The sequence below is a fragment of the Ostrinia furnacalis genome, unplaced genomic scaffold (assembly GCF_004193835.3).
Source record: "Ostrinia furnacalis isolate ACB-3 unplaced genomic scaffold, ASM419383v2 OfSCF1919, whole genome shotgun sequence".
In the NCBI taxonomy this organism is placed as follows: domain Eukaryota; kingdom Metazoa; phylum Arthropoda; class Insecta; order Lepidoptera; family Crambidae; genus Ostrinia; species Ostrinia furnacalis.
In genome coordinates, this window is record NW_021132158.1 from 39,802 (window position 1) to 183,980 (window position 144,179).

At 36.1% G+C, this 144,179-nt stretch overlaps 3 protein-coding genes and 1 non-coding gene across 4 annotated transcripts; 2 read left to right on the forward strand and 2 right to left on the reverse strand.

Annotated features, from left to right (window-relative positions):
• Positions 1-1,942: 1,942 nt before the first annotated feature.
• LOC114354134 (uncharacterized) lies at positions 1,943-72,257 on the reverse strand. The gene is made up of 8 exons (XM_028306390.1): positions 71,983-72,257; positions 33,384-33,729; positions 31,678-32,162; positions 30,028-30,129; positions 17,671-17,779; positions 12,124-12,270; positions 9,568-9,702; positions 1,943-2,784 (listed from the first exon to the last, which is right to left on the reverse strand). Exons 2-8 carry the CDS (start codon positions 33,598-33,600, stop codon positions 2,651-2,653), a joined length of 1,329 nt encoding a protein of 442 aa, XP_028162191.1. The 5' UTR covers positions 33,601-33,729; positions 71,983-72,257; the 3' UTR covers positions 1,943-2,650.
• Positions 72,258-124,804: 52,547 nt separating this feature from the next.
• LOC114354130 (uncharacterized) lies at positions 124,805-128,519 on the reverse strand (the record flags this gene model as incomplete). Its single annotated transcript, XM_028306386.1, has 5 exons — positions 124,805-125,024; positions 125,377-125,599; positions 126,776-126,995; positions 127,556-127,707; positions 128,408-128,519. Coding segments are annotated over 5 exons (927 nt in total), but the record flags the coding sequence as incomplete, so codon positions are not given.
• Positions 128,520-130,483: 1,964 nt separating this feature from the next.
• Positions 130,484-136,526, forward strand: LOC114354132 (uncharacterized; the record flags this gene model as incomplete). The annotated part of the gene is made up of 5 exons (XM_028306388.1): positions 130,484-130,595; positions 134,117-134,268; positions 134,648-134,867; positions 135,789-136,011; positions 136,310-136,526. Coding segments are annotated over 5 exons (924 nt in total), but the record flags the coding sequence as incomplete, so codon positions are not given.
• Positions 135,156-135,229, forward strand: TRNAI-AAU (transfer RNA isoleucine (anticodon AAU)). Its single transcript has one exon. It is a non-coding gene; the product is annotated as a tRNA-Ile (tRNA).
• Positions 136,527-144,179: the final 7,653 nt, after the last annotated feature.

The following is a 144,179-nucleotide window of genomic DNA, read 5'->3' on the forward strand; positions in this document are numbered from 1 at the left end:
AATTCTACGTGCTCACGGACCAGACTATAGTAATTTTTAATTCAGACTTTTACACAACTAACTGTGGCTACATACAACCACTCAGAAAATTGTATCTTAACAAACATTTGTTTATCTAGACTAATTTAGAAATCTCTCTAAACTGCTTAATTGTAAAACAAAGACGTTTTGTTATTTTAATAGTCTTTGGCTAAAGATTGAATGAGATTACGGTATGAATCTAAACCGTTTGTCCTAAGTAATGTAAGTTATCATAAAAACAAAAGAGAATCTATTATATTTAACTAACTAAATTAGATTATTAATTGATGTCTCAAAGTTTCTTTGAAACGTTTTTGATATAATTTAGACTCTAGTTTTGAAATTTAAATTAATATATTTTACCAAACCCAAACTTAATTAATTAAATTGGTCAAAAGACCAAAAAACAAAGATCAACGTGATTATAATTTTAAAAACAGTAGTACCTACTAAAGAAAATTAAAATATTAGACCAAAGTCAAACTTAATTAATTAGATTGGTCTAAAGACAAAAAAATCTAAGATCAACGCTAGTAAAATTTTAAACTTGTAACAAAGAAGAATAATCTTTAGGCAGCATTATCTTTATTAAACACTTCAAAGTCACATAAAAAAGAACATTTATGCCCGTTTTCACCATCAACCCCTAATTTTTAAGTGACCCCTATGAAAAGAAAATTCCTGTTATGTGTTACCATAGGGGTCACTTAAAAATGAGGAATTGATAGCAGACGACGCCGCATCTATTCAGTCTGCCCGCGACCATGACTCGTGCAACCGAGTCGAAACGTCGGGAAGGTATACCTTTTTACTTTTTTAAAAATGTGTGTTGTCAAATCCTGTGGTAGTGAGAATTTAAATAGGACGTTACATACTTACCAGTTTTCACAACTACATACTACCTACCTACTTACGCCCGTATTCACAAACATTAAGTACGACTTACATCAGTGAAATGTAAATTTCTTATGAGAATAAAGTTCTTTAAACCTAAACCTAAACCTAAAACATTACTATGAAGTCTCACAATGCGCTTGTTCGTTCGTGTGTGACGCACAAGGTCACACACGAACCAATCACAGAGCTCTATTAATCGCTGTGCGTTCGATTTGCTGCTTCACTTAAGCGAGCATCGTTTGTGAATACGGGTGTTAGGTACTTAGTTTTAGCCCAACCGCATCATAGAGACTTACATGTCACCCAAATTCCCCTGACCTAATTACTCACATCCCCGTCCTGGTAAAAAAAATACTCATATCCAACTCCCTATTGTCCAATGCCGTGAACAAAAGCGGCAGAATTCGAGTGTCCAAAGCCGCTACTTACCCCCACTCTTGTCAATCAATTGTTTAGGTTAATACCATCAATTTAACCATAGACAATAGTCCATTGATTGAGAGTCCCGAAAAATGTTTGCGGAACGAATTGCTGTGCCCAATTGGGAATTAACCGATTGTGTTTGGATAACGATTTTTATCGGGGTTTGTCCAACCGCGGTTTTTAGTATGGAAATATGAATTTAACTTTGCCGGTTTTGATCATTGTGCGGTGGAATGGAATGTTGTTTTATTTATGCTGGAATGGGAATAAATAAATATTTTTAATAATTTAAATACGAAAAGGTTATACCAAAGCTAAATACACTATATTACTTAATTCAAATAGGTACTAATAGTTGGGTAGAGAAATTAGTTTTTCAGTGAAAGGTTGAATAAATTATAATTCGAGATGTTTTGCGAATAAATTCTTTGTACTTACATAATAAGTAGAAGATACATACATCAGCCAGAATCGGAAATAAATAATCGCTTAGAATTTTTAAGGCCTTTCCCACGCTGGGCTTATCAAAGCATACAACTTTACCATTGTTTTAAAGAAGGTCAAATAAAACAAAACAAATTGGCACGTTAAATTCAAAATCGTTATTTATTCTTATTATTTCAAATGACAGATAATTACATTTCCTTATACATGACTTACTAATATTATATTTCACAATTTATTTACACCGATACATTATTGTACTCGTTTGGTATACGATTTTATTAAATCTTTTATTTTATTAACCGTGACAAATTTCAACTTTGAAAAATATTAGCGTTTAGCTACAAACAATCCTGAACTTAATTAAAAATTAAATAATAAAGCCTAAGTTAAAATTTTAATGAGCACAACATTATTATAACTCCAAATGAATGTGTAGGTAGGTATACCTAAATACAAACAAACCAGTGTGAATTAATTCAAATGTAATAAATTGGCACGATGTAGCGAAATTAATCAAAAAAGATTATTACCTACATTCAATGTGTTCAAGGAATTTCGCTTATCCCGTATTTGGAATGTTCGCTAAAATGATCCCTGAAGTTCCATTAAATGCATGTATTTTCCATTAATTGGACATTTAATTTTGAATATGATTGTTCCACTTATTCGGGCTCAATATTTCCTTTTCATTTAATGAAATAAATTTAATGAAATTTATTCAAAACTGTCGGTAAAAATGAAGATAAATATACAAGATTCATTTGTAGCCAAAACACGATACTTTAAAATCTGAGAATTTATAACACAGAGGTATAAAACAACATCGTATGTCTATGTATAATATACATTAAAACAAAATACGTTATCCGACTTCCTTATAGTACGAGAGTATAACTTTTATAGATACAACGATGACCAGTAATTGTATGAGTGTATGTGATTTTTGTGTAAAAGCAGACGAACTGTTTCCGTGCTGCATGGCGGCTGGCGTCTCACCTGGAAAGAAGAAAATTTTGTTACAAACGTTTAGAATATACACCACTAAATTTTAATCACCGAAAAAAAAAATTCTGGGTAATGAGTTATTGATACTGATCCCATTTGTGCAAAAAAAAGAGTAAAATAAAGTGACTCAAAATATCCTCCTAAAATCGGTAATTTATTGACACACGCGTCGCTAGCACTATTTAAGTACGATAATGTAACACTTATTAGAATTTAAAATGGTCTAAGTTAGCTAAGTATGTAATAATAACACTGGAAGCGTGGTCGAGGCGTGAGCGAGACAGACAGATCGATGCAACGTGCGAGCGCGTACGACTACTCTAGCGAGCAGCGGAGTGACCCAGCTGTGACGCGTAAAATACGGACTAACGAAAATTTAATAAAAAAATTAACTTCATGAAAACCATTTCTTTTTCTTTTGCTTTCAATATTCCACACGTTTCTACATAACCTGTTAAATTTTTTTCGGTGATAAAAATTTAGTGGTGTATATGCTACATCCTTTATAAATTAAGGAGTGGGTTTCCCTACCAGCATCTGTGTTACCGAAATTGTACAATCCTTAAGGTTCAGCCAAACCAACGCGATTGCTGACGTGCAGCGAAGGCGATCAATGCTTTTAAGTCTGATCGCCATAGCTGCACGCCGGCTGATTGCGTTGGTTTGGCTGAATCTTAATACCTGCAAGCCACATAAAGGTCATAAGCACACCTATCGACCCGGAAAGGGATCAAAACCGTATCACCTTTCGCCGTGAGGTGCGGATAAGTGTGCGTTGCAGTACGGAGTTTCATACAAAAAATACTGACTGATCTCCTCGAGTTGATACGGTCACGATCCGTTTTCGGGTGGATAAGTGTGCTTCTTCCTTAAAAAGGCACTGTATGCAGGCCAATATGGATATCGTCGGGGGAGGCCTATATTCTGCAGTGGCTGAAATTGCGATGATGATGAAGGCCTGCAAGACATGAGTGAGCCAGCATCTTTTGGAGAAGCTTTCTTCAAGCTTCATCATACTCATAGATCGTATCTGCCTTCGGGTGAGATTGTTGTCAAGAGCAAGCGAATCTATACTGTCTAATCTATACTAATATTATAAATGCAAAAGTAACTCTGTCTGTCTGTCTCGCTTTCACGTCTAAACCACTGAACCGATTTTGATGAAATTTGGCAGAGATATAGTTTGAGTCCCGGGAAAGGACATAGGATAGTTTTTATCCCGGTTTTTGAAACAGGGACGCGCGATTAAGTTTTTCTGTGACAGACAAAATTCCAAGCGGGCGAAGCCGCGGGCGGAAAGCTAGTACTACATAAAAATGTAGGTTTACTGCACTTTTTTAGACCTCATACTTTTGTAGAAAATTATCCTTTATTACAACTGCATTACATGCCAGTATTTAGGAAAAGTACTGAGCTACATGGTTGATTGTTTCATAGGATTTAGCTTAATATGCTTTCGTCCAAATTCAGAGCATGTCAGAAATCTACACCAATATTAGATAGAAAAAGGTCACTCTCGTTTGTCGAGGGAATCCCAGGAAGTTGAAACAGGATCATCTTTTTTTTTGACAAAGATCAGCGTTGGTTTTCAGCCAGTGATCTGGGAAAACGCACACACACACACACACACACAACCTGCATGCAAGCCTATGTTTCTTTTTTTGCCCCTTTGACTGTTTTTTACGAGATTGTAATAATATATAGAATCCATTATTGGCTGTAAGAACAAAAATACCTGTTTGTATTATTATTATAAAGAGCTGTGGTTTTCTGAATAAATAAAATAAAACAAAGTTTTTCTTTTGTTTTTCATTATTTTTTAAAACATAATATGCCTGGCGGCTGGCTTATCTGCTGCATCCCAAAATTTTTTTTTGAAAATTGTCATGAGAGAGTTTTCAAACTTATTGGTAATGATTCTTCTATCTATGAAAAAGGATATAACAACCACAATATTTGCTTATTACGACATCATACTGCTTTGTTTCTTATCTGGAGAAGAATGGAAACGATATCAATCTACAACGAATTTTGTATTGTGCAAAGGCAAATGACAGCTTTTGATCAAATCTCTGACAAGCCCGAAATGTATTATTGAAAATGTCCCGTTCTAACTCAGTTAATTACATACAAAAGCAACTCAAATTGTATGAAATCACGTCAATTACGTCAAAATATAAGTTGTTAAGACCTGCCATTCGCTCTGAGAGCGAAGTTTTTAATCTCTAGACTTTGTAAGTAAATTATATACATTAAACAACTTCAATAAACCACTTTGTAAATAAGATTTGCGTGGAAGTTCATAAACTCGGCAACTTGGCGTGCGGACGCAGTTGGGAAATATGCAGTAAGCATTTTGGGTCTTACTTCGAACAAGCAACGAAACCAAAGCCAGTCTGCTTATGACTACGGCTGTATCAACTAACTGTAAATACGCACTCATGTTCTTTCTTTTCATGCTACAAAGGCATCCCAAGGATTTTCACACCTTTTGAAGCGTATGAATGAAAAGGTACACGCCTAGTACGCCCAGGTATGGCACCCACACAATGTAGGTTTTAAGAGGTATCAATGTACGAGTACTTATGTGTCGTTTTTGTTGAAAAAATAAATAACAGCAAAGAGGAGAGTGGTATAATATACTGACTGCATTTCCTTTTCCAAGTAAAAAGCCTACATTTTTTTGAGGTTTTAACTGGACGGAATGAATATTTATTAGTGCTCGTTTCAGAACTGACAGTATAGTTAGGAAGTTTTTGTACAAAGCTTTCTAAATCTCAACATGTTGTGGCATGATCCATTATCTTAAACAAAACGACAAGCATTGCTATAATTAGCTATGCGATGATGCTACGAACAAAGTTGCAAAGTTGACAAACTCGACGTCGCTTAGAATTATTATGTTTATGTTAATTTTTAAGTCAGTATTTATTGCTTTTAGAAACGAGGTAATATTTTCCAACTTTGGAATTCCAGGATCTACAGTTTGACCGCGATGAAAGGGGCCAGTGAAGGCTGAGATTGTCCCAGAGGATTGTCAAACTGTCATTGAACCCGCTAATAAAATTCAGAAGAAAATAAGAGTGTATAATAAAGGTGAGTATATACTAGAGCATTTGTATGTGTAATGTAACGTTCTTACCATAGAGATATAGACAGATGCCTCAGATCATAGAAGGGAATAGATGTGAAACGGGGGCGTGGCGCGTGTCTCCGCGATATGCCCAGAAACGAACATCGCCCGCGACGCCAGGTTAGTCGCGATTCAGTCGTACTGAGGAAATGTTCTCCGATATTGTTGGATAATGCGTCGTAACGTGCAATAACATAAGTGAAACGAAGAACTACAGGAACAATGAAGTCATTTACCACATGTAAGTATTGCAAATCCATTGGTATTTTGCTTATAAATAGAAAAAACTAAACATTTTTACGAACGAATTCAGTGCCGTGACATTTACTATCGAAATTAGTGGTGATAAAAATTCAAACACGTTGTACATTGACGATTTAGTTAGCAACCACTTTATGTCATGCGTAACTACTGCGCAATGTATTTTATTTCTTCCGATATCCACTGACGCGTGAAAATACACAGTACGGCCGCATGTGCCGGTCGTAACATAGTGCAGGGCTCGTGTTCTAATACGGTTTCCTATTATCGATAAATAGAAGTAAATTATTATTTTCTATTTTCTAATTTTGAATGAAAAAATCATGAGTTGCTTGCGATTTTTAAGTTTTTACAAAAACAATAACAATAGTAGAAGGGATTAGTAACTGTCAACTATGTAATTACTATAAGAGCTAGTTGAAAGCCTAATATAGGCATTATTTTTGATAAACATAGGCGGTACGAATTTCGCCATAATTAAAAAGTTAATGCGCGATAGTAGTTAATAATAATTACAGTGATCCTGTTATTATTATTAAAGTAAATAATAATATATTACCAATATTGTAAATACTGGTAAAAATCGCAAGTACCTACTTAACCCATGACTTTTCATACAAACTTTGTCAGTCTATAACTTCTATACTCCATCGATAACGACATTGAGCTTTGGTTGGGGTAAATTAATATAAGGTAACTTCATTTAGTCCCAATAATTGATTCTGAGTTTTTCGTCCATACAAAATGGAACTGACTCCTTTATGCAAAAATCGTTAAAGAACATAATAATAACGTATAATAATAAAAAGGTTTTCATACAAGCATTTTTTAAACCAATTTCGAGCCTTGCCCCCAGGATTTAAAGTATCGATATCTTATCGACTCCATTTTATCTTTCTTCTCTCTAATTGCTTTTTTCAAAGTGTGCGTCACGTCACGCGGCCATTGATTGGCCATAAGGCACGCCTTCTGGCCAATCACAGCACTTTTAAGCCGGTTGCACATGTTGTCGTAGACTCTCAGTCGCTTTGTTTTTACACAGTTGAATGTGTGTGTGGGAGCTGTGGTGGGGGAAATGTGGGGACACTGGTTCTCGTTGTAGTTACGCGCGACTTCATATCTATTCTCTTTCTATGATCTGAGACAGATGCCAACTAATGCACTGAGTTCGAAACTTAGCGTCACATTAGAAATTCACACACACAAAGAAATCAAAATAATGTTCATTATTCACTGCGGTATCAGTACTCAACGTTCGAATAATCTTTAGTACTACGCAAGGAATGTAAGCTGTTTACATTATGACGTCGCTGCTGTCATCATTGCTTTCACGAGCAATGTGTTCTGTTTTTGGGCATATTGCTGCGACATCGGCCCCGCCCCCTTATCACATTTCCCTTTAGTTTCTGTGATGTGGTTCTTACGAATGATTCAATAGGTAAAATGTACGACGTTTGGTTTTTGACAGTATGATACATAGAACATAATTATCATAGAGCGGCTTGTTGTTCTGTTACAAGTAAATGATCTGTCTATAATCACCTTAAAACGAAGAACAGATGACTAATGAAAAGAATACGACCTTTAAGGAATTATAATAGGTATCACGGAGAATAAGCATAATGTTGTAAGGGAAAAATATAGGCTGGTTTTAGTATCACGCGGACTGTCAGTGCGGATCGCTCCGCATAGCCGATTTGTATGGACTGCTAGGGAGCGGAGCGGTTCCTCCGGACCGCATTACTCTAAAACGCTCCCTAGAAGTTCATACAGATTAGCTGTGCGGAGCGGGTTTGCACCGGACGGTCCGCGTGACACTAAAACCAGCCATAAGCTTCCAATTCATTTAACAGTCGAGATCGTCCTAAAATAATAAAAAGAAGAGCAGTTTGAAGTAGGATAGCCTTTCGAAAGCAATAAATTAAATAACTATTTTACCAGAAGGGTCATAAAACACTAGTTCCGTTGCGAAATATAATAGTTCAAAGTTACGATGAACAACTATTTATGGGTACGCTATTGTTTTAGTTGGCGAAATTGTATGGCCCTTCCAAACGATAGTTATGAGGCGAAATTACAGGCCACTTGAAACGTGTGTGTAGCTAAACGAAAACAGCCAAGAAAATGTAGGTTATTGACCAACTGCAGCAAAAAGAATTTAATAGCAATTGTGAGTAAAAAATAAAAGCCTATCTGCGTGGTAAGGAGAAAAGATAGTTGACTAGATTTTGAATTTCAAATCAAAAGTTATGAAAGAAGAGCCTCGGCGTGGTCATTTGTTATTTCTCAACCCAGAGGACTAAGGCCTGAATTACCCACTATGGCCAAACGCGCTGTGGAGATGAAATGTTAAAATGACACAATGATTGCACACAAGACGATCGGGGAAGTTCTGTGGTGAAACTTTTTGTAATTTTCGGGTTTCTATTCAACATGCCATTTTGTAGCGAACCCAAGACAGTTCAACTTTCCCCCGGGGCAAGGTTGGCCTTCACTGGTAGGGTTTTTATTGCAGGTCAAACTAGATGGTGTCTGTCTACACAGGAGTTGCAGCGGCTTGCGCTTTACTTACACTACGTCCAAATCATTTGTGCTGGCTGTTCTATTCCGGCTGTTACCCTAACAGCCGATTAGTCCGGATATTTTTAGTGGAATCGATAACAATAATGATAGGGTTCCAGTAATTTTATGACCAATGAAAATGTTGGCCATAAAACATAACAGCTCAGTGTTTGGGAGAAGGCCAGAAAGTTTTAACGGTCATTTGTGAAATTATTTCACTTAATTTGTTAAAGTTTGAAATGAGGTTGGATTTTCACTAATAGAGGTCACAAGGTATAAATACTCTTTCAAATTCGTTTGTTTCAGCCAAATGACGTCCACTGCTGGACAAAGGAATTCTAGAACAAGCGGGCATGCGCTGCCCGCATCCAGCGACCTTCATCACATCATCGGTTCATCTAGTGGAAATCACGAATTTCTTCAACCGATTTTAAAACAAAAAATAAGGTTTAATTTCTATTGAAGTAATCGTCACTTCGGGATAGCTTGATGTGTTTTTGTAACATAATTATTCACTTTATTAACGTACATATAGAGATAGATATAGCCTAGAGGCAGCCTTAGCGTTGGCAGGGACACACTAGGTGTAGTTGACCAGATGCTTGGGTTATTTTGAACCTACTCACTTTAATGCAAAGGAATACAGTTCAAAATCCTTTGGGGGTAATTAATTTATCACTATGTGGTAGAATGATGAGTTTTTGACGCATATTATCTACTTACTCTGAACAATCTAGCAGCCCGGTCGACAGCACATGAATCTTCCAAAAACCCTCAACCTATTTTGAATCTTATTACAAAGGCAGAATCCTACTCACTTTGAACAACATGTACAGTGACCGAGGCGGCTTTCGCGTTGGCAGGCACGCAGGTGTAGTTTCCAGCGTGCTTTGGTTCCGCCTTGCCTATTACCAGCTCGCTGGTTTGTCTGCCGTTGTGGACGTTGACTCCGTCTGTGAAAAGATAGTTTTATAAGAAACGTGTAAAAGACAAATTAATGATATGATGAAATAAAAAGACATTTTTAAAATGCTTAGACCTATTGGAGCGGTTTGGAACTATGACGTGTAGGTAGTCGTAGAACTGTAATATGTATATTAGGACCGCGTTGCGCCACTTAACTTTATGGCGATAACCGGTGTTTTTTGTATGGAGTTTGATAGATTTCCAAGTTAGTTTAGATAGTGCAACCCTATCTAACAGGCTAGTTTCCTAAAAATATATTTTAGTGGTACGTCAATTACATTATCAAATAATATTGGACACGTTTATTTTTATTTGTCAATCAAATAAGTAATTACGAAGTTATGATGTATTGAAGTTCCGCGTGGACTTCTTGACGTCACGGGCCTCATCGTTTGAACTTTACCTCTTTCAATTTTAATTAGTTTGAAAAAGTGAAAAACACGAGTCGAGTATTTTTTGATAAGTTAACTGACGGACTAATTCAAACTCTTGCTTTTTTACCCAGGAAACATCCCTGTTTGATAGTTTACGCACCGAGATCCGATTTGCAGAATCTAAGGTTGCTAGATATTGATATTTTTGTGTCTATGTAAAGTTTTCAAAGCATTAGAAATCCAATACATCTAATCAACCCAATACACAGTTTTAACAGGCTTCCCAGCATCAGAACGTTCTCACGTTCCCGAAACCTTGCCACGTTCAGATCAAAGGAAACGGGAACCCGACCCGTTTATCTACACCAATATTATAAAGAGGAAAGATTTGACTGTTTGTTCGTATCGAATAGGTTTCGAAACTACTGGACTGTTTTGAAAAATTCTATCACCGAAACAATTCTACATTATTTCTGATGAACATTGGCAGTACGAGATTCGCTGAGTCAGCTAGTTGGATAAAAACACGCTTTAAGGACGCAGCATATTTATCAAACCGGAAAGGGATCGTAACCGTATCTATCAACTCGATGCGGTCAGTATTCTTTGTAAGAAACTCCATACTGCAACGCACACTTATCTGCACCGTAACGTAAACGCCTCGCCTGGCGATTGACAGTGCGCGAAAGGCGATGACAGATCGCGAAAGACGATTCGGTGTCGATCCCTTTCCGAGTTATATATATAAGTCTGCTATGAGCTTTATTTTGAAGTAATTTGCCCTAGGTAATGGGTTTTATTCACTAGAAGCCAGAATAATAAATTAACCATCTGCTATGACTATTTTAGGACTGAATGATAGTTCATTTCAATCGTGAAACCTATCTTAGTAATGGATATATAGGTACATTTAATTTTATGGTAACTTAAATGTTCATAAATATAACACGTGACTTAAAATAAGTAGGTACTTCGATACTTATATCAGTTTCTTTTTACTTTTACACGTGGATTACGAATTATGAGTGTTGTAGAAATCTCGATAGTTTCACCACCACTAGTTTAATTTTAGGAACGAAAAACATTTTTTATTTTGATTTGATTTTGATATTGACTCATAAAATGCAAGTGTCTATTTTTCAAAATTTTCTGTCCCGTTCCTGAGTAAGCTACTCGTAGTAGGCAATATTTTTAGGTAGATCGTCTCATGAAAGTAAAAATATCTCTCTACTCAATGGACTGATGAACTTAAGAAGGTAGCTTGCAGAACCTGAAAAATCGAGGGAGATCATGCGCCGTTACTCGCGTGACGCTTCTTGAGGTAGGCTTACGATCAGCAGTTGACAGTGATTGGTTGGAAAGATGTTTTTTTTACTGAGAAAATGTCGATATCAGACTATCGATATACAGCAAGACCTACACTATTAGACCTGTCTGAGTCCTAAGTGTTCTCATCCACAATCTATTACCGCACAATGGATTTCTATTCCTGTCCATTCTATTCTTTCGCGCCCTAACAATAGTCGGGAGTTGGTCCGGACATCTGAAATGATTTTCTGTGTCAACAAGTTCCATAATGCAATTAAGGAAGAGGGTTCCTAATAAATACTAGTAATTTACAATTCATACATATACTTGCCAGTGGTCTGTATCATACATGTTCATGTAAAAATGTGTAGGAGAAAAGCGTTGCGTTGCATTTCGTGTTTTTACTTATGAAAATAAATTGACCACAAAAATCTTTTGAGTAAGGACTTATGACCTATGCATTTAAAAACATAATGCTAAATTTTATGATAATTTGCTTATGATGATCATAAACCCGGGACAAACTTGACCTTCACTGGTTGGGTTTTTATTGGCGGTCAAGCTGTAGATCCTGGCTACACAGGAGTTGCAGTGATGGGAAAGAGAGGTGGGAATAGTCCCGTTATGATGATCATTCAGACACCTCACAAAAAATTACACTATTTCAATTTTTCCTTTGCAATAAGGTTTATATTATTAAGGCTTTGCTTAACAAGCCATACTTACTCTGATCGTAGTTGATCATCCGATTCTCGAAGTACCAGAACACATACGAGGGGGGTTCCGTAGATCTCTTGACCACGCACACCAGTCGCAGCATGGAACCCTCGTGGATGATTTTCTCGGATTCACCCACTATTTCTGCGTACGCCGCTGTTAGAAAGAAATAAATTAGTTACCAAATTATTACTACTGCATAAAAATAAATATATTTTGGAAGATAATCTATCGACTAGCATTTTTTAACTATTTTAACTCATAACCATCATCATCATCATGATTTCAGCCACAGCACGTCCACTGCTGAACATAGGCCTCCCCCAATGACTTCCACATCGCATGGTTGGTAGCGCCCTGCCTCCAGCGCCTTCCTGCTACCTTTATCAGGTCGTCGTAGTCAAAACTCATAATCTGTCAAAACGGTGGTTCGGTGGTTTTGACTCATGCTCTTGGTCAATATCTCTTGTGACTTATTTTTCCAGTAATTTTCACTACTTAATCATTACTTTGTATGAATTTTGCCTGGTTGATAAAAATTCAAATCAGGCGAAACCACTTTTAACTGATTTTTGACTGTAAAATAAACACTGATTTCTCTTGGCTTTTATCTGAGGCACTATTGAAGTAAGTGACAAAGAATTATGCTGATGGTTACGAACCAATGAAGACTGAATAAAAATAAAAATTGGGGTCAGCCTGCCATCGGGCCGTCATATCGATTAAAACAAAGTAACTGAACTTAAGACGAAGTTGGGGTAATAATGAGAATCGACGTTTTAAAGACGTCCGAGGATGAAAGTTCTGCAAAGTCTTTACAGGCTATTTTCTATAGGTCGTTTCTGCTAACAATCGATGGGGACGCCTAATGACTGTGTTAAACGTTCGAGCGAATAATTATCATCCATATTATTCATTCGTTATTTATGTGGTTTTGTTTATATCGAGCTCCGTGCCAATTCAGTGGGTGGCCAATATAGCCTAAAATTACACCATAATTGTGAAACCGCTGCCTCGACCTTTGTGGTCAAGTGGTTGAAGACCTCTTAACCTGGAAGGTCCTGGATAAGATTCCCACACACAAATTGAAATCAGTGTCCCTCATTGTTCCTGTTTTCTTTGGATATTCAGATCACAATTATAATTATCTTTTGTCGGCCGTTTGGTGTAGTGGTTCAGAACGGACTACCTACTATGCCGAGAGGTCCCGGGTTCGATTCCCGGCCGGGCAGAAATTGAAATGATGAATTTTAATTTTTGTGACGGGTCTGGGTGTGACTATGTATAATATTTATGTATTTAAAAAAAAAGTATATAAGTTAGTATATCCGTTAAGCTAGCANGGTCTGGGTGTGACTATGTATAATATTTATGTATTTAAAAAAAAAGTATATAAGTAGTATATCCGTTAAGCTAGCACCCATAACAAAAGCATTAAGTTGCTTACTTTGGGGCTAGCTGGCGCTGTGTGAAATTGTCCGAAGATTTATTTATTTATTACTAGCTGACCCGGCGAACTTTGTTCCGCCTTAATGGCAATAAATAACGGGATAAAAAGTATCCTATGTCCTTCTCCTGGCTCTAAACTACCTCCCTGACAATTTTCAGCTAAATCGGTTCAGCCGTTCTTGAGTTATAAGCGAAGTAACTAACACGACTTTCTTTTATATATATAGATTTATTTTATTTATTTTCCAACTATACCTAATCAAGGTTTTAGTTAGAAAAGGAATATGATTCTGTGTTTTGATAGGGCGAGCCAGCGTCGGACTGGCCATACAGTCGGGGTGGCATTTGCCAGCCGGGCCCCAGCCTGCGCGGGCCCCCCACGGCCTGGGTTGCGGGGCATGCGGCAACCGTAGCACAGGGGGCCCGCGCAGTGTGGCTCCTGTCACAACTCCTGTGCTACGGTTGCCCGCGTGCATGTCTCGGAAACTATGCGTCGTACAAAAAAATTGTACAGTCATAATTTGTAGAAAATTGCTTTGCCTACAAATATGTAAATATAACTACACTCTCGAGCAAAAGTATGGAATCACTTACATGAAGTTGTTTCCACGCGATCTTGTGTACTAACGAATTTGTTAGTAACAAAAAAGTAGCACCAATTTAAAGATTAAACTTTTAGCTTTAAATTGATACCAAATTCATTTAAATCACACCAGTATTTAAAAAGATATCCCGGTTGAAGTCAAGAAGTAAGGAAAAATACATGTATCAACTGTTTGGTACGTCTCGTACCCCCTATAAAAGCACGTGTTTTCGATTTTTGTTTTTACACGTTGATCCATACACATCTCCGCTTCTTTTGACACTTTACCTGGGATTATACACCTTCAGAAGCAGCACAAATCGTTGCACTATTGCAAGAAGGGCTCAGCCAGCGGGCTGTCGCACGTCAGTTCCACATAAGCCAGTCCTGGGTTTCGAAAGTGTTAAGACGCTTTCAGGAAACTGGTGGCTTTATACCGAGACCAAGTTCTGAACAGCGCCGGTACACATCGCAGAGGGATGACCGTTTTTTCATGTTAACCTCTCTATGAAATCGTCATTTGACTGGTATCGACGTCCAACAAGAGCTCAGAAATGTTCGTAGGATAGCTGTTAGCGAGTGAACAGTTCGTCTAAGATATAAGCAATAGAATTTGACTCCAAAAAGGCCTGCCACAGGCTCGAAACTAACGGCAAGTCACCGATAAGCACGCTTCCAATTTGCTCGTACACATCTCGATGGGAAGTCGAGCAAGCCACCCCCATAAGCCACTGTTTCAGCGAACCAGCACTGCACAAATCGCTCCCCAGACCGCCTATAGACCCGACCTCTTCGACTTCTGCATTGCAAACACAGTCTGCATTCAACTTTCAACAAAACTCGCCTCCATTACTCGCCTTCCCATCAAAATAAGTGCGAGCTAATTGAAAGCGTGCTTGTCGGTGACCTGCCGTCAGTTTCGAGCCTATGGCAGGCCTTTTTGTAATCAAATTCTATTGCTTATATCTTAGACGAACTGTCTACTCGCTAACAGCTATCCTACGAACATTTCTGAGCTCTTGCTGGACGTCGATACCAGTCAAATGACGATTTCATAGAGAGGTTCACATGAAAAAACGGTCATCCCTCTGCGATGTGCACCGGCAATGTTCAGAACTTAGTCTCGGGATACAGCCACCAGTCTCCCGAATGCCCTTCTTGCAATAGTGCAACGATTTGTGCTGCTTCTGTAGGTGTAGAATCCCAGGTAAAGTGTCAAAAGAAGCGGAGATGTGTATGAATCAACGTGTGAAAGCAAAAATCCGAAAACACGTGCTTTTATAGGGGGTAAATAGGCCGCAACTCGCGACGTATCAAACAGTTGATACATGTCTTTTTCCTTACTTCTTCACATCAGCCGGTATATCTTTTTAAATACCGGTGTGATTTAAATTTATTTGGTATCAATTTAAAGTAAAAAGCTTAATCTTTAAAATGGTGCCACTTTTTTGTTACTAACAAATTCGTTAGTTCACAAGATCGCGTGGAAACAACTTCATGTAAGTGATTTCATACTTTTGCTCGCGAGTGTATTTGCTTTAAAATAAAGATTAAAGAAGTTATAAGCAAAAAATAAAAAATCATTTTTTCTTATGTATTACTTCTCTAATTTTTAATTTAGGACAAAAAGTTATGTAAACATAATATTATTTGTAGGCAAAACAATTTGCTACAAATTATGACATAGCGAATTTTTGTAAGACGCTTAAAAAAGTGTTTTCAGCCTGTGTGTTCTTTTTTCAAGATGGCGGTTGGGGGACAAGGGTGGCGACCCCAAAAACTTGAGGTTAAGCTTCTATTGACCACATTGACCCACACAATTGTCCCAAAAATAAAATTGCGTCCTCTAATAAATGCAATACTCGGAAAATTGCCGGGAAATGACGGGAGTTTTATTTTGCTTTTTTTATGTATTACAGTGTTTAATTCTCACAGTTTTATTCACGCAAGTGACTCAATACTCAATACTCAATACTCAATATGTTTATTGCTTCCATAATACATAGTAGGTAATATAGGTGTTACAGTGTGATAATACAGTTAATTATGGACCCTGTTGGGCGCTGCAATTTAAAATATAAAATATAAGAGAGGAGGCTTTTTTAATTATTAGATTAATAGACTCATCTTATTTTATCATCTAGATATTCTTTTATAGTGTAATAACATTTTGTACTTAAAAGCTCTTTTAGTTCTTTTGAGAATTTGTTATCATTATTTTCTTTCAATAGATAATTGGGCAATTTATTATAAATCTTTATGGCCATATTATAAGTACTTGACTTGTGAGAGACGATTTTCAGCATTAAAGCGCATTAAAACGAGACTTCGTTCTCTACTGGGGCAAAAACTGTTAGATTCGTTAATTATACAGTGTGAGTCACGATAAAGTGTACATATGAAATTAGGTGAAACTAGACCTATTTTTATCGACAAAAAAGAGGTCAAAATTTATTTGAGATTTTTTAAAAAAAAATTATATAATTTTTTTTCTTCCAATTACTTATTGTAAAGAAAACGTAATAACTTTTAAACTAAGAGGTATATCCTGATAAAATAAAAACATGAATAATGCTAAATAACAGACGATACAAAAAATACTCAGAAAATGCCAACAAATAATAAAAAATGATATTTTTGGAAAAAATCTGCTTTTAAATCCTTTTTTTTATCAAATAACCAAAAAAAACACGAATAAACAGTAATAATGCTAAATAACAGACGATACTAAAAAAATACTCAGAAAATGCCAACAAATAATAATAAATGATATTTTTGGAAAAAATCTGCTTTTAAATCCTTTTTTTTATCAAATAACCAAAAAAACCCGAATTTATAAGCAGATTTTTTCAAAAAGTATCATTTTTATTATTTGTTGGCATTTTCTGAGTATTTTTTATAGTATCGTCTGTTATTTAGCATTATTACTGTTTTTACAGGATATACCTCTTAGTTATAAAGTTATTACGTTTTCTTTACAAAAAGTAATTGGAAGAAAAATAAAATCTATAAAAAAATAAAAAAAAACTCAAAAAAAATTTGACCTCTTTTTTGTCGATAAAAATAGATCTAGTTTTACCTAATTTCATATGTGCACTTTATCGTGACTCACACTGTATTAAATACAGAATCGGATCTAATCAAGGATGACGAAAACAGCAGCTTTTACGATCGAGTCATTAACTGCTTAGCTGAAAGTTCTCCTCTTTTAAAAAAAATGTTGATTGGCTAGCTTTTTATTATTATTTGTTATTAGTAAATACCTACTTATTATTTTACTTTATTTTAGTATTGTCTCGGGCCTCAGGATTGCGATCAGCCACCTGGGCCCTTCCGGCCCAGTCCGACCCTGGGGCGAGCTAAGGCTATACATATCATAGTTCGAAAGAAGGTGACTAATGTTATACAGTTGCTACAAGAGAAGATAATTATCGAGCTGTGAAACACAGAGATTCACTATACGGCATTGAGCAACGCAACGCGTTTATGTGTGCCAGCCCTAAGAAAGATATTACAAAACTTACCAACAAGAACAAGTTTGAAGAATATACTAGTAGGCGGGTGTGTGGGCACTTGACACTCGTAGTAGCCTGCGTCGGCTGACGTGGCGAAACGGATGTGCAGCGCCCAATCCTGGGGAAGAAAGACTAGTTTTAGATGATCACACTCAAGATTGTCAAATTACATATTTAACACCCGTATTTACAAGTATTTACAGCGTGGGACGTCCACCTACAAGGTGGACCGACGACATCGTAAAAATAGCAGGGAAGCGCTGGACGCAGGCCGCTACCAATCGATCAACATGGAAGGCATTGGGGGAGGCCTATGTTCAGCAGTGGACGTCCTATGGCTGAAATGATGATGATGATGATGATGATAGCGGGGAGCCAGTCGTGGTTGCGCTCGGTGCGTTTCTATGAAGATGACCTTACTCATTTGTATTTACTCTGATAATATCCATTGTGGCAAATCCTTGAATCCGTGAACTCTATCTAAGAAGTCTTTGAGAAAAAGAAAGGTCAAACTCAGCATTAATTGACTGGTTCAACAGTTTTCCCAGTAATATCAATTATTTTTAAAAGTTTCCTATTTGAGCTCTCGCCGTCAGAAATTCTAGGAATAACTCAAACTGTGAGCTTTTTCCTTTGATAAAAATACTCCACTTTGACGTTTTAAAGTACCTATAAAGTTTTTTACTATTAAAGAGTTCCTGAATTGTAGACTAAAATAGAATATTACAAGCTGATTCCAGGAATCTTATAATATCCTTGTAGTAGCAATTGACAGGCTTTTTTGTCATTTATTCCAAGTAGGGACAAAAGCCTGTCAAAAGACAAAAGGTTAGAGTAACGATGTCTTAGGCCCAGTTTTTTTATTCATAGTTAAAATAACCAATAGTCAAATTTGACACATTATGTCAAATTACAGGTAGATCAGTGTACCTACCATGAGTTTACGTTAGGTGTGCTCGCTAGCGAGTACGTCAAAAATCTCTATGAAGACTTTGTTTCTTGAAAGTAGCCGCTAGGGGCGCTGCACAATATGTCATACAATGAATGTCATTTTTTTACGCAGTCGCTAGCGAGCACACCTAACGTAAACTCATGGTAAGCATACAGAAAAAAATGTTTTTCGAACAATGGTTAGCTTGACTTTTAGTACATTTTATAACCATTAGTTTACATTTTGTTAATATTTAACTATTAGTAGCAAAATTTAAAATTAGTTATTTTAACTATGAATCAAAAAATTGGGCCTTAGTAAATGTTAATCAGACTAACAGCTACCTAAGGTCTAGCATATTAATATGGAGCGGCACGGGAGGGTGAAACGTCAGCGAGATTTCAGATTTGTATGCCCTGTTACGTCATAATTATGTCAATGTCACCACCCATACCTCAAGCACTGACTGAGGTATACTTAATAACTGAAAGTCTTAACTTATGACCTATATCGTACTTATTCAGAGAGATTAAAACATGCCTTAGATTAATGTCGCTCAATATCTGTTAAAAACTGTTCTAGAATAATTTCAGACGCTATCTTCCTTGCTGTAATAACATCATGTTTTTTAATAAAACAAAGTGAAACAAGTAGGTTAGGTATGCTTAATAAAATGTCATACGAGTTAAAGTCAGTTATTTTAATAAACTCAAGTCCCATTTTCCATTTCAAAAATGTCCACAGACATTTAGATAATAGGTTTTACAAGAATACATTTCCTAGCATCCAGCTCCAACTCCAATGGATCACATGAGACTTTACACGTTGGAGTTGATATCGTCATTATTATTTGCGGAATAAGAGCGCATATTGCAGTACGAATGTAACGCTTGATGTGGTCATCATACTGCATAGAAAAATGTCCGTAATGTTCCTCACGTTTGGATTCTGCCAAAGAATAATAAAGAGAAATAAAATGTTTACGGGACGAGTTGTTAGTTGCGACTATCTTCTTCTATACTTATAATAAATCTGTAGAGAGGTCAATTCTGTACCTACATGAAATATATTTTCAAAATAACTATCAGGGGGTGATTAGTGATCGATACTGGTGCCAAAAATGCAATCAGTAAAATTTTTGTCTGTCTGTCTGTCTGTCCGTCTGTATGTTCCTTATAGAAACAAAAACTAATAGACGGATTTTAACGAAATTTGGTACAATTATTCTTCGTACTCCTGTTATAGGATACTTAGGAATTCCCACGGGAACGGAAATTAGTGGGAAAATCCTTTTGTATGAAAAATCTAAACAGCTTAAGTTAGACGCTTGTTTGGTATGGTTTTATCTTAGCAAACTTAAAGCTTAGTTACAACAGAATATTGCAAAATTCCCACGGGAACGGGAGTTAGCGGGAAAAAACATTTGTATGAAAAAATCTAAACCGTGTAAGATAGATGAAGGGGGTAAAACGGGATCCACGCGTACGAAGTCGCGGGCGGCCGCTAGTGATAACATAAAATGATTGGTTTGATAGCTTTTGTTGACATTTTGTCCCTAGTGGACTGTTAATAATGCAATATTGTTAGGTACAAATTAATAGAAATTATTGTACCTAATTAAAAAAAATCCACTTACTAGGAAAACTTTCTTTGAATGCTACGCTATTTTTTATGTTAATGCAGTTGACACTACACCTTCAAAAAAGTCAGAATTTACTTCTATGTACTTAAATGTAAAATGCACATAATTTTGCACTCATAATAATTTATCTTCTAATCAGCAAAATCAGTCATCAAATAGAGAATTCAGTTATAAGTTTTCATATTTATGATCATGAAAATCTAGGTCTAAGACTCATAAAATTATGGTAATAGATTTCATTAAACGATTCTTTATTGAATAATAAAAATAAAACTTTCATAACTGAATGAATATTAAAATATATAGAACGCATAAAATTTTAATCGATTATATTTTACGATTTTATCTCGAACTTTTATCGAATAATGATAATGAAAATCGTTTTATAAGTTCTTAAAATCCAGTTTAACAGATCAGTGATTCAAATTACAATAACTTCAATTATAATATGTTATTGAATGATTTTATTATTTAATCAACAGTAAAGTGTGATTAACCTTTCACAAAATGAAAAAAGTTATCAAATTCTATCAGCCATTTTATTTTCTTGCTTATTACCTATTGCTATTGTCTTTTACTTTCGTGAATTTCGTTTATTGGCCATTTTGAAAATAAGTTTTCACTTTGAAACTCCAAGGCTCGGCAAAAAATTCATTAAATACCTACCAGCCCAAATGGCAATAACACTTAATTTATACGAAAATGATACACAGTATAAATAAGTAAGTGCCGTAGACTTACTATGGAACAACAAAAAATGTAACCTTACTCCCTACCAATAAAATGCGAAAGTAACTTTGTCTGTCTGTTACGCTGTCACGCCTAAATTATAGAACCGATTTTGTTGAAAGGGACATAGGATAGTTATCCCGGTTTTTTAAAACAGGGACAAGCGTGAGAAATTTTGTCTGTTTCAGAAAATCAGTTTCTTTGGAGACCTAACTGTGTAGATCCTGGCTGTACAGGAGTTGCAGTCGTGGGAAAGGTAGGATTAGCCATAGATTTTTATTCCATAATGTTATTTTACCTTTTTGCTTCCTCGAAACAAATAATTTTTCCATGGGCAGTGTTTGGTTTTATCATTTCTTAGGCTGGGTTGCACCATCTTACTTTAACTTTGACAAACGTCAAAAATCTGTCAAACTCCATACAATGAAAGCCAGTCATCGTTATAGTTACGGTCAAAATTAGGTGGTGCAATTCGGCCTTATTGTCTAAAAAGTGACAGTGATGTACGATCTTACTGCATTTATTTACACTGTGGCAGCATTGTACAGCTTGACCAAACAATTTGAAATTTCAATTCAGTTAACCACAAACTCGGTTGTAATCACTAAATTAAACAAAACAATAACCGAATAGAATGAGATTTTGCTATAATTGGCATTCTTGGGCGAGAATCCTATCAAACTTCTTGTTGACCAGTTTTATTAAAGGGCGGATAATTTTGTAGAATGGACTTTCAGTTGACAATACTGAGTCGTCGGTTACACTTTGATTTTGTTTGATATTTTCATAGTCAAATTCAAAAATATTTATTTGTAGTTTTGAGAACATGCTTTCTTCTCACACTCACAAATAAATTACTTTCTACACATCAATGTCCAAGATGTAGATTTATGAGTCAAAAGAACAACTTATTTGATTCCTGTTTTATCAGTAACATTAATGCATTTTTACGTAAAATATTTCAGTTAAATTACATATTATAGAAAACAAGAACAACAATATTCCTAGAAGACCGATCGACATGAATATTATAGAAGCCATCTTGAAGGCACTACAATATAGTGTTACAATGTAGAAGGCGGATTATGTAACACAATCTAGCTCACCTAAACAAGATCCTAAGCCAAGAACCTGGGACTAGCAGCGATGAAATGGCAATGCCAGATTTAGTATGGAAAGTGGCGTCTTTTTTTTTTCGCGCGGCCAGTAATAAACCAAACTTACTATTAGTAGGGAATTTAGTGCAAGAACCCCTCCACTTTTGTATAGAAGGCTCATTTTTGCACCAGTTGTTCTTTGGATGCTCCTGAGTAGATTTCCGTCGGTAGACATCGGGAGCCCCCCCTGTGGTAGCAGGGGGAGGGGGGGCAAGTTTCCTTCTGCCGCGCTTCACTTTAAGGCCCATATCTTCAAAACTATGGGTATTAGGGCAATTATGGTGTCATTTTCGGATAGTTAAAGGATGGCAAATTCATTTCTAGAACAAACTTTTTGCCTTTTCATACAAAAAAATAGAAATATTGAGTAAAATTCACAAAAACCAAAAAGTATTTTTTTAAATAAACGTCGTTTACTTTTAAACCACTGGAGATATTCTAATAAAAAAAATATGTCCTGAAAGCTACATTTATCAGGATTATAAATATATACTATTGTATGGTACTTTTTTCGAAAAAAGTAGGTGAAAAAAAAATTTTCTTCAGGACACAGCGGGCGAATTTTAATGCGCGTCGGAAAAAAATATTTATTTTATCCATGAATTCATACTATTTGGTTCATAAGCAAGTAAAGATTATTATTTTAGAATTTATTTAGAGTTCCTGGCACATCATGCTACCATGATTTGTATTTTTTCTACAATTAATTTTGAACTCTATGTGTTAGACATAAGGTTTAAAATAGTTTAAATACATTTTATTATTTAAAATATCATAAAATATGAAGAAAGCATTAAATAAAGAACTTGAATTTGTCTAAACGTGTAATGATTATTATTATTATTTTAATTAACATTTTTATTTCTACATACTATTGTACCAGTGATTTAACGGAAAGGTAAGTGTGAGGAAAGTGAGGATTGATATTATCATAGTACCTACGGGAGACTAATTTATGAACAAAGGCTACGGCTGTGACCATTATAGTTGTTTTTTCAGACAGCACCAGCTTCTGCACTACTTCTTGCACTAACATCTCACCTTTTCCAGGCAAGCTTCGGCAGCTACGGGTAATTGGTCCATGTAGGCTCCATGTTGCTATCGACTCTGGTCCACCCCCAACCAGTCGGGTAAAGGGAAGACTGAGTCGGTTGCTTGCAACTGATCCTATACGCGAACCTCTTGATATACTGCCAGTAGCCAATGCTGATAAAAAGCTGTCTGGGTTATCTTATGTAGGGCCACACCTAAGCGTAGTACACAGCGACCCATTAGGATCTTTATTCTCCCTTTTTTATTCCCTATCATCCAAAAAAATCCTATCCATTAGTTAGGTGAATTAAGCGTCTGAGTGAAAGCCACCTAATATAGTCTTCTGATGCCGGATATGCTGACCCAAGCAGACCAATCCTTAAAGTATTAAGTGTTTCATGGACCCCACATGCCACATGTATTCCACATGCTCGAGAGCTTCTGTTGTTAGGCCCATTTTGTGGGACATGTGGTTCATACCTCTAAACTCAGTCTGAACTGAGTTACGAGCATTAGAAGTTTGATGATTTTCATACTAGATTTGCTTTTTGTGCGCAAGTTTTGTAAGAAATTGCAACAAAATATTGCGCTATTTTTTATTGCGCTGATTCTGCTCCATACTGATGTCTGGAGCCTTTAATGGATGATGTTGTTTGTTTACACACACAATCTCACTATTTTTTATATATATATACAGGGTGTTTGGTAGGGGGTTGGACATAGGTGAACAGCGGATAGAAGGGATCATTTACAACTTACTCAGCAATATTTTAAAATTATTGACCCACAAATTTTTTTTTTACATTTTTTTTTGTATTTTCTACAAAAATAGTCATTTACCACATAAACTTAATAAACAGTGCCAGTTTGCTAAAAACTGATAATGTTATGGATTTTATTTAATTGTTATTGTCAAGGTGTTCCAATTAAATTATATCTATATAATATATAATATAATATAGTTTTCAACCTCTTGTAACACCCTGTATAACATCAAAACACGCTTCGTTATTACGCGCTAATTACATAAATTCCTTGGTATATTACGATTCAGCTAGACAGCTGCAAAGCGACAGCTGGAAATGCAATGTTCATAACACTAGAGATTTACTCCAAATTAGTTGTTCATTTTGCGCGTTCGCCAACCCAGTTGCGCGATGGAATTTAGGTCGTTTAAATATAATAATACAGGGTGATGATTGGCAGACATATTGTTTTAAGCTTCCATGTTTACTTATTAACGCAAGTCGTATCAAAATGGTTTTAATTAATGTATTTCAGTCGGGCTAGATAAGATCTTATCGATGATTTTTTTTCACTTTATTGGGGTCAACAAATAGTTTACGCAATGGATGCTTATTAGCTATATACAATTCTTACTTAGATAATTGTGAAATCAACATAGTTAACCACATATTATTACTATATGAGTACCTAAATATATAAGTTGAGAAGCTATAATTAAAGAAAAACAATTATAACGTAACCTAATTTTAGACGATAAATGTATAGGCTTATCACACTATAAAATTCTCGATAAAAGTTTATCATGGCGCGCAACCTAGGCCTAATGAACTCTAGAATTACGGATTATTTACATTACGGTAATTGAAATCTGGAATGTAATTGAAATTATGATTAAATGTAGACCGTTTTCAGGTTACGTTCACTGATTAAATGAAAAATTTAGGTCTTGTTATCTCAGGACTTACATTTTGAACCTTCAGTTCGTTATTTTTATAAGACATCATTTTTAGCTTTTCAGGTGGCAAGACCATTAAATAGTTACTGTTAAATAAACTCTAATAAGTTTCCATTCGAACAAGGTTGAGTAATTTTAATTATGATTTAAAGGTGGATTTACACTAGAGCATTTTTATGTAATGTAGCGTTCTTACGAATGATGAAATACAGGTTTGGAAAGCTCAGAGGTGGAATTGTGTAAAATCAGATAAACAAAGCCTTTGACAGAATAGTCGTACGTTATGAACTGTTAAATGATAAGGATTGCTTTACACAATTCCACCTCAGTTTGTTTCATATAACATTCATTAAACATATTATCATAAAGCGGCTCGTTGTTCTATTTAAGTAAATGATCTAGTCTATACTAACCTTAACCGTTGATGTGAATGTTGGAAAGTATATCAAAATAGTATATAGAGACATCTATTGATAGCTATGTGAACCTAAAATAAATGTCATGTATGATTGTGTCACATTCAAATTGGAAAATAAAAGACAGTCGTAATTCAGCAACTGACTCGTTTTACTTATAGGTTATGGGCCCAGCACGCTTCTACTGCTATGCAAAAACAAAAACTCTCTTTCAACCGTTCTAAATCTTCGACAAACTAGAGTCCAAACTACTGCATCCACGTCCCTTTATTTCAGCAGTTCCAACCTAAATCTGCATTCAATTATTTAGTGGCACAGCAAGCTTTACAATGCAGAAGCCCCGGGCCCTTGTCACAATGTTGCTGCACCAGTTGTATTCAGAGTGCAAAGACTCGTTATCACGAATGGAGTAACGTAACGAACTAACGTTAAAAATACGAGCTTCAGTTCTGAAATGCTTGCAGTTCAGTTGTTACTTGTAGTGTTAGATGTGTACGTTAGCAAAGTCCCTTTTAGAACACCCTGTATTTTGATCTTAATAGCATGGTAATCATGTCAAAAGATATAATGTAATTTTGTCATTTATAAGAAGATATTGTTCTGATAAGTCTTATTACCATTATATTTTAGATAAACAACATATTTATTTCGATGTAATAACGTAGAAAACTGTTTTGTAGATTGATTGGTAGACTCCTCATCTCTACTAGTTTAAATAGTTTAACACCCGACGTAAAAAGAGAGGGGTATTATTGAGTAAAATATGCTGCTGTCATAGTGACATTGACGTAATGTCAATGTCACACTAGAAACGTCAGATTAGAGGAACGCGCGTGGACGACTCCTCGCTTTTGTGCTAAGCGATGAATTGTATTTAAAAATGAGGCAATACCTAACAATGTTAAAGTCAAGTAAGTATCCAGTGTTTTATTTATGAGAATAGATCTACCTACTGTCCTGTCCTTTAACAGCCTATGTATTTTACACAGTGAAGGTACAGTACATGTCGCTGGAATATTCCTCAAGCCTCGGGCGTTTCTCGCTGTGGCTGAACCAGGTCAATTCAAGTCGGAAGTTTTAGAGTCGTTATCTAAGAAAAGGGAGGAATGTAGGAGGGATGTACCGAACAAGGGGTGGAAATAAGAATTTTAGAAACTAGAATATATCTACTTATACTTATACAGTGACAGAACATTCGAATTTTGTAACAAAATCAGGCAGGGCAGAAAAGTTCTCGAGTGGCGACCACGGGCTGGAATACGTGGCGTGGGCAAGCCTACTAATAGATGGACCGACGATCTGGTAAAGGTCGCGAGAAGAACCTGGATGCAGGCGCAGGACCGTTCACTATGGAAACCTTGGGGGAGGCCTTTGTCCAGCAGTGGAAGTCAATTTGCTAAAACGTAAAAAAATCGCTCTTAACAACTACTATTTCATAAGATTCAGATGTTACAATGTTAATGCATGTTTTATGAGTATTAGATGTTGTCTATAGTTATAGAAAGTTCAAGTCGTCGACATGATTCTCTTGAAATAACACAGTCTGCCAATCATCGCCCGTATTCACAAACGATGCTTGTTTCACTGAAGCAGGAAATCGAACACACAGCGTTGAACAGAGCTCTGCGATTGGTTCATTTGTCACCCTGTGCACCACGCGCACTGAAAGACCTCTTAGTAATATTTGTGAATACGGGAATAAGCCACGGGTAAGTCGACGGGTTTGGTGTTTTGTAGTTGATTTTTGGTAAAAATAAGCAATTTATTCTCGTCCAATTTTTATAAACTATGCCTGTATAATTTCACTCGACAACCAGAAATGATTATTTAGTAATTGTTTACAGGAAAACAAACAACAAAAAAAGTAATCATGAAACATGAGTTCTGACAATAATTTGTTCGTAATAACACAAATTATCGAGCTTGTTTCAATAATTACTCGAATTTTATTGTAAACACGGGAAATGTTAGCAGGTAGCATCCTATGGCGAGGTATTAGGAGCGATTTTGCAATAAATGTAAATAGCCTGATGTGCTACCTTTTTGTTGTTTTGATACCTTGTTTTGAGTTTGTACCAAAATAAATCGCTTTTGCGTACCTAATTATTTTATATCTAGCTTTCCGCCCGCGGCTTCGCCCGCGTGAAATTTTGTCTGTCACAGAAACACTTAATCGCGCGCGTCCCTGTTTCAAAACCGGGATAAAAACTTTGTCCTTTCCCGGGACTCAAACTATCTCTATTCCAAATTTCATCAAAATTGGTTCAGTGGTTTAGGTGTGAAAGCAAGACAGACATACAGACAGAGTTACTTTCGCATTTATAATATTAGTACCTATAGATTGTATTTATAGAAGCTAGTTTACCTCTAAAGAAAATTACAAATCTTTTATTTTATATACAGTTTAGTTTCTTTATAAAGATTTCACTAAATGGGTCTTTCGTTAAAAGTATTTTGTAAATTACGTTCCTTCAATTTACCTTTTGTCTAAAGATTATCTAAGAATGTTTTTAACACCTCTTTACTAAAGTTAGTGTGGTTTAATCGCCGTTGTTAGTTGCAGTAAGTTCGAGAGCTGGCAACACCCACTTCAAAGTTTAAATCAATAGAGCCTCTTATGAAGTACACCTGTATCTTAGTTCGCCGAATACGAGTAATTTGTTGAAGTAGTTATCAAGATTGAATTCTAAGAATATGTTAACTATTGTTCTCAAAAAATAAAGAAACAATATTTATTTTAACTTTTTTTGAAAAATAGAGACTTTATAATGTACTAGCTTTTGCCCGCGCTTCACCCGCGAGAAATTTAGTGTCACAGATCGGCATAAATTATAGCCTATTTATGTTAATCTGGGTTACAAAGAATAATACTGTAAAGTTTCAACAAAATCGGTTTAGTACTTTTTGCGTGAAAGAGTAACAAACATTCAGACATCCAGACATCCAAACTTTCGCATTTAGAATATTAGTAGGACTAGCGGCCCGCCCCGGCTTCGCACGGTTGCAATGGAATTTCCCGGATTTTCTCTTAATATGCATGTTTTATACTTATAAACCTTCCTCTTGAGTCACTCTATCTATTTAAAAAAACGCATCAAAATCCGTTGTGTAGTTCTAAAGATCTAAGCATACATAGGGAGAGACAGCGGAAAGCGATTTTGTTTTATAATATGTAGTGATAGTGATAATACGAAGTAATAGACAAATTATGATGTCACGAACAAGCGTTTAACTTAGAATCAATCAATAAATTGAAGGCTTGGTTAAATGGTGTCCTTGAAGGAATGTCACAAGTTAGATTAGATCGATGTAAATAATCCAACAAAGTAAAAAGTAAGGCAAGTTTTCGTAGCTTCAGGGTCTATTTTTTTACCCAAAATCATCAAATTATAACTAATCTGTTATTGGAGGGTTAGTTATACGTGTACTCACATACTCGTAACAAGTAAATCACACTTGTGATATTCCTTGATGGATCTATTTTTCTAATGAAGACTTCATAAAAATAGTCCAACGAAATATTATAAGCTAAATAAGTAGGCCGCACTGTAAAGAAAATCATCTCAAGCAATGAGCTAGCTGTCTCAATGTTTTTATATTTCTTTACTCTTCAATCACAAATACAGTACTGTAGTAGTGATCAATACCAAATTTCTTCGTATTTAAACCCAACCATCACCACAGAATAAATAATAGTAGTAGCACTTACGAAAATCATTAGAAGGTCTATAACTAGGGTTATTATAAAACCATCAAGTGTATCTTCAAAATAGATTAGTCAAATAAATGTGGCTTCTATTCAACCACAATAAAGACTAAAATCTGTAGCTAGGTCTGTATTATAGAAATTTATTTTGAAGCTTTTAATTGGTACTTCAGTATTTAGACCAAGTAAAGGCGCTTTATAAAAGCCTATTTACAGAAAATAAACGACTTTTAGTTTTTTAATTATGGGATATTAACTGAAGCTAAAGTCTCTCTGCAGACTACAGAAATTGGTCGGCCGATAGTTTAGTCGGGCTGTTAATATTTATGTTTGGTTGATTTGGTATCGACCGATTGCTCATACAAATTAGATCGGGACTATTCCCACCTCTCGTTCCTACCGCTGCAACTCCTGTGTAGCCAGGATCTAAAGCTTGACCGCCAATAAAAACCCAACCAGTGAAGGTCAAGTTTTTTCCGGGGGAAGTTAAACTGTCATTGGACCCGCAACGAAATTAATCCGAAGAACATAGGAAGAGTTCGAGGATAAGGATACAAATTAAAAGTCGACCAAACTATCAGCCAGTAAAGTGTCTGTAGTTTTCTCTAACTGAGATGTAAGGACAAAGCACACTTACTCGTATCAACCTGGAAACGGATCGTAACCGTTTCAACTCGAGGCGGTCAGCATTCTTTGTATGACCGTACTGCACCGCACACTATTTATTTTTATCCACAACGAGCAAGCTCTTGGCCTGTATCACACTTGATGGTAGGTAAGTGATGATCAAGCCGAAGGAGGAAGCGAGCTTCACCCGGAATTCTCAACCACGGAGGAACTGGCTATCTTACCTCTAACTGCCGGAACACAAAAATGCTGTTAACATTGTTATTATGGCGACAGATTTAGTACTGCACCGTAACATAAACGCCTCGCCTCGCGGTTTACAGCGCGGCGTTGATCCCTATCCGGGTTGATAAGTGTGCTATAACCTTAAAGCGAGTTTAGAACTTTGTTTTGTTGAGCTGAAAATATGCTGTAAAATTATTACCTTGACGTGTCTGCCGTGCGCTGAAAAAAACCTGCTGTCCGCGCTGTAAGTGACGAGTCCCACTGACAGCAACGAGTAGTCTTTTTTCCTTATCCACGTCACCTGGTGGCAAAATATCAAAAATAAATTCCAAATTATAAAAAATATAACCCCTTCTTTTGGCGTTGCGGGTAAAATTAACACAAATACTTAGTTCATAAAAGACTGCACGAAATTTTTAAAGGTTTCGTGTACATTGCACAATATTAAATTATATCCAGTTTGACGGGGTTAATTTTTTATTTCACATAGCCTACATGAACTTAATTTTTTGGTTTCAGTGGTCTCAAAAGGCTGAATTGCACCACCTGACTTTGACCGTAACTATAACCGATAACCGGTGTTTTTTGTATGGAGTTTGACAGATTTTTGACGTTTGAAAATTATAAATAACTTGAAAATTTTTGACGTTTATCAAAGTTGAAATAAGATGGTGCAACCCAGCCTTAATATCTCAGTGAGGATCTTTTATTTCACTTTCCAAAAGGTACATTATTAACCTTACTAGGGGTAAGACAAATTAGTTGCAATATCAGCCTTAATTGTTTGCATAGCCAATATCTATTGGATTTGCTCTAATCTTTCATTTGTCAGTGCCAATATTAATAGCTTGAAATAACAAATGCTATCGTAATTACACTATTAGCACTAATCGTGTGTTCGAGTAAATTATATCAATGGCACGGGCTAAAATCCCATAATTAGTCATTGAGGCCTAAATTATAGCTGAATAGTTCTACTAATTGAAACACAATTACTCATAAAAATCGTTCCAATAGTTTTCAAATAGAGCTCAAATTCGACGAACGTAAAATCAACAATAACGACCGCTTTATCTGCCGTTTGTTTTGGATTTAAATGAACATAATCTAGCAATTATCAAACAACTAAAACTCAAGACAGTAGTTAGGACAACAAGCAAAATAAATGTGTAATTTTAAGCACAGCTTAAGAACTTCTGTGTAATTTAAGACGACTATTTTCCGAGATGTTAATTTTATTCTGAAATGGATTGTTCATTTATCTCGAAAAATATAGCTGTAAAATGGTCTCAACTTAAACTATTTAGTGTCTGAATAATGTTTTCAAAGAGACCGTTTGACACAGTGTCTGTTGAAATTTTAAGAGCCACATAAAATATTCAGTTCAGTGTTGCTAATAAAAAATTTAAAGCAGGCTCAATTTATTTCGCGAATGTCTCTCAGCTACAACATTTGGTAATAATAAATGACAAAGTTTCGGACTCCAGGCGGGTGGGGTCCCGATTTTATGGCGAAAATTTTTGCAATTATCGTATGAAACTAGATTGAGAATGTTCAAGAACTTTTCTACCCTAAAGCCTTGTTGAGTCTTGTATTTTAATCTTTTAATGTAGTGAATTCGTAATGTCACTAAACACTTTTTTCTTTCAATATCTTTTGGGCGTAGAATTATAAAACTTGAGTAAGATTCTTACGCTAAAGTAAATTGAATATTAAACAGAAAGATTGTCGGAAAATATTAGCCTATTATAATTGGATCAGTAATTTCTGAGATGATTAGTGCGCTCACGCAAACAAACAAACAAAATCTTCAGCATTACAATATTAGTATAGAAATGAAAATTCTTACCGTATTTTCGGTGATATCACTAACTTCACAATGCAGTATAGCCGTTGTGCCTATTTGAGCTATAACTGTTGTACAATTCTCAGTCAAAAATATACCACTCTTGCCACCCTTACCACTTAACTTATTCACGGCAGACGCCGTGGAATCTCTGTACATTTTCTTAACTTTATTCAAAGACTTCTTCAATGAAGCCTCTTCTAATTCTTTAACAATTTCTATATCTGTTATCCTATGCTTCCCATGGTGTTTCTCTCTATGTTCATGAACTTCATCAATGAGTTTATCTAAATTATGTACATCTTCATTAAATTCTTTATCTAGTATTGATGCTGAGAGGCGTAAGGGTTTGGGTAGTTTAGGATATGTGGCTGTACTCAAAATATAATCTGTTGTTGATTGATAAGCTTCAGTTGTTTCTTCATCATTGTCTGTCGTGAGAAGAACTGTTGTTTGTATTGTTGACGTTGTTGTTCTTCTTCTGTGACCTGGAAAAGAATTATCATTATAATATTTGTGGTATGCAGTGGAATTTTCTAGAAATATAATTGCGCGCCAAATTAGAGTCTGAAACTAAATGAGACACTTAAATTACTTCTGAAAAAGCATTAAATTTGATGAAATTCTTTACAATTTTTCCACGTATTATATTCTAAGTGATTCTTTATAAAATTCTATTAACTAGAATGTTCATTTGAGGGCTGTCATTGAACATGTTTTCTGTGAAATTATAAAATATTCGGATAGGCAATTAACCAATGTGTATTTTAGTGGAATTTTTTTAAGATATCACATAAAAATTGCTTTTATGGAATTATAGAGAATTTCATTGAAATGTTTAAAATATTGTTTTTTATGATTTCATACAAATAAGTAGGCATACATACAATGTAGCATAAAAATAACGAAGGGTCTAAAAATCTCATCAAAGAAATACGTTAACAAAAACGATGTTTTTAATGAAAAAGCAAAATATTTTTAGATTAATAATTCTTTAGAATTTGTACGAGTATGGCATATTGAAAGGCAATCTTATTATGTCGTCTAAAAATAAATTCACTTCAGGTCAGATTGAGTACTTTTTGTGAATCTCTCAAGGAGCGAAGATGTAGTAAAAGAGAAATAAGTATATTAACAAGTTCTTATCGCGGTTTTACCCATAAATAAATAGCTTTGGACATTTTACACTGCGACATCTAGTACAAAACTAAAAATTTTTTTACTATGGGGACCATAAATAATGGATATTAACATACTCACACCTTTGAGTTACGTACCTAATCAAAATTATAAGGAATATTTAACTTGAGAAAGGTTTGATTCTCTGTTAAAAAAATACCCTATTTGCTCTTGTTTAAGATTTATCGACGACCACATAAAGATAGCAGGAAAGTGCTGGATGCAGGCCGCCATTATTATGGAAATCATTGGAGGATGCATAAAATATGTTCAGTAGTGGACGTCTTATGGCTGAAATTATGATGATGTTGAAAATGTATCAAATATATTCTTCTTAAGTCCCTTAAAATCTTTATACCGAAGTTATTAAAGTCGTTATCAACAAACTATACAGTCAACAGGACATCAGATTTATTTTCTTTGTCACCATCACCTATTACGACTACTTAAGTTGCCACGGTGCTTATCTTGTCATGCTTTTGTATCTACGATATTTTTAACGCATAAAACTAAATTGAAATGATTATTACCTTTTTTGTGATGCCGTGTGAAGTTACCAAACACACTGCCCAGTCTTTGTTGATTCCTAGAAGTACATAGGTCTAACGACCTAAGATCGTCCGCGTTTTGCGCCACTAATATGGAAGACCTCTTCGACTCCATAGCACCCGTGTTCACTAATAACTCGGCTTCAAGCAACAGGACAACAGTGGCGTAGAGTAGTTTCAGTTCTTTACAGCAAAACATTGTTTTGGCACTGTCAAACGTCACATCTGGTGCAAGAGATCATTTTCACTTAAATTTATAGTCATTGTGGGTTAACACTGCTATCTTCTCGGGGAGGGTGTGTCGAAGGCGGCTCGGTGAGAAGGCATTCTGGAAAGAAAGAAAAATGGTTGAAAAAATAATTTAAGAAACATTTATGGTCATTTTACTGATTAAAAGCCGCCAGTCTGCTTGTGACCATGGCTGCAACACAGCAGAAGAAACGTGAAGCCGTTTGCTGAACATAGGCCTCCCCCAATGATTTCCACAAGGGCCGGTTGGTGTTTTTAAATCTATACTTATAATAAATCTGTAGAGAGGTCAATTCTGTACATGAAATATATTTTCAAAATAACTATCAGGGGGTGATTAGTGATCGATACTGATGCCAAAAATGCAATCAGTAAAATTTTTGTCTGTCTGTCTGTCTGTCTGTCTGTCTGTCTGTCTGTATGTTCCTTATAGAAACAAAAACTACTAGACGGATTTTGACGAAACTTGGTACAATTATTCTTCGTACTCCTGGGCAGGTTATAGGATACTTAGGAATTCCCACGGGCACGGGAATTAGCGGGAAAATCCTTTTGTATGAAAAATCTAAACTGCTTAAGTTAGACGCTTGAAATTTGGCATGCAGGTACCTGAGTAAACTCAAAGCTTAGTTACAACAGGATATTGCAAAATTCCCACGGGAACGGGAGTTAGCGGAAAAAAACATTTGTATGAAAAATCTAAACCGCTTAAGTTAGACGCTTGAAATTTGGCATGCAGGTACCTTAGTAAACTCAAAGCTTAGTTACAACAGGATATTGCAAAATTCCCACGGGAACGGGAGTTAGCGGGAAAAAACATTTGTATGAAAAAATCAAAACCGCGTAAGATAGATGAAGGAGGTAAAACGGGATCCACGCGTACGAAGTCGTGGGCGGCCGCTAGTAGTTAATAATAGTATGTTATACTTCTCACAATATCTTTCATGTAAATTTGTAGGTCAATAATACCTATTAATTTAATGAAAATCCGTTGATGTTTGTAGTCAAGATGTTTTCTATGTATAATAAGTATGTATTTACAAAAAAAAAGTATTTAAGTATGTTTATATCCGTTGTCTAGTACCCATAGTACAAGCTTTGCTTAGTTTGGGACTAGAAGCGCAGTGTAAAATGTCTAAGAGTGGTATCCGATCGGAATAGAAAATAAAAAAGGATAAAAACAAATACCATTGGTATTAGATGTTGGTTTTGGATCGGAATAGATAATATTTATTAGAAGCCACATGGTAAATAAAAAAAATGATAGGCACTCTTACAAAGAGTTTTGATTTAAAGTGACAATTCATATTTTATTTAATCTTCTAACGTCTAACATAAAATGCTTTTACAATGAATATTCTTCAGAATATTAAATTCATTCATTATTAAAAGGTCTATTCATAAGCGGCCATATTAAAACTGCCACCGGAATGGACCGCTGCCCTTCGGAGTCCCTAATCCTGAATTTGATTAGATCATAAGCCGAACCTTTGGGACATGTGTTTTGTAAACTTTAGGGCATCGTTTCTCAAATTAAGGACACGAACCCCCTTTTAAGCCCGGGAAAATGGCCTATCAATACTCGCCGATAGGTCGACGGTAAGTTAAAACCACATGTGGCTGTCTTAAGTACTAGACATGACCAAGACACAAGATGTCTACCATATCAGTACTACCGTACATTACATAGAGTAGTTAATTACCACATACATAAAAATTATCATTAATTGAAAATGTATTACTCTTCTTTCTTCTCTTTTACTACTTTTGTCTTGTAAGTACTAAAACTGACTAAAACTAATGATACTGCCTTTAATAAATGTCTTTTTTTATAATTTATAAATTGTATTAGAAAAATGACAGTGTAAAAAATATGGTAAAACTAAGTTTAAAGTTAAATAAACGAATAACACTGCATTGAGCAGGGCGCATAATGCAGAACTACCAACTAGGTACAGGGACAGCAAGGTTCTGGAATGGAGTCAATGTTCAACAGTGGACGTCCTACGGCTGAAATGATGATGATACAATATTACTCGTATGAAAGTGAACTGTAGCTTTTATTTTATTAGCCAACAAAGGGTGCGAAATTACCAACTTTAATATTACGGGACTATCCTACCTCTCGTTCCTACCGCTGCAACTCCTGTGTAGCCAGGATCCACAGCTTGACCGCCAATAAACACCCAACCAGTGAAGATCAAATTTGTCCCGGGGAAAAGAAAAACTGTGTTAGGACCCGCAACGAAATTAATCAGAAGAACAAAGCAGGTATTCGAAGTTAAGGTTCAACTTCCCTCCATTGCAAAGCGGATGACAGTTTTACTAAATACATGTAAACTTTAAAACTTAAATATTATAAACTTTAGGGGGTTATCGTCACAGGGTTTGAGAACTGCTGCTCTGCAGGAAAGTAGATTAATTTGCGGTTTTGTTTGAACTCCCACGTGAATGCTGAAGTAATTTGTCAACATCGGTCGGAGATGTGTATAGGTGGGGTGTTTTGGTTTGGTGATATAAGTTAATCTGTTATAATGGAAGTTTGGGAATAAGTGATTGGGGTTTATTTTGGACGATTATATTGAATTTACGAGGGTATTTAGTCAGAATTTTGAAAGGTTTTTTATGTAGGTTAAGTTACTTCAAACATAAATAAATTATGAATGTAGCTACATAGAATTAATTTAAATAAATAAATACGTCATTGCAGTAAGTTATTTAAGTTTGTACTATAAAGAAAAAGGGAAGGGAGGGTGTATAGTGTGATGCACCGATGAATTTTGGGTTATCACAGAAAGTCTTATCGCACGCGAGTTCCCCTCTAAAAAACCGGAATGAAAACTGGAATACCTACGTTTTTCCCTATCCCTGACCTTAATCGATTCAGTGGTTTAATCCTGAAAGGGTAACAAACATCCATCCATTCATTTATCCTCTTAAAAGGAGGATTAAGTTCATAGAGACTTATCAACTTGGAAAGGGATCAAAATCGTATCACCTTTCGCTAGCTGTCATCACCTGTCGAACTCGAGTCGCGAGGCGTTTACGTTACGGTGCGGATAAGTGTGCGTTGCAGTATGGAGTTTCATACAAAGAATACTGACTGCCTTGAGTTGATACGGTTACGATCCCTTTCCGGGCTGATTAATGTGCGACGACCTTGTAGGATAGGATGGGATAATAACACCAATATTTCTTCCAATGGAATTCATACTTGCCACCACTTGTGTTTTTTTTAACTTCTAAACAAGAACAAAAGGCAGTCGCCTGTCAAGTTTAAATCGCAATTCAATTTTCAGCGAATCCATAAAGCATTTAAGAGCTTATTTTTGACATTTCACAATCAAAATATTACAATCCGCCCCAAAAAAGGTCAATCCGATACCTTTGTTCGATTTCGCGTTTCTGCGTTTTGAACTTTAAGCTTTCAAGAATAAAGATGAATTTTACCAAGCTTTAGACCCTTTATTTTACTCCATCCTTTATTAATTGGAAACATAAAGCTACAATATAGAAAGAAACAGAAACTTTACTCACTTCATGTACCTACTTGATTAACGCCCGCATTCACAAACATTATTATGAGGTCACACAGTACGCGTGAACGCACAGGGTGACACACGAACCAATCACAGAGCTCTATTCAACTGTGCGTTCGCCCACTGTATTTACTTCTCTTCCTACCTTCACTATAACTGCAGAAGTTCTATGAAATCCAGGTTACCTGATTCCGATCCATACTAATTAAATGATTAAAGGATCCCATTGTAGAGCGAGTTTGGAACAACGGCTACGTGTAATCGCGTTATACAACGGGATGTTGGGCCTGAACACAGGTTAGGACACATGCTACTTTTATTTTAACATCGACGATCGGCGATTTTACGAATCGATGCTAATCACGTTTTGGCGACTCTCTGCGTTCGATTGCAACGATTGTGTCCCTTTTTGGAAGTTCGACACAGCGTCTGAACGTCGTGAGCATGAGCGTGTGAACAATCCGTTTGCATTGATTTGGCATCTACGTCTACTACTATACTATAACTACGTCCGCCAGCCGATTGTTGCCGATCCAGCATGGAAGAAGTTTGCTAAAACGTGCGATTCCGATCGCATCCGAATACATGAAGTTGCAAAATCGTGGTGCTGCATCGATAGAGTCCCAAAACGCGCGATTACGATATCGCGTCCGAACGCATGAAGTCGCGAAATCGCGATGCTGCATCGATAGAATCGCTAAAACGCGCGATTCCGATATTACGAGAGTCGCCAAAACGCAATAGCATCGATACAGTCGCAAAATCGCCGATCGTCGACGCTAAAAGTAGCATGTGTACTGCCCTTATGTTTGACGTTAAGTAATGGGCATTCGACGAGGTTAATGCGGAATCAATATTGCTTAACATACCATGTTTCTGACTTGATTTTTGTACGTGAATAGTTATTAGTACGTAATACACAATCATTTATTAATTCACTATGTTAGCGCGTTTACATTAGGTCTTATGATTCGGGTAGCAACACAATATGTATCTACAGTGTGATTACCATGAGTTTACGTTATGTGTGCTCGCGAGCGACTGCGTAAAACATGACATTAAATGTATGACATATTGTGCAGCGCCCCTAGCGGCTACTTTCAAGAAATAAAATCTTCATAGATTTTTTTGACGTACTCGCTAGCGAGCACACCTAACGTAAACTCATGGTAAGCACACAGATAGGTTAGGAGAGTAGTAGTAAGGAGATCGTTTCGTCTCTTTCTAAAGTTCGTATGCCCAACTTTAGAAAGAGACAGAACGATCTCCGTGTTACTTACACACTTAATTAAATGTCCATTGCAAAACAGAAACTATTATAACTACGTAAATTGCCACAGTATTTACTACACGGTCTACTATCTTTACATAAGAGTATGTACTTACTAAGCGCTAATATACATAATGTAATTTTTTACGTTTTGTTTCGTCGTCGTTAGTCTCAGTCAAATGACGTCCACTGCTAGACAATGGCCTGCCCCAAGGTTTTCCACAATGAACGGTCCTGCGCTGCCCGCATCCAGGCTCTTCCCGCGACCTTTACCAGATCGTCGGTCCATCTAGTAGGAGGCCTACCCACGCTACGTCTTCCAGCACAACATTGACTATACCTTCAACAATACTGCAGCGTGTACATTATTATCGAAATTTCTAGAATCCAGTCTAAAGTACCAAGAACTTACTGCTATCAAATATTGATTACCCACCTCGATTTCAACCTAAACTGTTTAAGTTAGTAATTGTTTTAAACCTAAAATCTATTTCGGTGTAAGTCGATAGCAATGTGTTAGTTAAAAATTCAAAACATAAACGGGATTGTCCTACTTATTTAAAGTGTGTCACGTTTGTTTTAAGTATACACCTTGAGTTTAATATTGTTTAATTGAGTTTAAACAAGAATGTTACTCTACCTTTTAGTAGATAAAGATATGTACGAGTACATAGGTCAAACGCTTAACTTATTCAGAGCCTGAGGTATGGGACCGGCACGGGAGTGTTTTTGTAACGTCAAACGTCAGCGAGGCTTCAGATCTCCTTCAGATTTATATTATTACTAGCGGCCGCCCGCGACTTCGTACGCGTGGATCCCGTTTTACCCCCTTAGGGGTGGAGTTTAGTAAAATCCTTTCTTAGCGGATGCCTACGTTATAACATCTACCTGCATGCCAAATTTCAGCCCGATCCGTCCAATGGTTTGGGCTGTGCGTTGATAGATCACTAGACATAGTAAAAGGTGACTGTGATCGTTCACCTTTGAGTTATATATATACATACTTCTTCTTCTTCTTTTCAGCCAAATGACGTCCACTGCTGGACAAAGGCCTCCCCCAAGGTTTTCCACAATGAACGGTCCTGCGCTGCCCGCATCCAGGCTCTTCCCGCGACCTTTACCAGATCGTCGGTCCACCTAGTAGGAGGCCTGCCCACGCTACGTCTTCCAGCCCGTGGTCGCCACTCGAGAACTTTCCTGCCCCAACGGCCATCGTCTCTACGAGCTATGTGTCCCGCCCACTGCCACTTGATTTTAGCAATTCTGCGAGCTATGTCGGTTACTTTGGTTCTCCTACGGATCTCCTCATTTCTGATTCGATCACGCAGGGAAACTCCGAGNTTTCTGATTAGATCACGCAGGGAAACTCCGAGCAACAGCAATTAGGTAGGTCCAACTTCGAGAAAGAGGTCAATCGTCGAATCCAACTCGGATGGGCAGCGTTCGGGAAGCTTCGCCATATACTCACGTCCGAAATACCGCAGTGTCTTAAGTCGAAAGTATTTGACCAATGCGTGTTGCCAGTGATGGTATACGGATCTGAGACGTGGTCGCTTACTATGGGCCTCATAAGAAGGCTCAAGGTCACATATACATACATCATACATATATTTAGATGCTCTGTCACGACATTATTATCTCAATGTCACCCTTCCCGTGCCGCTCAGGCACTGACTGATTTAAGCATTAGATTTATAATTCTACGCTTAGATAGGTAAACATTTGTTTTCAAAGTTCGATACAGTCGTTTTTCGTTTCGTGTCTTTATATCGTGAATATGAAAGTACCTAACTATAAAGTAACTTTGTATACAGGGTAACTTTCTGTTTGTCTGTTTTGTTTAAACCACTGAACAAACAATGATGATGATATTCTAGACATGAAAGTTGTTTCACAATGTTTATGTTGATAAACACAAAGAAAAAGGACAAAGGTACAATATGTACAGGTACTTTTGTCACAAACATTGAAATGGGTGATTACATAATATTTATGTTATGTTGCTATGAACAAATATTAAAACAGGCAATGCAAGTTTCTATATGGAGCTTATCAGTACTGAAATCACGAGTCAAGTTCATTATTATGATATATTATGTATATGCCTAGGTTGTTGACTTCAACGAAAAAAGAAATGAGATCTAAATGGGTGCCAAGTTCAATTATTTTCTTCATAATTATAATACCAATCAATCAATCAATATACTCAAACGTGGTTGACCCAGGCAAACTTGGCGGCGCACTGTAGCGGACGAGGCGAAGAAGATCGGCAAGACCTGGAGCGAAATCAAGCGAGAAGCTCAAGACCGAACGAGATGGAGGACTGTTGTGGACGCCCTCTGCCCCATCTAGGGGACATAAGTCAAGTAAGTCAATCAATATACTGTAGCCTAAAGTCTGACTTGGCTAGTTCTCAAATACAAATATGTTAATATGGGCTAGTGTCGGCTTGATACCATTTACCTAACACCCTGTATAGTTATATTCGCAACACTATTAACTGTTTATGGAAATCACAGATTGCTATCCGAAAATGTACAATGTGTTTTATGAAAAAAAACCTGTCGGTCGGGCGGAACATTCTTATCTTTTATTCATACGAAGTAGTGAGAGGGGATTCGGAGGAACATATTTGAGTACCACTCCGTGCGTGGTACTACTTGTATGTTCCGGAATAATTTTAGCATACGTAAAATTATTATGGCATTCTTTATGGTTTGTAATGTAACGATTGGTATGTATGTGAAGGTTATGAGATTACTTTGATTAATGTAGAAGGTCGAGTAATGTAGAGGAGGCAAAACACACGATGCATTGCGGCTGCGGTGCGACGCCGGAGCGGTGTCACTGCGTTGTAATATCTGTGCCGGGCACATGAGCGACTTTACTTTTGAGTGGTTTTAGATTTATAGTGGCTGTGATTCCTAGAAAGTGATAAGTTTGAAATACGTGGTTAACTACCATAGCTAACTAATATATTTCTAAGAAAAATGGACTATCACATTCTGTAACTCTACCCTATCTAGCAGTTGGATGACCGAAACGCTAGAAAAATTACTACTAATAAATATTAAGACTAATGAGTCATATGACTCGAAGGGAGGTAGAGAGACAGAATAGCACAAGAAAGAGTCTAAAGATAACCTTTTTACGTAAAGAGATCTATCTAGATCGCTCTCTGTGTGTGTGTGTGAGTCATGATAATGAATCGCTCATGAAACCACTAAAAATATCGTAAAACTAGCAATAATCGCGAAGGCTGTTCAAGGCTTACTCACATAAGCATGGCTTACGGATCTGTTTACATTACGCAATCATCCAATTATCCTACTAACAATAGTTGACGACAATAGTTTGTCGTTGCTATGAAACATTACTCTCCATGGTATAATGTAGGTTAAACTTCTTGTGCTATATTCACTGTCACGCACTTAATAAAGATACGGAACTAGATATGACATACATTACACAAGTTTAAGCAGAAGGCTCGGTCATAGTTGCTTAAAAACTATGAAATTGTGAACGAAATTTCTGATACGTGAAACTAGTTTCAGCTGTATAAGGATTCACTCCTCCAGCGGATTGAAAAAGAGGCTGACAAAGTCGACTGAGTTTCTTCCGCCACTTCTTCTCAGCACCAGTCATATGTTGTCCCGAAGAGGTGGTAGGGCAAGCTATATTTGGGACGTGTATAAGTGCCCTGGAAAGGGCCTATGTACTGAATAAACTATTTTATTTATTTAATTTGTTATTATTTTTATTCATTTTATGAAAAAATACAAGTCCCTTAAAACCGCGCAAATAAACAGGTAATCTTGCTTCCCTACATAAAGAAACATGTGCACTTTTCTATATTTTTAGTGTGAATGAGGTCTGCTGCCAGTCTCCTTTCCTAAGTCTTATGTGCCTGCACAAAAACAAAAGGGCTTTTTAATTTCATTCGCGGGTTTTGCGAGTTAGGTCATATCTTTATGGCCGAATGTTCTCCACAACGAACATTGACTCTTAAAGCTTTCAGGGGAGCTTCAGTAACGTTTCACGACGTTTCAGTAACGTTTCATGACGTTTCAATATCGTTTAATGACGTTTCAGGACGTTTCAATAACGTTTCAGGATTAATTTCTTTTAACGTTTTCGGGATTAAACTGTCACGAATGCTGCTTTGTTTTAAAGGGCTGTACTGCAGTTCCTTCTATTAAATATCCGTGCATATTCCCACGAGGGGGTTTTACTGCATGTTGTTTATATTATGGCTGTAGTATGTGATGTGATGTACTTCATAAAGATGTGACACGCACAATGACACGCCACGTCAGAGCCAACTAACTTCGTAATGGAGTAGTCCCGAGACAATGTAATACCTCACAAACAGAAATTAGTTATGTTAATAACACTTGTTTGTAAAGCAACTACATTATTATTATGGTAAGAGTATGTTCTGGTGTGTAGATTAAATAACTTATAATTAGGTACTAAGAGCCTAGAAACAATCATGATAAAATAGTAATTGCTTTGATAAAATAGGTACCTATATTATAATAAAAGCAACCCAACAAAATGTTGTCCAATTTAAATTTCTAGAAAGCAATAACAAATAAATTTAAATTCAAAAAGTTTTTATTTACCCACAAGCCGATTCTCATTATTTTTGGTTTACCAACAACAAAATGTTTAAAGTTTGAGTGGAGCACTGGAGTTGAGTACCAAAACCACAATAATGTCAATCGGTTGAAATCTACCAGAAAATATCAAAACCAACCTCATTTCTCAAAAACTATCAAGTGCTTATCAAAGAAAACCTTTCGAAATAAAACACACGCTTGAACGAAACCTCTAAAACTAGTTGAAGCGAAACAAACTCCTTCCAACCGTGAATTCTTTTTCAACTTGTCATTTCCTAGAACGATCTTTCTTCAAAAATAAACACGAGAAATTCTCGAGACATTTTTAATCGATTATAGTTCCGATTATCCGAGTCTAAGTTTGCGCACTCGGTTCGGAATGCGGAGTTTTTGCATCGATGAATATAGAAATTGAATATGACTGGAATATTAGGTTTTTTTGTCAGCGAATTTCCTTCCCTTTCAGATATTGGCGGAATATTTTATTGTATTGAAGGGTTTTGTTCTAAACCACTTTGTGGATTGACGGATGAGGTACAACGATAATATCGTCAGGAAAGGGAAAATAAGAAAATGTTTGCCAGATGCAAGATTATATTTGCCTTGATGAAGTCATTTTGTCTGGAAGATGGTTTGAAGGTTCAGGAGAAGGTTCATCAGACGATTACGTCTATAATAAAAAAATACTAATATTAAAAACTAAAGACAAACTAAACTAAATACCGGTCTACCTGAAAATTAAACGGAGACGATTAAAAATCTAGAAACTCAACAACTATTACATTCTTTCAATAACGAAATATTATTATGTAATAACTAGCTTTGCCCGTGGCTTCCCCCGCGTGAAATTTTGTCTGCCACAAACTTGGTCGCGCGTGTTCCTGTTTCAAAAACCGGGATCTCAATAAGAACATTCATCAAAATAGATTCTGTGGTTTAGACGTGAAAGCGTAACAGACAGACTGTTACTTTCGTATTTATAATAATAATTATAGTGTTACACACATAGTTTTCTGTAACAAAGTCACGCTTATCACAATAGCTTCAAAGGTTTACCATATTGTGCCGTTATATCACAATGTATTATTTCCAATAGTAAGCACATTTTCAAGGAACCAGAATAAGACGGAAGTTTCAGTTAATGGATTTTTCATATTCCACGTTTTTCGGATTTATAATGTCAAATCTTATAGGATCAATACTGTGAATAGGATAGAGGGTTTATTGTTTCACATACAATACCAACAACCAGAAGGAATAACGCAAGTTGAAATTGCTCTATGTAGATTCGTTCGATTCAGCCAAACGACGTCCACTGCTGGACAAAGGCCTCCCCCAAGACTTTCCAAAACGACCGGTCCTGCGCCGCCCGCATCCAGGCACCTCCCGCGACCTTCACCAGGTATTTAGGTACAAGGTAATTATGTAATTTAAGACTTATCTTTTCTACTGATCGAAACTAGATCGTTGAGTTGATGAGTGTTAATAAGCTTGTTGCCTTGGCTTTTACGCCCGTATTCACAAACATTACTATGAGGTCTTATAGTGCGCGACGCACAGGGTGACACATGAACCAATCACAGAGCTCTATTGTGCGTTCGATTTGCTGCTTCACTTAAGCAAGCATCGTTTGTGAATAAATGGGCGTTAGTGTTTCTGTTGTGGTACGTATGTTAGTTTCAAATTCTTTAGGTAGGCCTTTTCAGGGCACAGTAAATATACTCGTGCCAAATAATTATAATAGTTTGTCCCAGCACCACTCAGAGACAACATCGGCTGATGCTGAGAAGAAGTGGTGAAAGAAATAAACTATAAAAACTTATCGCTTTAAATTGACCCATCTTGTTCATGAAATTAATACTTAATAATCTACTGACTTTCAAGAGAAATACACATGATCTGTACGGCTTTAAACCTGGCCTACCCTCAATAGAGTTCACATCTGGCTCTATTCTGCGAAATTGGTAACGAGCGGCCGATACTCTGCGTTCTGGCGAAAACCGGTCGGCTTTCCGGTCCGAACTAGTTTAGTCCGGTTCACACGTACCAGTGATACGAGCTATCGTGTACAATGCCTGGCTATTGGATTACGTGAAATGATTTGGGTAGGGTCCATTATTTTGTTGTGTACAGGTACCGTATGAATTTCTTAGAATCGTCAGGACTACGGAACCCTAAAAAGGATAAGTCGCTTAACAGCGAATAGAAATCATAATCAATGTATAACGGATTGCAAAAAAGAATGGGGTCTAGCCATTGAGTTTAATATTACTTCAATGGGTCTAGCCGAAATTCAAGACACTTTTTATTGTTTAACTTTCACATTGCTATTTTGATAAAGATGACGTTATGTTAGTAAAAGTACAGTCACGGAATGAAAAGGTTCGTCAGTTTTCAAATTGATTCCTTCAACGAATCGCGAGCACATATTATTACCTTTTGAAACTATGTTACAGAATAATCTCGAGTTAGAGAAAATAATCTTTAACTGTTCGTCAGTAAAGTTCAAAATTATTCAGATCAAAGTTGTTTGACGATTTAACTTGTCAAGAAGATTATTATGATTGATAAACTAAAACCTTCTTGTTGGTTCAACCTGCCATTATCTATTAAATAAAATAAAAAACTACATTTTGTAACATTGCACTGATGGGATAGAAAAATAAACAGGCAAAACCTTATTAGTTAGCAAACGTCATATTTATTTAAATGTTAGCAGCACTGTTTCTTGCACTGTTATGTTGGCAGGTTTGACTCTTACAGTACCTAGTGCAAGCGAAAACCGACACTAAGGTGACGAACCTTTTCATTCCGCGACTGTACATACCTACCTACAGTCAGCATCAAATAGTTCGTTGCACTCAAAGTAGCCAAAAACTTCGCAACGTCTTTTTTTCAAGTGGAATAAGGTTGTAGTCAACTTTTGGGCCACTTTGGGTGTCACGAACTATTTGAAGATGACTGTGCCTCTTCATTTTTTTTACTACGGATTTGTGAATTTAATTAAGGCTGGTTTTAGAGTCACACTGACGCACGCTGACCGTCAGCGCTGACAGCCAAAATATTGTATGAAGCGTCGGCGCCGAGCGATCAGCGTCACTCAGGAACGATCCCTTCAATTAAACCTACATATTGATCTGTCAGCGCCGACGATCAGCGAGCGGTCAGCGCGATTCTAAAACCAGCCTTACACACTAAATGACTATTTGATCTACACCAATTTAGGTATCGTCCTACTGTCCCACTTATTCATATAATACTAAGTACCTACTTATTTTGTTGAAAAAGATTGGTAGATAAAACCTACCCAAAATAGGATTTTGATCCTGGACTAAAATCATTCAAGCATGAAAAGTACACGGTGATATTTATTACAATACAATTTTACCAAAAATATTTATAAAAGTTTATCAGGCAAAAGCATCTTATTTAGTTGTAATAGGTTCTAATTTCCAATATCAGAGTAGGTAGGCTAATGTGCTAGTAGCTTGTATACGAATACCCTTATCGTTAACAGATGATGGATTGGAGGCCTGTAAAAGGTCTACTCGAACATGTTAAACAATATCTTCAATGTACTTAATAGTAATGGTCTAATAACCATTTATTTAATAGGTTGGCAATAAATAATAACTAGCGGTCGCCCGCGACTTCGTACGCGTCGATCCCGTTTTACCCCCTTAGGGGTTGAATTTTGCAAAATTCCAGTCTTAGTGAGCACCTATGTTCTAAAAGGAACCACCATGCAAAATTTGAGACTCCTAGCACTTGGAGATTCTGAGATTTCGTGATGAGTGAGTTTTTATTGAACACTTAAACTTCTTTATTGTGTAAAACGAGGAATATTATTGTAGAAAGGCAATAGAGTTGATACGTCGCAATGATTTTGTGATGGTAATTTTTCAGGTAACATAGTAGCGGCAGTACAAATGGCATCCTGAGTGCATTGGCTGACAGGTGGGACTCGCCGCTGCTGGGGCGCTGGCTTAGCTTGCACGTCTCCAGTGCTATGTAAGCGGCTCCCTCCCACATTATATTATAACATTATTTTTATTATTTTGTATCTTACTAACATAGGCTAAGTGAAATTTTTTATTAACACGATTATGGAGCCCGGTCTGACAATATTTTTTTGAATTCAATTCAATAGTCAAGGAAAATGCGAAAAAAGGCCTCCCCAACTAGGGTTTGTACCCGGGTAATCCCGGAACCGAAAGAACCGGGAAAACCCGGGTTTTTTCGACAGCTTAAGAACCGGGTTTTAAAAATTCAAAACCCGGTTCTTTCGGTACTTTCGGGTTTTGCATAGTTATCTAACAATCTGTTATAGGTATTAGGCATGATGAGTCGTAACAAGAACATTGCGAACGTATAGAGAACCTAAAGATATCAGATTAGCTACTAATAAAGATTACCTACTTATTGGTTTTGTATTTTGTTTTTTTTTTATGAGATATGTAAATATTTTAAGCATTTTTCTTAAAAAAATTTTAAATCACTGGCATATTTTTGTTTGCGCTTACGCTGCGACAGGTTATACAGAAGATTGACGAGTATAACTTGCCACTTTGCTTGGCGTTCGTAGACTATGAGAAGGTCTTCGATTCGTTCGGGTCTTGGGCAGTGCTTACAGTCTCTTCAGCGGTGCCGTATTGACTATCGGTATATCGAGGTGCTGAAGTGCTTGTACAAAAACGCCACCATGTCGGTCCGAGTACAGGAGCAGAGCACGAGGACGATTCCTCTGCAGTGAGGCGTTAGGCAGGGAGATGATATATCTCCTAAACTGTTCACCACTGCATTGGAAGACGCTTTCAAACTCCTTGATTGGAAAGGATTCGGCATAAACATTAATGGCGAGTACATCACTCACCTTCGATTTGCCCACGATACTGATTGTGGTCATGGCAGAATCGTTGTAAGATCTTGGCACAATGCTCAAAGACCTTAATCGAGTTACCTAACAGGTAGGCCTGAGAATGAATATGGACAAAACAAAGCTTATGTCCAATGTCCATGTTGCGCCCTACCCAGTTTCGGTTGGCAGCTCAATCCTCGAGATTGTTGACGATCCAGCTAGGTAGGTCCAATTTCGAAAAGAAAGTCAATCGTCGAATCCAACTCGGCAAGGCAGCGTTCGGGAAACTACGCAACATCTTTTCATCCAAAATACTTCAGTGCCTGAGGACGAAAGTCTACAACCAATGTGTGTTACCAGTGATGACTTATGGCTCGGAAACGTGGCCTCTCACTATAAGCCTTATACAGAAGCTCAAAGTTGCACAGCATGCTATGGAGAGGGCTATGCTCGGTGTTTCTTTACGAGATCGAATCAGAAATGAGGAGATCCGTAAATGAACTAAAGTAGCGACTTTAGTTCATTTACGGATCTCCTCATTTCTATGTCAGCGGATTCAGCGGACATAGCCCGACGCGGACGCAGAACTGACTGCCGATGGGGCAGGAAGGTCCTGGAATGGAGGCCGCGTACCGGAAAACGCAGCGTGGAACGTCCACCCACAAGGTGGACCGACGACATCATAAAGGTAGCAGGGAAACGCTGGACGCAGGCCGCTACCAATCGATCAACATGGAAAGCATTGGGGGAGGTTTATGTTCAGCAGTTGACGTCCTATCCTATGGTTTAAAATTAAATGATGATGATGATGATATTTTTGTGTCAGAGTTGGCAACAGTCCCCCTTTATTTGCTTTGCATCTGACAGTCAATATATAAATACATAGTCAAATATATCGATAAGTTGGATGAAAAAGACTGATTGTGGTACCTCAATGAGGGCTATCGTTTTAGTGCTCACCAGTTAGCGCCACTGTAGAGTAAGGTCCTGTCACTTGCTAGTAGCGAAGACAGTGGCACCAACTGGTGAGCGCTAAAGTGGTAGGAGGACTATCACATTTGCACTCATCAAGATGGCGCGACTGTAGAGTAAGGTCCTGTCAATCGCCAGGGGTGCCAACTGTTAAGTATAAAAACGATAGCCCTCATTGAAAACTAATTATTTCACTTTTTTTTTTATTTTTGGGAGTAGAATTGAGTAAAAATAGAAAAATATTGTAAATCATGTTTGTTGATTATTCCTAGTCTATTCAAAGAAGTGTTAATTCAATAAAAAAAACATAATCAAAATATTGTTTTTTTGGAACCGAAAGAACCGAAAAAACCGGGGCTCCCGGTTCTTATGACCACCAGACCCGAAAAACCCGGTTCCTCAAACCAGAACCGATTCTGCATTCCCTATCCCCAACCAACCCGTCTGGCCAGCGTGAGGAATGAAGTCCAGTGCCCTTTTTCACCATCAATCCCTATTTTTTAAGTGACCCCTATGGTAACACATATCAGGCATTTTGTTTTAATAGGGGTCACTTAAAATTAGGGATTGATGGTGAAAACGGACGCAAGTCTTCCATTTGCCTCTGGTATAATGTGGACTGAATTACTTCATGATGATGATAATGATGGAATTCTAAGCAAATCAGACCTTATTTTGTTAATTGGCCGAGTTTCACAACCGCCTTTCAGCTAGCTTATGTAAGATATTATGATTAATAACATAGCTATAGAAATTTAAAATAAAGTACAGCAAAATAAAGTTCAGCATCGTGTTACAAAATTTAAACCCAATTATTTAACGTAGTAAATTGGATCAAAACTGTTCGGATGTCAGCAAGATAACCCACAACAAAATGTCGGATTTTCCCAGTGTACTTACCTATTTTAAATGTTATACTGCTAGTGTGTAAGGTTCAAAATTGATTGTGGTTGTAATTTTATAGTAACCTACTATAGAATTAAATATTATAGGTGAAATACTGGTTCCTATGATTTTTACCACACTTTTTTATTAAATAAATAATAAAAAACGACTTAACGTACAAGATTTATAATGTATGTCACAATAATTTGCTGTAGAGTTAATTAAAGTTTTTTTTAAAGTTAAATACTTATTGCTCGGTAAATTGTGCTGTTAACGGTAAAATCTGCTTAAACAGCGTCAAATTCGCTGTTATTCGAATACTCCGCACATTTATCGTCAAAAAAGGTTCAACCGTTTATTTAACCAACGAGTCGACCCGTGCTCGGATCACTGGCGTTTTGCCTTTCAATTCATACGTCAAAAAACTTTTCTATTTTCCAATTTAATAGCCTAAATGAAACCCAGTATTTTGCCAGTGAAATATGATTTTTGCAGTTTCCGTTTCACGTACGCGCACAAAATATTCAGAAGCGAATAGCTACCGGCATTCGTACTACTGATAGTACAAAAAGTGTTCTTTGTAAAATACATTTTGCGGTCAAATAGATAGTCCATTGGGAATGTAAATGATTCGGAGAATTAGATTCAGTTCTCGTATTTTTGTCTTTTTTAAAAGAATTTGAAATCTTTTGATTATTTGTGTACAGGATGATTGGACATAATATGAGAATCGTTTCAGGAATTATTAAAATAATTATGAGAATATTGGAACTTCTAAACTAATATGAGAATAATGTTTGCCAAGAGCAAGATTTTTAATAATATTTAAATTAAAATTCTGCCTCGAAAAGGCTTTCGAAACCTTTATGATAAAAAATCATATTTTGGATCATGGAGAAGTATATTACTAAATTTTGTGGCAACCATCTTATAAACGTGAAAATATGTCTGAAAGTTTGTCAGTGAAAATAATTCATATTCGTCATTTTCAAAGTAAGTAGGTAAATAACGTCTGTTTGTATGTAGCATATAGTACCTACGACAACAGTCATGCCTACAGAATATTTAGTAGACTGAGTTTGCTCACAAGATGGCTGTTCACTCATGCCTTCAAGGCTTTAGGGCTGTGAGTTTCATAATATTTTACATTTCACGAGACGTGCGATAAAGTATTTCTGTGTCAGACCTAAACCCACGCGAAGTTCACCCGTAGGCTAAAGTTATATTGATACAAAGCCCGTTCTTATTTTTATCTTTGTTGTACTTTCTAAAGCACACACGCTACTGCTTCAAAGGACTCGTGCGTTGAATCCAAAGTTTTAACAGTTCGATCCATTGAAATTCACATCATATAAGTATGTGAGCACATCAGGCTTTACGTTCTAGTTGCAAATTCGTCTCTATTGCAACCGTATAAGGTGCTACATTGGCAAACTTGACGTGCTGTTATACAAAGTCTTCGAATTGGATCCCGCAATCGAAGGAGTGGAATTCGATTATACTAAGCTCGAAGTTCTGAAAACAATAACAACGTTCTTGAAAAGATTTGGCGTAAAATTTTGTAATAGAAATTTTTGGGTTATAATACGTTTGTTATTTTTACCTTATAAAAATCGTAACTTGTTCATCATTACAATTTCATGTTGCTTTATGTTAAAACCCTTTCGTAATTAGTTTTGTCATAATCGTTTTGTTTAATTACACGCGTACTGTTTTCGTAATTAGCGATCCGATAAACCCATACAAATACCTAACCGTATTGACTTTCAGACTATTTCACTCCATTTCTCCCTTTCAAAAGGGGTGATTTCTGAAAAAACCTGAAACCGTGTTGATTCATTTATCTATATAGGAGTACTCATGTAAAGTTTCATTAAAACAGTCTAACTAATTTTGTTTCTCTATATAAATATTGGACCCCCGTTTCACCCTCTTAGGGGATTAATTTTGTAAAATCCTCTCTAGGTGCACCTTAAGACCTCACAAGGAACCTACAGAACAATTTGGAGTCTCTAAACCCAGTGGTTTGGGCTGTGCGTTGATACTTACAGGGCCAGGGCAGATTATGTACCATCCTAGACTGCATCTCACTTAACACCAGGTGTGCAATAGCGTTCAAATACCTGCCTTGTCTAGCATAAAAAATAAAAAAAACTTCCCGCCCGTATTCACAAACATTACTATGAGGTCTCATAGTGCGCATGGACACACAGGATGACACATGCATCAATCACAAAGCTCTATTCAACGCTGTGCGTTCGATCGCGTTTCACTTAAGCAAGCATCGTTTGTGAATACACGCTTCAGTCTGTCAGTTTTCCTTTTCAGAAAAACAAGAAGATACAACTAATTGGGATCCTAATTAATTAAAATCTCAGTTTCAATTTAAGTATATTTTGTAACATAGGGTAAACCAGAGAGTGATTGCCCACTGGTAGTGATTGCCCGCTTTAAGAATAATATTGTCAGGTGCTGACTTTGAATCACTCTAGTTAGATTTGAATTTACTAAGTAGATGGCTCCGAGATCAATGAACAGTAGATTTAAAATTTACAATAGGAAACACTAAAAAAAAAACAGTTATGGCGGATTTTGTCAAGACGGGTGAAAATGTTACTCAGACAGGTAAAGACTTTAACAATTTTACTAAGGAATTACTTGCTTAGAGGTTAATTTTTTTTTGCAAGTTATTTAATATTCAACTAATGGTGTATAGTCATGATGAAATTATAAGTGTTTTCTCCATTATCAATGAAAATAACTGATAAAATTTGATTTCTAACAGTCATTTTAACGGTGGGTAATCACTGCACGTAAATCTGTATATTTTTAGTTATTGCCCACCATAATTTCAGTTATTGCCATATGTTAATGTATAGTTATTGCCCAGGGCAATTATTATTAGAGTGTTGCCACCATGCAGTAGCAGTGTTTAAGTTGCTCATTGCTAGATTTGTTTTGCAATTTACAGGCATAAATATTGAAATGACTTTTAATGTTTCATTTTCAGTATGCCAAAGACTCCAAAAGTTCAATATAGCATAGAACATTTGCAAAAAGCGATCAAAGCTGTACAAGATGTACCTATCCAACAATTTATCTACAAGATAAATTGCTGAAAAATATGGTTTGGCTTGAAAAAATTGATAAAAATTCAAACGCAAATACAAAAACTGAAAATCCTACATTAAATCTATTAGTGAAAATGTTAATTGTAAGGAAATAGATACAACTTTAGGGAAGAATAACCAACAGCTAATTGAACATTCTGAGCAACCACTTGAACTGATATCAAAGAAGATAAAAAAATAAATACATGTAAAATTCAAATTTTTGCGTCATCTATGTTTTGAAGTAGATGATTCTGTCTCTACCAATTCTGACTCATCAACATCAGCTCAAGAAATATTTGATAATATAGTTAATAAGGCCAAACGCAATTTATTTTGAAATTTTTGAAGACTGTACAACTAGAATTTAAGTTTAATGTTTTGTTATGTTTATTTAAAGACTACTTTGTCATTTTAAAATTGATTATTTTGTTTCAAGATACTGGGCAATTACTGTGCTGTGATGTGGGCAATTGGTGTAAGTAATGGGCAATGACTGTACTTTTTGGAGGATTTTAAATTTATTTCAATATTTTCTAAGTTACGTAAGTTTTAACTAAAAACTGTTAATATTCTGTTTAACAGTTTATGGAGTTATAAGAAAAAAGTCATAAATGGTCGATAATTAAAATACTTTCTTTAATTTTTCATCTCAATGTTTTTGAAATTCTTAAGTGGGCAATAGCTATACGGTTTACCCTACATTATTAACATGAAATATTAAACTGTTTTAATAACCTAACTGCTAAGCTTATTCATGCTCCAGAAACTTATTAATGAGGCCTCAAATAATAATTATGTCTAATTTACAAAAGATTTGAAGACTAGACATTTAATTTAAAGGCATATCTCATTACGCCTCATATTTACTTAGTACCCAGCCAAGGTCAAAAATGTCACTAAAATTTTGTACGGCATTTGGTGCGCAAATTTTAGGCTGAGTTGCACCACCTAACTTTTACCGTAACTATAACAATAACTTTTGTTTTTTGTATGGAGTTTGATAGATTTTTGACGTTTGTTTAAGTTAAAGTAAGATGGAGCGACCCAGCCTTAGTACCTAGTCAAGGTCACACGTGTCACTGAAATGTTGTAAGGGATTTAGTGACGTCACTCGACACGTCTGGTAACATCATTGATTTATTTTAAAGCATAAAAAGTAAACTTTCTAGAAACAACACAATTTATACCGCAGTACAAACGAATAGGCAAGAGGAAACAAGTACGAGTATATCTAAGGCTGAGTTGCACCACATGTCTTTAACGGTAACTATAAAGATAACCGGTGCTTTTTGCATGGAGATTGACAGACTTTTGACGTTTGTTATAGTCAAAGTAAGATGGTGCGACCTAGCCTAAATAAGTTTTACAAAAACGTATTATTTTCAAGGAGATATAAGAGTTCCGTGCTTCACTTTTTAACGCAGTCGAAATCGAATGCGTTTGACGTAAACTCACACCTACGCACCCTGATATTTTTTTTACAATGCGAACCATTATGGTGTCATCTTGGCAATATTTTTCACATGAAAAAGTTTTTGGTTGAATTTGGTTTCTATTTTATTCCACTTCATTATACTTACCCAACTACAAAGTGCCTGCCCCAAACTAGAACAGTGCTTTGACTTCCATTCAAACCTATTAGGCAACGTTAGTAGAGATAAATGACACAATTTCCAGTTTACGTCACGGAAAATGTACACAGCGAACGTGTTTTCCGGGAAGCATTTCCTGCTTTGATGACTCCTTAAATGTTTATTTACTTATGCCTGATACTAATGGGGTCATCCGGGGTATTTTGGCCGTCAGGGAATTTGGGATAAACATTTCTAGGAATTTCCCTTTCACCTTGACTTTAACTAAGGGCTATCCCCTCTCTAGTACAAAGCCAGTGGCGTCAATTAAGAAAAACAAAAAATACTAAGGCTAAGTTACACTACCTAATTTTAACAGTAACTAACGATAACCGATGTTTTTTGTATAGAGTTTGACAGATTTTTGACGTTTGTTAAAGTTAAAGTAAGATGGTGCAACCCAACCTTAATGTAGTTTTAGTAACTGCAATTTTGAATCAAAAACTTGTATGCTTTTAAGTATACATTTTAACATTAATACCAAACTTTTAACGAATAAAAAAGACCTTCAGTACGTGTCACTACTCACACTCGTGGGCTTATTTCTTTAGAAAAGTTAAGACGTTTTGTAATTTCTCTCTTGCAACTTAGTTACCGCCAATTATGTTGTTCATTTTTTACATACAATGTTGTTAGCGTGTTTATTTCGTTACTAGCTTATGCACATGGCTTTGCTCGCGCAGAAATCCGACTTCTGAGCGGGCAAACCAAATCAAATCTAACCGTATAAATAGGCTCCCAAAGAGCACTTGTACTGCTTATTATATTCATTAGAAATAAAGTAGAATCCTGATGATGAAAGGATTTTTCTAATTGGTCCAGTAGTTTTGGATACTATTCGATACAAAAAATCTAATCTTTCCTCTCACATTACTGCAGATAGATAGTGTAATAACAACAAAATTGGTTTGCACTTATTAGATGATAGGTATTAACTTGCATATGAACAGAGCAAGTCAAATTAAAGCTTGTAAAAAGATGTTCTTTCATTCGTTTGCTGCAGTCAAATGACGTCCACTGCTGGACAAAGACCAATCCCCCAAGGATTTCTATAATAACCGGTCCTGCTGAAATTAGTACAAAAAATTGTAAATTCGTTCTGTTTTTGCTAGTAGTTTAGTTACCTTGATGTCAGATTTAATGAGTTGCTATTAGGAGCTGACAAGCTTGCCGTGCAATATAAATTTCGTTGTTATTTATTATTTTCCTCATGATTTATAAAAATGGGTTACCAAGCTTAAAATTCGAGAATCACTAACAAGTTCAGCTATTTCTTCTTCAAAATTTCTTCCACTTAAATAAGTTCTTACACCTAACGCCCGTATTCACAAACTATGCTTGCTTAAGTGAAGCAGCAAATCGAACGCTCAGCTTTGAATAGAGATCTGTGATTGGTCGTGTGTCACCCTGTGTGTCCACGCGCACTGTGAGACCTCATAGTAATGTTTGTGAATACGTATGTAAGTACGTATGCTAGTGCTGAGAAGAAGCAGCGCAAAAAAGTCATTGTTTGTAATTTATTTAAGCTTAAATACCAATTATTTGGTAGTTATGAACTTATTAGCTCTGGCAATTTACCTTCGGGCCAAAGGGAAAAAAATCAAAAGTTCAGCATAATAATTTTCGTTTAAATTGCTGTATACCAAAACAATGACGTAGCACATGAACTGACCCACCAAAAGTTAATAAACCTTTTCAGCATTAACACATTGTTAAACTAGAGGTTAGATCTACATTTGACGTTGATACGGCCTCACGTCAAACGTAAGTGGGATGACGGGCGAATATTACGAGGGGAACATCAAAAGAATTTGTAATATAACGGGATGTGCTACATTTAGAACACTTAAATTCCGGGATTCCGGGTGAAGCTCGCTTCCATCACCACTTACCATCAGGTGAGATACAGGCCAAGAGCTTCCTCGTGGTGGATTAAAAAAAACTTAAACCAAATAATGTGCTACATTTAGAACACTTTGTTAAGGTTTAGTAAAATCCTAGAGCAAAAATAATGTTATTATAATGTATAAACTACTGCAACTAAAATATTGATAGATATAATTAAGGAAAACTCAGAATTAACTTAATTCTGATTTAAGTATGATTTAATATAATATAATGACGTGTTTATGTAACTTATTTTACAAACAAAACTATGTTTAGGTAGGTATATCAACAGACAGCAGAAGTACAAATTGATTTGGGACATTTTGGTTGTGTGTACTAAGTAAGTAATTTACAGTATCTATCTTATATCTTATATATGTATAAATAAAAGAAAGTCGTGTTAGGGCTGATTTTTCAATCGTCGAATATCTTTTTACTGAAGAATAAATTTGTCATTTTGACATATTTCCCATAGCGGAACAGTCAATGTGTCAAACTTATTCTTCAGTTAAAAGTTATTCGATGATTGAAAAATCGGCCCTTAGTTACTCCACTTATAACTCAAGAACGGCTGAACCGATTTAGCTGAAAATTGTCAGGGAGGTAGTTTAGAGCCAGGAGAAGGACATAGGATACTTTTTGTCCCGTTCGAAATTTAAAAAAAAGTCTGCTTATTTATTGCCATTAAGGAGGAACAAAGTTCGCCGGGTTAGCTAGTAGTTCTTATAATTAACAAGCATTTCTTAGTTCTGCCTAATGAGTTTGTGTAAAATTTTTCACGAATTAAAAAAAAACATCAGATAATATTTCAAAACAGAAAATCTATTACTCGTAACGTTGAAAGTCAATATTAGGGACGCCAATGTTTTGTATTTACTAAACACGAAACGTTTATTTACAATTTGACATAATTGCTAAACAATAATGAGTTTCATTATGTTTAAATCAAAGGCCAATAATGAATTTCTAAATTGGTTGCCTAAATTTAGAGTAGGTCATGTCTTCATGATTTACAAAAGCTATTTATGTAAAATCAAATTAGATATCAATCACTTGGCAAAAAGCCATTATACTAAGCTTCCCGGAAAATTATTATTTTACTAGGAAAATAATAATTTCCCACGTAGCCTTGTCTAAAAATATTTAGCCGACATTGCACGAGCTGTAAACTGAGTAGTGTGCTTCTTTGGGTGAAAAAGATAACATCTTTTATGTTGCTTTAATAAAAATGGGGTAAGAAATAAAAAGTAACCTTTTAAAGGTATGATTAGCGGCCGCCCGCGACTTCGTACGCGTGGATCCCGTTTTACCCCCTTAGGGGCGGGGTTTCGTAAAATCCTTTCTTATCGGTTGCCTACGTCATAACATCTACCTGCATGCCAAATTTCAGCTCGATCCGTCCAGAGTGGTTTGGGCTGTGCGTTGATATATCATTATATCATTCAGTCACCTTCAATACTCAATACTCAATAGTTTATTGCTTCCATAATGTTTGAGTGACTTTGACTATTATATTTAGATAGACAAATTAAAAAGTATACTCTTTCAATTCTTCCCCAACCCGTTGGGCCAGCGTGCAACGTGGGGAGTGTATAATCCTCCATTTGCCTCTGGTACATTGAAGAGGGTAGTGCTCATCCAGTGGAGACTAAATGAATGATGATGAACTTGTTCAGTATAATTTTTAATTCCACGTTTAGAAACTTTTAAATTCGCTGAAAACATGATATAATAACACCGAATTTTCAAATTACATTTGTATTTATTTTAAAGTAAATATTGCCGTTGACGTAAATTCTAAAACTATTTTACTTCTAAAACTCGATTTGTTTAAATAAGTTTTAAGTTATGGTCCATAATATAACCGTTTCTTGCCATGGACAAACAAACACAAATTGAACTATTACAGTTGACCACGACGATTTTACCCAATTCTGATTTTTGAAATAATAATGTTTCCCTAAAAAGCTAACAGATGGCATTAAAAAGTAAGTTTCACAAAAAAGGTGACATTCATTGTTTTTCCCGTGTGGTCTTCATTTGAAGTCGATAGATCCCAGTGATAAGTTACGTAACAATTTACTAGACTATACAGTGTGAGTCACGTTAAAGTGTACATATGAAAATAGATGAAAATAGACGTATTTTTATCGACAAAAAAGAGGTCAAAATTTTTTTGAGATTTTTTTTTATTTTTTTATAGAATTTTTTTTCTTCCAATCACTTATTGTAAAGAAAACGTAATAACTTTTAAACTAAGCGGTATATCCTGATAAAATAAAAACAGTAATAATGCTAAATAACAGGCGATACTAAAAAAAATACATAAAATACACAAAAAATGCTAACAAATAATAAAAAATGATACTTTTTGAAAAAAATCTGCTTAAAAATTCGTGTTTTTTTGGTTATTTGATATTTTTCTCCAAAAAATGCCCCTATAACTGGTGGTTTTTATTACTTTGTATTATTCTCGATCATATTATCTTTGTAAAACCAAAAATCGCATGTCTCTATCCCTATCACAACATTTGCTATGATCGTTTGAACAAAGGCCTGCCACAACATTATTCTCCGCTACAGGTAGAGACAATTTTAATTTTAACTAAAATGCTTATTTTACTTCGAAATCTTTTGTTTTTATTTGAAATCTAACTTGTCTTTATCAAAATTACAAATCTAGAGCCATTTTCAGTTTTGTTGTTAACGAAGCGTTGAATGGCGCGCCCGGAGAGGCTTAGTTCAAACGATCATTGCAAACGTTGTGATAGGGATAGAGATATGCGATTTTTGGTTTTACGAAGGTAATACGATAGAGAATAATACAAAGTAATAAAAACTACCGGTTGTAGGGGCATTTTTTGGAGAAATTTATCAAATAACCAAAAAAACACGAATTTTTAAGCGGATTTTTTTCAAAAAGTATCATTTTTTTATTATTTGTTGGCCTTTTTTGTGTATTTTATGTATTTTTTAGTATTGCCTGTTATTTATCATTATTACTATTTTTATTTTATCAGGATATACCGCTTAGTTTAAAAGTTATTACGTTTTCTTTACAATAAGTAATTGGAAGAAAAAAAATTCTATAAAAAATTAAAAAAAAATCTCAAAAAATTTTTGACTTGTTTTTTGTCGATAAAAATAGGTCTAGTTTCATCTATTTTCATATGTACACTTTAACGTGACTCACACTGTATATACCTAAATTTAGAAAAGGTTAAGTAAATGAAGATGCTATTAACTTAGTGGCGGCTTCGGTGGTGATTTAAAGAGTCAAGCAACCCATGGAAAGGTCATGACTAGAAGGGTGACTTGATCATTAATTCGGGATACGCAACTATAGTCTGGTCCGGGAGCACGTAGAATTTTGTCCAATGACCCCAAGCTACCCATCCTTATCGCTCGCGCGTAATTATGTTGCTGTCGGTCATTGGACAAAATTCTACGTGCTCCCGGACCAGACTTTAGTATTAACTGCCTCTGTAGTCTAGTGGTAAGACCACCTGCTTCAGACGCGTGGTAAGACCACCTGCTTCAGACGCTGAGGTCCCGGGTTCTATTCCCAGTGGGGGCAGATATTTCTGTTCGGTTTGGTTGGTGGTAGGGCTTGTTCTAAGTCCGCCTGGCTAGCTTAACAGCATTGTGGTTTTCCGGCAGTTAGAGGTAAGATAGCCAGTTCCTCCGAGGTTGAGGATTCCGGGTGAAGCTCGCTTCCTCATTCGGCCTGATCATCACTTACCATCAGGTAAGATACAGGCCAAGAGTTTTCTCGATGTGAATTAAAAAAAAAATTGGCATAAAGATAGTCAATAGCATATCAAGCTAAATATTGAGGTCTATAGAGTTCATCATCAGCCACAGGACGTCCACTGCTGAACATAGGCCTCCCATGATTTTCAGATTGGCCGGTATCCGGCATCATCCGTCCATCCGAGTTCATCCGTTCACTTTGTGGGTTATTCGGAGTTAGCCGACATAACAATATAAGGGTTAAATTAAATTACTTTCAGTTCTAAAAACATTACAGCAACCACTTCTAAGTAAGATCTAAAATATTCATTAATTTCTGTCATCTTCGTTTTCATGAAATATTTTCATTTGTAGGAAAGTTTTCAAAGGACTTAGAAGATTACTCTTAACTTTATCTTGAATCATCTTAGATAATGTTTTAAGCTCCAGATAAAATTTCGCTTTAGTCACAATTCGATAACCTCAATCGATTCTTTAAAATGCTTTAGAGATGAGAATATATCGCTACTTTACTCGATACCCACTTGGTATCGAATGGAAATTACTTGCTCTTATTTATTTAAAAATATTTTTGGGTAAAATCACATTTATTCCAACTATGTAAATGTCACAGAACTTATTCAGTTTTGTGTCCAGGTTTATCGATTTTATAGCAAAATTGCGAACAAATTAAGCAGTAGAAAGTACAAAATGACAGCAGATGAAACTAAACACGGGTCTATGTTTGATACAGTAGATTGTTAAGACCGTTCAACATGGAATGCAATAGCCGATGGGGCAGAAAAGTTCTCAAGTGGCGACCACGGACTGGAAAACTTATCGTGGGGGCAGGCCGCAGGACTCGGTGGACCGACGATCTGGTAAAGGTCGCGGGAATAACCTGGATGCGGGCAGCGCCGGACCGTTCATTATCGAAAACCTTGGGGGAGGCCTTTGTCCAGCAGTGGACGTCATTTGGTTGAAACGAACGAACGAACACTGCTGCATCTTATGTAGGTACAGATAGTAGGTACCTACTATTTTGGTACAAAATGTATAGTCTAATGTTGCTGTTGGCTATAGTTTAGAATATTATGTTGTGTAAACTTAAACAACAACAATAGAAACTCGGTTTTATGTTCAATAATCCTATCCACATGAATAATTTTGAAACATAAAATCATTTTTACAAACGAGCATAGTAATCAAATCAATAGAACCATTTGAAAAATTGAAACACTCCAATAAAACCACCTAAATCCCGTTCTGCACAGTATATTTCTTCATTACCACAATAATTGGGTGTTACTTTAACCCCGTGTAGACTCAGCTTTACCCGTACGTGACGTGAATGGATGAGCAGACGCACAATTTAGGCTAGTTTACACAGGCGGATGGCCCACGAATTTCGTTTGCTTCGCCTAAGGCCCGGTTTCCACCATGAAGTTAATATTCGTTCGGAATAGAGTAACAACCACGAGCTGTCAAACGAAACCGATTTTGAATGACAATATTATTTTGTGTGTTAGTTGTCAGGATTATTTCTCTATTTTGTACACTAAATCAATCACTGAACCAGTCACTACGTACGTTTCTGAAGCACTATTTCTTATAAACATCCACGATTTCACTCACGTAAAATCTTATATCTCCGAGTTCAAATTTTCAGCGTGCCAATAAGTGCTAACAAATAGTTGAAAAAACGGTTCTGTATGACGTGCGGCGACGGCATCACGCATCTCTTTTTATCACACAGTATAATTGCTGTTAGTGACATCTTACTCGCTCAGTTCTTTGTTGCTCTATTCTACCAGGTATTTATTTAACTTTATGATTTCCACCAAGGCGGAGCGGTGCGAAGCGGAGCAGAGAACTTTTTTAAATAACTAATCAGCCCCCCTAGACAAAACGCACTTTTTGATCGAATCGAAAATCGAATCCGTCAAAACTCCATACAAAAAAGGGGCTTTTCGACCACTTTTCGACTGGTTTACGATTATAATTTGCACTTTATCTAGACCCACAGATTCCATTATTTGCACATATCTACTTCGCTCCGCTTTGGTGGAAATGGATCGCGCGGAGAAGTGTCGGGCGCAGTTGTTTTCCTATAGAGTTTGACAGGCGTGGTGCAGAGATAGAGCAATAGACTGACAGCTGACAGCTACGCACAGTTCACACATATCTCTCGTCTCCGCACCGCTACGCTCTCCGCTCCGCAATAGTGGAAATAGCCTGCCAGCTTTACCGCACATCTCTTTTTATCTCCGCTTTGCTTTGGTGGAAACCGGGCCTTATTTGTCGTACATTTTAACAGACGCCTTAGGGAACTTAGGAGATTGGTATTTTATTTAGAACTAGCTGACCCGGCGAACTTCGTACCGCCTTAGCGTAGAGATTTTCTTAATATTTTTTTCCGTAAGAACCATCCTTGGACTTCCACAAACATTTAAAAAAAAGAATTATCGAAATCGGTTCAGCCGTTCACACGTGATGCCGTGACAACGCGAAACGGGTTTCATTTTTATATATATAGATGTACAATTATTATTCTGATGAAATGAATTTTTTGGGAAGAAATCTTCACACACGAATAGGTTTTATGAATAAACCGTTTTGTTTATTCTTTTTTTCATATACCTAATCTGTGCTTACGGTTTGACAGAAAAATGATTTTATTTTTAAGTTTACCTATTGTCTGAGTAGACATAAAATAAGTATATTTTTTCGAGCTTCAGAAGGCACGGTAATCTGTGGGATTAAGTAATGTCAGAAGACGTGGCGTGGGCAGGCCTCCCACTAGGTGTACCGACGATCTGGTGAAGGTCGCGGGAGGTGCCTGGATGCGAGCGGCGCAGGACCGGTCTTTGTGGAAATCGTTGGTGGAGGCCTTTGTGCCTTTGTCCAGCAGTGGACGTTTTTCGGCTGAAACGAACGAACGAACGAAGTAATGTCAGACTTTATAAGACGATAGAAGCATCTGACACCAACGTATTCCCAATTTTTACAAATCACAAGAAAATGTACCTAAAGACCTATCTATTTTAACCCTGTTTTATGCAAATAAATCTTTTATCCATCAGACCACTAAATTAAGTCCTCACCTATCACTCACCTATAATTTCACGCTAAAACTAATAAGGCTGGGTTGCACCATCTTACTTTAACTTTGATAAACGTCAAAAATCTATTAAACTCCATACAAAAAACGCTGAATAACGTTATAGTTACGGTCAAAGTTAGGTGGTGCAACTCACCCTAAGAATACATAAAGTTGTAAATTGAAGAACGTGAAAATTGCTACCGCATAGCTCCATGTTAACATAATTGGAGTCCTTTGTATGTAGAAAAGTTCTCGTGGAAACCAATTTTTCTCCGACAGGCGTATTTTTGGAGCATTTCAATTCTAAATCGATACAAAATCGGGAATTGTATCGATTTGAGTGCAAGTTCGTAATGCGATATGGATAGGAATCGAATATATCGGAACAAAAATAGTTCCCTTTAAAATGATTGTTTTAAAATGAACAACATAGCATTTTATTTTAAAAGATATTATTTATAAACGTTTGCTATTCCAAGAAACGAGAAAACTTTTAAGTAGTACCACCATAAAATGGAAATAAACGTTTAAGTTTTAAGAAGTCTTAAAGTAAAGACTTCTTATACTGCTAGACAGCTTTTCAGAATAAAATTTGTGTCACAGTTACCTAAAATAACTTCCAATCACGCAAACAGAATGCACAAGTAGGTAAATAATGACAACTAAAAAGAACCACCGGTCACAATGCGACATTTCTTATGCAGTACATGTGTACTTAACTTAACAGCTTGACGTTTCGGTTGTGTTGCTTAAGCCGTGATCACAAGCTTTCAATTGTAATGAAACGCGAAAGTTTAAAATGTTATAATAATGACAACGTGTCGTTTAACGTTGGGTCATTAAATAATAAATAACTGTTAGTTTTATGAGCACAATCTTCATGAGCTTGCAGCACATCTGCTCACAAAAGCATAAGTAGTAAGTATTTACATGTAAATCTTTACTTTGAGTCCCTAGAAAGGACAAAGCATAGTTTTTGAAACGGACGCGTGCGATTCATTTTCCGTCACAGACAACATTTCTGAAACAGGGACGCGTGTGACTTTTTTTCTGTGACAAACAAAATTTAAAGGCGAAGCCGCGGGCAAAAGCTCGTATAATTATGATGCTACCCGCAAATTAGAAACTTAAACAGTTAAACTAATCGGTTAGTTAACGAGTCGGAAAATTAAAAACAACACGGTCTCATCGACTCAAAGACTTAATTTCTCAAACAAATTAGAGATGTTTCCCAACAAGGTCTTTGTAGATTAACTTAATTAAGTAGGAAAGAAGAAAGGTAGATGGTTTTGCACTTTATCTTTGTAGTAAGATAATGGTTTGTCTTCATAATACTTTTATTTTGAATTATTTGTATTGAGTAGTAAAAAGCATGGTCTACTTTATAAACCTCCATAGTACCTAATACTAATTAATAGTACTGATGGATAACGATGCCGAAGAATTTATTTTTATTTTTTTCGTCACACCTGGGAACGGAATCCCATAACTTCATGAAAAAACAAAAACGTTTGCACACACCATTGCTAAATTCAAATGTGTAAAGCTCTAGAAGCTGATCTATTTAAAAATGAGAAACAAAATAAAGTAAAGGTCCCATTCATGACAAACTAGAATTATAAGAATAATACATACCAAATAGAGAAATTATACAATTCATGGATTTAAATACACTGCAAATGAAGAAAAGTGATAGTTTATCCTCACTTCCCGAATCCTTATTAAATGTGAAAGTAACTCTGTCTGTCTGGCACACTTTTACGTCAAAGTCACTGAATCGATTTTGATGAAATTTGGCATAGTTTGAGTCCCATAGGACATAGGATTTTATATCCCGGTTTTTAAAACATAAGGCGCGATAAAGTTTTTCTATGTTAGACAAAATTGCACGCGGGCGAAGCCGTGGGCAAAAGCTTGTAACTTATAAATAGTTAGATACACTCGGTTGCTAATCAAAACCAACCAGTAAAAGTTACATCCCCGGGGAGAGAGCAACTCGGGACCCGCAACGAAATTAATCAGAAGTAAATAGAACCGAATTGAGGTGTAGATAGATAAAATATCGAGAACTCAAGGAATGAAATACACGGCAAGTTAAGAAAAGTGTTGGTTAACTAGCGGCACGCCTCGGCTTCGGTTGCAATGGAATTTCTCGGCTTTTCTCTTCTATAATATGCTTTTCTCTTCTAAAAATCACTCTATCTATTTAAAAACCGTATCAAAATCCGTTGCGTTAGTAGACAGGAAAGCTTATTTCATTAATTAATCTGACAGACGTCCATATCTCATAGAAATGTAAGTAATTTAATTAATCAGAAGTAAATAGGAGTTCGGAGCTTCGTATAACCGAATTGAGGTGTAGATAGATAGATAAAATATCGAGAACGCAAGGAATGAGCAAATTAAGAAAAGTGTTGGTTAACTAGCAGCCTGCCCCGGCTTCGATTGCAATGGAATTTCTTGGCGTTTTATATCTACATGTTTTATACGTATAAACCTTACTCTTGAATTATAAAATAAACGACTTGAAAAAATCGAACTGTCTAAGGCGGGAATCGAACCTACGAGTTTTTCAAGTTGTTTATTTTTAATTTAGTTTGAGAAGTGACTCTAACCGCTAAAAATGTTAATAACTTCCTCTTGATTCGCTCTATCTATTTAAAAAACCGTTTTAAAATCCGTTGCGTAGTAGACAGGATAGCGACTTTGTTTTATAAATGTGTGATTATATTTAATTAATTAATTGACCTGACAGCTTCCCCTATCCGTCCCCCGGACACGGCCTGAGCCGAGGTCCGAGCCTACCGTGGCGCCCTCAGGCCGCGTCCGTAGTCCCCTCAATCGGGCCCACTAGAGTGAGCCCGCCGTAGGCTGGACTTTGGTCCAACACCGCGGTGGGCAACCCTCTAGTTGGGTTCGCCACTGATCGGGCCTTATGCGCTCGATACGGCCCGATCGCGAACGTCGGCCTGCGACCGACGCGGACGAGCCTGGGCTTCGCTTCGCGAAGCCCACACTCGGCCTCGTCGGCTCGCGCACCGACGATCGCCAAACGGCTAGAGTACCTTCTGTACTCGCCACTCTGCCCGGTGAAGCTGGAAAAGCTCCTCAAGCTACCAGCGCGCGTCCCTTAAAAAAAAAAAAAAACGTCCATATCCTTTTGTATGGGATATGGAAAGCAAAATTAATCAGAAATAAGTAGGAGTTCGGAGATTCGTAAAACGGAATAGAGGTATAGAGCCTCGAGTATACCAAGAATTCGAGGAATTAAATACACAGCAAACTAAGAAAAGTATTGGTTTTTATTTCATTAATTAATTGACCTGATAAGTAAGTTATACGTCTCTACAGGTAAATACAGCATACATACTCGTACAAAACAAAAAACTTGACGACCGAGAGCACAGTATAAGTCCATATTCCATAGAAATACACAACTAAACAAAATTTATCAGAAGTACATAGGAGTTCGGAGGTTCGTATAACCGAATTGAGGTGTAGTCTCAAAGAATATCAAGGATCTACTCACGGAATTAAATACATTACTAATAGAGGAAAATCGAATTAATGGAATCAAAAACACGGCAAAGATAAGATAAGATAAGCATTTATTGTTAATTGCAAATAAAGGAAAGTGTTAGTTTTCTCCCTAGTTCCCTATCCCTACTTCCCTAAGAGTAGGCCCACACCGTTGATTTTTAGTTGGCCGATAGTTGTGCCCGATTTTAAATTGTATGAAGAATCGGCCAAATCGAATCGGCGTAGTGTGCTCACTCCCATACATGCCCATACTGATCAACAGCCCGACTAAACTATCGGCCGACGAAAAATCAACGGTGTGCACCTACTCTAATACCTACTAATATAGATGCGATGTAACTCTGTCTGTCTGAACTGCTACGCTTTCACACCTAAGCCACAGAACCGATTTTGATGAAATTGGTAAGTATAGAGATAATAGGTTAAGTCCGGGAATAAAAAGTTCCGTTTTTTTCAGAAGTTCAAATTGCTCTTAATTTTTTGTTCTTGAAACTTCTTGAGACTCAATTAAAAAGTTGCAAAGTTGAAATTTAATTTTCGATTTTATTTCAACCTAGTTGAATGTAGTCCAGTAATGTATTATCAAAAAAAAAAAACGATTAAAATTTTACTGGTCTTGGTATCGCAAAATCACTTTTATATTTGAACTAAATTTTAATATTCCTTGGTTTTCACGAGGCATTTTAAGGGAACTTTATACCTTCAGAAAATGGAAATTTAACTCGTCAAGCTTTTAATGTTAGAAAAATATAGTACTTCGTATTTCGTGACGAAAGTTATAGTGCTCAATTTTGGTTTGCGGTGTTTTATTACTAAAAAAATTATACCCACTCTAAAATTAAATGTTAACTAGCCAGCTAGTTTTTAAAGTTGAAAAAATATAGTACTTGGTATTTCGTTAAGAAAGTTAGTACTCAAGTTTGGTTTGCCCTGTTTTATTAATTAGAATTTTATATTTATAACTAAAACTATTAACTGGAGTAATTAAATATTACACCTGATTCTTTTTCTAAATCTTTTGGTCAATCTAAAAAGTCGACCATAAATGGATAGTAAATTTTAATTCGACCTGAATCACGAATAGGCTAATTTACTGAATCCCTACTTCCCTACATAATATTATAAGCAAAAGTAAGTCTAAACTAAGTCTATCTGTCTGTTACGCTTTCACGTCTAAACTACTGAACCGATTTTGATGAAAGCTATAGAGAGTTTAAGTACCGGGAAAGGGAGGATTGTTTTTATCCCGGTTTTTGAAACTGAAACGCGCACTATAAAGTTTTTCTGTGACTGTGACAGACAAAACCCGCGGGCAAAAGCTAGTCACTTACTAAACTAACTGGAAATTGAATATTTTATGTATAAGAGTATAAGAGTAAAGTGACTATCATCCAGTATCTTCCACTGTTATTAAAAGACACATGTGACGTGACTGGGAACTATCTAGCATTAACAGTCGTGGCGAAATTAGCGAGAAGCACGAAAAAGGCTTGTCCACAATCCAGTTACATTTAAGTGCACGGTTTAACACAGTTTAAGATAAGTATAACACGCTTCTGACATTAAAAACTGCTAGAGTTTAATTCCCGCTCCAATTAAAAAGTACGAAAGAACGTGTTTTTCTTTTGTTTAATGGCCATTGCGTAGTTTAATTATTTTATACTTCCTTTAGTATTAAACCTACTTGGAATACTGAATGTTTTTTTTTAAGTAATTATGTAGGTTCTTAATTTAAAATATTAATTACTAGCATCCCCCCGCGACTTCGTACGCGTGGACCCCGTTCTTAGGGGTTGAATTTTGCAAAATCCCGTCTTAGTGAGCACCTACGTTCTAAAAGGGACCATGCAAAGTTTGAGATTCCTAGCACTTATAGTTTCTGAGATTTCGTGATGAGTGAGTGAGTCAGTCAGTGACCTTTCGCTCTTATAGATCTAGATATAAGAAGGATTATCACACAAATGAAAGCAGCCCGCTTAATGTTAGATTATTTTGACATGACCGCAGACCGCACCCAGTGTGGAAAATCCTATAACATTTAAACTGAATTTAAAAATCTTGTCTTTCATATGTTAATGAACTGTGATTGTTATTTTTATAAAAGTCGATATCGTTCGAGTAGTAGACAAGGCAATTGATTTTCTATTTCCGTCTGCTTAAGTAAGTAGTTTAGGTACAGTCGCGGAATGAAAAGGTTCGTCACCTTAGTGTCGGTTTTCGCTTGCACTTGCGCTTAGGTACTGTAAGAGTCAAACCTGCCAACATAACAGTGCAAGAAACAGTGCTGCTAATATTTAAATAAATATGACGTTTGCTAACGAATAAGGTTTTGCTTGTTTATTTTTCTATACCATCAGTGCAATGTTACAAAATTTTTATTTAATAGATAATGGCAGGTTGAACCAACAAGAAGGTTTTAGTTTATCAATCATAATAATCATCTTGACAAGTTAAATCGTCAAACAACTTTGATCTGAATAATTTTGAACTTTACTGACGAACAGTTAAAGATTATTTTCTCTAATTCGAGATTATTCTGTAACATAGTTTCAAAAGGTAATATGTGATGTGCTCGCGATTCGTTGAAGGAATCAATTTGAAAACTGACGAACCTTTTCATTCCGTGACTGTACATAATAAATAAGTAAAACGTAGGTACGATCAAGAGGGTAATAAGAAGTTAATATACTTAGGGCTGATTTTTCAATCGTCGGATAGCTTTTAAATGAAAAATAAATTTGGCATATTGATAGTTTTAGTATGGGAAATATTTCAAAATGACAAGGTTATTCTTTAGTTAAAAGATATCTGATGATTGAAAAAAAATAATCAGCCCTTAGTAATGTTATGTAATCATTAATCTTCTAATTTGTAAACTGTTATTGAAAATATCTTAATAAGAATCCGTATCCTATTGAAAAAGGGCTATTGAGTTTTCCGAATTTGAGATATTTCTTGGAAACTTTTCTAACTTGTTTCTTTAAAATACGGCTTTATTGGCCTTCAAATAAAAATTTGAAGACGTGACAATCCGATTTTGTACTTTTTATTAATATTAAAATGCTATTTTTTACTAATTAACATAGAACCATTAAAAATATTTTAACCCTATACTTGGCAACGACGGTTTTGGTTAATATTTGTGATTTAAACTATAAATATTGGATTTATGACGAGTAAAAATCATGTGAAAAATACGAAAAAAAATCTTAGGTATGTAGTTTTGGAAATATAGTATGTATCTTTAAATGCACATTGCCAGCTTTGTAGTAAATTAAAACATGGTTTATTTGTTAGTAGAAATTAGTTATTTAAATGAAAATTACTACAAAACCTTAAGCTATTCCTTATTTGAAAAATAAAAAATAAATATCTTTTATAAAAAACTGAAAACAAAGTAAAAAAAAACACTTCTAAGTCTGTAACGCCTTGCAAGTATAGCTGCATTTGGATGTATGAGAACCACTCCGCCAGCGTCGTTGGAGTACCTCCTGAACCTCAGACCCCTCTTACCATCCAGGAGAAGCAAATGCAGATAGAACACATGGGAATCTTGCAAGACCATTAAATAAATACGAGTGGTATTGATGCCAACTGGTACCGAACTGTGTTCACGTCTTTGATTGAAGATAATTAGATATCCAACTTACAGTGGAAACGCAAGATAGCGAAAATGGATCTCTGGAACTCTCAGGGAAACTATGCAGCAGTCGAACTGGCTAAAATTCTTCAATCACCAGCTTTATAACCAGAAGCATGCAGCAGCCTGGACAGACTGCTCGCTTTTTAGGGTGATTTGGGTTGGTTGGAATAGGAAGATAACCACCCAAGAGAATCAGGAGACTAAGTGCGGCTTCTAATTCATAAGCTGAAGTGTCACCGCTACTGACTTTTGACCTGGTTCGAGATTTTGGAACCATAACCAGCATTTTGCGCGCCTGATTTTGTTGCTGCAGCACTAAGTTGTGCAAAAAACAACGATTCTTTAGTAAAGAATTAAAACTCACATCAGCATATTATAATTTACAGCTTTAAATATTACTATCTAATAACATATCCCTTTTTTATGCGATAAAATCTATGAAAAAAAACATAAAATAGAGTCAACGATAACCTGGCAATGTGTCTTTAAAGATACATTCAAAATTGAAAGTAAATTATTACGTATCTGACAATGTGCATTTAGAGATACATTCGGACAATCCGCATCGTACAAGAATAATTATACACGTTTTGGGATGAAAAAACAGCACTATCATCAAGAAACATTTATTTACTACCCATATTACTACAAATAATCACCAATATTCTTAAAAAAAAACACGGAAAATAATAAAAATTATCAGCCGGTGCGTAGACGCCTGTCAACGGTCTGACATTTTGCATATTACTGTTAAATCTGTGCAGCTTGTAGTGATTCTATATTGTTTATCACGATCTGTAGTATTTGGGCTAACGTTATATTAAAAAAACATTTGAAAATAGTTTTTGGTTTTTCCCCCATATTTTTGTTTTGGTCAACGTATCTTTAAATGCACAATGCCAAGAAAAGGGTTAAAATGTTAAGTGGTTTAGTAGAGGTAAATCTTGATAATTCTTGTTTATCGCTATGAAATTATTAAGCAAAATTAAATCTAAACGCGCAATCATTTAGTCGAGCATCATTATTCAGAACTCTCCATTTGTCTTTGAAGAACTACGATTAAATCTCTATGAAGAATCTCTATGAAGTCTCCACTTTGCTATTTGGCAGATCATTATCATTTGAAAAGCAATTCAAATTTGGAATTATAACGTTCTTTTGTTTAAATATTGTGAAGTTTTTTCTTTTAAAAAGTATCTTTTCATTCGAAGAAATTCAAATTTGGAATTAATGGTCGTTCTTTTGTTTCGCGGATATGATAGAGGCTAGGTATTATTTCTTTTTTGTAAAAGGAGGTTGATTGCCAGTAATGAGCAATTACGTAATATTACCAAATGAAGGCCAAGGGGTGATAAAAATCAACCACTCGTTGCTACTGAATGGGGTTACATGATTTATTAATGACTTCAGTGATTCCGATTTTAATGACCAATGATTGAATTGACTCCTTAATTCACTGCTCTATCAATTTAAGATATTTTTTCATAATCTGAAATTGAGAAATAAAATTACTTAGTATGTTAAAAACTACAAATACCTTGCAAATGTTTCCAGCGCTTTCCACGTTTCACATACAAATTTTAATCAACCGTCAACCCACTTAAATTAAATTAGTCTTCACTAAATTAAACTTTTGATGTTTATAATCTGTTTAATTCACACCACACTAGCACAGATAAAAAGCCGTTAAAATAATAAAAAACAAAAAAGAAATTCACAAACGACTGACGAATGCTGGCCACTGCGCGTTCGAAATTTAAAACACGATACGTAGAGCGTTCCAAATTCGAATTTGACGTAACGTCCGACAGTCGCGGGGGCTCAAAACGCACTGGGTGTCTATTCCTTGGGTGGAGGGAGGGAGAGAGCGGCATTGTGGGAGCGAGGGGGTTGCAGGCGAAATCCAAGTAGAGCTTTAATCTTTCCGCGGAAATACTAAGAATTCGTGTCGTTCGATGTGAATGCACGTTGGACATGTTTTAGCTTTTCTCTTTAACTTTAGCTCATCAAGTTCAACGCTGTCTCTATGTATGAACCCTTTTGCTACAAACAGTACTTTGAAGTGACTCATTTGATTTGACGTTTCCATTGTTGCTCTATATTTTTATACTTTATTGAAAAGGGTCAATAATTTACGATGAAAATAAAAAACAAGAAATAACTAATTAATAAGTTGCACTGAAAATATTTTTGTTTCCTTTCAACCTAAAAATGCAAATGTGACTTTATTCTCTGTAATAATCATCATAAGGTCATCATCATCATCATCGTCATCAAGTCATTAAGCGAATCGATACCGAATAGACAATTATTTTCATACAGTCCACACTTTTCATTTATAAACTTCCACTACACTCACTATCGAAGTAACAACTATGCTAATAATAAACTTACTCCATCTAAAAGATATAATAAATTTAAACATAAGAATTATTTTTCAAACCACCTTATTTAAGCGGTGTTAGATCTTAAGCTAACATTGTAAATATTGCCTTAAGCTGAAAAGGAAAATACTAATATCGTATTTCAGTAGTTCTTACACTTAAAAAACTTACGTAATAAAATAGCTATATTTACAGAATGAACAGAAAATATTGCTCGAAGATCGAACTAAAGATTTCTATTAGCGTAAATAGTTCAAGGCCTGTCGTAATTTAATAGGTAATATTAACAGAAAACATTGAAAGAAGATTGTAAATCTATACTAATATTATAAATGCGAAAGTTTGTATGGATGTCTGGATGTTAACATGTTTGTTACATTTTCACGGAAAAACTAAAACAAAACTCTCGCTCGCACTGAGCGTTTCGATGACTCTTTTATAATGCGAACAGCTAGGGACTGGAATTCGTTGCCTGCTGCTGTCTTTCCCGGGCCTTTAAAGGCGAGAGTAAATAGGCACTTACAGGGCAGATATGTACCATCCTAGACTGCATCCCACTTAACATCAGGTGCGATTGTGCTCAAATACTTACCTGGCTTGTTATAAAAACTACAGAACGGATTTTGATAAAACTTTACAGTGTCATTGTTTATATAACCCAGAATAACATATTATAGGCTATAATTTATGACGATATGTGACAACACTGAATTTCACGCGGGTGAAGCCGCGGGCAAAAGCATTATAAATAACTTGAAAATTCGAACTGCCCAACAAGGAAGATTCTGGGATTTTATTGAAGTATCGGCGATATTAAAAAGAATATCAAATGAAGGAATACAACACCGTTACTTATTCAGAAACCTTAAAATTGTTGATTACTTTAACTCGGATTACGGTTGTTGAAACCTTAGGACATTAAGTGGCTGGAGATTATTCTTCTTGCTGTTCTGTGTTACTTGTTGCTGTAAACAAATTACATACTTTTTTTATCCACAACGAGGAAGCTCTTGGCCTGTATCTCACCTGATGGTAAGTGACGATCTTTTGAATTCATCATTTGAATTCAAATCTATTTAAGTTCGTATACATAAACTTTTTAAAATTGTTTTTGAAATACTATCAAAAACGTTATACGTTTTTCGTCCATCATTTTGTTGTTTTAATATTTTTCTGAAAAATATTGCATCTAAATTCTGTATACATCTACTCGTATGTCATATTAAGTAGTGCTCGTTCCTATGGAGGTTTTACCCGCGGTTCTGCCTGTATAGAAAAATATATTTTTAACAGTTTTTGTTACCTTGAACCCATTTCTACATATATTTAATACAAATTTTATCATTACAATGAAAACTTTGATTTGATATTTTCAATATGTATTCTAAAATTCTTCTAGGTGTGGAAATGAAGTAACTGTATGTTACCACAGAGGATGAGGTTGATGCACATACGCAATTTGACATTAATTTAATTTTAAAAAATAGTTTTATTACCATTTTACTTAAACTACTTGACATGTCCTGTACCTACTGGCTATAAATGTTTCTAACCGCCTGGTGCCAGAAAAAAAATTATGAGACTATTTTTAGAGAAGAGACTCAAGTATCCATAAAATTAGAGCCAATTTTCCTAATTTAAACCACACACAGAACATTGAACATCAGGACAAACATCCATCCCGCCGAATAAGTTATAATATTAGTGTGGTCAGCAAAAACTCTAAAATTCAATTTGAAACTTTGCTGTCCGCTTTTCGTGGCTTTTATCAAAATTGGCTTAATAGCATTGGAGCATAGAATGTAGATTTTGGCATTCAATACCGATAATCGAGGGGGAATATTTGGTTGGATATAGAGGCCATTTTTGCTTGCGATAGCACAGGGTTAAAAGTATATTTGCTTGAAGGTTACGTGGAATGGAATAGAATTGTTCTTTTGTTATTTTAAGCATTGTCTGGTCCTTTTTTAGAACTGAAAAACGTCTTTATAGTTTACTAGTGGGAGAATTGAATTTTTTAACGATATTTACGAGTATTATAAGTGGACAAGACATAGCTCCAAAGCAAAAAAATGGCCCAAAAGATAAGGAGGTAAATGTAAAGCGTCCCTTTGTGTGGGCTACCTGTTTTGAAATTATATTTGACGTCCATAAGTGTAATACTGGTCATAACTTAATAAATTTAATTTTGCATGTAAAACTATCGATTTCTAGAGCACAAAGGTTCTGGAATGCAGGCTGATATGTACTGGTAAGTGCAGCGTGGACGTCCGCCCACAAGGTAGTCAGATGACCTCATAAATGACGTGGTAACTGGATGCAGGCCGGCTAATCTGGAAATAATTTGGGAAGGCCTACGCTTAGCAATAGCTAATTATGCCTATAACCTACCTGACAGTTTAACCTAGACAAACTTGACCTTCACTGGTTAGGTTTTCATTGGCGGTCAAGCTGTAGATCCTGGCTACACAGGAGTTGCAGCGATGGAAATAGTCCTGTATTAAAACCTGAAAATAAAACTGTTATTACATTATTGAGTAAAACCTAAGTAAATTGTACGTAAACCAAACCACATTTAGTAAAGAACCTAAACAGACCCAAAGCAAAACTATCCTTAAGATTTAAAAGGATAGCGTCCTAAATTTATATATCCTTTCGCGGTCAAGGGAATAAAAACTGATAGGTGAGGTCCTTTTAAACATTTGCATTTCTGTGTATCTTATCACTTTGTGTTAGAGTTCATTTTCGTACGAGAAAACGGGGAAAGCATATAGTGCACTTACTTTTTACGAGGTTGGGAGCTATAGGAAAAACAATGTCACATTACATAAACATCTCCTTATCTCAGGAAATGCTTATTCGAGGAATGGAGTGAAAAGTGAAATGGAAAAATACAGGGTGTAATCGTTCGTTTTAGGCAACTGACGTCCACTGCTGGACCAAGGATTTCCACAAAAACTGGTCCTGCATTGCCCGCATCCAGGTGCTTCCACGACCTTCAGCAGACGTCGGTCCATCTAGTGGCAGACCTGCTATGTCTTTGCTATTGGAGAACTTTTCTGATCCTTCAACAGATCGTCATTCCACCTAGCGGGAGACTTGCTATGTGTTCGCCACTCGAGAACTTTTCTTCCCCAACGGCCATCAGTTCTACGAGCTATGTGCCCCGCCCACTGCCCTTAGTTTGACAATACTTCGGAATGTGGTGGTTACTTTGGTTTACCTGCGGATCACCTCATTTCTGATTCAATTCAAGGATATAGAATAATTTAAAAATTAGGCTGGTATGTATATTACAAATCAATAATAGTCACACTACATTTATTTGTCGATTACAAATCCATTTTCGTTCGATAAATATAGGGTGGTCATACCAAATATTCATCAATGCTTATCAAAACGAACTATTTTAATTTTAAATTAAAGCAATTTTGATGACGATTATGAAATCCACGTGAACAATACTGCGAGCCGAAGTTGTTTAAAAAACATAAATTGATGTTCACTTCTTAAAGTAAGTAGTCAATAAGTGATTAAATATTTACAGAAGCATTTCAGTATGATACGTTTAAAACTTCTGAAAAAGGAATGGGTGTGGCCATGACGTCATTTCATGAGGTCAAAGGATCGTTCTTTGATCATTGATATCATGATGTAATGGAAAATACTTTCATTCATTTATTATTTCTCTTTGTTTTTATTGATTTGGTGGCTTATGGAATATTTTAAACTTATGGTTTAAGTCTCACATCGACTTTTGTGATGTGATTGCGTCGTGTTAGCATGTAAAATCTTGTCTCTATATTTAAATTTGTTATGAAGACCAGTTCAATTTCATTTCTCATCATGATTTCAGACACAGGCTGTCCACTGCTGAATATAGGCATCCCCTAATAATTTCTAGATTGACCGATTAGCGGGCACAATTTAAGTTAAGTTAATGTAAATCAAATACAATAAATAACTATAAAAAAAACTCTTATATAGGGTGTAAAAATATATTTTTCGTCTCTTCTCGCCTATTTGTAACATTATTTCCTCATTTGTAACATTCCCATTTCAATTTGTGTGTAACAAATTACGAATGTCACCGATGAAATCTTCATTCCAATATTTGGCCATGGAATTCCAAAATTAGCGGCCCGGAATCCACACTATAGATTCAATCTGCGGAATGTTATAGGTCAACACAAAAGGTGAAGTTGACGAGGGTGGTGTCTTCCGATCCCTTTAAGCTTCACCTTCTCCGGGCTAAGAAATAAAGCTTTCAAATCCTTGGCTAGGAAACGACATTTGCAGTGTGTTGAATAAGATGATATTGTATAATATTGGTTATTAAAGGATAATAGTCGGAAAACGTAGTTTTATTTTTATCTTATCGAAAGGTCACTGATTGATTGACTCACTCACTCATCACGAAATTTCATAAACTACAAGTGCTAGTCTCAAATTTTGCATAGGGGTTCCTTTTAGAACGTAGGTGCTCACTAAGAACGGATTTTACGAAACTCCCCCCCCTCCTAAAGGGGTAAAACGGGATCCACGCGTACGAAATCGCAGGCGGCCGCTAGTTTTTATTATTAACGCTGACGTTGACAAGGTTTTAAACACCAAAGCGAAAAGTTGTAGAAAATACCCAAACACCCTTCAAACATCATCTTACTTATCGGAAAGTGAAGATTAGGCCGACTAGAAGCGAGCTTCATTCAGAATCCTCAACTAGAAAGGAACTGGCTATCTTACCTCCATTTGTCGGAATGCAACAATGATGTTAACATTGTTATGGCGATAGACAAGTAATATTAATATAGTGGTAGCAAGCCAGGTGGAGCTAGAACAAGCCCTAACCAAATCAAGCAGAAAATTCTACTTCTGAGAATTCTAGCGCATACTTTGACCTTTGAAGATGTCAATTTCGCACGTTAGAATACTTGAATGAGCTAAAATCAAAACGTATCTGTCACGTATGAGTATCAATACATTTTTATTGCAATATAGCACCTTAATATGACTACATAAGGTGCAAAAGTGTGTATCTCGATGCGCACCAATGGAATGGAAACGGAATGAAGCACCGAGAACGTTACAAAGGGGACATTGATAAGGGTCCGCCATCTTTTCGCTGTAGTCTGTTGGTCAGACTTTAATGGGTTGGTCAGTATATTATCGAATTAATTATTTTGTGTATAAATGAGGTTTCAGTTTCCGATTTGGCTTAAAAAGCTGGTTGTAATTGCAATTTGTCTCTATCAAGAGCAAACGCAAAATATTTAGTCCCTTACTAATAAAACTAACACGCTCGTGGAACAGTGTTTTAAAGTCATGTTTAGTATGGAAATGTCATTTTAAAACAGTGTTCAACAACTGTGTAACTTTTTATTAGTAAAGGGGTAAATGTACAGCAGATTATTGTATATAATGCATGGTACTACAAGTCAAAATTATGGAACAGTTGCATTCCAATAATATTCCTGAAACCATCATGCTATTTTGTAATAATTTTACATAACAACTTATGCTTTCACAACTTATTGAAAATATGACTAAACTAAGACGATTGTTGTTATATATTTCAGCAACGCCTAGTTAGTAGTTGATATTATTACGAAGTAGATTGTATTTTTCAAAAAACGTCTACATTCACAATGCACTTACACAAGTAAATACGTAGTTCATAGCCTCACCACCAATAAAGTCTAGCAATGACAAACCCGCAGGCAGGGGTACATCGTAAAAGGACTCCCCAGACATATGTGAGGGTAGACCCCCCAAATTGTGTGTCGGATTAATATCAGATGTGGCTGGGTGATTGATGGGCTGTATTCTCTGTCCATTCATCGTGTAGACGAATTCAATTTGGTGTGTGATTATTTGTGGGACTTAGCTCGAGGCGGCTCTGGTAAGCACATAACGATAAGGATGCTTACTATGAAGCCCAAAACTACAACAAACTAAGTAATTAAGTATAGCAAATATTTAAGCCTGTGATTGGTTTGAAAACATACTCGTACTTAGTTTTTAGCACTTTGGTTGTCCTAATAAATATCTAAACATAAAATAAAAACACACATTCGAACTTTCTTCGGATTTTTTTTGGATTGATTTCGTTCGTTTTGAGTATAATGACAGATTAACTTTCTCCTGAAAGAAACTATAGATCTACCACAAAAGTTGGATAAATTAGCGTTCCTCAAGTCTTGGAATCGACGCGTTTGGGTTGTTGTCATCTCTAGTTTTAAAGAGTAGCGACGCGAGCGCAACTCTGGCACTCCGTCAACAGTTTTTCGTAATTTTGTAAGCAAGCAAGCGTATACCTTAGTTCTTTAGAAATTTCCCTAAATGTAAACAAATATGGCCAACTGACATTGAAGAATTTTTAGTCTATGTCAGTTGATCTACTAGTGATGCGACAAAATCTCTCGTTAATCGCAATTCTGTAAATGTCATTTACGGACTGCAACAGACGATTAATTGATTTTCAAAGATCGTTTGTATAATTATTAAGATCAATCCCTCTTCTGATTGATGTTGAGATAAGTAATGTGATCGTCAAAATAGAATCTTCTTAATCAAAGAAAATTTAATTTCCCCTTTTTTATTTGTTTAGGAAATATAATTTAAATTATACTGTGGGTCTAGACAAAGTGCACAATAAAATCGTAAACCAGTCGAAAAGTGGTCGAAAGGCCTTTTTTATGTGACACTCGTCTGTATAATAAAGCTGAATTCAAAGACTTCTTCGCAAACTGTGTTGTTGCATTCAATGAAGAAAAAATACATTGTTGAATATAACCTCGTTTATATTTTATTTTAAATTAATATTATCAAAGTAATTGGTAATTGAAATAATTGAATACTTGAAATTAAATCGATAAAATTTACAGATTATTATCTATGAATATTGTCTATGACTTACAGATTTTCCAGAGATAGGACCTAAATTTAAACGTCAAATCTCTATTTGACATTTTAACATGAAGCACAAATTTTCATCATCCAAATATTTTGTTAAAATATTTCGTTTTAAATGTTAGATTTCATATTTGTTTCATCATGAGAATAAAGTTGGTTTCATGAGCTTGTGAAATAATGTGTGTGACATTAAGAAAACGTGAGTATTATAGTGTAATTGTGTGCACAAGTGTTTGTTTACATCTATGGAAATTTCTAAAGAATTTAGGATTAGGTACACCAAGCATAATGCCGAATCTGTTCGGCTAATATACGGCGGTCGAAACGGAGTCTTAAAACGCAGTTTAAAAAGTCTTAGATTTTATTACCTATCCACTTAGATTAAATAAAGCCTAGATGGATAGTCTTCATACAAACGCTTCGTCAAGAGTAAGGCAAAAATCTTATGTCATTAGTGTCAATTTTCTTGGGGAGTGTGGACAATGAAAGTAGGGAAATTTTTAATACGTTTTTAATTATTTTATGATTAACAAAAACAAAACGCATCATGTACTTACTTATTTATTGAATTCAAAGTACCTACCTACCTAATTACAATAGGATAAATCGACTTAAAAGTCTCGATTTCATAAAAAAGGAAGTGTATTTGTACAGCTAACAATTAGGAAATAAATTTTCTTGTTACTGGTATCATTCCCGTACCTATTTAATTTTTGAAAGCCAAATTCAAGCAAAATACACGTCGAATATCTTTTTGATGTAAGTATTTAGACACCCTTTCACAGCACAAACCGTCATAATTAATTAAAATTCGTCGGACGTGTTTACCAATTTTTCACTTTGACAGTTCATACCGGCTCACTAAAAGCTGCCTCACCTTTCGCGCACTGACTATCTATCTAGGCTTTATTAATCTAAGCCTATCCATTGAATACCTTCTTCTATCGATATCAATCTACGATAGCTAGACCACTCTAGTATTCAATACCATTTAGGTAAGTTCTACAGCCTGGCACTTCAGGCTGTGTGCCCTAGACCTTATGTATTGTCAGTAGATCCCACTAACACCGTGTTTGTGTAAATGCTAATTGGGCTGTAGTTAAAAGCTGGTTTCATTACGCTTTGATTATTCCAAATGGGATTCGGTTTAGTTTGCATTCGCGATATTAACACTTTAACAGCGAGATTAGCTAAATTGCTCTGTAATTTACATTAAAATGAGACCTATTTTGGTTAATGAATATGTCTCACCCATGAAAAGTCACTAACCAATTAAATTGTATAAAAGATTAGCGGCCGCCCGAGACTTCGTACGCGTAGATCCCGTTTTCCCCCTTAGGGGTTGAATTTTGCAAAATCCCGTATTCGTGAGCACCTAAGTTCTAAAAGGAACCTCCATGCAAGATGCTCCTAGCACTTGTAGTTTCTGAGATTCCGTGATGAGTGAGTGAGTGACGCCCCTATTCACAAACATTACTATGAGGTCTCACACGCACGGTGGACGCACAGGCGCACAGGGTGACACTGAACCAATCACAGAGCTCTATTCAATGATGTGCGTTCGATTTGCTGTATCACTTGTGAATACAAGCGTGAAGCCGCCGAAAGGAGATAACAGCTCGCAAAAGGCGATGTAACGACGATGTTGATCCCTTTCCGAGTTGATAAGTGTGCTATGAGCTTTAATCAGTATGGACGTGTATAAAAGTGTTCATCATACAAATTAGAATCGGGCCCAACTATCGGCCGACCAAAAGGCTGAAGTCTCAGCGTGGAGTCTTAATTTTAAGTACCACTTGCACTAACAAAGTATCAATAGAAATTTCGACCAGCTAACGGCACTATGAGACATTTTTCATTCATATGTCTTCTCTTTATTCTTAACCCTTCAAGTACCAGCGAATCGAGACACAAAATCAAGTTACGGTTGTCTCATGTGACCACTTAGGGTTCCACGGGCTAATAGAACTTAAGAACGATTTAGGAACTCTAAGGAAGACCAATTAAATCCAGCCTAGGTCTTAATTTTGTGTCTCGATTCGCTGGTACTTAATGGGTTGGATTTGTTGCTAGGTAGCAACTAGGTGCGTTATCGTTCGGGATTTTAACTGCCTAGCTCGCATCAATATTAATAATGTGATTGGTTCATGTGTGACCCTATGCGTCCACGCGCACTTTGAGACCTCATAGTAATGTTTGTGTATACAGGCGTAGGGTTAGTACAGGGACGAGTAAAAATGCTTTGTAAAAGCTTACGCAAAAATAAAGGAGTTTTATAAGTTTTTTATCACTTCAAAAAACATACAGCTTCAATAATGTTGTTCACGACCACCTTTTTTATAAACTTTTACATACTTTTTTGTACCATAGATTTACCATAGATTTACATATTAAGAGAAAATAAACCAGTGTCAAACTAGCTTCTGTTTGTTTCACTCAACAAATGTAATGTAATTTGCGTTTACTCAATCTGCAACCTGAAGCTGATTCAAATAATACTAATAAGAGCTTGGTATTTTATTCCTAGAAACAATTAGGTGTTGAAACAAAAACCTTCATAAATTATTTAGAGGGAAATGTTCATGAATTTTGCTTGTTGTATTATGTTCTGGCACCTCGGATGTTACTTTACGTAGAAAATTGAATAGGTACTTAAATGTTTTACAAATAGTGCAGATGTATCTCGCACCAATTTTGCTTGTTGTATTAAGTTCTGACGCCTCGGATGCTACTTACGCAGAAATATAGTTTGATGTTTTACATAAAATATAATAAAATATTAATGCACGAGAAAGTAAACAAAGTTAAGAAAAAATGTCTATTGACGATGATACACAACATAGTAGTGGAGGCAAAATGTAATAATACATACTATGTATCTACGTTTCGCACACATTATTAAGTTGTCGTGTAACTACGAGTAGTGTGAATTGCTACATTCCAGATTATGGGTGATACTTTAATGGTAGTAGTAATGCGGGAATACGTCCCATATAGTCTTTTGATTTCTTTGAAAATAATAGCAATGTGAGAGTTAAAAATATTATCCTTTAATATCTCTTGGCGCGAACCAACGAAAGGTGGAGATTACGTATTTTCCAATGACGACTATGTCTCGGAGAGGCGCCTACCTGCTAATGTACCGAGGATCTCAAAAGTATTAGTGGCGGCTGGCTGAAAAACGGCGTTTCTAGCATTACCTGAAAAGATTAAAAAACACACGTAGGAGTTAAGACCGGTCGTTATGAAAATCGTTGTGAGAGGCCTAGGTCCAGTAGTGGACTTCATTTGGCTGAAATGAACTCGTATTCATGATAATAAGGGACACTATATCAAAGTCAAAAGTCGATAAATCAATAAATTACAACTCTTCATCGACAATAGCTCAGAAGCAGCATCTGTAGGCTTTTATCAACTGTTTCCTAAAGCAAAATCGATTCCTAACTCGGATAAAACGTTCTCGATAAATTGTTTCTATGGTCCATTCAAACCATTCCGTCTAACTATACTACCTTGCACACTCATACTAACACATTTTGTACGACGAGGATCTACGTTATAGCACAGATATAAAAGCCAGTACATAGGCAATACGTTAATAGAAAAAACACGCCATACTTTGACAACTCTGCAGCCATTGCCAAAATGACATAAAACACTAGTTTAATAAAATGCCTATTTTGTCACATAAATACTCCTATTTATGTGACAAAATAGGCATTTTATTTTGTGCCTAAACTTCAATAAAATTTTAACCGACAGCAATTAATACAATACTAGAAAGATTCTAAATGTATCAATGTTTTTTTAGGTAAAAGTACCTATGTGATTTTAAATGTTTTAGTAACTGAACATGTATGTTACTTTGTATAGGGCTTCTTACAAATAAGTACTCGCTTTACATACCAAAAAGTAAGTAAAAAAAAAGAAGCGAAACGATTTCGGAATCAAAACTATCACGAATATTACTTTTGCCATGAGAGCATGATTATCATCAATTTCAAACGTAAACTGTCACTGATGTTCTTTTGTAAATAAATCTGGTATCCAATTTTAAATTATTTACAAACATTTTTGGTATTTTGAATTGTGAAAATAAAGAATCAAATTAAAAAATAAAATTGGTTTATTTGCGTAAAAAGCCAAGTTATTTTGAAATTAAAACTGTCACTAATATTTTTTGAGGGCTGGTATTCAATTTTGAAATATTTTCGGTATTTTGTCTACTTACTTTTTGAACTGTGCTGGCTGTTTTCATACTGCATGCCCGATAGTGAGGTCGTGGCGCGAAGACAAAGGGCCCGTCGAGTTAGGCACAATTGTGCCGTATTGAGAGCGGCCTGTTCACCCGTGGACGGCAGTTTTCTGCTTTATCAAATTTGACGCTTTCAAACGGTAAGGTATTGTGTGTCGAGTTTTGTTGGGCGGTTTTTGTTTAGCTGTACCTTTCTGCTTATTTGTATTTTGACTTGTATTTGTGATGAGCTTGGATTTTAAATTAAATTAAATGCCCCACAAGGACTGACGACCTCATGAAGGTAGCAGGAAGGCGCTGGATGCAGCCCTCTACCAACTGAGCGATATGGAAATCATTGGGGGAGGCTTATGTTCAGCAGTGGACGTCCTGAAATTCTTTTTTCTTTCTTTTTAGGGTTCCGCACCTAAAAAGGAAAAAACAGAACCCTTATATTTTCTTTAAAAATCTGATTAATAGTTTGTAGAATTATATCCGTAGGCATTCTTTTGAATCGTACCTAATGCGGATCCAGGGATGTAGCTTGACTCTTCTATATGCAATGGAAAACGATTTCCACGAGCTGTATTATTTAGATAAAAGTTAAGAAGGTTGAACGACAATAAAAATATAATGCGCTATAAACAAAACATCTTTGTGAAACCGCTCTGTTATGACTGTAAAGTTTCAATTTTGTTCCAGACGATGTTTCCATCGATATTTTTGTTCAATGTTATTGTTTGACCCTTTATTTGAGTAGTGGCCACAAAGTTTATTCGATTGTAAGTTTGAATTCAAATCGATTGTTTGTATCCCGATTAAATTGGACAGTGGAATATTTATTCTATTGACTAAAGATCGTTTGTTGTGAATCAAAGAGTAGAATTAGTTTATATTTGTGTGAATCTAAATATTGACGCAACACAGCGTGCGACGTCCACTCACAAGGTGGACTGACGACCTCCTGAAGGTCAGGAAGGCGCTGGATGCAGTAGGTTAATTTGAGAGGGGCTTTTGTACAGTCAGCGTCAAATAGTTCGTGACACCCAAAGTATCCAAAAAGTTGACACAACACAACCTTATTCCATTGAAACAAAGAAGTGTTGCGAAATTTTTGGCTACTTTGGGTGTCACGCACTATTTGACGCTGACTGTACAGCAGTGGACGTCTTGTGGCTGAAATGATGATTAGTTTTTAATTCAACATCAATTGAAATAAGGTGAGCTCAAAATAAAAAATACGAGTACATTCACTGCCCGTACATAAAATTATGAAATGTCCGTGAAAACGTTTTGTTATGATCGTATAGTTTTCAATTTTCTCTTTACAGCATTGTTTCTATCGATATTATAGTTCTTACTGTTATTGTTTGGATCTCTCATTTCAGTGTTGATAGCCACAAAGTACCTAGATTCGATTGGTAACTTTAAATTCTATTGCTTTATTCAATAAGTTTCAAATTGCGTAGTGATGTTATAGAATAGAATAGAATAGAAACACGTTTATTTGCTACGGTCTCGGTCAGTGGTATAATATAATTAGTTAGTTGGATATACAGGGTGTAATTTTGTAATGCCACCTGGAGGGAAAGTACCCTTAATACTGTAGTAGAAAAAATTACTTAAAAAAACATTTCTTTATTTTTGAAAAGATACAGAACTGCATTCAAAGGTTTTCGAAGATTTTTACCACCATGCCATAATAAATTTCATCATCATCGTCATCATTTCAGCCACAGGACTCCCACTGCTGAACGTAGGCTTCCCCCAATGATATCCACATCTGCAACGCCTGGTTGATTACATAAAAATGTTTAAATAATTATGTCTTTTTTTATTCTAGTAGTTTTGATTTGAATTTTGTTTTATTTCATAGAAATCTAATAATGTAGATAAGTATCATTTCTGAGAGTTCAATGGTCTTGACAGTCGACAGACATTTTAAGCTAAAAACACCTAAATTATATGATAATAAAGCCTAAATTGTACATCATTTGTCGAAAATTATATTATTTTCAAACACTCAGCTGAGCATACAAAATTAATTTAATTTCAAATGGACGTAGTTGATTGATGAGAATTATTTTGTATTGTAAAATATTACAGTCATTTTCGTTTAGTAAAACGGCAAGTCATTTATAATTTTATGTTGAAAATGGAATAGTTTGCTATTACTTACTACAGTGTTTAATCACAAATTGAATAATAGAAAAGAAATATTGAAATTTTGCCTTAGGAATCTTTGAATGTGAATACTTTTAAATCAAAAATAGGTCCCTTCAGACGTTTTTTTCTTTCCTGAATTCCCTGAAGTTAACAACTAAGTATAGAATAAGGGTTCCTTGTCAGGACTACAGAACCCTAAAAAGGAAACTTTGTAATATGGACGATAATCCGCTACGAAACATAATGCTTTTTTTGTCTTCAAGTTTTCTGAAAATGATCTGTGACTGTCACAGAAAAACTTTACGCGCGCGTCCCTGCTTCAAAAACCGGCATAGATCTTTCCTAAATCCTTTCTCGGGACTCAAACTAACTCTATACCTTCATCTAAATCGATTCTTTGGTTTAACAGAAGACACACTTTTGCATTATAATATTATAATGGATTTCGAAGATACCCAAAACGTTTTCTCAACGTCACCATCATAAAATGTGCTTCGGCATCATGCGTGCCATTTAAAAAAATAATAAACCGCTCACAAATTTTATTAACAGCCATAGATTTCCCCATGGCATCATTGATGGGACGTAAAAAGTAACGATGTCACCTGCCATACAAAATAATTGTACTCAGTAATATTACGAGTAGCGTACAGGCGCACACAACCCTTAATACTGTGATCGTTTTAAGTCCTTAATAGATTTGATTTGATTTTGCAACATAAATGTATAATCTGAATTACGTAGTTTATTTAATTAATGAACTAAGATTTTTTTTTATTGAAAGATAATGTGTTGTTGTTACCGAGAATGTTACTTGTGTGACTAGAGAAAAATGAGACTCTTCAACTCGTGACGTCACGCACTACTTTAAAATTATATCTGTCATGCTCTCTATTTTATCTTTATTATGCTTACGATACCAAACGATGACGACGATCTTCACTTCTTTCTTTCATTGCCTACTCGTAGCAATATCAGTAGTTCTGAGCCAAGTATACTTACTGGTTACATTTGCACTGTGTCCTCACCGTACGTCATTATGCCACAAATGCTTCGTTTTATATGAGCACGCAATAAAACAATGAGTTTTTATCGTTAAAATAACGACTGACCATTTTTCGTTATGGTGATTAATGACAACTAAAAGCAACGAGACGTGGTTATTATAAAGCAAATTTCCCAAGTAGCAGTATTGGACCACTCCCATTCTTCCAGATGTCGTAAGAGATCAAGAGACAAGTGAACATCAGGCCTCCCCAACCCGTTTGGCCTATAGTTTGGGGAGTTAGGTCAAATCTTCCATTTGCCTCTCGCCTTTTGCATCGTCTCTATGTGTAAATAATTTTTTCCACATTCCATCGGTCTTGCGTTGCCTGCATCCAGCTCGTAGAACACGTCTTAGCCATTGGGGCAAAATAGATCTCTGGTGGTGGTGACCACGGACTGTAAAACGTAATGTAGACAGGCGTTCCATTAAGTGAATCGAGGAACTAGTGAAGGTCGCAGTTAGCACCATCAGGTATATCTTAAGACTAGCGGCTACCCGCTTTTTCGTACGCGTGGATCCCGTTTTACCCCCTTATGGGTGGAGTTTCGTAAAATCAATTCTTAGCGGATGCCTACGTCATAACATCTACCTGCATGCCAAATTTCAGCCCGATCCGTCCAGTGGTTTGGGCTGTGCGTTGATAGATCACTATGTCAGTCAGACAGTCACCTTTGAGTTTTAGATTACTCTTCTAAAATACTCTTCCCTCTCAAACATAAACTTTCAATACATTTTCAGCCAGCATTGCAAAAAAGGCTTCACAAAATGAGCTCCATATTCATTTTATCTTGTCCCGCAAGTATGAAACTAAAACGAGGACATTTCACTTTTCTTTTTTCGTGCACACTTTTTGCACCTAATTTCGGTTGTACACAGTGGCGTAGATAGGTAGCCAAGGGCCTTGGGGCAAATAAAAAAGGGGCCCCACTGCAATCTAAACTGGTTAGTTTTTATCAAATTTATTGACATTAAACTTACTTACACCTGATACAGCTTTTGAATTTATGTTTATTTTGAAAATGGGAGAAATTTTCAAAGTTCAGTTCAATTGAGATTTTCTGGTAAGGATTCGGGGGGCCCCCTGAGCTTTGGGGCCCCGGGGCACTGCCCCGCCTTGTCCCTTAGTAGCTACGCCCCTGGCTGTACAGTTAGTTTGCTCGCCAGTACAGTTTAATTATAGTTATCGTGAGGATGTACAGAATAATCTTTTTGTCAGGTCAAAAGTTTGGATTTGAAAAAGGCTCGAGGAAATTAATGTTTTAACATTTTATTATGAAACACACATACATTCATAGTTGAAGATTCATTAAGTTTTTAATTCGTTTGTAAGTAGGTTATTAATTACTAGCGGCCGCCCGCGACTTCGTACGCGTGGATCCCGTTTTACCCCCTTCATTTATCTTACGCGGTTTAGATTTTTTCATACAAATGTTTTTTCCCGCTAACTCCCGTTCCCGTGGGAATTTTGCAATATCCTGTTGTAACTAAGCTTTAAGTTTACTAAGATACCTGCTTGCCAAATTTCAAGCGTCTAACTTAAGCGGTTTAGATTTTTCATACAAAAGGATTTTCCCGCTAATTCCCGTTACCGTGGGAATTCCTAAGTATACTATAACCTGCCCAAAAGTATGAAGAATAATTGTACCAAGTTTCGTTAAAATCGGTCCAGTAGTTTTTGTTTCTATAAGGAACATACAGACAGACAGACAGACAGACAGACAGACAGACAGACAGACAAAAAATTTATTGATTGCATTTTTGGCATCAGTATCGATCACTAATCACCCCCTGATAGTTATTTTGAAAATATATTTCATGTACAGAATTGACCTCTCTACAGATTTATTATAAGTATAGATAAATCTTTAATACGTACCATCTTTTCTGGGAGAGCCGTTATCGTTTTTTTTTTCGTATTACAGCATAATTATTAATTTGATGCTTAACAACATCCATTTAAAGGTTATAAAAACAGATTCGTAAAACGTTTATAATTCGAAAAGTATATAGCCAAAAAAGTGTCACCTCTATATCTACTAGCTTTGTGTCGTTTCCTCTGCACACAGTCCCATAATCATCATCATCATCATCATCATTTCAGCCATAGGACGTCCACTGCTGAACATAGGCCTCCCTGACTGCTTTCCATGTTGATCGATTGGTAGCGGCCTGCCTACCTTTACGATGTCGTCGGTCCACCTTGTGGGTGGACGTCACACGCTGCTTTTCCCGGTACGCGGCCTCCATTCCAGAACCTTGCTGTCAGTCCATAATAAACTCTGCCTTCATCCTCTCATTAATCCCAATCAATTAATGTCAAGCAAGAATCGCATTCAATGTGGGATCAATTCTGGACGCAAACGAAAATACGAAAATACTTATTCCACGCTGACACTGCGGGTTATTTTAATTGACATCATAATGCTTTGGATTGATGGAATTGGAATTTTGTGGAAATCCCAGAATCATTTTTCGATATGGCATTGTTTATTCAATATTGAGAACATCAAGATAATATACAAAATATATTATAAGCTCTAGAGAGGTTAGTAGATAAGAGTAATTAATTAAAAAATCTTGGGTTTTGAGGCTAGTTATTTTTTTTTTTAATGTTTTCATTTAAAATTCTAGGGTACCAACATTTTTATATGCAGTGCCGTCAAATTACTTAAATAATAATAATTTGTTTGGATTAGTTACATAAACGACCAAAACATTTTGTATAATTACAATTTTCAAAACTCATCTTGACCGACTAGAAGTTCGATTAGAAATCAATTCTATGAAGTTTCAATCAAACCTCTAGTTAGCTAACTAAGTTTAAACTTAGCTCAAAAGAAAATTAAATGTCACATTTAATAACTATCTATTTCAATTCTACGAATTTCACAATTCAAAGTTCTTATAAAATTCAATCATTGGTTTATAAGTTTACAGGGAAGTTCCGAGCAGACGTTCTAAGAACTGGAAAACTAGTTACGAGTAAAAGCTTCAGATACTAAAACAATATAACAAAGTAAAGGTGTGGACGTAATGTAAGTAGAAGGAGGAGACCCAATTCATTTCATTTTTTTACATAAATTCTAAGAATTTACTTATTATAGTATTTTTCACGTAAGATGATCCGTATGACACTTCAAGGTTATCCATATTACGCATACTACATATATGCAGAATATTTTTGAAAAAATATTTGTATTTTATTAGCAATATAATAAAAAAAAATTAACAACTTGTCTTGAAATATATAGTAAAATCTGAGTATATTGATTATATTTTAATTAAATACGATGTAAAAATATTTTTTATTTAATGTACGCAATGTGTGAAACGGAATAGATTTAGTGCTGGGATATTTGTTGTTTAACAAAATCGATTATTTCCGCGGTTCATTAATCGATTGCAGTGAATACTTAGTTATTAAAAATATCACAAAAATCAACTATATTTTTCGATCGTTGACTTTAATAAACGCATTGAAAATAAATTAATAGTTTTTAATTTAAAGAAACAGAACCAGTACTTTTTAGGAATCGTTTTTTTGAACACGAAGTCCATGGAATTTGAATATTATCAATAAAAAATTGTTACAATAATATTTGTAATTAAAAAAAAAACATGTTTTTTGTTAAATAACACCTATACAAAATAATATTTCTCTAAAAGTAGGTTTTACTAACTCTTAGAAAAAAATCGATAGATAAATCGCTATGGTTTAGTTAGACATCTCTATAACTTTCAAACTCGAAACGTCATACGAATCATCTTAGGTGAAAAAGACTACGGGTCTAGTCAAAACGCACTTTAAAATCGCAAACCCATCGCAAACCAGTCGCAAACAAATAAACAAATCGCAAAAGAGGTCGATAACAAAAAAGGCTTAGTCAAACGGCAAAAAATCGAATCGCAAAGCCCTACCTATCGATAATCGAAAGACTGGATTGAAATTTCCCATACAAAGGCTTAGCCAACATGCATTTAAGACTCAATCAAAATCGAATCGAATCGCAACACCCGCCATTTTCATTGCGATTACTAAAACCCCGGTGATAAGCTTCGATTCGATCGAAACCAATAGGGTGAGTTGCACCACCTAACTTTGACCGTAACTATGACGTTAACCGGTGTTTTTTGTATGGAGTTTGACAGATTTTAGACGTTTGTCAAAGTTAAATTAAGATGGTGCAACCCACCCTAAGGTTGTTTTGACAAATGCGTATCGCGATGTCGTTTTGACAGCTAGTTTGACAGCGAAGCATAGACGTAAACAGAGAGCAGATAGAAGGAAGAAACTAATTTAAAAAAAAGCTAGAAAAAGTAAAAACAATCGCAAAGTCATAGACATTTTTTAACTTTTATTCGATTTTGAATGAACTTTTATATCGCCGCTTCGTTGGTGGTTCAATGTGCATTTTGGCTGCCATTTTCCGATCGAATCGAATTACTGGTGACGCGGCGACTGACATTAGTGAAAACTTCCTATTGGTTTGTGATGGCATTTTGACTAGACCCACTATAGTCATTATGTCATTCAGTCTTATAGTTCACAGTGGGGCGCCACCGTCAATACCGGATCGCTGGTTCAGATTTTTGCCATGTTGGAAACCATATAGTTGAACGATGGTAGCGCCCCCCTGTCATTGAGTTTGGCGGGACAGTTCAGCGTGGGTCATCTATACTGAAGCAGAACGATCCGCCCTAATTTACCAGCGGTAAATGGAATATTTGGCGTACGCGTACACTCCTCACGCTGACCAGATGGGCTGGGAAGGCTTGATGTTAGGATTTATTTCAATAGGTGGTCAACACTTTATTACAAAACTGTAATGTACATGTAGACGCTACAAAGTAGATGAGACCAGTGTCATAATAAAAATATTTATCACTTATACAGGGTGTTAGGTAAATGGGTATATGAGCCGACACTAGCCTATGTTAACATGGGCATATAAATGGTATGGTGAAGTCAGAAATTTGATATCATATTTTTTTTTAATTTTCACACAATAATTGTTATAAAATCCGATTTCGACATGTCGGCTCATATACCCATTTACCTAACACCCTGTAAATTATGGAAAGAGTGGCGGTGGAAACCATTTTAAATCAATGTTCAAGATTTATTTTGTTTTACACTCAGTCCAAGAGTGCAAAAAATAAATAAAAAGCCTTCTTCTTGAAGATAATTATCATTACGGTTTAACTTTCCCAAAATTAAACAGAACTCTAAAACTATGATCAAAGCCACTTAGCTACCGGTGTCAATAGTCACGTCCACATTATAGACGACCTCATATACATAGGCTATGTTCAGCAGTGGACGTCCTGTGGCTGGAACGATGACGATGATGATGGTGATGTCCATTATGTGAGTCTATTCTCTCTTCCTGCATTATTGAAATGCAGACATAAAATTTTATACGGACACACTGTTTGTTTTCTGTCCTGTTAACGATGATACAGTACGAACACTATACGGGGATTCAATAGAAAACTTTGCCCAGGAGTGGGATACGGGTAAGATGGTGCTTTATCCTTTTACTTGGCATTAGTGGAAATTTGAAAAGTTTTAAGAGAAAAAAGTACCAATGTTACAGGTAGCAAGCTATCAGGTTATCTTTGCCATTCCAATATTACTATAATAGCTACTTTATTAAAAGAATTATATCAAGAGTAAAATTTAAAAGCTGCTAAAGCTGTTTTGATAAAATAAAGGTGCATAGTATTGAGAATGTGCAAAAAACTTGTTAAGCATTTGAAGTCAATGTTCCTTCTTTGTATGTGAAATAGATTTCAGTGACCGGGTTTTTTTCGAAATTTCTTCTCAGCATCAAACGAATGTTTCTCGAAGTAATCGTAGGGAAAGCCATATTTGGGACATGTATAAGTGCCTATGAGCCTACATATTATTAAGAAACTAGCTGTGCCCGCGACTTCGTACGCGTGAAATTCAGTTTTTGCCTCATTTTTCATTGTTGATCTGCTCCTATTACTCACATCGTGATGGTATATAACTTATAGCCTTCCTCGATAAATGAGCTTTCTAACACTGAAATAATTTTTCAAATCGGACCAGTAGTTCCTGAGATTAGCGCGTTCAAGTAAACAAACACACAAACGAACTCTTTAGCTTTATAATATTAGTATAGATTGATTTGGAACCACGTTGATCACAAGATGTTTTGTTCTTAAACAAAAATCCATTTAGCAAAAACGAATGAAACCATGTGAACAGTGAAAAAGACCGAAAAGCCTTTAAAACCTTAACTAACCATTTGAATGCTCATTAAAAACTGTTCTTCGACCAAACGAACAATACATAACAGCAAATAAAAATGTGAAGGTACAACCGACAAAATAAGAAGTTCGTTTTGGAATTCGCAAGAAAATATCGTTCAGTTTATCGGAGACAGAAGAAATATCACGTTCGACGTCCCTCCGGGGACACAAAAAATATGGACGCTCCAGGAAATTCCTGGTTAGGGTTGCCGGTTCGAAAAACAGTGGGACGTTAATAGGATAACGACCTTTTTATGCTAGTTAATAAAAGTAGTCAACGTTACAGTCACAGGACGTCCACTGCTGAACATAGGCCTCCCCCAATTCCATATTCGCTGGTTGAAAGCGGCCTGCATTCAGCGCCCTTCTGCTAACTTGTATTTTGACATAGGTTATAATTTATTGGAAGATCGTTAAACTGAGCAGAAAAATTTAAAATTTTGCTAGCAATGGGAATTTGAACCCGGCACTTCTGGGTGTGAAAGGTAATCTTACCCTATGGTAAAACTATGAGCTAGGAAGAGACAAATTTTTAGAGCTTACTGAATTATGACTAATGCTATTTACTGCTGGTTGATAACCCTGTTCCAAGCAAGATTCTATAAAGCTGGTAGCGATTAAAATACGTTCAAAGGGATGCTACTTGTTATTAAGTGGAGTAAATAAATAAGATAAGATTGTGTTCCTGGTTCGATACTGGTGTTTAGAACCATTGTGATACCGAGAAATGGTATGAAAATAAAACTCGAGCTAAATAACGTGTTTTTGAATTTGATAATCACGACTACTTAAGATGCAACGCAGTTTGACTTGATACGTCTCAAAAGTTTATTTGATAAAAAATTGGTAGGTATAGTTGTTGCAACTCACGAAGGCGAGTGAGATTTAAATGTGTGGTCATAGTCATAGTCATTTATTCCATAAACAATAACATGATCGTATTGGTAGCTCGCTACTGTCCGTTTTTTCAAAAATTTTGAATATAACACTGTCGTTGTGTGCATGTAGTACATACAAAAGTAAAGCTCACTCACCTTCGTGAGTTGCAAGAACTATACCTACTGTAGTTGTTCATAGTACGCATTCAAACAAACTACATGTTCCCCTACAAAAAAGTAAAAAAGGCAAATTAACTCTGAAATTATTTCACATGTAAATTTTTTTAACATTCTTGAAAGATATTCTATTCATTTTCAATTCGCAAGTTGAATGTTGGAACTCTTTTAAAATTTTGCGAACCTTTCCCTACCCTGTATAATTTCCTATTCTATTTTCGTCATAAATTATCATAGGAACACACAGACATGACTTGCCTAACATAAAAAAACATCTCTTCATCTTGCCAACCAAAATGAGACCTTATTATAAAGCGTAGTAAATCCAAAACACTAATGCACCAATAGCTCATGCCTATTTATAACCAATCAAGAAGGTATTACCATAGATTCAATATCGTGCCTAAATTTGAAATTCGAATTGAACTTCGTAATATTTCATTAGAATTAAATTCTTTTGAGCCGCATTCCAGTTTGAGCTCCGTTCCGAGTCAAAGACGTTCGTAAGAATTCAATACACGAGTCATATCTTGCTTTGGAATGGCTCTGATGTCTTAAACATAGGGGGTGGTTTCGTCGCTACGACGTTTTATATTATTGAAATTAATTAAGTGACCAGAATGCACGTTAAGCTAGTAGCAATCGTTCTTTTCAGCCAAATGACGTCCACTGCTGGACAAAGGCCTCCCCCAAGGTTTTCCACAGTGAACGATCCTGCGCTGCCCGCATCCAGACTCTTCCCGCGACCTTTACCAAATCGTCGGTCCATCTAGTAGGAGCCTGCTCACGCTATGCTTCCAGCCACTCGAGAACTTTCCTGCCCCAACGGCCATCGTTCCTACGAGCTATGTGCCCCGCCCACTGCCACTTGATTTGAGCGATTCTGCGAGCTATGTCGGTTACTTTGGTTCTCCTGCGGATCGAAGCTAGTAGCAATATGAAGTGGCAATGGGCAGGGCACATAGTACGCAGAACTGACGGCCGATGGGGTAGCAACGTTCTGGAGTGGAGGCCACGTCGTACCGGAAAGCGCAGCGCAGGACATTCACCCACAAGGAGGACCGACGACCTCATAAAGATAGCAGAAGGCGTTGGATGCAGGCCACTACCAACCGGTCATTATGGATTTTTATTTATTATTATTATTATCATCATGATGATGACGCAGTAACGACAAACCCATCCATCCTAAAACATTTGCGTTCTTACTTAACTCTACATATTTTGGTTTTAATTTAATAGCTCCTGACGAAACCGCACCTGTTTGCGAAGGCGCAAAATGAATTCCAAATTCCTCGTACGAGTATCAATTTCCAACAACTTTTCCTGTGAAATTACGAGTATTATTAATGTGACCACAGATTTCTGATAATTTTTCATTTATTCAATTTATAAATGCAGTAAATGAAAATTTTGGAACTATCCACAATGTTTATAAGAAATTAATTAAGTACCTATTTAATCCATTAAATGAAACCAATAATCATTTGACAGTTTACTTTGGAAAATCAGGACCTATAAAACTCTAATTGAAGCTCTTTGACTGCATCTCACCTGTGGAAGGCTGAAGCCTTACATCTCCATTGATTGGTGTTGTCCTATCCTATATTAAGTAACATTTTTATCTGCAACAATACAGTGCGTAATTCTAATGAGGGCTCCTAGTTGGCGCCACTGGAAAATAAGGTCTTGATCACTCACGTGGCTTAACCAGTTCTAAACCCACCTCTCTTGTACACCATTGCGACTCTTATACAGCCAATAATCTACAATTTAGCCTCCGATGAAACCCAACTAGTAAAGGTTTAAAGGAATTTAATTACATGAATATTGGAAGAATTCGTTTGTTTGTTCGTTCGTTTCAGCCTAATGACGTCCACTGCTGGACAAAGGCAAGGATTCCCGCAACAACCGGTCCTGGAAGAATTTGAAATAAAGTACCTAAATAAATCGCTTGTAGCTTTGACAGTGGCGTCAACTTGTAAATGACAACCTAAATACAGTAGCCATAATCACAGTCATGCTTTCCTTTGCTTTAAAAACTACATATTATTATCCACGGAAGTATTTCCACCACTTACTAGTAAGACTTCATTAACATACATCAATCTCAGCAAGCAGCCGTCCAAACAGCCTGGCGCTAATTTGAAATGTACATAATTAACGTCTAAAGTAAATTACCTGAGTTTGCATAATGCCGTATTTGTCACCTGATTATGCGGGCTGGTATAAAGTTGGGAACTTTTTAATGCGGGAACTCTTTTGTTATAACACCGTTATACAGACCCAAACACCTTATACGACCGTTAGATTTAGCAGAGTTTTTGGGATCTCAAATTATTTTCATTCATAAGTTGAAAGTACGAATTAGGTAAGCACTGTGGCATGCTAGGACGTCGTTTCAGGGGAAATTTTGCAACAGAATTTTAAGTGCTGTCAACTTTGCATTTTTTTAATCTGTGTTGTTATGGGGACGCCATAAAAATATCACTAACCTCTTGGTGGAAAATTATGGCTCTCCATGAAAACCATATCCCTTTATTCACAAGTTGTTTGCTCCTATATAATAATAATATTTTCCATTTAACTTTTTTATTTGATCACCTACCAATGGGTAAACCTGTATATTTTCTTTCTAGCCACTTAAAAGATATGAAAGACTAAACTATGAGAATTTAGATAGCTATTTCAGAGATGGCCACTGGAATATTTTTACGCAACTACGTCTTCTGAAACTGTCATCGTAGAGATGAGGTTTCCCACTCTCTCTCATAGACTAAGAAATTGCTAGACTATTCACTATTGATAAGAACTTAAATGGCATGTGCTAAGGTCTTGAAAACCGTGTCTTGGTTTTTGTCGTCGTTTCAGCCAAATGACGTCCACTGCTGGACAAAGGCCACCCCCAAGGTTTTCCACAAAATAAACGGTCCTGCGCTGTCCACATCCTGGCTCTTCCCGGTTTTTCCTTTCCTAGTTTTTGTACAAGCTTTTTAATAAAATAAAACTTTAAACATTCTTAGCTAGTTCACCATTATTTGTAAACATAACGAGTGTTCACAGTGTTAAAATAAATATCGAACGAATGAGAAATAACATGTTTTTCAAGTATTTTGTGCATATTTATCGAATAAAAACAAAAAGGTATTTAAGGTTTTCTTTTTCAAGAATATTTATTTATGTTTTATCAGAAACTTGTTTTTATCACTATGCTGAAAATACGGTGACGTCAAATCTAAAGTATTATCTATCTATGACGTAATAAACTTAGGAAATATAAAAAAAAACTGTACACAACAGTATCTCTTACGAGACTTCAAGTTATCCGCTTCACTGGACCGTAGAATTATATCGGGTGTCCTTGTCATTTGGTCGGGGAAGGCTGGGTAGTAAAGACCACTAAGTAGTAAAAACGCAAAAAAATAGTAAAAATTAATGGAGAATATAAGTTTGCTATTTATTTTAGTGTAGTTGTGTAGTTTTGCTGAAATTACAGTTTTTGCTAAGTTAAAATAATTTTGTGTGATACCAAGACTTTTTACCAGCTAAAGTTTTAACGAAAAGACGTCTACTGATAGACAAAGACTGCCCCCAGGATTTCTACAACAACCGAACCTGCGCAGCCCGCGTGTATGTCTAGCCAAGACTTTCGCCAAATCGCCGATTCATTGAATGGGAGGCCTATTCCATAGTCCCTCACTTTGTATAATCCTTCACCATATTTTTTGGAAAAATAACAAAATTGCATTTTTACCTGCCCACAAAAATTACAAAATCAAACTTACCATCTTTTTCCGCGGACGCCTCAGGCCTACGGCTGTCCCTTTCGTTTAGTGTTTGCCGTGATACACCACAGCCACTGACCTTGGCAGTGAGGATGATAAATGAAGAATGCTTGGTAATTGCTGTTTTAATACAGTGAGCTTCTTGCCACCACACGGATGTCCAATTTACTACGCCTTTGCACCTTTGAAAAAAAATAGTGAAATCTAGAAAGACAGTTTAAACAAATTACACTGGTCTGTCTCACTTTTAAAATAACAATATCTTTAGAAGTTCACAAGAGTTATACCTACTTTCGAAATAAAAATAACTTGAAAAAGAGTTTAATAGTACCTATAATAGTTTAAAAGATAGCTGGTAAAATTGGCTATGAAATGTTTTTTTTTAAAGTGTCAGTAATGTAGTTTTGCAGGCCAATTCTAAGGGCCTTATTAATAAAGGTTACACCCGAGTAGAACTATGGCTTAAAATTGTCATTTAGTATGAAAATGTCATTTAATCCAAGGTTCATACTAGGTGTAACTTTTTATTAATAAGGGGGTAAAAGTCTACAATGTCCAGTATTTGTGTCCAACTTCAAACCCAAGATCTGGAACCAAATTTAGGTTACTAACTCAAAAGCTATGCATAGTATAAGATCTTAGAGCACTGGATAAAGCCGTCAAGCGTACGTTCCATATGTTTGGATAACAATGGCATAATTCCTTGCTTTGTAATGGTAATTGAGTAAAAGCAACGCGGCTTTGTTAGGTCCTCGACTAAGCGAAGAGTTAACTAAATGTTATTTAGGAGTTGACAAACTTCTTCAGTTAGGATAATAATAAAATTAATTAAAAGATAATAGAATTGCTATTGAAGAAGAAGAATTAAGAAAATGTAAAATTTTATTACCAATCAAATTGTTTTCAGTCGAAAATAGGATCTTAATCCACGCAAATAAAACTGAAAATTGTGTTAAAACTCGACTACTTTTGAATCGATTTCGATGAAATTTGGGATTTGGGAAAGAGGCTCAGGAAAATACATACTTAGATAGTTTAAATCTCGGTTTTCAGGGAACACGTGAGCGACAAAAACTTTCTTTGACTGACTGAAGTACACGCAGGCAAAACCGCTAGCAAAATCTAGTTTACTATTACATGATGTTTGTCTAACTAAACTAAAGGTTTCTGCTTAAATTCTGTACACCTAATCTATACTTATAATAAATCTCAGAGGTCAATTCTGTACATGAAATATATTTTCAAAATAACTATCAGGGGGTGATTAGTGACCGATACTGATGCCAAAAATGCAATCAGTAAAATTTTTGTCTATCTGTCTGTCTGTCTGTCTGTATGTTCCTTATAGAAACAAAAAGTACTCGACGGATTTTAACGAAACTTGGTACAATTATTCTTCATACTCCTGGGCAGGTTATAGGATACTTAAGAATTCCCATGGGAACGGGAATTAGCGGGAAAATCCTTTTGTATGAAAAATCTAAACCGCTTAAGATAGATAAAGTGGGTAAAACGGGATCCACGCGTACGAAGTCGCGGGCGGCCGCTAGTTATAAATAATAGTTCACTAGTATAAAATTAACCTTAACTTACACTTTTTGAGTTTCCGATACCTAGTTAGTGGACCGACGACCTGATAAAGGTAGCAGGAAGGTGCTGGATGCAGGCCGCTACCAACCTTGCGATGTGGAAGTCATTGGGGGAGGCCTATGTTCAGCAGAGTACGTCCTATGGCTGAAATGATGATACCTAGTTAGTAATTCTGCCTAGTTAATAAGTTACACGAAATTTTAATCTTGGCGCGTGTACGTCGCTGACCACTGATACGCCGCTGTCTGTGAGCTCCGTGACGGTTTTCTTGCTGAATGATCTGTGAAATGTAAGATTACATTAGTCACTTAAGTCCCCGCCCTGACTTTTACAGTGCAACTCCCTCCTTCGTAGTATCCGAAATTTATACAAACCATTTCAGGTCTGGGTTAAATTCAATAATAAATTATTAAGTAAACTCAACGACTAAAAGTTGTTATCATATTAAAAATTACAAGACCAAGGAAACACTACGTTCCATTCCCGAAAATAAATTGTCCACTCTAAAAAACTACTTCTAACAAAGTGACACAAATGTATAAATGTTATCCACCTCACTTCGCCCCAGTCTTATAGATTGCACGTGTTAAATATATAGCGAATTATTTGTCTCTAAAAGAATCCCCAAATCCCGGATACGACGCGATAAGGAAGGAATCGAACCGGGTCGTAGAATGGCCCAAGTGATGCGGTTACAACTTTATGGTGGCTAGGAAAATTGTTCTTAGAGTACTTGTGATTGCTGGGAGGAAACAACATAATAGGTTTTATTTGGTAGGTGGGATCATTCCTGAGTATCATTTGACACCTATATTTTTCTATGAAAATTCTCCTAGGTAAAGTTTGACGTCATAGCTCTTTAGGAAAATCTTCCTAACTGAAAAATGGCTAACTGATAACGTTTTAACAGTATTTTCCTTGCTTTACTTATAACATGGGGTCTTTGTATTATAACTGAATTTACCTGACGAAATGAATGATCTTTCATTGAAAAAACACAATACACAAACGTTATTAAAATTTGTTAGCGAATTGAGTCGCTTTTCAAACTAAATTTTTAGATACACAAAGACGACAGAGATTATACAAAGCCATCAAGTGTGCTATACAAAGTTCATAGCCTTATTAAGCCAAGCCAGGAATCGGGTGCCGGTGGTGTCGCGGAAGTCTAAAGCTAAGCGTCCACTTGTCGTTATCGTACGCAACGGACGCATCGTACGAAACAAATCGTATCGGATGTGCGATGCGTACGATGCGGACAGGTGGACGCACTTATATGAGTTTCTATATAAATAATACTACGATCCGTTGCGTCCGATACGTCCGATGCGTACGATACCGACATGTGGACGTTAGCCTTAAGGCTACGGCCGGATACTCGCGACACCCCCACTCGGACTGACTGACGGAACGCCGCGGAGGTTTTAGTGGGTATGCCCCGTCCTTTTCAGGACGGAGCAGCGCCCTTTTCAGGACCGCCGGGAGTCCCACACACCACGGTGTCGTTTCAACAATGATGAATGAGAAAAGGGCATAATGTCTTTATTATTATTACTAAGGTTGCTTTTCGATTATTCCAAGTTTGAATCCAAATTATATTAAGATCGCTTTTTCTTAAAACTTAAACACCCACCTAAAGGGATAAACAAAAGTCCCGATTAGAGGAGCCTGAACGGCGCGAATGTAATTTATTGGATAACTTTCTATTGGGCTTTTTCTGCATTCGCTCGCTCGGGTCGCTCGCGACACTGTCGATTAATGTTAACGTTTGATTAAAATTTCTTTTCCTATTTTCACTTCATATGCACAGTCAGAAGCATAAGACTGTTCGTTTTTGTTGGAATTTGGCACCTATTACAATAGCATTGCTTTACAATTTAGATTGAAGTAGCATCGTCTGTAGGTAATTTTCTTTTTCTCTTTATTATACATTGAGGATGTGTTGGATTTTTCCTACTTCAATTTTAATTTGATAGTAAATAAATATATCTAAGAGCTACTTTTAAAGTTTTGCTTACAGGTTTAATTTAAAAGGTTTAATTCAGATAATTAGTTGAACTAACAAGAAGCATATTTTCGGTTTCTATGTCTCATCTGGGAACAAATTCTAGACCTAACAGAAGCACATCTTTTAGCCACTAAATGACGGATGCGTTTATCTAAGCTTAAGATCTCACATTCTGAAAACTGTACATACAAAAACAGATCCTTTGCCAAGAGCGCTTTCCCAAATGAAATAATTTTCCCAGCATTAAAAATAATAGCAACAACCGTAACTTTACACTAAAAACTAGTTTGAGCATGTTGGAGTTGTTCTTACAACGAATTTGGCGGGTAGCCAGCAAAGACTTGCCAGTGTAAGCCGTCATTGCTTACCAGCATGTTATGACATATACACCCTGTGTAATGTGCCAATGCAGTGTACGCTTCTTAATGGCGCGTCACTACACCAGCGTCATGGTAGTAAACGAATATTTTTAACGCAATACAACTACGCTTGAACTTCAGATCACTTAAAAATCAATACCACGTCTTTCTTCTTTGTACCTTTTGTTGTCCAATTAGTAATTTCAAATGTAATTTAATCCATTTGTTATCTTGTTTAGTTCGTTCCGTTCTTCCTTCGGCCAGCTGATCATGTTTTTGGATATTTGACCTCGATCACACCTGCCAAGTGCTTCTCCCTTGTAGTTTTAAGGTCATAGCACACTTATCAACCCGGAAAGAGATCAACACCGTATCGTCTTTCGCCACATTGTAAACCGCGAGGCGAGGCGTTTACGTTACTATGCGGATAAGTGAGCGTTGCAGTATGGACTTTCATACAAAGAATACTAATCGCCTCACCATCCGTTTCGGGATCGATAAGTGTGCTTCATCCTTTAATCGATAGAGAGTGTCGTAACAGCTATAGAGTTGATGAAGCTGAACTATCTATGGTATCGATTGCCGGGTTGTTTTGCAATTCAAGTTGTTTGTATTGGATCAACAACTACCGAGCGAGCCGACGTGGATTCACCAAACATCTTGCCCTTTTACTGGCCTCGAATAATAGAGTTTGTTGATTAAGTATAGCGTACAAAACGAACTAAGTATTTATTTACTTAATACTTACATGCACATAAATCACAGTACATAAGGTGAACTTAATGCTATTTGGCATGCAAACTGTAAAAGTATCACTCTATTTATTATTTTTATGTATGTACGAGGGACGGCTGAAAAGTTTTGAGCCTAGGGTGTTAAAAATGCTGATAAAAATGTATACTAAGAAGGCAAAAATAATTAATGCAGTGCGTGTCAATAATAACACTTGAAGATACTTAGGCTCAAAACTTTTCAGCCGCCCTCGTATATCCTGGACTCTTGGTAAGTCCACAAACATTCTCGATTCTCTGAAAAGATTCGATCTCATTTTATGTAGAATTTAAACCCAACACATTTTGAGGTAATTCTTTGAAAATGCGATATCCGACCGGATAAAATTGGCTAATCGTATCATGCGTTCGTTATAATTCGTAGCAGGATTTAAAATAAGCTAGTTTTAAGGTCACCTTTTTTAAAACGTTACAATTTCCATGAAACATGCTTGTACAAAATCTTAAAGAAGCAAAGTTCGAAGTATACCTTACCTTGTTGGGCCAACAAACTTGCGAGTTGGTAGGGTCATGAAACTGTCATCTTTTGGCTCTAATCTCCCAAGTTTGCCACTAAAAGTTGGGGCAATACCCCAACTCGAGACAAAGGTTACGGGGACACCTTCCCGCGTCGTATTTGCATTTATATTAGTCATTATGGACCCTTGAAATTAGGTATAGAGGGACCTGAGTGCAGGTTTGACGGGATGAAGACATTGTACACGGAATTGCCCCATAAAACAAAATGTTAAGAAAAATTACGAAAAAGATACCTATATTTTAAAACATTGCCTTTACACTGCAGCATAAACCTTGGACATCATAGTATTGCCAGCCTTCCAATTTGTTGTTTCAAAACAGAAAGAAAAAGATTGCAAGTAAAGGAAACTCATTAGGATTATAAGTAACACGATTTTGATAAGAAATACTTACAATGTTTTTAGATAAAACATGAAGACTGTGACAGGATGAGGCACACAGAGCTGCGGGCTGAAACTTGTATCGAAAATTAAACAGAATGCAAATATAAATGTAACTAAAAGTGCACATGAAATTCACTTAACTTCCATATAATATTCCGTTACAAATAATATATTGCTCATTTGGTACTCGATATCGGGTGAAATATTAATCGGATATACATTAAATATTCGTTAATGAATATCCGATAAACGTTTTATCAGGTTTGGCCGGTGCTGTAATAATGTAAGCGATATTGGGCGCTGTGAGCGGAAAATGGAGGTGCAATTATTATTCACCTTATATTAAAAAAAAATCTATTGTATAATCTATAGCAGCCTTGGGGTTCGCCTTCGAACATAGGCCTCCTCTTCAACACTCCACCGACTTCTGTCCCTGGCCACACGCATCCAGTTCACTCCAGCCTGTTGCCGGATGTCATCTGTCCACCGTTTAGGCGGTCTTCCCCTGCCGCGGGTGTTGTTACGGGGTCTCCACTGCAGGGTCTTTCTGGCCCAGCGATCCCGGTTCATCCGTGCAATGTGCCCTGCCCATCTCCATTTACGGCTCTCAATCTCTTCCACCACGTCGCTGAAAAAAATAAACTTGGTTACTATAGGTATACCTGTAAATTTTCGTCATGATCATCATCGTCAACAGGCCATTTAGTCTCCACTGCAGGAGCACACCCTTTCTAAACCAGCAGCAAATAGAGGGCTTGACCTATACTCTCCACGCTGGCAAGACGGGTTAATATTTTACTAAACTTCAGGTATATTAGAGTGTTTCACTTACTAATCAAATGACATACTTACTTTTTATGTGCTGTCAAAATACAATTATCCATTATCATCACGTCATGAATTTATACGATACCAAAATATAAATATATGTACCTATATAATTCATCGGATCGGGCTGAAATTTGGAATGCAGGTAGATGTTATGACATAGGCATCCGCTAGGAAAGGATTTTACGACACTCCACCCCTAAGGGGGTAAAACGGGTTCCACGCGTACGAAGTTGCGGGCGGCCGCAAGTCAGATTAAAAATCTTAATTGAATTAATTTCAAAGTAAGAAAGAATAGTTTTAATTGTATTTAATTTCCTTCACGAGTTGTACCCTGTAATTACGAGTACAAGTTTATGTAGTCAATTACCAAATTTTATTATTCACGTGAATCTTTTTGTCTAAACATAATTTCTGCTACATGAAAAGTCCATTAACTAAGTAACTTCTTGACATTGAATTTAATCTAAATGATCCTACAACAGGATGAAAAACAAAGAAAAATCACGGATAAAGTCATTGTTACGTTTTTATCCAGAACAGATCCGCATTTTATTCTTCGAAAGCCATTCCCTTTCCAAGTGCGTAGTAAAACGCAGCCTAGCAGTGGAAGTAACAAAACCTAGGCCTATTCTACTCAGACAAGAGCGCTAGCGGGAGCGATATAGAGTTTTACCACGACTATCCTTACACCTTGATCCCAGCTGTAACACCTGTGTAAAGTCCAGTCACCGAGTAGATATAATTTTGTACAATGACCCCAAGCTACTCATCCTTATCGCTCGCGCGTGCTGTCGCGAGCTTGGGGTCATTGTACGAAATTCTATCTGCTCGGCGACCGGAATTTAGCTGGCTCTGCCAACTGTAGATCAACTTGACTCCTAAAAAACTCAATGCCAAGTTCGTCCCGTGGGAAAGTTAAGCTGCCATTGGACTTACAACGCAATCAGAATAATACATGACGAGTTCGAAGTTCCAGTACAATGACATGACAGCACATGACAGGTGACAAAAAAAAGGTAAAAGAATCTTGAAAAAAGTACAGTACCTAAGCATTCGTAGTTCGCTAGATTAAAGTTAACCATTTGACTTGGCTGATGTACTCGTAGTTCGGATCTGATGTTCGTGATCTGTGTCACACTATGCGACTATTTCGTTACATTGCTGAGATAGACAGCAACACACTTTGTAGTCAAGTAGACAAGCAGATTGAAACCGTACCAAAAGTCAAATAGAACCGCTTTTCCTCTCTCCGCTCGTCAACTCCATGTGTCTTGAGCTTAATACCGATCCGTTCCACCATAGGTTCCACGCAAGCTCGCGCCGTTAGCCGCCACAAAAACAAAACTACTACAAATGAAGTGAAATACCTCCCGGTTGCACATTTATTTCGCGTTAACGCATAACGACCGCACGGCTTGGACGGAGGGACACAGAGTAAGCAGTTTCAGCTGACAAATAGGTTTGAAGCTGGTTTAACAATTCATTTTAAACTTTCAGACAGTAAATAAGGTAGTTAACACCAATAATGCAACAGTATCTGTAATTGGTCTAGTAGAAAGACCACCTACTTCAGATCCAGAGGTCCCGAGTTCAACTCCCGGTGAGGGCAGATTTTTCTGTTCAATTTGGTTGGTGATAGGGCTTGTTTTAATTTCGCCAGGTTACCACTACCTTACCGAAGTCTGTCACCATAGCGTAAATGTTAATATTCTTGTGTTTCGGCAGTTGGAGGTAAGATAGCCAGTTCCTCTGTGGTTCAGGATTCCAGGTTAAGATTGTTTCCACCTATCATCACTTTCCATCAGCTTCCCTATTCTGAATTAAAAAAATACAAGTTGCCGGTTATTGGTGACTTCATTTAGGCGGTCTCATTCCTAGGAAGCGGTCTCTTCTAGACAACCCAGGGAGTCGATACAAAAGGCGGACGTATCTCGATAATCAACTTATATCTCTACTCTGTGGATCTAAACGCCAGAGACATCAAAGTTTTTGTCCCAAAAAATGTCTCATAACTGTGAGACTGTTCCAGTGATGAATGTTACGTCCGACTGTCGTGCCTGTGCGAGTACAGACAAAGGATCATTGTTTATCTTTAAGTACTAAACTTTTGATATTTTTAAAATATCATCATCATCAGGACATATTGTCTTTACTGCAGGAGCACGACGTTCTCTAACCCTTATATATCCAGGACTATTTGAATCTCAGATTTTTATGTACTTTGGCATATTTACAGTTCCTTTTATAGGCATCGCAAGAGAACTTCTACCATTCGGTCGTTTTCGTGCCTCTGGGCATAATTATATGGGCTAATTTGGCAGATAAAAATGGAGGATTAAGCCGACACTTCTCACGTGCTGCTGAGATGGATTGGGTATCTAAATATTATGATTTAAAACTTGGAACCGTCGTCTAAGGTGGGACTTGAATCTACGACCTTTCCAGATGACTATTTTGACCCTTAAGCTACGGAGAACCGAAGTTTTGAAGATAAGAGATAATAAGAAATTCGAAATACAAAAATATCATTGGAAATTTTACATACCTACATACTCGTAGCATAATTTTCCCAAAATAAAAAGTTCTGCTACTAAGTGTAAAAGCGTACTAGGTATGTGGTATTCTAATTGAGCTTCTTTGATATTGTAATTTATGTATAAGTTAGTCCCAAATATAGAGTTTCTTTCTAGTTTTCTACAACGTCTTTAGAATTCTTACCTAGCGTTTGATAGGTGCTTAATAATTCATTCACTAAAACAGTGTCAACAATTCAGTGAATGTCATGAATAATTACAAGTTAGTCGAAGTTTTGTCACTAAACTTGAAATTTGAACGAATTTATTCCATTTAACTATATTCGGTTCAAGTCAACTTATTAATAACTGTTATTACTAAAGCTACCACACGGTATAAAGCACAAAAACTAAAATCAACGTTTTTAACAACGCAAATGTATTTTTAAAAAGCATTCCAAAACAATTGAAATACTAACCCATACCAAACAAAATTAAAACAACAATGTCATCAGTTACAAACAACTAATAACAAAAAATCAACAAAGTTTAAAACTAATTACAATTACACATTTTTACTGAAAAACAAAGTTGATAAAACAGTGACGGGGGTTCGGTGGTAAATTCGTAAGTGGTTTATGTGTTGGAATAACTTTATTCACTCCAACATTGTTATTGGGGACTATTCAGAGCTTAAAATACGGCAGGTTAAATTAATAAACTATTTGATTCACATTTTAGGTACTTTGTGACCTTTCGTAAATAATCTGCATGATTAAAAAGTTGAATAAATACTTATGTTTAAGCAATGTCAACAATCTTTTGTTTTTAGATACGTCACAACAAATGAATTACATTTTGGAAATGGAATTTGAAAATGTTTATGAAAATCAACTGTTATTTAGATTAGTTTAGTTATTTAGCTACTCTCCTCGGTCCGAAATCTTTATAAAATTCATGATAAATCTTTAATACTACCATTTATTATACAACTGTGGGTTAACTCCACTCATACTCAGTGAGACCAGTGCGGGTTTAAATTCTATATGTGGGGCCTTTTCAGAGCGCGCTAATTTGTGATTGATGTTAATTATAGAAATCTTACATTGTTAGGATTCCTATCCACTAAAAACTTATAGAATCAGGTATCCGATTCTGTACAACACTCGCTATTGTATCACACATATCAGAACGCCCGCACACGCGGCGCTGGTGATGTATTGACATAATATTCCACCGCGAGAAAACCTTAATGCCGTTATAAATAATCATCCTGTCAACGGGGTGAGGACGTACCACCAGTTTTTGGGAACGTGCTCGATATTTTTTGGTGCGAGCGGTTCGAAAATTGAGTACGTTTTGGTTTTGGAATTTTATTTTTATAATTGAATATTTGTGGTGAAAGAGGATCAAATTAGAACAAAATATCTCCGAAACAGTACCGATTCACGACCTAGAAGACTTTTGTTATACAGTGTGAGTCACGTTAAAGTGTACATCCCAACTAATATTATAAATGCGAAAGTAACTCTGTCTGTCTGTCTGTCTGTCTGTCTGTCTGTCTGTCTGTCTGTCTGTCTGTCTGTCTGTCTGTCTGTCTGTTACGCTTTCCCGCTTAAACCTCGCAACCGATTTTGATGAAATTTGGCATAGAGATAGTTTGAGTCCCGGGAAAGAACATAGGATAGTTTTTATCCCGGTTTTTGAAACAGGGACGCGCGCGATAAAGTTTTTCTGTGACAGACAAAATTCCACGCGGGCGAAGCCGCGGGCGGAAAGCTAGTATGAAAATAAATGAAACTAGACCTATTTTTATCGACAAAGAAGAGGTCAAAAATTTTTTGAGATTTTTAAAAAAAAAAATATAGAATTTTTTTTCTTCCAATTACTTATTGTAAAGAAAACGTAATAACTTTTAAACTAAGCGGTATATCCTGATAAAATAAAAACAGTAATAGTGCTAAATAACAAGCGATACTAAAAAAAATACATAAAATACACAAAAAAGGCCAACAAATAATAAAAAAAAATACTTTTTGAAAAAAAACTGCTTTTAAATTCGTGTTTTTTTGGTTATTTATTAATTTCTCCAAAAAATGCCCCTATAACCGGTGGTTTTTATTACTTTGTATTATTCTCTATCGTATTACCTTCGTAAAACCAAAAATCGCATGTCTCTATCCTTATCAAAACATTTGCTATGATCGTTTGAACAAAGGCCTGCCACAACATTATTCTCCGCTACATGTAGAGACAATTTTAATTTTAACTAAAATGCTTATTTTACTTCGAAATCTTTTGTTTTTATTTGAAATCTAACTTGTCTTTATCAAAATTACAAATGTAGAGCCATTTTCAGTTTCGTTGTTAACGAAGCGTTGAATGGCGCGCCCGGAGAGGCTTAGTTCAAACGATCATTGCAAACGTTGTGATAGGCATAGAGACATGCGATTTTTGGTTTTACGAAGGTAATACGATAGAGAATAATACAAAGTAATAAAAACCACCGGTTATAGGGGCATTTTTTGAAGAAATTTATCAAATAACCAAAAAAACACGAATTTAAAAGCAATTTTTTTTCAAAAAGTATATTTTTTTATTATTTGTTGGCCTTTTTTGTATATTTTATGTATTTTTTTAGTATCGCCTGTTATTTAGCATTATTACTGTTTTTATTTTATCAGGATATACCGCTTAGTTTAAAAGTTATTACGTTTTCTTTACAATAAGTAATTTGAAGAAAAAAAATTCTATAAAAAATTAAAAAAAAATTTCAAAAATTTTTTGACCTCTTTTTTGTCGATAAAAATAGGTCTAGTTTCATCTATTTTCATATGTACACTTTAACGTGACTCACACTGTATACAGTGTGTCCGGGCTTGTAGTGATCAAACTTTAAGGGCAAAATCTAGGGACAATTTTATCGATAAAAATACTTCAAAATTTGGGGCCTGACCCATTTCTCGAAAAATTACATCGATTTAAGTTTTAAATTTTTAGTTTACACCTCTTCTTTAAAAAACAAGTGAATGCGTGGTTAGCTTAACATTAATATGCAAATATTTTATATCATACGATAGCCAATAAAATTATCTATTAGTAGAAGAAGAAAACAGACACAAATTTCGTACATTTTATGGGAGTAAGAATGGATTTAATTAGAAAAATACATTACTTTTTTCATTTCTTTTTCAGTTATTTTCCAACACAAGAAAAACCAGGTCGTTAAGGTATGTTTTATTTGCATTGTATTTTTAGTATTTGAGCTATTCTACAAAACGAATGTAAATTTATTAGTCTACGTCTATTAGTTTCGACGTAATTGTTGAACAAAGATACCCCTTCCCAGCGGTTTCCATAGTAATCGGAATAGGTTGTGTGATTCTTTCAGGCAGTGCATTTTCGCATGTCCCGTGCGCTATGGAAACCGCTGGGAAGGGGTATCTTTGTTCAACAATTACGTCGAAACTAATAGACGTAGACTAATAAATNGTATACTTATTAACAGGGCCATGATGCGTTGTCAACTATTGCCTACATACACATAGTGATGCCTTATCGTAGAAAACATAATACTGGTTCTTCATGATATCACCGTAGCTCATTTGTTCCAATCCCAATTGAGGTAATTGATCGATACGCTCTAGTTTTTAAATTTTATTTTATTTTATACTTGATAGTTCTCGAGAATCTGAAAACTGGCTATTATGGGTCTTTCAGTCTATTGTTTACTGCCATACATGTACTCGTATACTTCCCAAATCGTTTAAGGGAGGGTAGTAGGGGCGTGCAGAGGTACAAATTGTAATTTACATCGGCCGAACAAACGAGTTTCCTCCATAATTGATTTATAGAGCTGTTACTCATTTGCTGGGAATTTGATTCAACCACAACCGGAAAGTTTTATTTGGCTCCGGTTCTAGTAATGAATACATGATGGAGTTGGTGTTTGTTTGAATTGCTTTAGTGAAAAACGTGTGGAGGACGTTATGAATTACTTTGAGTGTTAAATGGAAAATATAAAGTTTTATTGGTCACTTGTGTCAAAGTATTTTTTTTTGTTTGTTTAGACTATTTAGATAGGGTTTAAAAGTCGTTAAATATTTAATGGAAAAAATAGACGATATATACGATTTCGATGAATCGAGCGAATATCATAGATGTTATGACTGATTAAGCGTGCACCATTTTAGATCAATAATAATGTATGACTTACAATCAGATGGTAATACTCGTATTGGTTAATTTTATTGTAGAATCTGTCCCACCGAATAAATAAAATTAATAAAATTTTCTTAAATTTTTTATCGACTTAGGACACTGTCTGATAGCAACCCAAAGGAAGATTTTAAAAGTGTCAAAGATGTAGTGAAAAATTTAAGCTTTTGTATGGTATTGGAAATTTCAGGTATGTAATGAAATCTTTCTAGTCACTATCGTTATCAGGTACTTATGACTTGATGTACTACTGATATTCACATAATATTATTGTAATGAGCTGGTAAAATATCCTTCAAGAAACTGAGTTTAAAACTTTAATAAGACCTCATTTATCTCGAGTAAACGTTCAGAACTTTGCATCCAGCGTCCAGTCAGTCTGCCTTTACTATAGCCACAGTATAATGGGAATAGTAAGTAATGTTTGTATTTAGCATCTCGATACATAAAGACCGCACATTAGAATGTAATTTAGTTGCTAAATCGCACCTAATAAAACTAAATATGATGCCAAAATGTTTAGTCCGATGAGCAACACTTGAATACAATCAAAACTAACTGATTTACAATTGAGGATTCATCTACAATTCTCTCATATAAATTCATAATAACCCTTTTTCGAATTCTTGGTGAAAGATAATAATTACTTATTATCTTGTATGAATTAGATGTTTAGAACCAAGCCGATGTTTTATTTGACTTTCCTTTATTTTTTGTCCAATTTCCAAAACTATTCGTCCATTCTACCAAAAAAAATTAATAATAACCAATCAGATTTCCGAATTGTAGCTGAGTGAAGAGGTGAATGTGTAAATAACGAAATCTGATTCATCATCATCATCATTATAATTTCAGCCATAGGACGTCCACGTACCAATCGATCAACGTGAAATCTGATTGGTTCTGGTGAATTCAAGCACATCTTCTCTCATCTTCGCTTTGAAACCGGGTCTTACTGTGTGGTAAAGATGAAGGCATTGGAAATGTTTTACTACTTGTTATTTTAAACTGTGCCATTTGCAAGACGCTGACTGGACAGTCCTTATCTGATCGTGCCTGCCTTCAGAGATAATCTTGAGAGCTTTCTATCTCGGCCATTTTAAAAATGTCTGCACACACTTTAAGAACGTGTCACGAGGTAAGTTTGCTTGAAGCATCTTGTAAGTAGCTAGTTGCAGTAAAATAGATTAAGAATACTTTATTCAGCATACCTATTATAAAGTATTCAGTACATAGTCATTATTCAAATTTAGAAGCTATGCTGAAGAGGCGCCTCAGCAATATTCGCGACATAACACAAACGTTATGTCGAGAAGCTGGTTTTCAACGGGAACCGACACACGATGAGGATTGTGGATTTTGCGCCCGAGACATGATTGTGAGAATTCGTATGTCTTTAATTCGATTACCTAGGTAGGAAAAAGTAGGAAAATCGAGGGACATTTAATTTACCTTTATTGATTTAAATGAATCAATAAACCATTTCACTCTGGCCATGATGTATCGTTTTCAATAATCATAATTATAAGAAAACGACACGCAACGTCCGCATTTAAAAATCCATTTAATGGTAAACAATACTAAAATCGTTAAAAGTAAAATAATATTCAAATGGATTTTCATGGTCGAGTTTTATCGGCTTACCAAAATAGACTAAAAAGAGACAATAAATTATTATTTATTCAACAATTGCGGTAAAACTCACAGCAAATATGGCAAAAGTTTATTTTCAGTCTGTAAGGGGCACTTTTACACGCGCCAATATAACTTTGGCCGAACTAAATGGGCTTTTGCGTCGCATTTACGAAATTTTAAAACTAAATTCGACGACCGCAAAATATTAAAGGCTATTACTGCAGAGCGCTTCCACTATCGTGTATCTTTTTTGTTGATTGTTTTACACTATTATTACTGTAGGTACGAATTCCGTTATTCCATTTCTGTTCTCTTTTGAAACATTTCATCATCATCGTTTCAGCCATAGGACGTCCACTGCAGAACGTTGTACATAGGCCTCCCCAAATGATTTCCACAAAGGCCGGTTGGTGCATCTGCATCCAGCGCCTTCCTGCTACCTTTATGAGGTCGTCGGTCCAACTTGTAGGTGGACGTCCTACGCTGCGCTTCCCGGTATGTGGCTTCTACTCCAGAGAAAACCTTGCTGTCCCATCGACTGTCAGTTCTGCGTATTATGTGCCCTGCCCATTGCCACTTCAGCTTGCTAATCCGTCGGACCATACCAGCGACTTTAGTTCGTTTACGGATCTCCTCGTCTCGAACATCGAACTTTTCTTACTTTGCTATCAAAACGTACGGTAAACCCTCTATAAGCGATATATTAAACCCTCTTCGAAGATGAACATAATATTCTAAAAGGTAATATTATGTTTAGCGAATTACTAACCATATTCTACTGAGCTGCCGAAGCTTCATTTTTTCCTCGCAGAATACACAAAATATGGCTCAAGCAAAATAGTTTTTAAAAAGAGTGACTGTCCAGTGTAATGAGACCTTTGCGGTCTTAGTCAATGTATGGATTGGGGGATCAAGTTAGAATGCTCGATAGTGTGTGTTAGGGCAGTAATAGAAATGCTACTCATTCTGTTTAAAATCCCACGAAATGCTGACCTGTCTATTTGATAATTTGCAAATTATTTGCTATGAAAAATGCTTAAATAATTAAATAGATTATAGATATTTCAAAAATCCAAATATTAATATTTGATTGGGGCTGATAACAGTTACAGGCCTGAATTATTTAACGTCACTCAAGTATGAATGCTTGAAGTAGATATTACCATAATTCGTTTTTATATGTTGTCTGGGTCTGCGATATGCGTTTCAAGAAAAAGAATCAAGTTTATTAAATATCATCATAATCATCATTTCAGCCACAAAACGTCTACTGCTGAACATAGGTCATCACTGGTTGGTAGCGGCCTGCATCCAGCGTCTTTCTGCTATCTTTATGAGGTCGACGGACGGTCCACCTTGTCGACGTCTCACGCTGCGCTATCCAGTACGTAGTGGATAGCGTGAAAACTACGAATGGATGTGATGGAAACTACGTGGTTTCCACTCAAACTTTGTTACCCCATTGCGTCAAAGTTAATGCCAAAGATAAAAATCGTGCGTCTGCCCCACCCCTTAGATACATGCCAAAATACGAGTATCAGGGTCTCAAGAGAATGTGGCTTCGCCCTTGATGTCATTTGGCTCCCTGCTTGATATGCGGGTGTTTGTTAGAATCCATTCGTGGGTATTGGAGCGTGAAACTTCGCGGTTTTGTTTAGAAATATCACATGTTTTGGGGTACGCGGAGTTCACGTACGAAATGCTTGTGAGGGCAAATTAAATTGTATAATTGGGTCTAAAAATCTTTTTCTAAGGTGAGAGCAGATTAAGAAAGGCCGTTATGTGAAAATATTATTATATGTTCAGGTGAGCGCAAGGTTATCTTTAATGCATTAAAGAGCTGATAAAACAAATCTATTTTGTATGACCAAAGGTGGAATTGTGTAAAGCAATTGTTATCATTTCACTGTTCATAACGTACGATTATTCTGTCAAACGCTTTGTTTAACTGACTTTATCGTACGTTATGAACTGTCAAATTGCTTTACACAATTCCACCTCAGACCATATCTCTCAGAAACTAACGCCCGTATTCACAAACAATGCTTGCTTAAGTGAAGCAGCAAATCGAACGCACAGATAGAAAATTGAATGGTTTGTGTATCCAAATCAAAAACATGCGTCGCTTAAAGCGGTCGGCCGTTGCGACGTCGTTCTGAACGGATTCTATATCATGAAAAATGCTCAAGACAAAAGTATTTTGCTTTACACCCTTACCCTGACTCCTAACCCTAGATCCTCAGGTATTCCGTACCAGACACGGCAATTGCTGTAAGTGCCTTACTACTTACACTGCATTGTAATAAGGGTTACAATCCCCCAGCATTAGTGCTCTGGTCACGCACCAATTCTGACAGATTGCACTGCTGCGAGCAATATTTCGGGATAAATAAGCTCCTGTCTCAAATTGCAGAGGGGAGTAGACTAGCGACTGCTAGAAGGGGTGTTGTAGACGAACCACAATTGTTTTATGTTAGGACGTATTTTCATCGTTACTTTCAGCTAGTGACGTTCGCTGCTGGACCAAAGGACTAGGACTTGAACAACAACCGGTCCTGCGCGGCCCACAATCCTCACAAGATCGTCGGTCCACCTAGTGGGGAGCCTGCCCACACTACGTCTTTCGGCCCGTGGTTGCCATTCGAGAACTTTTCTGCCCCAGCGGCCATCAGCTCTAAAGTCTGGTCCGATAAGGATGGGTAGCTTGGGGTCATTGGACGAAATTCTACGTACTCGGCGACCGGACTTTACGAGATATGTATCATGGCGCGCATCTTAGCCATTTACATACATACATTTCCCTCAATGGCGTACATGATTGTGGTACACCCACCCCAAAACACAGCGCATCGTATTGCAGCCTAAGAGTAGGCGCACACCGTTGATTTTTCGTCGGCCGATAGTTTAGTCGGGCAGTTGATCAGTAGGGGCATGTATGGGAGTGCGCACACTATGCCGATTCGATTTGGCCGATTCTTCGTACAATTTAAAATCGGGCACAACTATCGGCCAACTAAAAATCAACGGTGTGCGCCTACTCTAAGCCAGATTGCATCGTGGCGTTTCATTATATTTCGAGATAATAAGCTCGGATCGGATTACCGACACCCCAAGAGCTGTGTCGACAAACGATCGTAAGATTAGTCGGGCGGTTGTAGACGGGAGACTTTTTAAAGTACTAAAAATTACGGTAGTTGCATCTTTTTTCTTACGTTGGGAAATCTTCGTTTGGTCATAAAAGTACTTTTTATAGTCGTTCCTTCGATAGAGCGAGAAACTGGAAACATTGAAGAACTAATAACTCGGGGATTGTTGCATTCAGATAATTTTTAAAAATTATGTATTTTTCAGAATTTGAATTATATCTTAATTAGAATTATATCTCCATTGGAATTATAATTTGAAGAGTCTACACTTTTTTTACTTTTACTTAACTGTCAGAACTTAGCAACAATCACTCAAGAAAATTAAAAATGGGCGTTAATAATTCTGTGGTAACTTATACAAATGAAAACAAATTTTTATAACTATGTCAACCAAAACTATTGTGTATTATTTATTGCTATATCAAATACAGTTTATTAATAAACGCTTCCCGCCACTGTCACTCATATTTCAGACAAATCGTTTCTGCGATTAATCGCCCGTCTGCGCCAAACAGTAGGATTCAATAACGATCTCACTGATAAATGGGATGGGGAGCCATTACAATTTATGGATGGTTAGCTTTATCTTCGGATGGTTGCGGTACAATGCTAATAAAAACTGTGATAACTCGGCGGGGTGAATGACTTTATCGCGGATCAGATGCTATTTTGTTTTTTCATCGCCCGATCAGATGCCATTTTTGTTTTTATGTCGCTGGAAATGCAATCGAGGTAGGGTCAATGACATTATAGTTTTCAAGAAAATTAGATGCGTTTTTGTTTTATTAGCCAAATGTTTGTGAAAATTCACTGTATTTTAGTATTTTAAGGCAATGCAACCGTCGATTTTAATTTTTGCACACGTTTGTTGCAATTTTTCACTGCCTATCTGGAGGTATTTAAAAAAAAAAAGATATCTGTCAGTCATGGTAATGAAATTCAAAGTTCTCGAAATCACAAAATTGTTCGTTTATTTCATGAAAAGGTCGTTTACTTTTTGTCATAAATACCAATGTTCAAAGCAATTTAAGACTCCAGTAAAATATGATCAATAAATTCATCCTTTATTCTGGCTTTGCCTTTCTTTTCATAGCCCGCCATTTTTTATTTTCTCTCTTTAGATAAATGGCATTGATATTTTATCGACCCCTAAGGATCTCTTATCAAAGTGTATATTATTGCGAAAATGTAAAAGCATACAAGCATCCATTTCAGATGGAACTATCTAAGTTGTATTAACATACATACTTTCCATCATAATTTCAGCCACAGGACGTCTACTGCTGAACATAGGTCTACACCAATGATTGATGAAGCTCAAGACCGAACGCGATGGAGGACTGTTGTGGACGTCATCCTCCCCATCCAGGGGACATAAGACCTTAAATCAAGCAAGTCAGGACACCACATAGTTTAGCTTGATGTAGTCACCATAACTTTTATAGGCGGTTTATTCTATGTATTTCGTTCATTGTTTTTATTGCCTTTGTCAATACTCTGTAGGGAGAGTTCGGTATATTGTACCGCCGGGTAAATTGTACCACCCTCATATTTCTTAAAGTATTTATTGAATGTCTGTAATTGCAACACTCAGCGATACACAACTAAAATCAATTAATATCGGCCATGTGGTTTTTGCCGTGACAACAAACACGTGTGTTTTATTTTGAAAAGTTATTTTTCATTGTTTTCAACTAACTTTTGACAATACATGTTTAGATTGTAATTTTGTTAAATTTAATCACAGGGTGTTTCTAATATATTATTTAGAAGCGTAAATTAGTGTGGATTACAATTATTTGAAACATTTTTCGGTATTTATAAGCTATATTTTTTACCGATTTTTTAAAAGCACTATCACCTAGTCGGCTAAATTGTACCACATCAAGTTGTATGGAACTTTACCAAAGGATTTTGAAATTTTTTTTAGTAAATCATATTTTGAAGTTATAATAGCGTAGTTATGTTTGACTAACAATAAATGAAAGCAAAAGACTGGCAAAGTAGATTAGGTACAAGTGTGCGTTACGATAATTGGAATTACAAAACTTGTACTCAAAATCGTGATAACGAGTAAAACAATATCGATTGTCTATGTTATTAAGTACTGTTCCTCTTCGTTTCCTAATTTTTTAAGAATGTATCGTATAATATTTTGCCATAGTTTTTTTAAAGGCTTGAAATTTATTGAAATCCAATTTAGTAACCCTGTGGTACAAATTATCGAACCGGTTGGCTAAATTGGACCGAAGCTCTGAACTCGTACTTTGTTGATTTGTGCTAAATATACAACAATTATGTTAATTAATACTTATGAAATAGTAAGTTGAATAATGTATCTTTTATTATATACCATGGACATTAGCAAAAACAAAAGAAAACTATGTGTAAAATGGGATTGAAAAAAACTGGTCCAAATTAGCGGACTCTCCCTTATGTTACTTATTTTGGAGAAATTGAAATGGGGACATTTAATACATAATATGTATTAATCCATTACCTATGAGTATCATAAAACAGATTAAAGGTATGAGCATTATCGGTTTATATTTACTGACAAAATCGATTATAATATTTAGGTACAATTTTCGTGTAAAGCCTAAGCGAGAGAGAGAAAGATATAGTCACTCATTACGGAGTATGATCCCAGATGATACAGATCAGAGGTGGAATTGTGTAAAGCAATCGTAATCATTTTGACAGTTTAACATACAATTATTCTGCCAAACGCTTTGTTTAACTGACTTTATCGTACGTTATGAGCTGCCAAATGATTACGATTGCTGTACACAATAGGCTAGTTGCCTAAAAAATTTTTTTTAGTCCGTAATGTTTAATATCAAAAAATATTGGACACATATATTTTTATTTGTCAATCTAACAAATAATTACATAGTTATGGTGCGTTGAAGTTGCGCACGACGTCACAACGTGCGGCATTTTTAAGCAAGCGTTGACGTCACGGGCCTCTTCTTATGAACTTTGGGGCGCTTTATCTCTTTAAATTTTCATTAGTTTGAAAAAGTGAAAAATACGTGTAGAGTATTTTTTGATAAGTTAACTGACGGACTAATTAAAACTCTTGCTTTTTGACCCAGGCAACATCCCCATTCCACCTCCGTGGAACAATGCAACTCGATCCTTATATTATCGAATCATTTTTCTGGAACACAACAAAACATAGTAAGCCATAGTTAAAATACAATGGCAATAGCATTCTTGGAAATGGCTTGGCATTTGGCATATACTGGTATCTAATACCCAATAACGTCTGAAACCCCTATAGTATATTCCAAGTCACGTACCGTTCTTCCTAAATACTTGAGCAAATAAAAGTCAACTTGTTATCATTATTACCCCTACTAAGAGTTTTGTTTTTTGTTTCATACCCTAAAAACTGTTACTTGCTTTGTTCAAGGATAAGCTTACCTCATAAGTAGTTCCTGAATTTGTGATTATGCATAGTCGAGATTGACTAACGAAGGGACATTCGGGGCTCTTTATGTCTATGGGCGACGGCAATCACTTACCATCAGGTGATCCGTCGGCTCGTTTGCCTCCTGTCACATAAAAAAAACCTGTCTGACCAGGCGTGAGGAGTTAACTATACAACAAGATAAATATAAAAATGTTAAAAGACTCCTTGAAGTGGTACTAAATTATTTACTTAAACTTCTAACAATACAGCAGTTGTTTAAAGTCTTTAGCTTTTGGAAAAATATATATTTTTGCGCAGCATTTTAATTAAGTAATAACACAGATAAGTAATAATTACGTGGAGTATATTTGAACACTAGTTTATCGTGGTATCAACTACAGCTACCCTTAAAAAACCATATCACCCATAAAAATATTGGTAGGACTAAATACTACAAATATTTTGTCCGTGGTTATTGAGCAGTGTGAGCAGTAAGATTTCGGGCAACGCACGGACAAAAAGACGAAGAAACGCGTGATGCAGTCGTAAGTCAGTTACCGGAACTTTTGCCGGAAAAAACTCGCACGATTGTGGGTGCAACGTAAAAGAGCCTAAGTAAAAAATCCAAAATTCTGTGGTAGGGCCAATGTTCACTCAAGTCAAGGAGTTGTTTACGCTTGCGATGATACAGAAATAATATTTGAGACGGCTCTCGAGTCGCGATTTGTCGAGGCTTGCAACTTACAACGTTTTGTAGTGGGGCCTGTTTTTGTCAGTGTAGATAACGCTATGTTCTTTTTATTGTATGACAGAGCTTCAGAAATAAAATCATGGAAAAAATGTTGATTCATTTTGGACCAGAGTGTGCAGAAGATCGACAATAAGGACGTACTATTACGTTATATTACCTTTTAACCATTAACCATAGCATGCATATAACTACATACAACCCAAACATTCTTCAAAGGTATTTCTTAATCAGGAATTAATTTTGTTTGTTCTAATCTCGTTTCAGCCAAACGACAAATGACTTCCACTGCTGGACAAAGGCCTTCCCCAAGGATGTCTACAACAATCGGTCGTACGCCAGGCACCTCCCGCGACCCTCACGAGATCGTCGGTCCACCTAGTGGGGGGCCTGCCCACACTACGTTCCATGGTCGCAAGTGCTTTTGACCGGTTGTTAAATAAAAATTCACACAAAAAAAGCCTGTGTGAATCAGGTGCTTCTTTCAAAGACATTAAGTTAACAAACAAAATTATGTAAGCTTAACAGAAACAAATTTAGGGTTTCGTGAAAAAATCGTATCATTCAATATCGAGTTATTTTTGTAACAGCAAATACAATTAATGTGCTTACTCCCACCGAAGGTCGAGTTATTTCCGTAACACCAAAAAATAGTTCCTCTATCCAGTTTTTCGGCATTCAACTCGTTGATAAATGATCCCAACGACTGTGTACTAAGACTCAGCTATCACCAACTACGGCTAATTCATTGCAGAAAATTAGCCAAGTGCGAGTCGGATGTGCGCACCGAGGGTTCCGTACAACAGGTTTGTACGGAACCCTAGGTGTGCGAGTCCGTAAGTCCGAGTATATAACTTTGATTTTGTTACAGCTTTAAGGTACATAGCTGTGTATTTGAAATGAATTTAAATTTAATATCTCTACGCGTTCATGAGGAAAGAAGTAGTAACTTTAAAAATTTAAAATTTATTTAAAAAATCTACTTACTCGTTCAAACCAATTGTCGTTGGTAGTTTTGATGATAATGTACATTATATTTTTTTTTTAGTTTTATCATTCTTAGTTTAGAAGTAAGAAGACACACACACACCCACACACACACACACCCACACACACACACACCCACACACACACATATACACATTTTACCACTTTGGAAGTGTCTCTCGCAATTTTTTTTTTCTATTTTTGTGTAAAAATCTTAATGCGGTTCACATAATACATCTACATGCCAAGTTTCAACAGTATAGCTCTTATAGTTTAGGAAAAAAGTAGCTGTGACATACGAACAGACAGACATTACGAATCTATAAGGGCAACTTATTTTGCCATTTGGCTACGGAATTCCAAAAATCCAAGAAACGTCGATTCTTTTCAAGGCATAATTCATACTATTCCAGAGATAGGAGTCAATATATCAAACGGCTGGACAATGGAGCGACTATATTTCACACAGACAGACCCTTTGTTCAGAACTTCTATAGAGGCGAGGAATTAAGATGGGGAATAGACAGGCCTTTATTAAAATGAGATGTTTGGGGATCAGCGAATAAGCGTTCTCTTAATAAGTGAGGTATTTTGCCAAATTCCTGCATCTTGGTGTTTTTCGTGTTCCTTTCCTGCTTGCACTATATTATGAACAAACACAGTTTTTTGGAAAAATCTATAGCAATTAAAGAAGTATTTACAGCTTTGAAACACTAACTTTTTTCTTACCTATTTACAATGACGTCGAAATAAAATAATGTTTTAACCTTATTTCTTCGTTTTCCTTAAGACTGCTGTTGAATAAAAGGGGCAAAACAGAAATAATAAATTATTACATTTAAGGCGGATTTTAGTCAAAATTTCTTTATTTGTTTAGACTAATAAATAGTTCTTACAAATCGTCATATTGCTCTTAAGGAGCCTCTACATGTCTCATAATCTTTCTACCCTACCAGCGCTTCGAGACCAACATTTAATTTTGGCAAGTGCTGAGAAGAAGCGCCGCAACAAACTCAGTCACCACTGTCTGCCGGTTAATATAAATAAATAGAAATAGCAGTAGTAGGTACATTCGATTCAGGAGCAGTTCACTTAATTTACCATGCATTCTTGTATAGTGTATCTCATAATGGGTATACGAAATTGCGTGGTATATTAAACAAGGTAGTGACATGCTAATATCTAGACTTACAGATTACATACTTTATTGAGAATAATGATAAACTGTTTGTAGATCAACTTGCTTTTATTTCAGCACATTTTATATTAATACAAATTAACACCGGTGGGACGCTCGGCGCGACCAGAGAGAAGAGGAAAAATTTTTGACACTAGTGAAGTGCAAATCAATTGACGATCATAGTGTTGTGCTTTATGTATTTCAACACTCCTCCTCAAATTTAACAATAACGTCTTAAATTTGCTACTTGTAAAGCACCACACTATGTCCCCAAATACAAATACAATAGTTAGACTATAACAATTACAGCTTTTACATATTTAGAATTATTAGTNATTACTTACCATAGAATTTTGAGTTAAACATATTTCAATAAGAAATATTTTTTTAATGATTTAAAATGATTGTTAAAAAAAACATATTATTATGAAGATGGTGGGGTGTTCGTGTCATCTCCGAGAGTAGCTCTCCTTGCGATGTGCTTCCATTTCTGACGGTTAGAGGCGTCGCGAGTACACTGGATCATGATGGACTCAGTAGCCTTTGTGATGGCGTCTATCCAGCGGGTTGGCGATCGACCGCGTGCTCTCTTGCCTTCCACCTTGCCCTGAACTACCAATCTCTCCATCTGGCAAATGGTTCAGTGAAGGCATTTAACGCATTTCCCTCAAAAATATTTACCATGGAGTAATATTAAAGGAATCCCGCGGGATATCCTCGTTCCAATCAGAATTTTTATTTTTTCAATCAGCATACACACCCATGCTCCAACGAACGTAATCATGCTCTTGGTTCAGGAGCATTGATGTGTGTGATCTCGTGAGCTATGTGTCATAATGACGTATTTTGGTATTGATTTTTTGAATTAATTCGAAAAACACCAAACATATTTTATTTCTTTCGCTTTCGATCGTTGCTTCTGGGTTCATGTAGAAAATGTAGAAATATAAATCTTTATTGATGTAACATTGTGACATTTTATAAAACTATAATTTCAGGAGCCAGTGTCTTCCTAGTATACATCTTAAAGTATAGAACATATGAAATAAAAAATTTGAAAATTTTGACACCATTTACATCTATATACAATAGTTGTCTCGCATTGTCGATTTGGTTGTTTCGATCGTTGGTTGTATCGGTTTGCTAGATGTTGGTTCGTGGAGCTTTCTCAAGGAGCGGAATTTTTGGGAATTGCAGGGAAATTGAATCCTTTCTACCTTCCTTTTTCAATCATTTAGGTACTACCTTTTGACCTGTGATTTATCGCGAGGTCTTAGGTCTTACAAGTCACTGTGAATTCACTTTGTGCATCCTGTCATTTTGCCACTTCAATTGTCCACTACGGCAATCTACGTCAAAGCCATTAGGCCGCCATACTGTCACAGAGTCCGCATAATAATTGAATGAAACAATTTCGTTGTAGCTGAGATGGGGTATCAACAATAATCGGATCTATTAAAGCTCCGCTAAGATAGGTACTGTTTAGAAAAGAAAGTCATGTTTTTCTCTTGAAAGCTAACTTTCATAAAGAATTCTTTTAAACGGAGAGATTAAATGCTTTTGTATTAAATGTTTTGTTAAATATTAAGGCGTGAGTAGGTGTATTTAAAGAAAAACTATTATTATTAGATTATGTTTTGGATAATTTCATTTTTAATCAATTGGTTGTTTCATCTATAAGTACAAGATACCAAACGTAACTATGTAGGTAGGTACCTATATAATTTTTAAGTTAGTGCCAATTTAAGTAAAAAAGATAAATTCGATTTTATTAGATTTTATTAGCATTGCACGTAACATAGGTACACAGTAATTCCGGTAATACGATCATGCAAAATTATATTTATTGATTTTTGAACAAAAATCAAAAAGAATTGAAATTGAAAGGAAATGTAGACTTAAAACTGTTTAAGTCTACATTTCCTTTCAAATATGGCAGATAGAATAAACATTTGAAACGAAAGCTCGTAATTGTGCCATCACAACTTGGCAATCACAGTAGAAGTGTAAGCTGGTTTAGTGACGCTACATTACTCGTACCCACTCACTTCAATTTTCTTTCCAGAGATTTCAATGGTATGGGAATTACATTAAGGGTACAGTTTACTGTGTGGTTGTAACGATCTACGAAAAGTTAGTGACGAGAACCGAGGTGTTAGATGTCTCAAAATCACTTTTTTTTCCTCCCAAGAGGGAACATATCGTTCTGAATCTGCCACATCGGAATGTATGGATAATTTACTCCTCCATCGTAAAGCAGTCCCAAGTTAATGCTCCATTCAGGGTAGGCGTATTCATAGTATTCTCCTCTTGATATGTTGGCAAATATATTAATCCAATCAACATAATACCTAAGATCTGTGAACACCAGTATCCGGTCTTCGTTATATCTGAAGAAAAAAAAAAGAAACAATAATAAATCAGCGGTAAAGTAATAAAATAATGAAAAATATGATTTGAACATTTGAAATATTTAGGTCAGTTGCAGGTTTACATCCATAATTAATTATTAATTTAGGCGTCGTTCCATAATACAAACTAAAATAGTTATAATATTCCTCATCATCATCATCAGGTCACTGATTCTCCACTAAAGGAGCAAGACCTTTCTAATTCATCAGAGGCAAATGGTGGAGTTGACCTAAACTTCCCACGGCTGGCCAGGGTTGAGAAAGAGAGAAAGTACCTTAATCGCCTTTCGCGACATCTTCGAAATTATACATATAGCAAATAAATATAAACCTTATCTCAAAACACCCAACTCCAGTAAGATAGTCTTCATCTCCATATATCGTATAAAGTCCACCACCGTTGGGTACACCAGAAAATCCGTGGCTGTTCCTGATACATATGAACTTGCCCCACCACTTCGGAAGGTATTTTGAACAATCCACGATTTCGTCCTTTGTTTGGTTAGCGAAGAATATCTTGTAGTTTTCTGCTATATGCTCAAGGTACTCGTATCCTGTGAATGCAAACATGAAAACTCACAATCACACAAATTACATTGACTGAAGTTTATCATTATTACAATAATTTTCGCCTCGTATACAAAGCAGCTCCATTGCAATTTTTCAGTCAGTTATTTGGTAAAAGGTTCTTCAATATCTTCAAAAGTACCTCACCATGCTTATACGTCATAGTCCAACATCATGGTACCTCTGTACCAAAAGTACAAAGGATGGGCCATGAGGGGATCAAAACCACGACCTCGTTATTAGTATTAGCACGACACTCTGATTAAGTGAGAAATACGCAGCAAAAGGACATCATCCACGTTTCATATATTTTTGGTCCAAAATCAAAAGTGCCGGCGCCAACAAAAAAAAGTGCTGTATTCTGACAGAATACGTTTGCCTTAGCATTTGTTACTATGGCACCAAAGCCGTAGCTCCACTGTGCGTCGAGTATTTGAGATCTAAAAGTCATCGACTATTCATACATTTTTTGTTCAAAATCAAAAGTGTCGGCCAATAAAAAAAAAAGTGCTGTATTCTGACAGAATACGTCCGCCTTAGCATTTGTTACTATGGCACCAAAGCTGTAGCACCATTATGCGTCGAGTATTTGAGATCTAAAATTCATCGACGATTCATACATTTTTTGTTCAAAATCAAAAGTGTCGGCCAATAAAAAAAGTGCTGTCTTCTGACAGAATACGTCCGCCTTAGCATTTGTTACTATGGCACCAAAGCTGTAGCACCACTGTGCGTCGAGTATTTGAGATCTAAAATTCATCGACGATTCATACATTTTTTGTTCAAAATCAAAAATGTCGGCCAATAAAAAAAAGTGCTGTATTCTGACAGAATACGTCCGCCTTAGCATTTGTTACTATGACACCAAAGCTGTAGCACCACTGTGCGTCGTAGTATTTGAGATCAAAGTCAGTCGTTTCATATAATTTTTAGAACTCAAATACTACGATGCACAGTGGTGCTACAGCTTTGGTGCCATAGTAATAAATGGTAAGGCGGACGTATCAGAATACAGCACTTTTATTTTTTGGCCGGCACTTTTGATTTTGGACCAAAATGGATGATGTCCTTTACAGATTTACCTACAGATGGTACACCTTGTAAGAAATAAATCTTTCAGAAATTAATTTAATACTGTTGTGTTGATACATAAAAATACTAACCTGAGCCCGCAAACCACAGCCGATCATCAAGTTCATCATGTTTGCCAATGAGCCACGATCTGTACGGGTAATGATACCTAACGGATTTGATATAGTATATGTAGATCTGATCCATGCTGTGTATCACGGATACGTCGTGACGAGGCACGTGCACCCCCCGCGGTCCATGCCAATGCTCAGGATTTTGACTCTTTGGAAACAATCTTCTAAATCGCCATACCTAATTGAAATTATTAATAAAAAAATCATCTTTAAAAACAATACTAACGAGCCTATACTTGAAATGATTTCATTGTTTCGTCTCAGAGTTCCAATCGCCACCTACCTGCTCCATCATCAGACTAGGTCCTTGAAATCATTATTTCATTGTTTTTTTTCATGCATAACAAGGCAGGTATTTGACCACAATCGCACCTGATGTTAAGTGGGATGTAGTCTAGGATGTAATCCGAATTATGAAATCAAACACGTGTAGATATACAAAATTATTATAGATATTTAGCTCAATCGATTGTCAGGAGGTCAGTCTAATTCAGCTTGCAAGATTTGACCCATACGAATACATTGTAAAGTTAAGGGTTGATTTTTCAATCGTCAGATAACTTTTAATTGAAGAATAACCTTGTCATTTTGACATTTTTCCCGTACTAAAACTGTCAATGTGCCAAACTTATTCTTCAGTTAAAATAAAATCATCAATCAGCCCTTAATAAAAGATTTCAAAAACAAGACAGTTTGTTGCAACAGCTGACGGTTTAAAAAAATTATTTCAGTACGTACCCGGTATCTATACGGAGTAGTATGTAGTCCTTCTCTTCCCAAGCACCATATCCTTAAGTCTTTCATCCTGTTACTGTATGGTTCCAAGTAGTTTGCCGACGTTATAAGTGTTCTTCTGTTCATCAATGCTGCTGTACCGAGTGGCAGAAAGTCTGAAAAAGATTGCATTAGTTAAAATTTTATATCTTAATCTACATAAGTCTTTTGACGAGATTAAAAGGTTTTTTTTCTTGGGAAGGGGGATATAATTATGTGACATAATGTATTATTCCTAATTTACACTGACCTACAAAAGTAAGTAAGTATCGTACTTTTATAATTGGAACTTTTAAAATGCACAAACTTTCGAAATAAAAAAAGTAACTATAGTTGTAGTAAACTATTAAACTCTTTTGCAAGTCCTTGAAACTTCAAAGAGAGCTAAAAAACACATACTGTAATTGAAAAGCTTTGTAGCTTTTAATATTTCGTTGCTAGATCAAAAAATTTAGTAGCCCTACATTTTCATTAATGGAAAGAAACAAAAATATGTTACAAATCTGTTTCAGTTGTTATGAATTGGGTTTTGTTATGGCACACCGATCTTTTCGCAGACTAGTGTGAAAATATGCGCGGTATCACATTGGGTATCACAAATTAAATTAGTGACGATCTGAATTCGTGTACGAATCAGGTAATAATTTTGAACTTTATACTTACTGAACACAAGTTACAAATGAAATAAATCACAACGATTTATCACTTTACATTTTGAGAATTTATGCTACGAAGTCATACGTTACAGGTTCGGTCATTGCACAGAACTAACGAAAAATAAAATTGAGAGCAAAATAATATTTAAGAAATACCTACCTATTGATATTCCGCAGACGGCATTCAATCGCCTGTTCATTCTGATAGTATACCAGTCCCAGTTGGAGAACCAAAATGCTAAGTTTTCGAACTGAGTTATCTGCCATCTAAAAAAAAGAATTAATGATTTTTCAGGTTTATAATATAAATGTGTGTTAGATTTCAATGCATTTTTAGGTCAGGTCGTGGTTTTATGATTATATCGGAGGTGAATGAAAATAGCTCCGTTGATTTAATTTAAATTCTTTAATGTTATGCATTTTTTATGACACTTAATAAAGAAAAGCGACGATGTTATTATTAAATAAATGTTACCACTGTTTTAACCTCAGACCTTGTTTTAAAGGTCCAAAGACAATGCAAATTTTTAACTTGCTATGCTCGTTTTAAGGGTTAAGTCACTAACACTGCGGTCTGCAATTAGTTTCGGGCTTGCGACTTTTTGGGCTCGTAGTAGATATTTGATCATATTGGACAGGCATAAAAATAGCTTTGACGATAAAAATTCAAATGCTTTGTTGTTATACCCTTTTTAGGGCACTAGCATCGCGGTCTGCAGTTTGCTTCGAACTTGGGTATTTTTGTGATCATAATAGAGTTTCTATTCAATGTTACCTGAAGAAGCTCTGCCGTGGAGTGGTGTCTGTTCTGATGAAGCTAGGTGTAGTAGTCCCCACGTCCCAAAAGCAAGTTGCGTGGTCAAGGAACAATAGGAGAATGCATGCTCTATAAAAATACCAAATTTTAAGCCCAGAACAAAAATCATTTTCGGATCACATTTTTCTGAACATGTTCCGGACTTTTAGACCTTTATCCGGAATTCTATACTCGTAGTTTCAATTGTCCGTTTTTTGACTTGGATTAATAACTACAGGTGATATTTTTATTTTTTATTGGAGTGTCAGGGTATTATTGTTTTTAAATTCTAAAGGGTAAGAGACTGATCTCTCTTCAAAAAGAAAAATAATAAAAATCACAGTGATGTGAATAATTTTAAAACTTACTTCATAAACATGGTGAATATAGCACTATTATTATTTCTTCTGAATACATCAAAATGTTACTATACGTACACTCTCTGATTAAGCATGAGTGAAATACTAAACTTGTTCTTGTATTTATAACATGATGAAACACTTGTTTACAAAACAATGTTCTCAATAGTTTTGCAATGAGTAAAGTTTATAATAATTTTTGCATAAACACATTTTTGGCATGCAGTGACATCCTTTTAGAGTTTGGCTAAAGTAGTATTATTTTGACTGTGACACGGGATAGGTTTGCTCTCAAAGATTTAACACAATTGATCATAAAAAGAATAGTGCTCTATTGGCCATAAGTGGCCGCCAAGCGTACCACTTGATTATTGTAAAATTTTCACCATGTTCATGAAGTAAGTTTTCAAATATTTACTTCACTGTGATTGTTTTTTGTTTGAGGAAAGATCGGTCTCTCACCATTTAAATTTGAAAATTCCTTACGAAAAGCCTTCAGACCCTTCAATTAAAAAATGCCTATAGTTATTCATTTATGTCAAAAACCGGACTTAACTATACAGATCCGGACAAAAGTCTAAAAGTCCGGACATGTTCAGAAATATCCAGATAGATAGTAGTTAAATGTTTGCAGTCCAAACATAGATAAACCGTTCCGGGTTGATAAATGTGCGACGAACTTAAAGGTCTAAGAGTCCGGAACATGTTCAGAAAAATCTGATCCGGAAATATTTCTTTTGTTGGGCTTAAATCTTGGTATTTTATAGAGCTTGCAGTCTACTGTTGTTTCTTGACCACGCAACTTGCTTTTGGGACGTGGGCACTACTACACCTAGCTTCATCAGAACAGACACCACTCCACGTCAGAGTTTCTTCAGGTAAAATTGAATAGAAACTCTATTATGATCACAAAAATACCCAGGTCCGAAGCTTACTGCAGACCGTGGTATTAGTGCCCTAAAAAGGGTATAACAACAAAGAATTTGAATATTCGCCAAAGCTATTTTTTTAAGCCTGTCCAATATGATCATAATAGTCGTTCATTTTTAAAACCTGAAAAATTCATTGATTCTGTATTTTTTTTAGATGGCAGATAACTCAGTTTGAAAACTTAGCCTTTTGGTTCTCCAACTGGGACTGGTATACCATCAGAATGAACAGGCGACTCAATGCCGTCTGCGGGATATCAATAGGTATTTAAATATAATTTTACTAACACAGCGATTGACGCCCCCCACCCAATCAATAAATGTATTGTGCAAAGATCAAACCCGTAAACCTCTGACTTAGTTGCAGAATTCTCAAATCGTGTGCCAAATCTTGGCTTATTTTATAGACAGGAAGTTATTAACTTCACCCCAAAAGTACTAGGGCTATTTCGATGTTTTTTTGCAGCCAGCACTAGGCTGCTGTGTTGTGGCTGCTCTAAGTGGAATGCGTCGCAAAAATAAATTTAATTCCACTTATAGCATCTGCCCAAAATATCGATAGATGCTCTAAGTGGAATAGGCCAGGTGCTATTTGTACATTTGCTATTTGGGCGTGTGTTCAAAGTGGAATATGTCCAAAATAGAATAGGTAGAATAAAATATTCTTAATCTTATTCAAAAAAGTTTTAATTGATTAATTTAGTAGGATCTACCTGAACGGCATCGACCGGGACTTTCGCGGGTCTACAATTTCAGGTAGTAGACGTTCAGTATGATAATTTATTAATCTGGTTTCCATTTTGTTGTTCCAAAGGGAAACGTGTCGAGTGTTTTATTTTTTTTTCAATTTTCAAGGGAAATTCTTTTCCCGTCCAAATGGGAAGCAAACGTAATTCTTCCTCGGTATATGTATGTCTAGGTATATGTAACTGTCCTTGAACTTGATAAAACCCCTCGTGACGAAAGTTGACAGTCCCGATAGAATTCCAGAATTTTATTTTCTTTTGAATGCAGAAATCTGACATTTTATTTCAATAAGTCCTTCCACAAAAATTCCATCGGGTGAAGCTCCCAGAAAAAAGAAGTTTTCATCAATGAATAGGCCACATTTACCGATACTGTTAATTAGTTGTTCTTCAATTTAGCGTATTGCAATTGCTATTTGCTTCATTGATCTTTCCATGCTTTATAATTTTAATACTATCCAGTGAATAAGAATATAAATGACTTTTTACTAGTGGGGCGGAGCTTATGTTTTGTCTTCTTTTACACACTTTGCCGAAGGATGATGCTGTAACAAGGCATCTTTAATACTATCCAGTGAATAAGAATATAAATTACTTTTTACTAGTGGGGCGGAGCTTATGTTTTGTCTTCTTTTACGCACTTTGCCGAAGGATGATGCTGTAACTAGGTAACTAAACTTCGCAATTCAACTTTCTCAACATTCAATATTCTCCCGCCATCTCTCTGTTGGTAGACTGTCTGGTGCAGTCACATACGCCGTCTCCCACTGCCGATTTCACTTGGTCGGTCCAGCGCATAGGTTCCTTCGACTTTTCCTTGGACGACTAGTCGCTCTATCGAGTTATCACCCCGCCTTGAGACACGTCCGAAGTATTGCAGTATGCGCAACTGTACTACGACTGTACCGAACTCCTGGAGTATGAACAGTAAACACATTGATCTTCCTCCAGCACCACATCTCTAGAGCACCTATCTTCCTCGTTTCCAAATCGCGTAATTTCCATGTCTCTGCTGCGTAAATAAAAATGGGTAATACAAGCGCTCGCACCAGTCTAACTTTGGTGGATTTGGTTATGATGCGATTCTTCCATACCTTCTTTAACTTCTCCATCGCAGTTCTGGTTATATATCACCATAGTACATCGTTTTACTTCATCTACGCAGCCGCCATTGGCCATAAGTGGCCGCCAAGCGTACCACTTGATTATTGTAAAATTTGGTTTTGTAAATGGGGCGTGCTGAGGTTTTGCAAAATTAAAATAGTCAACTGCGGCATGACATCATTTCTAAGATTTTTTTGCGAAAAATTGACCCGCTTGCTACCGACTTACTTTGCCACAAAGCTCTGTTGTTAGTTAAATTATGAAGTAAACTTTTGGAATGAAATGCGATCTGAGCTCGAGCCGTCTGAATCATTATTTTATTTAACAAAGAAAGTACTTTGGGAACCAAATTCTCTTCAGCTTTCCGGCTTTCTGTACAGTAATAACTCTCACAGGCGTTGTGTAATCGAAGATATGCACTGAACTATTTAAAATATCTTTTTTTAGATTTTTAATCTGCTTAGTAAGAGTTAAATTTTGCGCTTTTCGAAATCGAATTGCACATGACATGTGATGGCTTTGCGAAGCCTTTTTTGCCGATCGACGGTAACTTTCTTTCATTTAGAGGAATGGATGTATTTTTGCTCACATTGAGAATCTTTCCACTGTAATTCCGGAGCAAATGATTGGTACATTCTATTTTATTAACTTGATAATTGGGATACGGTCTGCTTACTAATATTTTTTTTAATGTGTTCGCGTTACTGTACCGCATATAAATCACGTTTTGCCTTGCAACAGAACACTCAATACCTTCGACTATGACGCTTTGTTCCATACTGATTGAAGATCCAGTATGATTTTATGACACTCATGTTCTGCAGGAGGTTCACTTTTGACTGCTGCTCGGGCACAAACTACACATAATATAAATTTTTTACGTCCGTTTAAAGAATTTTCCCAGTTTTGTATCCAATAATAGCTACCACACCCGACGATGCAGAATAGTTGGTTTTGTATGATCTTTTCGACCAAACAGCAGTCAGCCATGACAGTAAGAACGTGAATACCGTCCTTAACATCGCCACATGCAATAGCTTCAGCAGCTTCTTCCTTAGCAGCCTCTTGCATACTCTCTTCAGCGGCTGCTTTCCACCATTTCGCTACTTGATCGTATCATTAATTGTGCATAAACATTTTGGGCAAGTGCTGGCGAATAAATTGAAACCAACAACTCGTTTAAGTTTGATCTTCCAAACCCATTCATTATAGCTCCAGTCACTGCGCCACGGTTTACATCCATATTATCCAAATTTGAATAATTGGAGCTGAATAGTTGTAGTATTTATTATTATAAATTAATATTAATATTGCATTTGAAACTGAATGTTGATTGCAAGCCCACCTTATGCTCCTTCAATGGTTCTAAATTGTCAACAATACATCCCATTGCTGTGTTATGGTTATTGAGGATTATAATTTGATCAAAAAATATTGAAAATCTATTACATAATTAAATATGACCGACAATAACCATACTTGTAGGAATGTCAGCCTCGATAGCCTGCAAATAAAAAAATCATAGTATTTGACATTACGGATCTAAGACGTAGTCACTGGTCACTTACATGGGCCAATTTCATGATTGAAGATTAATGAGAAGTACTCCAGTAGGTTTTGATTATCATGCCTTCACAAGGGAACAGACAGACAAATTTTCTATTTGAGACATCGAAATCTAAAACAGTTAATTCTAAATAGTTTGTGATGATGTTATAGGAAAAAAACTACTCTAAAAATGACATTCAAGTATAACTGGTTGATGATATTAACGAGTTTGAAAAATACTGTTTGCGCCAAACGGCGTAAACGCTCCTAAATCTCATCGACACAGTTTCTCATGAAATGAACGGCACTAAAATTATAACTTTAATCTCACCTAAAGACTTATTAAAAAAGATTAAAGTAGTATAACTAAATAATGCACTTTTTCAGACTTTCTGCCACTCGGTACAGCAGCATTGATGAATAGAAGAACACTCATAACGTCGGCAAATTTTTTGGAACCATACAATGCCAGAATGAAAGACGTAAGGATATGGTGCTTGGGAAGAGAAGGACTACATACTACTCCTTATAGATACCGGGTACCTAATGAAAAAAGTACTTAAAATAATAGTTTACAAGAAACCTTTAAAACACTAGCTGTTGCAACGAATCTTGTATTTTTACAATCGTAATTTAACAATGTACTGTAATGTGAATTTGGGTCGAATCTTGCAAACTTTTAAGGTCTTTCCTGACAATCGGTTGAGCTGATACCCACACAATACATGTTTTAATTCACAATTCGAATGACAATCAATGTTATGATTTCATGGAACTGGTCTGATGATGGAGCTGAAAGGTGGCCATTGGAACATTATCACTAAACGGACACACAAACTCTTTCCAGTTGGGCTCTTATTATGGACTAGAACTTGTTTTTATTAATTTATTTTTTTAACTTTTCAATTTATCTTATAGGTATGGCGATTCAGAAGATTATTCCCAAAGAGCGAAAATCCTGAGCATTGGCATGGGCCGCGGGGGGTGCACGTGCCTCGTCACGACGTATCCGTGATACACAGCATGGATCAGATCTACGTATACTCTTCCAAATCTACTGGTTATCATTACCCATACAGAGCGTGGCTTATTGGAAAACATGATGAACTTGAAGAGCGGCTGTGGTTTGCGGGGTCAGGTCAGTGTTTTTTAAAGTACGAAATCTTGATTTGCCCCCTGGAACACAGCATTTCCCCGCCAAGTCGAGCAAAAAAGCATTATTTTCTCGAAAGAGTAAAGGCCATTTTCGGCCCTTACTTATTTTTGAAAACGACTAAGCGTTTTCTTCTTCTTTGCGTTAAGAAAAGAAGGCTTACATTAATGTTTATATACTCTCTTTTATAACAAAATACTATAAAGTTCCTTCAAGAGCACAGTTTTTTCTTACTAATATAACAACTGCATATAAAACGGAGCTTAAAGTATGGGCCCATTAGCTCAGTTGGTTAGAGCGTCGTGCTAATAACGCGAAGGTCGCGGGTTCGATCCCCTCATGGGCCATATATTTCTTTTTTATTAAATACCTGAATTTCACAAACATCTAGTAAAAATACTAATATGATTCTTACCTACATAAATGTTTTTTAGAATTTAACTCGCTCAAAAAATATAGTTACATAAAGTAGGATTGAAAAAATAATAGTAATACTAATGCTACTCCACCGATTTATTGATATAGTCTGAGATTGACCATTGATAGCTAGGCACCTCTAATGTATGTGTTGGATATTCGGTTTCATAATTAGATCAAAGCAGATTTCGGGAGCATTTGTTGCCAAATAACTGTCGAAAAAGAGCAAATGAGAATGAAAATCAAAAATACTTTATTCAATTTGAACCACAATTTTGGTACTTATGAACGTCAAAAATAATTTTAAAACGGTAGCTCTTAAGGGGCACTTTACATGTCTCCTTATCTTTTGGGACCTACCAGCGCTTCGAGACAAACATTGTGGCAAGTGCTGAGAATGCAAGCGAGGCGAAAAATATAATTGCAATAATGATAAACTTCAATTATTGTGTACCTACGTGATTATGAGTTTCATAATGGCATTCACAGGATACGAGTACCTCGAGCATATAGCAGAAAACTACAAGATATTCTTCGCTAACCAAACAAAGGACGAAGTCGTAGACTGTTCAAAATACCTTCCGAAGTGGTGGGGCAAGTTCATATGTATCAAGAATAGCCACGGATTTTCTGGTGTACCCAACGGTGGTGGACTTTTTACGATATTTGGAGATGATGACTATCTTACTGGAGTTGGGTGTTTTGAGATAAGGTTTATATTTATTTGCTAATATAATTTCGTAGATATCGTTAAAGACGACTAAGGGACAATTAACGAACGCCAGGCTTTCCCAACCCTGACGAGGCGTGAAGAGTATTAAGTCAATTTCTCCATTTGCCTCTGATGAATTAGAAAGGTCGTGTTCCTGTAGAATAAGTTACCAGATAAGGATGAGATGTGAGGACTTTGATACAAACCTACGACTGACCCAAATATTTTCAAAAGTTCATATTCCTGTGTAATTTTTACGTTATCGCTGATTATATTATTAGGCATTGTTTTTTTCCAGATATAACGAAGACCGGATAATGGTGTTCACAGATCTCAGATATTATGTAGATTGGATTAATGTATTTGCCAACATATCAAGAGGAGAATACTATGAATACGCCTACCCTGAATGGAGCATTAATTTGGGAACGTTTTCCGATGGAGGAGGAAATTATCCTTACATTCCTCTCTGGCAGATTCAAAGTGATTTGTTCCCTCTTGGGAAGAAAAAGTGATTTTGAGACATTCAAGCCATTGGTTCTCATCACTAACTCGCAGTCAGTTTCAGTTTTAAAGATCTTGGATATGATGCATTATCTTTCTTGCGTAGATCTATCTCCATCTGCATACCATCGACTAGCGGCCCGCCCTGACATCGCACGGGTATTTTTGCTCAAAGAAAAATTGAACTCAAATGGTGAAATAAATTTTCAAATCCGTCCCGTAGTTTTGGAACCCATTCATTACAAAATTTACTTATAAATTAATATTTTTTAATTGGTATTGGAGATCATTGAATGGGTTAAAATATTTTCATGAGAATTAGTCTTTTAGATTGTTTGTGCAAAATATTTTAACCGGAAAAAAAGTTAGGCTGGGTTGCACCATCTTACTTTAACTTTTTAAATCGGTCAAACTCCATACAATAAACACCGGTTATCGTTACGGTCAAAGTTAGTTGGTGCAACTCAGCCTTAACGTTTTTCGATCGGTAGGACAAAAGCAGTAGGACCACGTGGCCAGAGGGTGATATTCGTACACTTTACAACGAATAAATCATTGACATCAGTCACCATAAAATGTTTTATTCAATACCAAAATGCCGACTTACGCGAAAAACAGCCATTATTATAGGTATTTTTGGTCCAGTCTGTTAAATTATTGGTAATACTCAAATCAATTGTGGATAACTATTAATTGATAATATACATTCTGGGAGCATTAATCACTGCACTTAACTGTAGGAGCCGATAATAGTGTAATCACGTCGTTATTGCCAACTAGTTTGCAAGGTATAGCCTGACCAGGAACATAAAAACCCTCGCCATGTTGCGGAAAACTAATGGTACTAATTTCTTTTAATGGCAACAGTAACTGAAAACTTCATTGACATGTCACCTTGCATGTCAGTCTATTGCTGTCAAAGTGTAAACAAACTTTATTTTAAATGTGCGCAATTGATTTTGTGAATTAAATTGCTAAAATCTTTTTATAGTCGTGAAAGAAAAGTGGTTCACAATGTGTTAAAGTATTTGTCGAAGAGAAATACTAAGGGTTCGGACAATATTTTCATTGAATAATGTTTCCGACAAAGGTTGTCAAATTGACTGTCATGTTTATCGTATAGTACAGTCCACTATGAAAATTAGCTGTGGTTTGTTTCAACTACCTATTTTAAAATTTTCTGTCACTTTCTAAGTGTTGAATTTTATGGAATTGGGAAAGAAGTACCGAGTTTGAAGCGTTCATGACCAAACATTGCAGTTGAATATTCAAGTTCTGAATTTGATTATTGATGAATAATAAAATAAATCCTACTAGCTCGATTGATGGTTTCATTTAATTTATTTAAACCAGGTTACCTATAATAATATTATTTGGTTAATTTATGAAAATATCAAATTAGCCCGTAATCCTGAATCCTGCCTGATACATAAAGTTAGCCTATTAATTTAACACAGGTACGACTGTACTCAGTGTTGCACTATCAAATGCGATTGACGCGCCTCTATGCCAGGGTTTTTATGTTCCTGATCAGGCTATATCGACATAATTAAGACTATGATGTCAATAGACATCACATACAATGAGACAAACGATAGATTATCTTACTAGTCTGTTGCCAGTGGTTTCTCTCACTGTTTTGTATTTGATGTGATGTTTGTGTAGAGGTTCGTGAAGTAAACACTTATTGAGACACCAATTAATGTATTTTCACTAAACACACAGAACTTATTAAAACTTGCTATGTTTAATTGATTTTGTCGGAGCGTGCTGTGGCGCGTGTCGAACTGGACAGAAAACTGGAAGGTTCGCTCAGTGGCGATCTCTATAATCAGGTTTTAGTTACAATAACACTCACAAAAATGGTTCTGAGGTGGAATTGTGTAAAGCAATCGTAATCATTTGACAGTTCATAACGTATAGTTCCAAAATACTTCTAAAAACTGTCCTATCGATGACATTGACAGCGGGGCGCCACCGTCAATACCCAATCGCTGGTTCCGATTTTTGCCATGTTGGAAACCATAAAGTTGAACGATGGTAGTGCCCCCCTGTCATTGAGTTTGGCGGGACAGTTCAACGTGGGTCATCTATACGATAAAGTCAGTTAAACAAAGCGTTTGACAGAATAATCGTACGTTATGAACTGTCAAATGATAACGATTGCTTTACACAATCCCACCTCTGGTTTACTTTGATTCGATTTAAACGACCTTTTTCTACAGCCTTACAGTTCTTTTCCTTAGCTTCATTAGTTTTCTGTTCTCTCTTTTTTTAAGCGATAACTACAGAACTAAGAAATCAATTAATGCTTATAAAAATGGGGTGTCATGCTTCATTAGTAGCTGCATTGAGACTGAAACAAGTGATCGGTAATCATGGCATTGATAAAGATTTTTCGAGCATTATAAGTCTGATGGTAAGATATCACCATCGCCAATTAATATCTACGAAACCATGTTTGCCTATGCAATGGAATATTGTTCTTATTAAGGTAAGTATAGACTAAAGAATTTAGATGTAACAGCAACGAGCCGCTATATGAAATGTCTGTTTCACATCCTATCACAAATCAAACGTCATATTTTACCTGTATAACCCAATCCACCTAACTGCGCACTTCACTGGAATGCAACTCTCCCTCGCACTTACCCGCACACCTCCCCGCGTTCACGCTGTCCGTACCAGAGCGTCGATGTGACGTCACGGCTGCCAGGTGCGCAGTTGACTCGACCGGGTTGTATTGTACCATTCGCAAGAACGGTACATGCTCGTAGTCTATCTATGTATAACTCACCTTTACAGTCTGCATGTTATCTACTATTCGTATAGTAAACGAATGAAAGTTAGAAGAAAGCATTTTCATGAATAATTAACTTTTTAAAAAAATAAAACCGACTTCAAATGCGTGAACACAAAAAAAAATTAAAAATATTCCGTATAAAAAAGTTCATCCCCAATTTTCCACCCTTGGGGGTGAAATATTTTCTTCAAATTCGCATGAAACCACCCTTTTGATAATACCTATTCAACAAAAAAATAATCGTTCAAATTGGTTTATAATCGGCGGAGATATTGCGTATAAAAAAGTTCATCCCCAATTTTCCACCCTTGGGGGTTGTTTTTTCTATTATTAAATTTAAATGGGACCACCCTTGAGGTATTACCTATACGCCGAAAAAAGATTTGTTCAAATCGGTTCTTAATTGGCGGAGTTATCGCGTAACAAACATAGAAAAAAAAAAAAAAAAAACATACGGGTCGAATTGAGAACCTCCTCCTTTTTGAAGTCGGTTGAAAAAATCACGTACAGGAATAAAAACTTTTTCAGGTTTTGGGTGCTGTGTTCAAAAATTTAAAATCATCTCCGCGGCGCAGCGCGCGCAGGTTGGAAATCACGGCACTGAAGATACCACCGTTGTTCCGAGCAAAGTTTTCGTCGTATAAATATTAGTAAAAAGTTTGAATGAGCCCTTACCCGCTGCCGGTAAAATGCGAACTTTCCCGCGAAACAAATTTAATGAGAACACGCTTCGGGTTAATTCCTCAAGTGTACAGACGACAGGTCAAGCTAAACTCTGGCATCTTATTCAGTCGTAACAAGTGTTATTTTGCAATGAAGATCTATAGTTTTATGTGTTGTCGACTGTAAATAAAGTGGAAATTCCGAACAAAAGAATTCCAGAATGTAAACGGCTTTGTTTGCTTGTTCTCGGCTATTCAGAAGAGTAATCGATGAGCTATGCGATGGAACTGGCATTAAAGAGCTACGTGTGGGCAATACCGACACGAGCCTCAAGACGCGGTGTAAAGTGATATAACGCGATTTATTATGAAGCAGCGGCAGCAAAAAAATATTTCAGATACAGATTCAAGTGTTCAATGGTAAAAGTATTAGATCTATTCTTGAGTGTGGAGATGTCCGTGATAAATTCAAAATTGTGATACAAATGATGAAATAAAAAGAAATAATCGCGCACGTGTGTGATTTGTGTAATTGTTTACTTTAAAAGTCTCGAGGGGAGAGGGTGATTCGATTTGATTCGATGAGATTATTTTAGTACCTGCCTGATAAACGAGTAAATGCCTTCATTTCGATAAATTTAATAGACTGTAGAGATTCCTAAAATCTTAAAAATCTTGTTTAAATAACTCGAGACACGTAGTAATTCAGATAATGCCTTTAAAGGTTTTTCAAAACCTCTTGTTACCTTTTTTAAATTCATAAATTTTATAGTTTTCATCAGATTTTTCTGCCAGTGGTAGACTCAGAGAGGGCAAACGCGCGTTTCGAATATACGAGATAATACAATAAAATATGTAACGCAATTTGTACGGGCCCTATTTCTTTGATTCGTCTCAATAAAAGCTTTTCATTTGTAAATGTAATTATTTTGGCGTTTATTGTCGACAGAGCTTCTCTCCGATTCTCTGGTGGTGACTGGACAATGTTGATCTTGAGTAAGATAATATATTTTACTATATTCTTCTCTTTTCTTTTTTGGTCTTGCCTTGTTTCGATACACGTGTCGCTAATTTTTGCTTTATGTTTCTTCGTATTTTAGGACATTGATTAAATTACGATTATTTTAGGAACGTGCCTAAAGTTTTTAGTGAGAGAATCAATAAATGACATCACTATAGATGTTGCAGTCAAAACTGACTGATTTATCCAGTAAAAAGTGGTTTTGACCAAGCGCATTAGTCAATTTCACTTTTGAGTGCATAAAATCAGTCAATAAGTCGTTTAGCCTGATTTAAAATTTTACCAATCGGTCGAAATTCATACAAAATGTAATGATTAGTGAAAATTACTTGAAAATCATAAAAAAGTGTTCTAAAACCATTTTAAAGTGTAACATTTTTGTGATTTGTGCATACAAAATGATCCCACCTACGGCCTACCTTAGGTACCTACTACTTTTAAGAAATCTGGGTATTCGTCAGGTAAAGGATAAGTAGATATCAATTTGTTTGGTCGGATGAATAACATTTTTGCACTCAAAAGTGATATTGACTAACGCGCTTGGTCAAAACCACTTTTGACTGATTTTTGCAGTTAAAAGTGGTTTTGACCGATTATGAGTTTTGACTGTAACATAGACACGTTTTGTTAGGTATCTTTAAAGTTGAAACCCAAATAAATAGTGTTTAATTGACCCTTGATCATTATTTCGGATCAAGCAAATAATCCCATTCTATGCACCATGTCGCGTTGATTGGACAGCGATTTGGGAAATATTTTTCATTTGTAAATATTTGTAAATATTTAGTCTATGTAGTTTCATTATTTGTATTATGTAATTATATTTGTCAATAAACTAATATAGTTAGTATCCCATGCGAACTTAAAAAGTTTCAAACTTTAATTTAGGTCATAAAACTGAGGTTCGATATCAGACTTTATATTCTTGCAAATCAGCTATGATACAAAATACGTAAAAACTACTTCATTTAGCTTGATGTGCTGTCTTGTGTTCTTAAACATCAAGTTTATTAATGCTTTCACAGTCAATCAATACGTTTTATGCTTTTCATTTCTATTTTTCGACGTTTTCTATGCTGGCCGCTGAAAGCATTTAGCTTCAAGAGGACTAAGTGCCGAGTAATGTTGGTAATCATGCCGGTAGCTATGGACGATGCGTCGGTACTGAATACGAGCATGAAGTGAATAAAACCCGAGATTTTTCAACATGGCTAACAAACCAATAGGACCTTACAGAACGCTGAAAGCTGCCGCCAGGGTGTGTCCTTCTGCCGTATCTAAACTGGATTTCTTTGGTAGGCCCCATCGGGGGAACATCGGACTGACCACAACTTTGTGCTTTTGCAGCGTCTGTGGAACCTTATATTCTATGATCGTCAGTGTACATGGATCTTTAGACACTATGTCACGCACATACTACTTTATGGTGCCCATCCTAATTGTATCTGTCATTATTTTACTCAAAATATTTCTGTGACTATTAAAACAACAAAATAGGTACTATCTAAAATATTTTCTGCCATAAAATATGATACCGCTGAGAAAAAATTGCTTTCACGATCCTGCATCCCCCGAAAACCCGAGAAACAATGTCAAGACAGGTGATACATCAGGCTTTCAGATATAAAGCTTAGAGGGCGTCACGGGCAGCGACACCCCGTAATGACTTTGCCCCCGCACAATGGGTCGTCCTTCTATGTAGGTAATATTTTTGTTATTTTTTCGATAATACTAGTAATCAGCGGGAGTTAGTTGGATCGATGCAGGCTAAGTGTAAGTTCGAAATTGTTGAAGTAAAGAAATATGAGCCAAAAAAGATGTCCCTTAAAAATGAAATCATGGAGTGTGCATGCATATCCTGACCAGTATGGAAGCTATGCTCTCAAAGTTATTTCACCTTTGTTGGCTTCACTTGATTAAAACCCAAACCCCCGGGTCGGGAATCCAACTCACTAGACAAAGGTTATAATAATAGGTGTATCTGCAAAAAGGCCTTACTTGACTATCGCTCCAGCACAAAGGCCCAGCACGTATCAACTCATCCCGTGCAAGTTACCGCAATTTTCAAACGGGGAGCACACTTTACTATCATTGCTGGGACTTGGAATGGACGGTTTGCGGCAATTTCACATGCGGGAACTAAGAACCAACTTGTGAAATGAAAACCCTGATCCGAGAGGGGCGCAACGTAACAGGGTTGAGTTACAGCGCACTTTAAATTCAGATCTCCATTCGGAATTACATGCAAACGTAAAAATGATGTCGTACAACGTAACAACCCTGAATTACGCATATTAAATTCGTTGCAATAAAAATATCAATCACTAACAGTTAGTGTGCGCTGTGCGGTTGCATTATATTGCACAACTGATGTCCTGCTCAAAACGTCTAATATACTCGTAAAAGAGTTATAAGAAAAAGAAAGGTAAAAAAATAAAATAAAAACCGGCAACCATAAAGTGAATAGTCCTCGCAATTATTGTTCGACGGAGGACTCGTTCATTTACAATGCAGTATCTATTAGGCAGTAAAGTCTTAAAACTGATGGTTTGTTCTTCGTACTTCACGCGCGGTAACTGATAAGGCAACTATGAAACTTGTGAATGGCAGTACGTCGAGAGTTCTGCCCGCACGCGGGTTTGCAGCTTAATTGAACGCCGCGATGGTGAACGAAATAGTTGAATATCCCACCTGTGGTTACCGAAGTGCTGAATCTAGCAAAAACTGTACAGATTGTCTTACATTTATGTAATTTTATGTATGACAAACTGTACAGCGCTCCTAGCGTACACCCCTGTCTTACGCCCGTAAAGGACCTTATAATATTCACAAACATTACTATGAGGTCTCACAGTGCGCGTGGACGCACAGGGTCACACACGAACTAATAACAGAGCTCTATTCAACGCTGTACGTTAGATTTGCTGCTTCACTTAAGCAAGCATCGTTTGTGAATACGGGCGTTAAATAATTATTCCTTCCTTTTCTCGTTATATTTGAATTATTATTAAAATCCGATACAGGCCTAAAGGCGTATCGGTACTTAATCGACCTAATACATCAGTTGCTGTCTACCTACATCAAAACGAAATATTATTATCTCGGTTCTAATTCAGAGCCTATCTGGGGCACACCTTTCTAAATTATTATAATTCCTTCCTTTACTTGTTATATTTGC

Coding starts and splice junctions, on each gene's coding strand:
- LOC114354134 (XM_028306390.1), bottom strand. CDS start 33,600: ATGTTTTGCTGTAAAGAACTGAAACTACTCTACGCCACTGTTGTCCTG. Junction 30,130..31,677: donor GTGATATCACCGAAAATACG/GTAAGAATTTTC, acceptor TTTTGCCACCAG/GTGACGTGGATAAGGAAAAA. Junction 17,780..30,027: donor CGCACGGCAGACACGTCAAG/GTAATAATTTTA, acceptor TTTCTTCCCCAG/GATTGGGCGCTGCACATCCG.